The sequence below is a fragment of the Diadema setosum genome, chromosome 8, assembly GCF_964275005.1.
Source record: "Diadema setosum chromosome 8, eeDiaSeto1, whole genome shotgun sequence".
In the NCBI taxonomy this organism is placed as follows: domain Eukaryota; kingdom Metazoa; phylum Echinodermata; class Echinoidea; order Diadematoida; family Diadematidae; genus Diadema; species Diadema setosum.
In genome coordinates this window covers 26,116,581-26,260,759 of record NC_092692.1, presented here as the reverse complement: position 1 = coordinate 26,260,759, position 144,179 = coordinate 26,116,581, and the positions used below count along the sequence as shown (strand labels likewise).

At 38.6% G+C, this 144,179-nt stretch overlaps 3 protein-coding genes across 4 annotated transcripts in view; 1 reads left to right on the top strand and 2 right to left on the bottom strand.

Annotated features, from left to right (window-relative positions):
* LOC140232066 (synaptotagmin-17-like) overlaps positions 1 to 41,420 on the bottom strand; it is a 64,345-nt gene extending 22,925 nt beyond the window's left edge. The window contains exon 1 of the mRNA XM_072312218.1: positions 41,394 to 41,420. Within this exon, the coding sequence (XP_072168319.1) occupies positions 41,394 to 41,411 (18 nt within the window). The 5' untranslated portion in view covers positions 41,412 to 41,420. The remainder of the gene's footprint in view (positions 1 to 41,393) is intronic.
* A 19,965-nt stretch (positions 41,421 to 61,385) lies between these two features.
* Positions 61,386 to 74,793, top strand: LOC140231452 (WW domain-binding protein 2-like). Its single transcript, XM_072311581.1, has 8 exons — positions 61,386 to 61,503; positions 63,322 to 63,427; positions 63,985 to 64,117; positions 64,869 to 64,961; positions 65,972 to 66,166; positions 66,806 to 66,856; positions 68,078 to 68,145; positions 71,258 to 74,793. The coding sequence occupies exons 1-8, from the start codon at positions 61,448 to 61,450 to the stop codon at positions 71,300 to 71,302; spliced, it is 747 nt and encodes a 248-aa protein (XP_072167682.1). The 5' UTR covers positions 61,386 to 61,447; the 3' UTR covers positions 71,303 to 74,793.
* A 3,858-nt stretch (positions 74,794 to 78,651) lies between these two features.
* On the bottom strand, positions 78,652 to 123,900 carry LOC140232281 (GTP-binding protein Rhes-like). Of its 2 annotated transcripts, none has more exons than XM_072312412.1 (2): positions 123,869 to 123,900; positions 78,652 to 79,223 (listed from the first exon to the last, which is right to left on the bottom strand). In XM_072312412.1, the coding sequence occupies exons 1-2, from the start codon at positions 123,891 to 123,893 to the stop codon at positions 78,652 to 78,654; spliced, it is 597 nt and encodes a 198-aa protein (XP_072168513.1). In that variant the 5' UTR covers positions 123,894 to 123,900. The 2 variants fall into 2 exon arrangements, 1 of the variants encoding a protein (XP_072168513.1); XR_011901477.1 differs by lacking the exon at positions 123,869 to 123,900 and adding an exon at positions 82,395 to 82,410 and having other exon boundaries at positions 79,090 to 79,223.
* Between the last annotated feature and the right edge of the window lie 20,279 nt (positions 123,901 to 144,179).

Here is a 144,179-nt window from a genome sequence, read left to right as displayed (position 1 = left end):
GGCTCCTTAACATACACGGTCTTTGCAGTTTGATGACATCGTAAATTATGATATCAATCACGATGTCATAACTTTACGACTGAGTGGCAATCGCCACTAGACGTGTAATTTAACATCTAGAGAAACATCTTGTGTTGAACTATGTAACCTTTGATAAAGTGGCTGAGAGTGCCAAATAGGCCAACCATATTTTATGTAAGAAAACTGATTCCGAAGGATGACCACATCGGATGCCTATCTTTGCTGGTATCTCACTAGAGTACTTGCAATGTTTTACTTATTCATCCTTTGCAATATAATAGGAGGCACTCCCGCATCCGTAAAATCACCAAATTCACTAAACGTGTAGGACAGCGTACACTCTGAGAGCAGTCATCCTTGAAATTGGATGCGTGACCATCCCCACGGAGATCAAGACAACCAGAACAAAAATAACTACAACAAGAGGAGCAGGGCAACTCTAAAACACAAACCGTCATCCACTGAGCTGCGGGTGTCACGGGAACGTGACGAAAAATACACTCGGAGGTGTACTTTGCATACACTGTAAAAGAAATCTATGAAATTGGACAGCTTTGCACTATCCATGCTTTCTTTCTTGCGCAGCTATGAGTCACTGCATAAAGTTTCTACAAGACATGCTAGTCGCTTCTGTTTCAATCTGACCAACATTTGAAAGAATGTTCCTTATAATGTAGTGTTCCTTGCACACGTATAACTATCGCATGCGCGACCCTTGACTTCCAACCTAAATCAGTCAAGGTTTGTACATGGTTGGTCTTCTTAAACCACGATGTATCCAGCCGCAGCTTTCAGCGACAAACTCGGTTTACAAGCAAAAGAGCCAACCAAGCTCCTTGTGCACTTTTGAGCTGTCGTCTAGAGGCGTCCAACTTTCACGTCAGATTATCCCATTACAAATTAGCTGGATTAGAGAAACGCGGGGAGTCGGTCAAGGCTCAGATACTGGGCTGTTGACGACAACTTTCACTGGCATTTCATTAGCGCACGAAGCCCGCGGCAACCTTAGCACTAATAGCACACACCGTGACCCACGCGCGTACAACAGACACACACACATGCACATCACATGTATGTATGTATGTATGGATGTATATATATATATATATATATATATATATATATATATATATATATATATATATATATATAATTATATATATACATATATATATATATGTATATACACACATACACACACACACACACATATATACATAAGTGCGAGTGCAAACTAAATGTGAAGTGTAAGGTATCAAAATCAATATAAGCCATTTGCGCATTGCTTTTTTGCTTTGGAAAATGGATCACTTTGTGACAGTCAAAAATCCCCTTTCTTTTAGTAAGGATGCATTTATTTTACTTTCCGTCTGATTTATAACAGCAACGAAATCGAACCATTGTTGACATCAACTACTTTCAGTGCTTGTATAGCATTTTTCATGGGGGGGGGGGATACAACCACACAAGTAAAGGTCAAAAGCAGGTCTACCACTAGACATATGGAACATTCAACATGCTGTGTGGTTGTTGAAACGTAAAGCACAATCTATATGCATGAGATGAAATATGATCCAATTTCTCTTTAGTCAGTGATGTTGCCGACATCCCTCTTTATTGGTACCCCTAATTACGATTTATCGTTGATATGATTGTAAAACCGGACAATGGCCACTCCTATTTATTGTTTTCATCTTGTTTCCGTCAATAATGTTATGATTATTTCATCCGATCCTACATTCTTATCATTAGGCCTACATGAAGCCAAAATGTACAAATATTATGTGGCCGACCAGTGAATGTTTTTATTTGTATTTTTTGATTTGTCGTTTTCGATACAGCGTGATATCTTTTTTTCATCACATAGCATTCATCATGTGGACATAATTATACTCTAACTTTAGTTAAAACCATGAAAAAAAACCATGAAAAAAAATTGACATTAATTGTTTATTTTTTCCCGTCCTAAGTCAGCTCCACGATAAGATTTAAGTAATTCACACCACAGATAGGATTGCTTTTGGTTTTTCGTGAGTCTTTCGCCACTTTCAAAGCTGCGACATTGCAATGGATTATTATGACAAGGGTGGCTGTTCTTTTACATTATTTTGTATATTATTATTATAATTATTATTATTATTATTATTATTATTATTATTATTATTATTATTATTATTATTATCATCATCATCATCTTTATTATCATTATCATTGTTGTTGCTGTTGTTCTTTATTTGGCATTTCAACATAAAATACAAACAGAAAATCATATTACATGATATAAAGAATGTGGTAATCCTAGGCGCATACCGCTGGTTGCCAGGGGAGGAAAGAGGCAGACTTAATCACCGAGGCTCGAGGTCATCCTCCCCAACCAGTGCATGCACCCAGAATTAACATCAGCTATAACGATATAAAACAGCTCTAAACAATATCAAATGATACATTATTACAAAATAGAAATATGCACTTCAGATACAAATAAATACAAATGAAACTAGAACTATCACTGAAAGTGATTTTGTTGTTGTTTGTTTGTGTTTGTTTGTTTGTTTTGCTTTGTTTTTGGTCAGGAGAAGTGGGAGAAAAGAGGATTAAGATTTAGCATTCATGTCGATAGATTGATGGTACCGAGACAGATGTTAATGACTACAGGAATGAATGAAAAGTCAGACAAAGAGAAAGAGAGAGAGAGAGAGAGAGAGAGAGAGAGAGGGGGAGGGGGCGGGGAGGGGGGATGAAGAGGGAGAGACTAGGAGGAGAGAGAACTGAGAATACGTTACATGAAATGCACTGGATACCAGGCAAAAAATGTTTATCGTCAAAGACGAGCTACCTGTGCTGCCCTTTAATAACAAGGCATGATGGCGGGCTGGAGGGCTCAAGTTTTGTCTCTCGAATTTATGCCTGTATATCCCTTTCATCGGCGGTATGGTTGTTCTCCGCGTACTGCTATTTGAATAACAGGGACGGACTATATTTGTGACATTCGGATACAAACATACACACACACCCTCACCCACACACAGACAAACGCTCATACTATGAAGGCGCGACTTACACAACCTTTGTATGCATAGATAGAGAGAGAGAGAAAAAAAAAACATGTTTGTCTCTCACGGTCTATGAATAACCTATTCTACTCGCTGTAGGCGCACACCTCTTCATGGCTTGAGACCAATGCAGCAGAAAAAAGAAGACCGTTTAGAAACTAGATCAGTGATAACAAATAGAAAGCAAAACAAATGCAGATGCAGATGAGTATGACCCATAAAAAGCTGTACTGTGCAGTGAATGCTACGGAGAAACAAAAGTAGCTACTCTCTACTCAACGAAGATATGATAAAGGCATAGCGAAATTCTTATCGCAGAGTGACGTAGAGCTACATTTTCAAAGCATATAGAGACAACAATTTTCAGATGAACCGCACCCCGAACAAATATAGATTCTCTATTTCTCTACCTCCCCCTCTTTATAATGTTCCTTTACTGCCTCGTCTGAAAGGAGAGGCGCATAGAAACTCACAATCAACCGACCGGTCTTGAGTAACATACACTACACCATATTGGATTTATCGGTAGAAATGCACACTGGCATCGCTCCACGTGCAAAACAACGACATAGGAATGTTGAAGCCGTTATCTTTGCCTCTTTTTGTTTTCTGGCATCAAGTCGAGCTCAATCACCTGGATTTTCAAAGAGCAAGATTACCAAGGAGTATGAATAACTTTCATAAGAAGAAATCCGTGTATAGATCAAACCGTCATCATTTTGTGTCGAGAGTACACATGTGACATAGCACTCTCCTCAGGGGCGGATCCAGGAATATTCTGTAAAGAGGGGGCGCACGCGCCCTCCCCCATTTTTCTTTTTATTTCTTTTGTTTTTAAAAAAAAGGGGGGGGGGGCGCCCGGTGCGCTTCCCCCTGGATCCGCCACTGCTCCTTGCATATTTCATATATACATGAATGTGACATCGCTTCCCCACTATAGTGTCTTGCACGTTAGCACAAGTGCACTGGTATAAAAACACAAAACATCACTAAAACACCTTTAATGATAGAAAAGTGAAACAGATTATGACGCCAACTCACGCGAACACACTCAACAGGTTAATGCTCATTGTTGAGACGAAATTTACCCCAGGTATAATCATAGATTGAGTGAATGCAGCAATATTAGGAGAACACATCAGTGATAACGTTTGAGGAAATTCGGTCAATCCGTTCAAAAGTTATTAAGGATTTTTAAATATCGGTGCCTCCATCGCTGGTTAAGAGGACTTCAACAGTTCGTCATGTAACGCCAGGATATAAAGAACATAAGATAATACCAAAGAACTTTATTTTGAAATAAAAATACACATTCCCTCGACTTGTTACTGAATAATGTCAAGGGTAATATTATTCCCTCTGCTTTCTGAAAGTCAAGTGCTCTTTCATTACAGATAAATGAACATGTGAGGAATTATATTTACATTTTCCTTATATTGTTGTCCTACAGGAACATCATGAACTATTGTAGATTTTTTTTTTTTATCCAGCAACGACAATACATGCATGCTTTTGAACGGACTGTCCGATTTACTATCCTTTATATACAAATATTTATGCATACATTAAATCCACGTATTTATATAATGGGCAAATTCCCTTGATAATATTTATCTCTACATTCGCTTTAATCAAATCCAGTGCTTTTATAGTGTGATAGTGTGATAGTGTGCAACGATTTGTGGTATGATGAAGTTTTTGCAATGATAGAAAAAATATTTGTTGAATGTGATATATGAAATAAATGAAATTGAAGAAATAAAATTTCCATGCCATTATCAAAATCATAAACACTACTTACACTCTTTGTATATATATATATATATATATATATATATATATATATATATATATATATATACATATATATATATATATATATACATACATTCATGTGTGTGTGCATATGTATATATATATATATATATATATATATATATATATATATATATATATATATAATGGTATCATTATCCGCGTGTTGGAATAAGAGCATGAAGACGATGAAGACAAACAAGTTGACATAATGCATTAGAATCCAACTATATATATATATATATATATACACACACACATGTGTGTGTGCATGTATTTTTTTACCCCTCCAATGACTGCTTGCATACAAAGGTGATTTTACACAAAATGAAACATGCATGCTCGCATACCAGTGTGTGTGTGTGTGTGTGTATATATAATCATAATGATAAGCAAGCACGCGCTTTCTCATGTCCTTCAACCTGCCAAAATGCTTCTACAAATTGTACTACCAATTCCCTCGTTCCCGCCACGTTTAGATATACTTGTCGCACTTGTCACTATATTTAGAACGCTTCACTTTATTTAGAACATTTTATACCACTTTATTTTGCGTCTCTGGTTCATGTCATCCATCCCATTCGTTTACATAAATACATACAAGGCTGTGCTTGTAATGCGTTTAAAAATAAATTCTTCCACACAGTTTCAGCGAGATTCTAATATTGGACGTGAAATGTGCCTCGCTACAATTGACCCTAATGACATGCGTCCGCACAGAGATCAAATAATGGGCGGCTCTATCCCTCTGGCTGCTGGCGGGGTGATATATTTTCAAGTGCAAGACTGCAATTTTAACGGAGACATCGTTTTCCAGGTTTATTTATGGACATTCCTACATGCGAGCGGCCACGAACTTGCGGCCTCAGCCTAATTGCCGAGTAAATCACGCCTTCATCTATCATTATTGACTGGCGAGACCTGTTCGGAATACATCACAAGTGCTATATATGGGGAGATGTGTTAGTCAATTCGTATTCAGTTATGCCAGTCATAAATTGTTCCGTTTAGCATGGACATTATCCGGTCATTAAAAGTGTACTTTGTAACACTTACCTATTTTCCGAGTAAATATTTGCTCACTGATGCCTGCGTGGGAAGGCTAAAGTACTCTCCCCAATCCCGTAGTTCTGTTAGCCAAGGGAATATTTGTTGTGGGCTTTACGAAGGTCTAGAAATGTGCGAACTTCTGCAAATATCATATCATATTTGTATTCATCAAACATAATGCAATTTGATAAATCAGCAAACACGGGTGATGTGCGCACGCATCTAATCGTCTGTTGAGCGTGCAGACTCCTTCGTGATTCAGAATATGGCGGTGCTCACTACCTTATAGTCTTTAGGCAAGGCGCTTTTAGTTTATACTCCTCTCACTGAAGAGTTGTATGCTCCGAAGGAAATATACACAGTAAATCCTAGGAGCGGTGTGCAAACCGTTAGTGAGTAGGGAGCTAGCGCATTGAGAGAAGACTGACTTGGGCGCACTGATCACTATAGGAAATATATTTCCCATAGAGATCAGTGCCCGGGCGCCGCGATTCCCTCGTAGAAAATGTAGTATTAGGCTACGAGTCCCGTGTAACCCATGACGTAAATTATGCCGAAAGATGTAACGATACCTCTTCCACCCTCAGATGGCAGAGTTCATATACAACCACATGTTTCTCTTTCTCCCTTTTCTTGATTTTCTTCATTTCCCCCCTGCGATTGCCTTGTCTCCTATACGAGCAAGCACACCGGAAAAAAAAAAAATCGATTCATTTCTTTCAGTCCCAGCTATTATGTTCCTCTGTCCTTCTACTTCACTGTGTTAATTCAGCAGGCCTATCAAATTGAAAATGCTATATTGATAGCAAAAGTAACTGTTAGTAATTTCAGTTGTCTGTCTTTCTCCCATACGTTCTTTGCGGCAGGTACAAAGACTCTAACATTACACTTCTTGGGTCTCAATGTGATGATATTATGTTCTTCATACGCGCGACTATTACCTTATTCTTTGCAAAGACATACTCATATGAAATTAAACCAATTTCTGTGCAGGAGGCTACTCTTATCCCCTCTTCGTGTTGTAGTGGATGCAATCCCGTGACCGTCTTGATTTCTTTCACACTTTAGCTCCTTTTGGCCATAGTGTGCAAGATAAAGTTACAGGGTGGGACATTATTACAGCAATATGAGCCAAATCTGGCGCCAAAGAGATATGAGAATCTCAAACCTTATCGAGAAACCGAAATATGCATCAGTTTTCGTTTGACCTTAAACCTTGTTTCATGCAGGAAAAAAAAAAGCAGGAGATATAAGGGGTTTGATCTGGATTGCTTTGAAAAACATTTGGTCTGCAGGCAATAGCATCTAATGTTTAGATGTATGTACGTGTATAACTATGCAACAACAACAACAACAACAACAACAAAAAGAAATAGATGAAACCAGGAAACTGTTTTTAAAGTCCGTCTTTGCAATGACACTTCTTATAAAACATGTCTGTCACTTTTCCTGAAAATTGATGTTCGTCATTATGTTTGCTTGTGTATGATATAGTGTGTGTGTGTGTGTATGTGTGTATATGATATAGTATGTGTGTGTGTGTGTGTGTGTGTGTGTGTGCACGCGTGTGTGCATGCATAATTATATGGCAAGCGAAGGTATGGTCTTTTGCAATTTTATTGTCAAATCCAAACTCATTTGTTCCAAACACTATCTGGTAATATACATCAATTTTCATAACGATACTTTGAGTCACTATCAAAATATTGAAATAATGGTGAAATTTTACCATATTTTCCGGACCATTGACCCCGTGGTCCAAAAGCTTTCTATGATAATTAAGATTAATTACGGTTATACAACAAATCATTTTCAAGGTCTGGAGAGAATACTGAAAAATCAGCATTAGATAGTCTAATTTTGACATTTTAAACTGACCTTTGACCTCATAACAAGACCCAAAACATCCCAAGAGAATAATATTGTCAGGCAATACATTTAGATGTATTAAGTTTCATGAAGATACCTTGAGCAATTTCCAATATTTCCATTTTATGAAGAAAAAAGTGAAATTTTGGCATTTTCACTTGACTTTTGACCTTCTACTTTGGACCCCTTGGCCCAAAACTTTTCCTAAAGAGTCCTAATCTGGTAAAACATGTATACACCAAGCCTCATAAAAAATATATATATCTTCAGGTATTGCAGAGATATGGGGGAAATCCGGCAACACTGCGTGGCGGAGGCATAATAAAGATAACCTCTTCAAATACATGCCACACCTGACGGTTGTTTAACATCTAACGAAGATATGTAGACTGAAGCCACGCGATATTTGCCCGTCTGGCCTTCTTGTTAAGGTAAGTATAGCGGGCGAGCGTCGCGGGGGCCAGTCGGTATGACATTCTCATTAACATTACGAAAATTCCCTGCTCCAGCCGTCTCTCTTTGTATTGTTGAAGTATTCTATCTTCTTGAAAAAATGATGAGAACAGGCCCAATTCTAATCATTAACACATCCGCTATGTGTATGACGAGTAATTACCGGCTCATTTATCTGTCTGGAGCAGGAATTTTCCACAATTTGTACTGTTTGGCATGCCGAAATTGGAGCTCCGTTTGAGAATCGATTGCTTTGGCTCTCTGGACGCACGAACTAAGTACCTCCTTCTCGCGCTTGTTTATAACGCGCGTTCCGTAGTTGCGCACCTTATACTGACAGAGTAGGCAGAATTGATGGAATATGTTCTCGACTGTGTTTGGTATATCTACCTTCTCCGAGGTGCCCAATTATATGAACAATTATGTTCTCTGACCACCTGTAAGGTAACGCGGTACGCATCCCTGTTTTCGTTCCTTATTTTCAATTGTTTTCTTGACATGTTTAACTTATTTTTAACGATTGATTGAGGCCAATTCATGCCATTTATTCGACAAATAAAACACAAAAACATGTCATTTTGGAGTTTACAATGTAGAGAATAACCACACAGCTCCTGAGTGCAAACACAAAAACATCATAGTGGCGTTTAAATGTGGAGAATAACCACACAGTTTCTGAGTGTAAACAGATTTAGAAGAACTCACTGCAGAAAAAAAAAATACATGTAAAGGAGAGAGACAGAGAGAGATAGGGACGGGATTGTTTTGCACGATACTTGTATACGAGAGTTGAGAGTTTAACGAGACCAACGGTAGAGTTGCCAAGCAACTGAAAGGCCAAAATGAAATGAATAACTATACTTAGTGGAGCGGACTTTCCGGGCGGGGTTTTAACAGCTACCGGGAGCAAAGCGGGTAACAAAGGGCACACCGGGTCAGAGGGGAAGGTACCAGCAACAGATACAACGAAGCTTAACAGTAACATAACTTGACGTCATCAGCGTCAGAGAGCAACGGTAAAAAAAAGAGAAGATTCTATCTGCGAAAGTTATGGTATATCAAGATCAGTTTAGGCAGTGAAGAATGTTGTTTGTGGAATGAAATCGGTTGCAAGCAAGAAGTATAATGTAAGGACATCAAATATATCTTCTGCAGGGGTCTCGTTTCTAGCAACAGTCCTCACCACTCACAGGATTAATCATAATGTTGTTGCTATTGTTGTTGTTGTTGTTGTTGTTGTTGATACTGTTTATTTCTCTTGAGACCTACGATAAACTGAGAGCATGGTCATTTATAATAATATCATTAAGAGACTATTCATGTTGTCACGTAAGGTAAAACGGCGTGAGGTTATTGCTCCTATGACTCTGCGTTGAGCATTCCAGAGTCAACAGTACTTTCATAATAACATGATAAAGATCACGTCTATTTCACAGTACAGCCCCATGAGTTTAACAATATGGATTCACTCATGATGTGAGAATCACCTTCCAGGGTATGATATACTCCACCTCTGTTCATACGAGAAGACAGAAGAATTACGAAGATAGATAGATAGATAGACAGGTAGATAGATAGATAGATTATTTGATTGATTGATTGATTGATTAAATTGATTGAGAAAGAGGAAGGGGACCGAGCATGTAAACACAGAATAACACATGGCAGAGTCCCACATTTACGGACCAGCCTGATAAATGTTACAAATGAAGAGCTTGCTTCCAAAAGACGGTAAATCCATCATTTTCCAATGGATTTAGCGCCTTTTGGAAGCAAGCTCTTCAAATATACATGAATAGCATTTAATTTTATTCTCGGTGATCTTCCATCGAAAAGTGACGAAGGCCTGGACAACATGAATGATTGTTGATCGACCTTTGAAGCGAGTCAGTGTAACTGTTGCACTAAATCATTCACCATAAAAATCAATTGTCCTAAAAAGGAACTCTTCCATCATACAATTTCATGCAAACACGGCAAGCGGTCGCTTTGCAATGAGGTGCCACAGTCATGTAAATCAACAAGGGCAGCGAATCAATAGTGTAGATGTTCCTTGAGTGCAATATACTGGAGAGATGCTATCCGACTGTCTCTCCAACCTCATGCATCGTTCTTCTGGGGGGGGGGGGGGGTGGGTAAACTAAAGACAGGAGGACAAGAAAACAAGATACTGCAGCTGCTAGTGAAGTCATTGCTATACGTGCCCGGATGGATCCAACAACTGGCCATTTTGCAGGTATCCCGGCGTAAGTAAACGATTTCCGAGTGCCTGGTCTTTAATCGACAAAATCCTCTCAACCTGACGAGTTCTGCTTCATGCATGCCTCCCGCAGCTTACTGGAGGGACTATAGTCTTCGAAATACGGGTCAGAAGCTTTCGTTATTATTAAAAGTGATCATGATGTGAGCAGTGAATAACCGAGTGGACAATTTGTGACCGACGGAGCCTGTCACTCCCACCCCTAGCCCGAGGATTGTTACACTCAACCTGTCTTTCATTTCGCCCGAAAATCATTCGAGAGCGCACCTGAGAAAGGCGCCAGCGTTCAGGCCGTCCCTGGCAGCTCCTTTAAAAGTTTCAAAAAGTTTTTTGGGAAAAGGGAAGGTGAGGCACACGATGATAAATATTTACATCGAGACTCGCAATGCTTGCGGCGCTGGCCGTCGCCATGGAAACGATGACGTCAAAGCGAGAGCGATCGCGGCAAAACTTCCAGTGATGGAATGGAAGTGTGTTCCGTTTTCTGAGCCACGTTATCAATCTCGTTCGGCTGACGATACAAGGTGGTTCATACAAAAAGGTCTTCCACATTTTTTTTTTACTGCTCGTAACAAGATGTGGCATTTGCCTGACTGGCAATCAGCATGGAGTCATGGCTTTCTACAGAATTTAGGCCTACATGGCGTGAAATGTGGTAAAATAAAAAACCAAAATATCACGGGAGTGCATGCAGTGAAGATTAAGAGGTAAGGGTCAGCTCGATAGGGGTAAAGCGTTGTCATTTTTTAATAACATTAAATAAACGTTAATGAGTACTGTGTATTGAGGGTAACGGACACAGTAACTCATGTGTGTATGGTGACATTCTGTTTTCTGTTTTCTTTTTTTTTTTTTTGGGGGGGGGGGGTGTTTTGTGCACACCGGTATAGAATTATCGGCAGCAATAATGATCTGATCAAAACATCGTGCTGATATCACTACCCGTGGAAATAGTGCTGCAACAATGGAATCACGCGATTGGGAAGTTTGCTGACTGTACAACTGTATGATTACCCTTTATGCATACAGGAAAAAAAAAATACTGAATATGTTACAAAAAATGAAATAACGTTCATTGAGACAAATTTCAGAGGATTATGTCAGTATGTGGTGATAGGGTCCGCACAGGTTTTCTTGAACTGCTTTGCTGGGACAGCCTGCGCAATATGAGTCGGTCAGTAATAAGGTGGTAACTGACAGGAGGACAACGGGTCGGGCTCCGGCTTGTTAGACGGACGGGGACTCAATTTCATTTCTCTCATTCATTATGCATGATAAAAGGGGGGTTCTCCGTTCCGCCACGTCTCGGTAAAGGCCTCGTAACCTGACTGCAGGGTGTCGAACCCCCCGTGACATGACGTACGAACTCAATAATGAATACGTGGGACGATTTGATGGAGTGCGTAGCAGACGACACGGTGCGTCGCGCCGCGGCCTAGACATAGACCATGTCACGGATGGCTGTAATGAATTGGATTGTTACGCGTCACGTGATAAATCGCAGACCTTTGATATCGCGTGGGTTCAAACTGGCGAGGGCTTTGGATGACGGGATTTTCTTTTCTAGTCGTTCGCATGTGTTGTATGTCATGCATTTTCGTCAGTGTCCTAATATGAAACCCTACTATCAATTGCTAATTACTGAATGTATTAAACCGCTGTGATGGTGGGTCGTATATGCTTCTTTTTCTTTCTTTTTTTCGCGTAAACGAAATCATTTGTTAAGTAAGTTTGCGCTGCATGCTTCTTGATTAATCTAACTTCCCTCTAATATCACACTAGACGTTATTCTATGTGGTCAAACAAAGCAATTCGAACTGAGAGCCGTAAAACATGGACTGATAATGATGATTAAAGATTAAGAGGAAAGGAGAGCGTGCTTCAGGATAGATGCACTGTGTGTTTCTGCAATCAGTGTATAGCTGCATATTATCAGTGTTGACTTGTATTTCGCGAGTGGTGTGCAATAACTGTTATCAACATTTTTTTTCTCACCCTATCAGCTTTTTTAAATGTAGCTACCGATGTACCCGAGTTTGTCAAGCTATTATATACAGCGAACGCCCATAGATTCAACTTCCCAGTCTACAATTAGTGGTCCTCGTCAAGAGTCAATCTTATATCGCCCAACTAACGATTTTCTCAGCTTATCAAATTTCGCCATATTTAGCTTATTGGACTTTCACAACAACAGCAACAACAGGTGATGAAAAAGCTGATATACATTCTCCTATTTCAAACATGGTTATAGAATTGACAACAACCATGGCCATCACTATACAGAGAGAAATTTAAAGCATGATGATCGTGCTCAGAAAAAATAATTCGCTGACATGGTTTCAGCTACGAAAATGGGTAATCTTAAATTGCCATGCTAATGTTGTGATCTCCAAGTGATTTTTGTATTAGTGTGTGTTCATGACTGATATTTATTGTATCCGGTTTGACTGACTATAACGACATGTCGAATGCATCCAAGAATTCTCAGTTACCTAAGGCTTAAAAGTCTGAATTTAATAAATCCCATTTGTCATTTTTTTTTAAATATCTGTTACAGGGTGAAACTAGTCTCAACATCAGACCCTTAAGCTTCTCGGATATATTAAACTTTGAGGAAAGCACCATAAAAAGAGTTTGCTCGCAAAACGATTTCGCTCCCTTTGTGTTAAATTGAGATATTTACAACTAAATCCCTTCGTTATCTCCGCTTCAAGAATTCTTTTGGAGAACCTTCTGCTAAAGAATTCAAGGAAAGTGATAATGAAATAAGGGATTTTTTTTAATCATAACTTCAAGAATATTCCCTGTATTGTTACAAGTGAAGTATCACTGGAAATGTTTTATTTTGGACTCACCTTAAAATGTTTTAAAAAGGCGTTTTTGCAGTGAAACTCTTCATAGCGATGATATTGTCAATCTGAAACTATTCAGCAAACTCTCATGAATAAAAACCCCTAGCTCTATGAATGAAAGGGACAATCAAAGTGGCTGGGGGAGTTTTTTCTTCTCTTTGTCGCTCAAAATAGTGCCGAGAAGAGATATTGAGAATCTGTAGAAGAAAGAACAACAATGCGATTCCCCTTTTCGGTGGAAAGTCGTCAAGCGGAGATAACGAAGCGGCTGGATAGATCGAAAGTGAACCATTAGCATTTCATTGAATACAACAACTAGATCGTAGAACAGCGGGAAATAATATTCGTTCGTTGCATACGTTAAATCTATCGTTACTGGTTTGCTACTTAGTGGGTCAGTATGATCCTTACAGTAATGACCATAATTCAAAACTCACAGTATGTCGGCCACACATGCATTCGTAAAGACACAGCTTATTTGACATTATGTCTTTCAAGCAGGATGTTTTGACACAAGGTGTCCACTTGAACGTCTTATTCTAGCACAAAGCATCAAGTCTATTCCGTCAAAAAGCATTTATTGCAACTGAACATGAAACAGCATTTCCCTAGAGGGACTATGTAATGCAAATTCATGTTGACTTGTATTGATTCATAATACCCTGACTCACTTATGTTGCAAAAAGAATATCTAGATGATTATTTGGCATCATATTTCATGATGATTTTTTTTCACTCTTTTTCTTCAGATTACTTGCATACGTCCACAAAAGAGAAACCCCTCGAAACCACGATTCTGTCAAAGATATGATCTGTCAATCATTGATAAAGTACTGATATGAGTAACAAAATACATTGGAATGTCACTTCCCCCAGACTGAACATAACTTCCTTGTTCCTCTGCAATGTCTTTTGTGAAGCATAATTATTGTATACTACGGCAATAATTGACAGCTGATGATATCATTGACAGAATAATGGGTTTTAGTTTTAAAGAAAAGAAGTAGAATAATGTATGAAACGTATTTGAATATTCATTTGTCCACATAATTCACGTTGGGGGTAACAGGTAACATGAATCAATTTACAGCACAAGTCAACATGCATTTACATTGCATAGTCCCTTGAATTCGTAAAGAATAAACCGAGGTAACTTTTCTTTACGTTTTGCTTTTGAGTACAGTGTATTTATAGTGACACCAACCTAACGCTATACATTACTATTAATGACCTTCTTACTGAGCACACGTATTATGACTATCCAAAATCACAAGGTGTACCTGTATATCGTCAACATCTTGGTCGAAAGATCCATCTGCTTGCAAAGATTCTGCACATTAAAAACAACTGCAAATAAAAGAATATTAATTTGGTCACAATCGCATCTCATCTTACGTAGGAATATTTTTGCGCAAAGATTGCAGTTTTCATCTCAAAATAAAACTGGCGCTGCAATTCAGCTCCCAGGCATTCATCCCTGCATGTAATCAGCCCATTGTAGCACTGATTTGGGGATGTGTGTGTGTGTCTTTTGATTGATGAAGAAATGAATGGCATGACAACCTAAAAAACATCGCGAGGAAAAATGTTTGCCGTACCGACTCCGATAAAAGGTATTTCGCTGAGTGAATCGAACAATGGAATCTAAACTCGAAACGCTTCGCCATTAGCGTATGAAAGAAATTTAGGTCAGCTGACGTCATCTCATCTCAATAGCCAAAAGCAGTTGCAAAATTCTTTTCACTTTTCAATGCAACTTAATATTTTTTCCGACCTTATATATTCACAATATATCATTGAAACGCGTGGCTGCTTCATAATCTTCGCCTTTACCTATCTTTTCCTTAAACAAAGGAATTACCCTCCCATGCTATGTTAATTTTTAAATATTTATGTATACATAAAATAGATAGTGCTAAGTAATGTTTATCTGTACAATTATTTTGATCACAGATTTCTAATGAGTTACAAGATTTCAGGGACTGTTGGTTTTAGAAATAAATGACGTTCAAGTTTCAAGTTTCAAGTTCTGTCAATTTATTGGATTTTACTGATAGCATTATCGAGTTATCTGTGGTCGGCGAATAAATTATTACATGAATTTGTGTGGTACAAAATACTGGTAATAATCATTGTTTCTCGCTCATCCTTGCATTAGGAAACAATATTTCTGTTTCTCTCTCAGAGCGATGGTACTCAAACATATACATAGGCAAAATGTGACTCTCGTATTCCTCTAAATAACAAACGTGATCCACTCTTTCCGTATTGCGTTTCAGATGAATTAGCTTGGGGTATTTTTTTGGTTACAGCTCGTTATTCCGAAGGTTCGTTATTCCGAAGGCTGTTCAGTCCGAAGATTCGTTATTCCGAAGGTTCGTTTTTGCGAATTTCACTTTCGGATGAACAAATCTTCGGAATAACGAACCTTCGGAATAACGCCACAAATGTTCGGATTAACGAACCCTTTTTCATTTTCGGATTAACGAACCTCTAGGTATAGGGAATTTGTGTGTTTCGGATTATCGAACCTTCGGAATATCGAACCTTCGGAATAACGAACAGCACCCATTTCCCCCCCCCCCCCCCCCCCTGAAACTCCGGTTGAATTATGCACAGATATACCAAAGAGACTAGGTTCATTTAACGATGGGGAATATTAGCTTTCCGTCGAAGATGTCTTGATGTGATCAATCCATGGTAGTAATGTGTAACTTAATAAATAAATCCCATTTTATGGGCACCCACGCGTCTCCTGGTGACTGTCTGTAGTGGTTCCGATACCGACAATATTCAAACAAATTATCCCACGGTGGATAACTACAGCTTAGTTAGGGGCACCACAGCCAAGTACAAAGGATTTCCTGTGGTGTCTTATACATAATTATGGTTATTGATGGTCAGGTTGAACGAGAAAGTTGAATGAGACTGCTGTAAAACAAATCTTCGAGTAGCAAGAGATAAATGTGGAGAAGATAATACGCATCAGTTACTTGCTCTTGAGAGTTCATAAGATTTGCATAGGTCAACAGTTGAACACATTTGCCTCAAATTTCGTGTTTTTCCATGGAAGGAGTGAAAATAGGTATTACATCTTCGGCACACATTTATGTATTTATAATGACCAGGGCTTCAACCCACAACCAGCCCATTACGATTTGGCAGTATCATAGGAACCAGTAAAATCAATCATAATTGAAGAAATGAATTGATTGCTGATGTGCTATTGAAGAAACTTCAAATATGAAACAACGCCTGTATCTGTAGAAAAATAACTCTTGGCGGAAACGTTTAGTTGTCACTAGCAAAGACATGAAACTAGTCACAAAAGTAGGCCATCCCTACACTGAGATGAAACGTTGAGGAAAGTTACTTTATTGGTTAAACCCAATCAATCGTGCCAATGAGAGTAATTTCGTGACATCGTACTGGCTTCATTCGTGCCCACTCGATCCATTGATCCCTCTATCAACAGCTGCGATATCCTGTATAGTGCGAGCAAAGTTTTGTTGATATACATAAATGCACGTCTGCCACTTGCTATCTATCAATCATTTTCCGTGCAAATATAATCCCTCAAGATACTCTGAGAGATAGCTTCCGACACCATTTTCAATAACCATTCGCTGTTAATAGGCTATCATCTGGCAAGTAATATATCATTCCACTTTCTTGGAAGTCGTCGGTCAAATTAATGTTGACATCAATGTATTTTAGTATGTCATTTGGGAACTCCTCCACGCTTTGACGTCATCATCACAGATGACATGGTATATACTGAAACATATTATATAGACACACACACACACACATACACACACACACAAACATATATATATATATATATATATATATATATATATAAATATATATACATATATATGTGTGTGTATACATATACATAAATATATATTTAGAGGGGGGTTGCTGCTCTCAGATTCGACAAAGACGTAATAATCATTATTACTATCATTATCATTATTATTATCATCAGCACCATCATCATTATTATTATTGTTATAATCATCATTTACCCAGGAATTCAGAGGTGCGTTATCAGAGCAATGTAAGGCCGCTCGTGGAAAAAAAAAATAAGAGACGTCCTCATCCCAACCCAAAGCACGCATCGGTATTATAAACCCACTTGCAGTGGTAATGAATAATCTTTAGAATGAAGCGAAGCCCCGGGGTGGCGGTTGGCCGAAGTGACAGAAAGGAGAAGAGAGAAAGAGAGAGAGAGAGAGAGAGGGGGGGGGGGAGGGGGAGAAAAACAAATCTGAGTGTTTGATTGTACCACGTATTGAAGGCGCGCAGTGTCGTGTTAGTTAGCTTCAAAGAGAGTTGAGATGGACCGCCATTAAAGGAGGCAAAACAACACAGAGATACACATACAGATATAGACAGATACAATAATGTATGCACCTATATACCAGCAGACAATGCAAACAATGTGCTAGCCTGCCGAAGAAGAAGCTGAGCATATAGACAATTTCGATTCATCCTTAAAAAGGTTGCAAGAAGAGATACCTGACGTGAGGTTGAAACAAAAGGAGTTTGTGCAACCTTTGTTGTTCCCTAAAATGAGAGGTAATATATAAAGCAGTCCTTTTTTATTTCAGGTCGAATATTCGGGAAAGGACATCGGCGGTTAGGGCGTTAATGTACATTGAAGATTGTTAATGTTTTTGACAACGTGCTCTGTGCAATAATCAATAATAGACGCATAGAGTACATAATGTTATTATTTTGTCAACCGGAAGAGACTGTTTTTGTTTATAGAAAAACCATGTGAAAAATTTACATCTGCCTTCCCACGCGCAAAAAAGAATACCAAGTTGTATGGAAGATTGTTTATCAGGCGATCGTTCTGGCACGTGTGTTTGAGAATGTGGATAAATTGAGGCCACTGTGTTTTTGTCAGCATATCAGCACACATTATCACCGCCATTTTAGACGACATCCTTCGGCGATCGATCGAAGCGAGGCGAATCAATCTTTGCCCGCGTCCCCTCCACGAATCTCTGCAAATCTGCCTCTGCTTCTTCGATTAGCTGCACTCGGGGGCAAGACAGTCATTTGCAAACAAATAAAAAAGAAAGAAAGACAAAATGGCACGATGCATTCAAGTGAGCATCATCAACTCCGTGTACGCAGACGAACATGGCTCATGCGGTATTCTATTTCCCCTTTCTATTCTTCCTTGGTTTCCTCATTCAGAACTACGCGGGGGGGGGGGGGGGGTGGGGTGGGGAGAGGTAAGAGAGGGTGTGCCGCATTGCATGCATGTGAGATAGAAATAATGTATTCACAGATTTCACATTAAAGGACCTCGGGTGAATATCATGATGATTATTAAAGTGACAAAGACAGACCCGATGTGAAAGCCATCACGTGGCCAAAATGCTTTGCCAGTTCAAGAGTTAAGAACCCAAAACAAAGGCCCAGTCACGTCTGGTCTAAAATTTTTTGCACATACATACACGCGCGCGCGCACACACACACACACACACACACACACACACATTTTTTGTTTTATGATAATAAATATTCTTTATTTGAATTTCATTCGATATCAGGCCCATGTTCACAACTTAATCAATATGAACAAAAATAACACACATGAATTATTATAACCGTTTTATCGTGCGAAAAAGCGCAGTTTCCTAAGTACGCGTCTGTAAAGCTCCTACTTTTCATATGAATATGATATTTTCTTGTATTATGTTGTCGTTTGTTTCGTAAGTCTGCTGTCTATGCAAGTCACTTTACAGATCACCGCGACCAATGCATAGCCAATGACACGTACTAGAGGTAATGTTATTTTCAATAGCCATGTTTACAAGACTATCTCAAGCACCCTGCACACGTGTGTTTACACTTGAAGGTCAACGTCGAGAATAGGTAATATGGGGGAAAGGAGCACTCGTAATAAAAAAAAAAAGCAACAACAGCAAAAACCCAACAAGGTCTGTCGGATTTGCGTCCAGCTTTGAGTGGGACTTAATAGCCGCTCAAACCCTCACACACTCTTATGAGTCAACACAAGCCTGCAGAAGCAGGTGCAGTCGCTGCCAAAGTATGACATTTACAGACCGTAATCTGCACTCAGAACTATAAAGATTATCTTAGAGAGAGAGAGAGAGAGAGATAGTGTGTGTGTGTGTGGGGGGGGGGGGTAAAATTATAAACTTGAAGCTTCATATACGTATATGGCATTTAGCCAGTTTTGAGAAACTTCGACCTCCGTTCTGAAGCGTCGTCTTGGCAACCGGTCCATGTATTTTGGATATAGATTTGAGACAGTGTGCTTGTTTCTTGACTCAGCGGTCGTTTACATAGGTAAGCCTGTAGCGTTTCTGCTGGGGTGATTTTGATAAAAATCCCTAAGCGTTGATTCCATACCCTATAATACAGCATGAAGAAATGCATATTTTCGCGTTGATTGAGCCAGCCGCGGTAATTTGACAATCCTCTAACTTTTATTTCATTATTTACACGTGACTAAAGTTTTTAGGATTGAACAGCTTCTAATCGGAGTGCATCAATGCATATACATTTCCTCTGCACGTAACATCGCTTTATATAGCAAGCTCTCCCATTTTTCTTTCACAGTCGGAGAATATTTGTCATGAAAGTTGAATGACATTGGTATTTTTATGGACTTGATTAGGGCGTCTGATAACAAAGATCATTAAATTTCATTGTGCAAAATGGAAACATACGGTATTTGATGCCAAGCTCGAAACTGGTTTAAAGACCAAACAGAAAGCAATATGTACATTCATAAGTATAACTTTATACTTTTGTTGGAAATGAAATAAAAATGAAATGAATAAATTAAATATATCTAATCAGTCAAATCAATAAAACTTTCAGTTGTCTCACAAAGATCGATTCCAAGGATCCCTGTTGCTTTTTATATTTATTGAATTATCTAGTGTATTCATTTAAGTGGTTCATACAAGAATTTGCATATACACTGACTACAATTTGTTTAAAATCATTTCAAGTTTCAACATGGTTTAAGATTACTGTAATTAGCTGTCACTTGAAATTGACGAAACAAGTTTTACCCTCTTTGGGTTCACGCACAATCCTATACAAAATACTGCTATTCGAGACAGCCAACACTGGTATCTAAACTTGGTGTTAAATGTTTAGGAGTAACTATCAATTCATATTATGGTCCGATCATGTCACATGCATGGTACACTAAGCAGTATCAACAAATTATATCCCCTGGGATCCCCTGGAAAGTTAGATAATATCTTACTAAGAAAATTTACTACAAATTCATTGCAATCCTTGCAACGCATTCGTATACTGCCTCATATCACCAACAGTAATATTTCATGGGGAAATTGCGGTACTTGAAATAATACAATTAATTATATATCGTGATTACCAAAAAAAAGTGAAGTAGGACTCATCACTGATTCTCATTACTTAGCATGCACGAAATGCTCGTTTCATGATGTAAAAACTGTCAGATAAACATTGATATAAAAACATGGCACACCGCAATATTCATGTATATACATTAAGAATGTAACCAACTCTCTGTAATGTTAAAACATACGTTGATATCAAACTCTGACATCCATTCATATTAACCCATAACGCAACTGACTATCATTTAGCAAATCCTACAATAATTACAAAAAGAAAAAAATCTGAAAGACACCTTAGCCCCTGCCGCATGGAACTCATTATCTAGTGCTCCCTTTCATGCATTGAATTATCTTACCAAAAAAAAAGTTCTTTACTTCATAGATTGAAAATACAAAAATACAAATTCGTAGGTATTTTGTATACGATTATAATAATAGCTCCAAATTAAATAAAACTGTAACTATCATTTATTCATCTCAACTTTTCCTAACCGAGATATCTCCTTTTAGAGCCCCTTGTATTTGTGTCTTTCTTTCTCCCATTTTTTTGTGTGTATGGAGTTGTTCCTTCACTTAAAAACACACAGAAAATAATACGATATCGCCCCGAGGCCGTTGTCGCAGTCAAGCAAACGCTGTATAGATGACGGTTTTCTGTACTGTAATACACGATCTATGGTCTTATACACATTCTTAATCATAACTATCCAATTCAAGTACACTCATTTACATTTGACGAAAATGTTACCGTTGATTTGTCATCGATTATCTATTTGTACAAGTATGCTTATGGAGAAATATATTAATAACCCAAATTGAATCTGAAAATGATTTTTTTTTTTTTACTTTTAATGACATATACCTAGTCAGTAATTACAAGAAAAGATTGGAACATTGAAATTCAGTGACCATGAATACTAAGGGGGGGGGGGGGTCATTATCAGCGCTCCTGAATTTTTTCTCATTCAGGAATGCCATAGAAAACACTTCCGGCCTAGTCCTTAGAGATGTCTTTTGTCATTTGGCTTTGCAAATTGACTGCATTTTATATCAGGTATTGTCTGCTCGGGAAGGAGCAAATCCGCCCATTAGGCGTGCTTCGATTCCAATTATTCAATCCAAACTCCCTCAGTGTGCCAAGCTAAACATAGACGAGGAGACCCCTTCTGTCCACGGAGTATACGCTTTTGTGAGCATATGGCAGAAATGCTACATAATCAATAGCAGGTAGATCTACATGGTTGAAAAACGGATGGCATTGAGAAATGAGTGTGGAACCCGTGGGCTGTAATCTTACTCCCACGTGAGCTTCGGTTGCGGGGATTTCGTCGGCTAAGTAAGATTGGCAGTAACGATACTCATTTATGACACAGGCAGTAAGGGCGAATTACTGACGATGATAATGCCTTCATAGCTGGTGGTTATTGGGGTTAATTGATCTCCCTTAAAAGGATTATACGATACACAGAATGACTAGGGGCGGTAACACGATAAATGCTACTCCGTCTGCAGTTCAGATGATAAAAATTGATACTTTCTGACACCATTATGAAAAGGAAAATGGCGATCACATACACAGACACACACAATATATATATATATATATATATATATATATATATATTTATATACATACATATATATTTCAGTTCCCCACAACCGGCTGCCAATTGACAGCCGGTATGTAACCAGGCCAAATGTGAACTGTGCATCTCACACCGTACGTAATACTAGATTTTGTTCTTCCCTTCCTGTAACCTTGAATGCTGTCAAACACATTATTTTACACTTATTTCTGGCTAAGAACGCTACTTATGTGCTCTGTTCTTCGTTTGTTTGTTTTTTAGCCTATGTTCCGTTTATCTATACAAACACTCCTTAACTTAATTATCATTATGATTTTATTAATTGCCGTTATTGTTTATATGGTTGCCTGTCTTCATATAATTATGTGAGAAGATTTACATATGTGTTTGTGCGTACAAATTCGTATCTATATGTACATGTGTGTGCGCAGATGTTTAGTCATACGTATTTGTAAATGCTTATATGTATGCCTGTTTGTGATTGTATGTATGTATGTTATATTATGTAAGAGTGACGCATATATACACTCCCATTAGTATATTTATTTTCTGCCGTCTCTGCCTCTATCATTGTCGTTATTATTTTCACTATTGTCTTGATCATCATTATCTTTTGTATATGATATCCATGTCCTGTATTTTGTTCGATTTGTCCTCAGTCTTGATAAAGGGCAGAGCCCGAAAGCTCGAAGTAAAATCAATTGTGAGGATTAAAAGCTACGTCTACCGCCTCTTCATTACTATCGTTACACACACTACTAAGATGCGACGGCCCAGGTGTTTAGCAGCTGAAGATACACGTCTCACACTATATATATATATATATATATATATATATATTATATATATATATATATATATATATATATATATACATATACATATATATATTTATTCATCTATTTATTTATCTGGGTACAATATATAAACAAAAGGAAAAAGCATGGAAAGAAACCTACGTTTAACTACTTCTGATAAAACAAGTCAACTCAGTGATGTACTCAACTCGTTTCAATATCACTTGGCGAGCCCTTTCTTTTTGAAGGAGGGTATTTTTTAACGCGATACATGTAAGCAAATGCCTAGGCATTTTATTTACTTATTCATTTATTTTTACATTGGGCCAAAATCTCATTTTGGTCATCAAGTACCTTCACATCTAGCGTAGATAGCCATTATTATGTTGTCCATTCAATAAATGCAACCATGTGAATTATTTTTTTTTCTTTTTTATGTGTGTCAAGTAGCTCCCTCGGTTGTCATTACGTTCGTTGTTACGTCAAACTGCCATGCTTATAGTAGGTAATATAGCCAATAGCTCAATACGAAGTCTTTGAGCTTGCCTATAACGCCCGCTACGCATGAATGATTCCATTCTGTTATTACGTTCTTCGTTCTTCCTTTGTGAGGAATTTTAGCACTAGTGATCAAACCGTCTGACCAAATACAGCATACAAAGTTGGCTTCATTGGACAAATATTGAGACAATACTTCTTACCTGACAAAACCTTCATGTATGAGAAACAAGTAGAAACCCTTTTCAAGAGCATAGGGTTCTTAGGATCAGGTATACGTTTATGTCACGAGAGAAATTACATAGTTAAATCTATATCAATGTATGACATTGAGACAAAATCTGTGTTTTATGTCTATATGAGTTATTCATATTGTAAATCTAAAGATTGTTTTTTTTTTCAATGGTAGAGCTGGAGTTAATTGCCGCCGTGGAGGTAGAATATTATTGAACATGATGTTATATATATTTTTCGCATGACGAAAGTAATTGCATGCAGTCACGCAATGCGACATACACATGTGTATACATATATATATATATACATATATGTGGGGGGCGTATAGTAGTGTATATAGTGTACTCATACTCATAAATGAGCATTATACATAATATGCATACGATTAGAAATGAGCGTGTCAACACAATATGCTGGTAAATGCGGTTTACGTGTTGTTTGTTTTTCAAGTCTCTTTACACAAATCAAAGTCTAGTCAAATCATCCGTGTTGGCATTTCATGATGGAACTTGTCGGATAAAATATCTGACAAGTCAATTATATCCGACAAGTTCAGAGAAATCAGCCACAGACTAAAGAATTTCTCAAAACTTGTCGGATATAATTGACTTGTCAGATATTTTATCCGACAAGTTCCTTCATGAAATGCCCCCCGTATGTCTGTCCTTACGTGTGTGTTATATCTACGTTTTAAAATCTCATTTTTGTTTTCACTTCTTTCTCCGCTTTTTAGTTGTCCATCAAAACGTCTATGTATTTTTAAATGTTTTTCACTTTTCATCAATCCTTTTACTATAGTTCTCTTTCCCCATTTTCTTCACCTTTTCATTCAGTTTCATCAATTTTCAATTCTATTTTGTCCCTACTGCGTTCACATCAGATGTTTGATTTCTTCAGATTTTCATTCATATCCGTATTTTGTCAATCAAATTTGAATATTAAGCGTTCAATTTCGTCAGTTGTCACTGAAATTCGTCCCTGTTTAGAATTAGAGTTGACGAAAACCGGCGACAGAGCGAAGTTGAAACACAGTTTTCATATAATCAACAAAACACGAAATTGAAACGAATCCAAGAGCTGCACCATCCACCGCCGAAAACAAAAATGAAAACAAAACAGGAAAAAGAAAGCGATAATTCTAGACAATTTCGATGAAGTCAAGACATAAAGTTAGGTAAAAAAAAATAACACAATATCTATGCAAAGGATATAATAGTCGTGATATGCATAACGTTCGTCTGTTTCTTAGCGACACGCGACAACTTCCTTTAGTATCATCCTTTTCCGAAATTCTTGTCGAGAAGCGACGATAAAATAAGAAACACGTGCTATATTTAGGCTCTGGATGCTCCGTGGTAGCCCTGTCGGGCGTCGGCAAAGCGTGGAATTGTAAATTGTGATCAAAGGGATGATTATGCATGCACCAAGGCGGAATGCTACTCGCAAATTCGATTTCCATTTACGGTAAAACAAGAGCCTGGTGTCGCAAGACGCAAGAACCTTGGGGGGGGGGGGGGGAGGCAAGGAAGGGAGGGGGCCCCAGTGGGTTTGCGGGACCCTCTTTCTAACCGGCCTTCAGATCTTGAATAAGGAACCGTCCACGCCGAAGTGCCTACCTTCGAGGGTTTGCCTGTGTTTGTTCGCCGAAACCATTCAGCACTTCTCTACGGTGTTTGCTTTGTAATGGAGAGTCTGTGGTGATACGTGATAGGTAGTCAACTTCTTTCTTCCCGCACCACGCCGAGATGCGAGATTCAAAATCGCAAGGAAACAAGATCAAATCCTGGAATATTGCTATATCAATGCAAACAAAACCTTCACGAAACCGAACTAATTTTGAGGAGCTCGCATTTGCCCACTTTAATAAATTATACAGGACGACGACCATACATATACAAAAAGTAGCATTCCATGCTGGGCCATTCGACACCTCCACCATGACATAGCTGCAGTAACCCGGGACGACATGTGCTATGTACGGTGGGGGTGATAATGACGTGATAGGGTATGTACAATACCAATCAGTTTGTTGATCACGCACGCGTGAAATTGGCACACTGGCAATATAACTAGGATTGTCAACGTCTCTTACGGGGCGACGGCGTTGTATATTACACAGCGACACATGGACAAAATTGGCGCCGTTCCGCAAGCGTCAGCTCCATCACACTTCCGTTGTATGATTGATACTCTTGTTCTTTCCGGTTGTCGCTTGGAAAAAGAAAAGATGAAGAATTGCGGGTCAATGACCCTAGGTCAGTACTGTCTAATACCTAACTTGGATTTCCGAGTTCTGTCTACCTCTGCGGCAAAGACGTTCCCACAATAAATAGGAATAGGCCTATGTACCCTTGTGAAAAACAACAACAACAACACAGAAAATCAAAAGTATATTCATGAATTTCATCAAATAAAACTAAAAAGCATATAGAAAAACAGTTCGACAGAAATAAAACAAAAGAGAGCGTCAGCGAGCTCCAGTAATACTTTTCTACAGCATTCACCGTTTCCCCCAAACTTGTGTATCATTACGTCCACCATGATTATCTGACATCATTATCATCATACCACTCATTATTATTCACCTCTAATTCTGATCCTGTCTGAAAAAAAAAACCAAACAAACTCCGATATAGTCCACTCTTCCATGTCTCTCAATGGTGTCTTCCCATCTCCGTCTCGCTCTAATATTCGTCTAGCCTCTCCACCTTACAGCTTAAAGGGTTGGTATAGTATTAGTGGAGATGAAGATTGGGCTGTTAACTTTTTGCGAGATACCAAGAAACCACTTATGAAATAGTACAGAGCATATACCGTTCTAAGATGAATCCAAAGTTTATTTGATGAAAATCGGTCTGGGAATGGCTGAGACATCTAAATACAAAGTACAACAAAGCGATCGTAATAAGAGGTGGGTCCCACCTTTTATTTCATGATAAGTTTTCAATTTTGCAACTGATTGACAAATTGCCCTACATTGACGTAAATAAGCACTGAATTGATCATGGGCGTACATACTCGAGCAGGATTCGAACCTACGACCTCCTGATCACCGGACAGGCGTCATCTCCACTAGACCACCGAGCTTTCGCCCGACAGCAAGTGTTGGTTCTAATCCTTATAGCATGCAGCGGGTACTGCTTTGTTATTCAAATTCATGAATTTCTTCCGTCGAGATGTTTTCATTGCAACTGATTGACAAATTGCCCTACATCGACGTAAATAAGCACTGAATTGATCAGTGTTTTTTAGTAGTAGCCATGATAAAAAATCAAAATCATGGGCGTACATACTCGAGCAGGATTCGAACCTACAACCTCCTGATCACCGGACAGGCGTCATCTCCACTAGACCACGGCTACTACTAAAAAACACTGATCAATTCAGTGCTTATGTACGTCGATGTAGGGCAATTTGTCAATCAGTTGCAATGAAAACATCTCGACGGAAGAAATTCATGAATTTGAAGTTTTTAATATCTCACCAAAAAATGGTAGAAAAAGAGAAATTAGGTCTCAACCAAATCTATACGATCTCTTTAGGCGTTCATTTCTTTCTCTTTTCCAGATGTGTTCGTATAACTTCATCCAACTTTCTCTCACTTCTCTTCCTTTCATGTTATTCAGAAGGAAGCTTTTGATTGGCCGTACAGTCCTGTGAGTAGATCATTCTATGTACGTGGAGATGAGCACGGGTCGTAGGCAAGATGTGGGATATTGCAATAGGGGGCGGGATGCGTAAAAAATTTGAGAAATGGCCGTTCTTGAAGTATATAGACTCCAGTACCAACATAGGTTCCTGGAAGTCTTGATTTGCATGGATTGACCAACTTACAGTTATTTTTCCTTCACAACCATTCAAACATTTGCTTCAACATCATGTTTTCTATAAAGACGAATAGACTATTAGTTCCATTAGATGGAGACAGATGAACCCCAAACTCTTGGGAGCAGACTCCTCGAGAAACTGCTTCTTCTGAGACATTGGGAAGTTGTTGACATTTCACGCACACAGCATTGTACCTGATCCCCCCCCCCCCCCCCGGCTTGGGTCGATCAGCAATTCCCTTCCCCTCCACACACAGGCACGCACACACACACACACACACACACACACACACACACACACACACACACACACACACACACACACTAACATACACATTTTTTTCTTTTTCAATAGTATTTCTTATTTTCATTCCAACATTTACAAGCACACACACTGACACAGAAAATCGTTGCTCGGCAGTTGTGCCAAATATAAAATGACGGTCATTTCAGGTACAAAACAAAATAATTGCATTACGCATGTAAAAGCGAAATCAGGCGACCCAGGGGACAAATTTCGAGATGTGCATTGACGGTGCCATGAAAGATTACTACACGACATCTACATGGTCAGAATTATAATTTTCCTTACTTGATTATCTGTATCTTTCCTTATAGCACGTTCATGCAAAGCAAAATATGTTTTCTCTGTGTTTAGATTGATTTCACTGCACACTGGGGATGGGGGGGGGGGGCGACTGGTAGGAAGAGAGGGGGGGGGGGAATACATGCATGGCCTTGTATAGATAAAGTACTACGTTATCGACTGGCCTCAGCGAACCCGGCTAAATTTATCTGTTATCTCTGTATCAAGAGACGCCAACAAAGGACGCCAGACTACATTATGCATTCCAGGCAATCTTGCCATCAAAGCCAGCTTGACATTTAAAATAGAAAGAGAAAATGGAAAGAATATAATGTTTTGAATAAAGGACGTTACAGAAACACGAAAACATTTATGTTCTGAAAGTTAACAGAGAGCTGAGAGAAAGTAGTCCGGGAAGATTAAAACAAATATCAATGAGTCGGTCCAAAACACGACCATTTATTACCTTTTCTCTGTCGGAAAATTCATCCCAGCAGGAATTACTTGGGTACCCTATAACTGGCTGTCTCGGCCATGCGGCTGCAATATGACTTACATCCACTTATTATGTTGTATATATGTCACGGATGTTGTGTTCCTTTGAAAAGCAATTTATACCTACATCAAAAGTCAAGACAAACAAAACAAAAAATCTAACAAAATATGTTTTGATTTTGTACAGTGCAAAGTGTCTTCGGCGAATGAAGGGTTTAATTGAAAGGCAGCATTATAAATACGTGGTATTTGAATGAAGTTGCATTTGGCTAGAGTAAATGTAAGGGGAAAAAGAGTGAAATTAAGTTTCCTAGTGTACCTTTACCCTTTTCCCACTCTTTCCCACCACCCTGGGCCCATCACCCATTTTTCTCCACCCTGCCCTTCTCCTTCTTTTCACCTTTCTTCCACTTTTCAATCCCCGGCCTTCTCCACCACCTTATCATCAACCACTCCAACATCCTTCTTCATCTTTCTCCTCCTACTAACCACTTCATCAAAACTCTCCAGCCAGTTCTCATCCTTCTGCAGCCCTCCAAACCCTCCTTCATTTCGTTCAGCTCTTCCTCACTCTCTCATCCTTCTCCATGCACCCTTCCCCCACTCTCTCAACCTCATCATCCACCACACCTTCATCCTTATTCAGCCTTCTCGGGCTCTTTTTGATTCTCTTCCTCACTCCATCATCCATCTCCACTCTTGCCCTACTCCCTCCTCATTCTCCACTCCTCCTGGCCCCTCTCGTTCATCAGTTTCCACCCTTCTCCACTCCCTCGGCGTTTTCCACTCCTCCGCCACACCCTCGTCCTTCTCAGCCATATCCATCACTCCTTCATCCTTCTCCATCTGTCCCTCACTGTTTCCTCTTTCCTTTTGGCCTTCCAACACTCCCTCATCCTTCTCCACCCCCATCACTTCGTCTTCCTTAGAAACCCCTCCGGCGCACCCACGTCCTTCTGCAACCTATTCCCCAAGTCCTTCACCCTCCTCCGCCCCCTTCTCTCTTTCTCTCTTCTACAACTTCACAAACTTGCTCCTTTTTTGGCAAAACCACTTCGAGCTTAATCTCAGAGCTCGGGGTACTCGCTCTCTTCCAACCCACGACAGTAATCGGAAACCACAGCGCTAGTTCCCAAGAAACTGCAGCGCGTAATCAAGATGGTGCTGTACTAGTGCTCGGAACTTCGCTTCGTCACGAACGCGGGTGTGCCAAACTCGTCATCCAACCTACTCGGCCACACTTGGCTTCTTCCTCGGATCTCGTTTCGCTCGCTCATCTTAATAAAGAAAAACACTTAACCTCACCAGAACTTCAGTTTTCAAAGCCGAAGCAGACCTGTGGTATTTTTTTTTCTCATCAACCACGATGATGTGAGGGCAAATATTTCACATATCATTGACACATTGTTGTGATCAAACGATCTAAAATCTGGTCCGTTTTAGAAACACGCTAAATTTCTTCCGTGAGTGCAGTGTTAGGGAATGGTTGGCACTTTTAGTGAGACTACACTTATCCTTGATACCATTCAGCGAGAGTACTATTATTAAGTAGATAAATAAGACCATCTCGCATCTAATGGATAAATCACAAGACTCGTTATGATAAATTCAATCAAACGAAGGCTGGAGCTTGATCCTGTACCACCACCAAAAAAAAAAAAAAAAAAAGAATGCACTCAAGCGTCAATCCCTCAATCCCCTTTTAACCAAATGGCCTGAAGAGGATCAACGAGTTTTCAAGAGAATTCTGTTCGCGCAAGATCGAATTTGAGCGCATAAAATCTAAGATTTTATGGAGTCAATGCAGACTATTCTAATAATGCCTCGAAGCAACATGGATCTGATGTTTATAGGAAGACTCAACGTGCTTACCGTTAAATGACATGCGGGCACGGCACGAAACTCGGGCTATTTTTGCTGTGCATGTACGCTCGCAGGGGACGCACGAGTACCTGGCACAACAAGGCTGTGTTTGGACTATTGACGCCGTGCGACTGAACCCACACTGCTATGCATTAATAATCGCCATTGTGGGTTGTTGTTGTTTTTGTTGTTGTTTCGTCTCACTGCCTGAGGGTCCGAGCAAACTCATTCATGCATACTCGAGAGAACGTGCACGCCACTTCGGAGAGATGGCAATATTATAGACGGTTCACATTCAGACATATAATTCATTATGCAAGAAAGACGTACCCCCATAAAAAAGAGAAAATATAATTGCATACATGTGGATACGGTGGAACAATTTAAGTCATCTTCAATTCCTTAATGGAAGATGCATGCATTTCTATGTGATATCATGTTAAATGAAATGAAATTTTATTTTGGTGGTTGTAATATTCATTTATATTGTTTGGAAACGAAACGAAAAGAAAAGAAAAGAAAATGAATGAACGGAACTGAATTAAGAGCTCTTTAGAAGGAAATGGAAAATATACGATTGGTTGAATGCGTAAAGGTCATTTCTGATGATAACTAATAATGTGTGACAACGATATTTACGAAGATGGTGGACTTTATCAAGAGAACTATGGTTAGTTCATTGCCACACGGCCAACTCGAGATGTGGCAGGATTTTCCACTTCAGGTGACAAACTGCAAGATAAAGACAACCAGTTCTCCTGCACATTTAAACAACTTTGATTATTTTAACGTTCCAGTGTTCATGAAAATAGATTCATGAATATTATTGTGATTCAAACTTTACATTAAATAATGGTTGAAATCCTTGTACAGACTAAAGAAAAAAGTACATGCTGGGATTTGATCATCACATTTGTCGTTTGGGTGTTTTTACTTTTCTTTCCTTTCTTCAAAACAAAAGGGTAGTCATCTAAGTGAGCCCCTTTAACCAGCAAAAAAAAAAAAGACCACAAAAAAAAAAATGAAAGAGACAAGAAAAAAAAAAGAAAGAAGAAAGGCAGATGTGAAAATTCCACGGAATGCATGGCCAATGAATGTAGACGTGCGCCAGCGAACCAGTAACGCCATTAGCCGTGATGAAATAAGGGACGTAGGAGCAGAGTAGCGAGGCAAAGGGATGTCTCTACGAATTGAATTGTCTGTCAAACCGGCGCATCGCTTCCCGCCACCATACAGCCTCACCTGTGTTAGTCTGCACATGAGTTCGTGCACGATATCGAATGCCGGATATTTCACTATTTATAGATCACTTCTTCCACTTTGTCTGAAGCGATGGCATTTTATGTTTGACATTCTCCAGGATGTTCGCCTCTTCTCGCTCATTCACAATATTCATAAACGCAGGGGCAAATATACATCAAATAAGTTAGTTACATGTCGCGGTATACGTCACATATCGCACACTATTATGAATGCCGTATATAAGGTCAGATTCTCTCGGTGGCGGAATAGTACCGTGCTCATGCGATGGCGCTGTTGGATTCAAATGCGTGTCCATTTTACAGCGTGTGGAAAATAATCAGTGTCTCCTGGTGACAGAGAGTGCAGAAAAATGTTTAGATACTGAGGATTTTGCCATTTTATTTATAAGATTATTCATCGACACACACACCACATGAACCCACCGTTCGAAAGACTCGAGAAACGTTTGTATGATCAGGGAGGGAGGTTTGGATGGGGGTTTTAATGTACTACCACTTATACAAGTGGAGAGCAACTACACAAACTCAAAAGTGCAAGTTTAAATTCATAAAGATGCCTTCGTTTTTAAATGATTGTCATAGCAAAGCAACTTTTGGAAAATGTGTAATCAGGTCGAACAAAAAGCCTACATTACCTAAAATACACAAAGAATTTTTTGTTTTTCCATAATCTTTTATTGATTCCATATTCAATAAAATTTCATGATAAATCGAATCACATGTATACAGAATCCACGATTCAACAAAACACAATTATAATGAAATCAAACCAAGCTGTACTTTCAGCAGAAACAGTGCATTCGTAAAGAATATACAATGCACCGAAAAAAACCCAAAACAACAACATACACTGCTTACTTACTTTCATTAAAATCAAATGGAGCTGTCCTTTTAGCATGACAGTGCATTCATAAGAAAAAAAAAATATTTATATCAAATGGAGCTGTACTTTCAGCATGACAGTGCTTAATAAGGAAAAAAAATAACACATCAATATACACCCAAATAAAATCGATATACAACCAAATGGAATCGATATTCCCTTTAATCACCCCCTCCCCCTCCCCCTCCCCCCTCCCTCTCCCAACTACCCTTCCCCTCCCTTCCCCCTTGCCCGTGGACATCTGGCTCCGGGTCCTTCCATACTTATTTTCAAATTTTCCCATTTACTGAAATGAATGGTTAAAGTTCCCCTCATTGATGCTAATTTCTTTTCCTCAAATCTATCCTCTAAAATCTTATTTTTTATTTCATTATATGTAGGCGGCTTTCCATATTCTCTACTTTTAAAAATCAAATATTTAACCAAAATTAGAATATGATTTAACAACTGGAGTTAACAAAGAATAAATAGCAACATCAATTTGTTTCTTTGATTGCGAGGATAAGTGAACATGCTTTAACAAGAATATCATAGGGTATATAGAAGTATATACCTACAATGTCAACTCTATGTGTGGTTATGTGACCGAGTGCTGATAATAACTTTTCATCAATAACGTTCAAGTCCGCACTACTTGATTTTCCAGAACCTGATGTTTACCTTAAACTCGCCGATCGCGCTCCGTGCAATATGGCGCGTGGAAAAAAAGGCAAAACGTGCAAGCCGCATGCAGTCAGCCTGTGCTAAGACTCGCTGTGTGCTCATGACATGATAATGACTGCGAAGTCTGGATTGACGGGGACACTCTAGCGGTCACTCGAGCCCACTGCCCGAAGCTGAAAATGAAATACGAATTCCCGAAGTCGTCATCAAGTACGACACCCACCACTGCCTGTCAACATCCCTCTCAACGCAAGCGGGAATCAACGCCAGGCTTTAGTAGACAGCTCAGTCTTCTCCGAGTTAAGAAAAATTGAACAGACTTAATATTATAGAAAGCGTTCAATCTCATAGTCATGTTTCAACTTTAATAACGTTGCCTCACTGCTTTCCCAAGCAGTAGTTTGTGTCATCTACCTGTGCATAATAAATCATACGGTGAGTGAAATGATGTTATTCCATTAAGCCAATCACTAAAAATCTTGCTGCATATTTAGTTATGCTGTTATACGATACAAACAACTTATGAACAATGGATGTCTTTTAGAGGCTTTGCAATTATTTACATGGTCTTGTCTTGCGAACGTGACCTTTCTTTTCTCACCAAACTGTAATGATCTTAATATTAAAGTACAAATATTGACAGCATCACACTATTTTAGAATTTCCAGCAGTGTTTTAATACACACATGAATTATAACATTATGGTGTTATATATCCAGGGTAACCTCTTCAGTGTGAACACCATCACAGAGGACCCTGCCATTGTTGCGCTAAACTCGCAAGGTTGGGTTTTATACGTTTATGCGGAATAGGGGAGGGGGATATGTACGAGCCGAAAGTTTTAATCGCTTTCCACAATATAGATTATATGTTAGAATGCCTACAGTGAACAAAAACAATACTGGCAAATTGAAAAACTATGAATGATATAATATTCCTGTATTCTCTGAAAGCTCGTGACTTCTTCGTTTCCTTCCAAAAAAAAAAAATCATACTAAATATTTAATCATGTATATAAATGCTGCACTACGGGCAAGAATCTAATTTTATGGTACGTTAACGCGCTATACGAGTCATCATTCCGTTGCCTATACAGGCATGGGTCCAGCATAGGTCCAAGCCAACCTCACCCCTGGGAGGCCTGGCCAAATGAAGTCTCCAATAGCTCACGAGAAGCGGGAATCGCCAGTCACACTGACCAAGGCTGCTGACACCATTCCACGGCTGCTCAATGTCAAGTCTTCCCTGACATTTTGCCTGACAGAGAATCGAGGGGCCCCTCTCGTACAATTAGATGCACAGTTTAAGATAGATCTAAGATCACTTGTAGGCCCGTTTTCTTTCAGTCTACGTACAGGGCTCATTTCTAGTAAGCATAAATTCATGCAAATATATGAGGGAGTAACAATTCTCATATATTTGATGTTGTTGAATACAGACCATTAAACAAAAACTGAATGCGCAATAATTTCCAGAAGGCGACTTAAACTCAATGACAGTCTATTTTTGCATTTAGTATGAACATAAAACGTGTCTTTATAGTCTAGCTTTCAACTCGTCTAGCTTTTTTACCTCGTGAAAGTTTGTTTGTTTGTCTTCGAGTCGTCTCAAGACAAACTGGGGAGACCTGTTAGAATGTCAAATTGAATTAGAAATCATTAAAGTTAATAAAGATATAATGATATAAAAATAATTTCCCCATGAGTGGCCATTGAGTTTCCTAAAATACTTCGCAAATATGAGTCGCTGCGATTGCGGTTTTCCTCTGCACATATCCATCAATGCACAAATGGCTCGGTGGTTTAATGTGATAAGGCCGTGATAATTACATATCAACAAAGTTAACCAGAATCTAAATATATTTGTTCATATCTGAAAACACGTGTTTCTGTTGATAACAATTCAGGCAAGCTTTGATCTCGCATTGTGTAATGATTTAATGATGTTTACATATCAACGTTTCTATTCAGTATGGCAAAACTCGTCAAGATCTGTCTGCGATAGGTTTGTTTGTTTGTTTGTTTGTTTGTTTTTGAAACAAGTCGCTGATTGTCAACAATCAAACACTAGCAGGTTAGAAATAATGTGACATAAACAGTTTTGGATCAGGAGAATTTATCTTTCTTCTGCAGGATACCAAATAAAGTAACCCATATGTATTAAGCCTCATTAAGTCACACGCCAGTGATGACAACCTATACGCTTTAGGCCACCAGCACTTACATTGTCTTTTCAAGTCTACAGCACAGGTTATGTATTATGTTTGATGTCAATCAAGCGACGCTCATGAGAATTACGAGGCACTCGACTTATGGTATATATATATATATATATATATATATATATATATATATGTGTGTGTGTGTGTGTGTGTGTGTGTGTGTGTGTGTGTGTGTGTGTGTGTGAGATTTGGATTCTCCACTAAATAATTATAGTAGACAGTTTCAACGTGTAGACAATGACTCAATTATCCATATCCAACACTGAGAAATTCATCAATATTCTGAGTCTTCCAAGACTGAATACATGCGCTTTACATGCAAACATCAACATAGTAAAATGATTTGCATTCAAAACATTTGGTTCTAGGGTTTACGTGAGCTCAATAAACGAAGAAAAAACAAAACATACATAGAAGCTGCTAATAACAACATGCATGGAAAATCTAACTTTCTCAATGAAATATTATTGTTCCGTGCAAGACAAGGTGCCAGTGAAGTGCGGTTTTCATCCTTAGATTTGCATTTTCATTAATTTTTATAGCTTAAACATATTGAAAACCAGTTTTAGTAAAACATACAACAGTATGAAATAAAAATCTGATAAAAGAATTCTGAAAGTAGAGGTACATGAGTGAAACTGTTCAAACAGTTGAACCGCATTTGAAACAATATCTTGAACATTTCAGCGTTGTGTGTGACTGTTTCAGATGCATGATTCGTCTTCTTGAAGGAGCGACTGTGATAGGATCACGCTGGAGAAAGTCGTAAATTAATCTTTCAGTTAATCGGCTGGTATATTCGTCAACGAATTTCGGTTGTCGTGAGCATAACTATGGATCGACTTTCATGGAAGGACAATATACGGTGTCGCACAGCAAGTATGAGGAACGAAAAAAAAAAGAAAAAAAAAAAGAAGAGGCAGTCAATCTGCGTCTCAAATGATGTCCAGTGTCATACCACGTGAGAAATTGACTTCAAAGTCACATGACACATCTGACATGAATTGCAGTCTTTCAAGCTGACCAGAAGAACAATTTAACCTTACATATTTACCCAAACACCGATCGCAGACACACATAACTGTTGTCTATTCCAGGACACACGCTCATATCTAGCAAGATATGATTGGGGTAGAGACTCAGTTCATATTTGATCAAAATTGCTGGAAGAAATGACATTCAATATCGATCGATCTTCGTCGAAATGTTGGTATGAGATTTTATCCTGATGCAAATTTCCAGCTATACGTATTATTTTCTTCTCTATTTATTGATTGCGACAAGGGTAACTAAGTGAAACCAATACATTTTAGTCGAATGGTTGATCAAGCACTAATATTTTCAATCATCATATTGATCGACTTTCAGCGTAGCAATGCAGAGTACTTTTGAAGCTCATGAATCCGAAAACATTCCTCGCATTTCTTTTCAGTGAAAAGGGGGATTGCTGTTTTCGGATTTGATTCCAGTTATCCGCGTTCCTGATGGCCTAGAAACAAAATATATCGGAGGCAGACGCATGTCTGTTTTCTGTCTGACTCCTCTGTACCTTACTAGACGCAATGAAGGCAAGATGCTGATGTGGTGTTATAGAACTGAGCGCCAGTGATAGCGAAAGTGTTTACTGTAACCACAGAGAAACTCGGTGTAGCTTTTATCGACAAGAAAATAGAGCAGGCTTCCGCCGAATTGGCAGGCGATAAAAATGGGGAGACCGACTTTGGGTCTACTCGCTGAATCCCCATCGCCCCAGAAAACATGCTCCAATCAAGTATAGCAGCTGATGCTTGTATTTCTCATTGGTTAACGACTTAGAATGCATACCACACTTCGTATGGCAGACTAAATACGGGGTGTGGTCGACGTATGGACTAGTTCTGTCTATGCATAATACCAATACAAGTCAGATGCTATTATATCGAGATGATGATGGTGAGTGAACTTTCTATGCAGCTCAAGGATGCGTTAATTTCCCCTCGGTGTCTGATTTGAGCCGTTCTCCTCCAGGGTCGTCACCCCAAGGTCAGAGAAAGGGGTGGGGCTCTTCAGGGGAATAGTAGGAGGTAGAGGTAAAAGGGGACTGCACCATTATTGTTTCCTGGTTTGATCGTTCAAGGGCATCAAAGAGCCACGGAGCCAGCAAGTGCATGATAGCTATTGAGCAACGTTTCTTTTAGTCACTGTGATGTGTATAACATATTTATGTGTGTAACAGGGGCCGCAGAACCTGCCAAAAAGGGAAAAATCACAACGAAACCCATGGCGTTCCGACGGAGATTATTCCCGTCAAAGCGGGGGGGGGGGGGGGGGGAGGAACCATTGACTCTTTACCCAATCACGCACTACCCTACTCTCGACCCCGGGCCCGCAGTCCCCGCCCCCCCCCCCCACACACACACAAAACACACACACACACACACACAAACACAAAACAAACCCCAACAACAACAGCAAACAAACAAATATTTGTGCATAAACAGATTCCATGCAAGTACAACACCATGCCATTGCCATTTATCTTGATTATGCGTGCATTTGAAAACTTTTTTTCTTAATATAGCGGTGTATTCATATTTACAGAGGGTAGAAAGATTTGTTAGGGATGTCTTTTCCTCCCTAAAATGAACGTTTCTGACCAAATTGTTCTATTTTCAAACAGGGATGTAACAAAGTACAAAGCCATGATGACTATAATGAAGTCAGGTGGTCTGATAGGTATTGATCGGTTGGCTGGAAATGAGCTCGGGCATCGAGGTGATATTCTCGGCAGTAGATAAAAAATCGCTGTTGCTGGACAGTTGAATGATAGCTGCATATTTTTCCTATCATTTATTTGTTGTACACTCACTTGACATAGATCTGTCAATAGCTATTTATCCTTATTGTACTAATATGACAGTGAAAGATACTGCAAAAATCAGAACAAGACATCATACACTTATTTACGAGCTAAAAGTTCACTTTGAAAATACTGCAGGTAATGCGCCCGATCAAACAGTGTTTTGAATTACGAAAACATGAGAGGGAGGGTGATATATAATTTGTTTAGTATGTGTTGCATCTTTGACGCAAGTTGTATTTCAGTGGAGAGATTTAGAAATTCGTCGATTTGGTCCTACCGTCAATAATACGCAAGCACTGTTGGCGTGTTTTTCTTCGATTGGCTTACGTATGAGCTACCGATTGCGGTTCTACGTGTAAACTCACGCACAGGCGCACATTATTTTTGTGTAACGGTTCAACACATGCAGCATACAATCAAGTGTGCATATCTTCCATTTATGACTATCTGACTAGGTGTATGTGTGTGTGTGTGTGTGTGTTTGTGCGTGTGTGTGTGTGTGTGTGTGTGTGTGTGTGTGTGTGAGTCTGTGCGTTTGTGCAAGCGTGTACATTGTATTGTTATGATGATATATCGTAATAATATACAGCGTAAGGCCTGTGCAAAGTTGTGAAATTTTATAAGATGAAAAACATATCGTGGAGAAAGGTCATTCTGGACCCTTATTCCTGTAAACGTTTGATAACACTGAGCACGTTGTTATATCTTTGTTTGGATAGACCGATTCTCACTTTTTAAGCTACATACATAAGTGTATACAAGCATGTATTGTGCATGTACATCTGTCATAGAGATATAATATGATATGCGTCTTATTGTGTCTTTATGTGTGTATGTAAATGTGTGTATTCGTAACAATCTTTTGAGGGAGATAATATCTCATTGAACTTTTTCCACACTGCAGACATTCCTAAATAAACTGCATGTATGCCGACCTCTATTCAGACTATGAAGCGAACATAATAGGCATCAGCGCAAGAGCTCGCTACGGCCCCGATGACCACTCGAGCAGTTACAGTCATTTTCTGCTCTTGCTTATTTCCATCTAAAATAGCCAGATGTACAAGGAGATAAACATAATACGCAGAGATATTAGGGGAAAATCCCACCAGAATAGCTTATCAAGGAAACATCTACTATCAATTAACTTCCAAGGATGGCCACAAGGTGCGTCAAAAAACATGAATATTTCATATTATATCAGATCCTTCCTCCTTGCATGCAGAAAACGAATTCTTATTCATCAGAAAACGTGAAAGCTCCTTCATTTATGAGAAGTTTAACCCTTTTTCATGTATTGTTTTTAGGAATGTCTGAGTGAATAATTATAGTGTTATATCGATCCACTCTGCGTTATTGCTCGGTCGGGTTTTGCTTTTCTAGTTTTCTTTTTCTGCTGTTGTCGTCAGTGTGTGTACCTGTAGTGGAATTTGCTGTCGTTTTATTTTGTTTTACAAATAATTCTCGCGAGGTATACTTAATGCCTGATGAGCCTCGAAGAAGGGGTAATTCAACCCTCTTAATCCCAATTTCGTGATACCAAGGGGACCATTGCATTCAATGACATAAAAGACACGATCTAAAAAAGATATGTGTGGCATTCCGCCGCTTTGTTGTTTCCGTGTCCTTCACCGTGAGGCAAACCCCGGATACTATCTTGTAATTGCATTAACGCGAGGCGGTTTGCTATGAAAGTTGAATATGGTCGTGACTATTTACGGCTCACACCATATTTTATACGCAAGCACAGGGTGGAATGGTATACAGCCACGTATATACAGCCACCAGTCTGTCTCAGTTAAGTGTATTCCCATAAAATCCAGCAGCTTGTTACTCATCACGAAATCTTCGTGCAGTAGCACGTGTGGTGGAACAGAAACAACAACCACACAAAATAAAAACACCTGTATAGTCATTCTTCACCTTGAGAACTTATAAAGCTATTCATTGTTTGTCATCTATACCCTTCTTTCTTACATGTTCATAAAGCGAGAGAGAGACAGACTTTTCATGGTCACACCGATGGACAAAAGAAAATATTCTTCCATAGTTATGGGCAGCAGATGAGTTTGTGTCGTTGCGTTTCAATATACAACATGTGATGTGAAGGTATAGAAAAGAAACACTCGTACACATATTTCTCTAGATAACTGATGGCAAATATTTTGTATAGTTATATCAAGATCAACCTTGATTTCCTTGCATGTGATCAATTATCTACCTTATATTTTATATCCGTTAAGATGTGAAAACTCCTCATATTCAAAGTAATGGACATGGACATGTGTTCTTGGATGGGTATTCTAATGTTGCCACATATTGTTTGTATTGTTGTGTGACAAACAACCAGTGATATCACGTCTATTACATTAACAATCCCCCAACAACAGCAACAATGCACGATATCCATGAATTCATGAATTTAAGTATATATAATCAATACTTAAACCATCATCAGATTTGTGTATTACATTAAAGACGAACTGGCAGACCAAGATGACACCAATTATATTAATCATTGAGCTATGGTGTATGCAAAACGCAAACAGAAATAATCATTATGAATGTATGCATAATAAGATTAAAGATAATAGAATGAAGAATTCCATGAAACTGGTCTTCTCTCTACGACCTTTCTAGTTCGGTTTGGTGACTGATGGTTAAGTTTCATCACACTTACCTTCACTCTTCTTAAAGAAAAGCAAAGCTGAAAAACAAGTATTACACTGATGGTAATTACAATGACGGAGCTGTTGATATTTCTATTGTTGTTATTTTTACCATTATCTTCAAGCATAACAAAAGAAAGCAAGATGTAAGAGCCTTACAGTGACATATATAATTAAAAAATGGAAAACTGATCACGTACCTTGTAATAGGAATTCATCGTGCTCTCTTATCCTCTTAACACTCCCTGTTACTCTGGGTCACCACCCCACGAGCTGCTATCATCAGGAGCCAATACGAGACACCACCAGCCGAGCTGCCCCGCTGTCCCGCTCGCTTCCTTCCCTGGCGGTGTGACTTGGCGAGTCAGTACCACCTCTCGCCTGCATTTCAAATTATCATGCCCTTTGAGTAGTTCCAAAATCCACACTTTCATCCGGTTAGTTCTTTCTCATCTACCTTTGAGACCCTTTTTCCTCCACTGTCTGCCCTCAAAGTGATTCTACTTTCTGCCAAGGGCAGCGTACAAAGCGAAAGGCAGCACCGTTGCGGCAAGACTATGGTCGACAATGGAAGGAATGCTGTCTTAACGCACATTGACGGACGTGCGTCGTCTGCTGTCGCTGTGAGAAGTGAACGTCGTGCATTGAAATGGAAGTGCGCCCCTGGAGTTCACAAACAGTTAGCCGCTATCAACAACCTCAGTTACGCCGTATGGCCGCAATGGCGCACTGCTGTGGGACTAATTAACCCATAGGTGGCTACGAAAGGATGATGATCCCGGCTTAAGCCAGAAGCTCCCGCCCGCGCTCACAAATCTGTCAGCATTTAGCAATCTATCTTGCTTATGATGTCATTGTGCCTGGCGATACCTTCAATGGCGCGTCTTTCTACTCGCTTTCATTGGCAGATTCTCGTCGTCTGCTAGACGACGGAAAGTTTTCTTAGCTTTATTTTCACTGTATCTTCTTTGAGACGGCCCGCTCGCTGTTATTACTTTCCACCGAGCATCATTTCGCGGTGTTTTCACCTCGTTTAAACAGAGTTCATCATAGCAATCACTAATGTATAACAGACTTTGACATGGCAACTGCAGTCAGTGACAGTTAATAGTTGACCTTCAAAATTAAGAGTACATTGCGAGCCTACTCTGTAGTCAGCTAGTGGTGTTCATGACGGCATCATTCTTCCTCTCACTCGAAACTGCCTCTTTCACTGTCTTCAATTACTGCCAGGGCTCTAACACACACGTGCAGTGACGCGGCATGAGATGCGACATTGTGTACTGATATGGATCTTTGGATCTGCGACGCTAAAGACGGCGCTACTAGGCAACAAATAGTCTTCTGCACATGCGCGAGGCATCTATGATGATAATAATAATTATAATAACACTAGTGATGATACTAATACTATTACCAATAATAATAATGATGATGATAATGATAAATATTTCTTATTGAGGGATTTTACCAGGGACCTGATCAAAGCGCTGATGAACACCTCTGACGAGATATTTCCATTGTTCAACCCGGGAGGCTGCGTCGTTTTAGCGTTCGCGCCGCAGATCTAAAGCTCGCTAATGCTGTCGATTGTGTCGGCGTAAGTCCGAGAATATACGACCACGCGGTTTTCGGGTAGTATTTAGCCTAAAGTCATACAGTATTATCCGTACGAGATTTCCTCTTTTTCAAAAATATTATAAACTACCAATTAATGCCACCTCTGCTGATTCTCTTCTATGATATCTTTACATATCTTTTGCAATAGAGCTTCATCCACATGATGCGACTGAATAATGGAACAAAACAGATTGAGTTAGACAGACAGACAAAAAAAAAAAACCAGATGCAAAGGGAAGAAGAAAGATAGACAGATAGTAATTGTAGTAATAATGATTACAATAATTAACATAGCGAATAGTAATCGAAAAGGTTTTTAAGTGCTTTATCACTTCCGTCTTATACATAAAAAAAGAGTCAAGTTTTCAACGATACAATTCAATACAAACAAAAGAGAGAGAGAAAATGTGTTTCTCTTTTTTCTTTTTGGTGTGTGTGTGTGTGTGTTTGGAGAGAGAGAGTGTGTGTGTGTTTGTGTGTGCGCACGCGCGCGCGTGTGTGTGTGTGTTATTAAAGACAGAGATGACTTAAAATATTGCAATATAAAAAGTTAACGCAGTCTACCAAAAGCACGCTCAAAGATTTGCCTATCAATGCTTTTCAAAAATTGATGTTCATCTAAAATCTGTCGTTACTAGTTATCAAAATGGAACAGCTTCATAATGATCCTCCTCATTCTAATTTTAGACAAATTCAAAAACAATACTTAGATGCTATTTTTCTCCTGACTAATACAAAGTGAATCATGTTGTACCACAAGCCTCTAAAAAGATAAGCAACATATCATTTCCTATTACCTCTCGGCAGATGAGATATTGTGCAGGTGAATATCAATAAAAATAATGTAGTCTTCATTCTTCAACTCTAAGTTACACATTAATCGCTCGATGGCAGTAAAACATGAAGGTAATCGGGCACGTTGTTGCTAGGCTACGTCTTCGCACAAGAAAACCAAAGCACAGCATAAGATTCGCGCGCGTTTCGACGTAAGAGACCCAGCCAGCCAATCGCAAGACGATCTCTACAGCCAGTCTCCTCCCAACCCATTGAATCGGTCATCAGTCGAGCACAGTCTGGTTGCATATCTTTGCGGTTAAACGTTAACTTTTTGTTTTTGTTTGCTTCTGTAAGAGATATATTAAGTGCATTATGTTCGAATATGTGCAGTAATGAATGATTGACGAGCTTCCAGAGCAGAGATAAAGCCAAAACACAGTTCTCATATGCCTGAAAACTGTCGATTATTGCTCTCAAAATATTGTACATGTATGCATAAGAAATGTGTGAAATAATGCTGTAATAACACAATTTCAGTTGGGTAGCGACGAAATGACGAAATATTAGCCGAAAAGGTTCGCCAGGACTCCACAGTCTCATAGATTTCCCCACGTTGGTTGTTTCGAAAATTGTCATGATCGATTATTGGAAATCGACATGAGAAGCAGCGAAATCCCTCGATCTTCCGCGCTAGAGTGAATCGCATGTATAGCTTGTTGGAAAATACGATTGTGAGGACATGATCGATCATCACGTTACGTTCTACCTTCCCACAATGCTGAACCTTGGGTTAACGGGGAGGCCTCTTCTGGAATAAAAGTCGTGTACTACGATCGACATTATTCTACACTTTTGATCTCTGAACACTCAAGAACAGCTCATCATCCTGGCAAATCGCGTCAGTCAGTAAAGTTTCTTGGTAGACCCTTTCGATGTATTGGAAGCAAATTATTCCAAACAACGAAAGATGAATTTTGAGTCCTTATGTTTTGGCTTTAAGCTGGGTCAGCACAAAGTAACTGGAAACTGAAAAAGAGGCAGAACATATTTTTTGTTGTTGTTGTTTTGTTTTGTTTTTTGCGGATTTTGCCATTAAAGGGGGTATGTAAGTGTCCGGGGTTGTCAGACCCACTCACGGAAAAAAAAAAAAAAAAACTCTTCTAAAAAGCAGAGTGAAAGGAAACAGACTGGTTAGGAAACTTCGCAGACTAAAGACGCTGCGTAGTTGATGAAACCAAATACATCTTGGTTCACTCTGCCCAGGAACATCCCCACGCTGCTAACTTTATGTGATAATCGCTTTATCCCCTGGAAGGGGAATTTTATCACCATTGGCCTCAAATGCTACAGACAAATCTACATAAGATGTGAACTTTTCGCTATTCTCTTCTTCGTGCAAGTATCTTAATTATCGGTTGCCTCTCGGAATATCGACCGTGAAACTTTGGATCGTAATAACAATTTCATTGAAAGCTACCACATGTATAGTATTGTCAGTGTATACAGTGTGTACTGTTAGATTCTGCTTTGGACAGCAACACTTTCGATAGTGTAAAAATTGTGTTTGCCCCTTAATTTTATGTAATTTCTGAAGTACGCGAGACATAACAAGTGGAAAAAAGACACGTTTAGTGAATAATAAAAACATAAGATTTACTTCCTATTCTCTCAGTAGAAGTTATAGTGATTCTTTCATGGCAAGATCCAAAAATGGTAATTCTGTATGCCTGAAATGCGTTCGTTCGTTCGTATTTACTTTGCTTCTCAAATCAAATCAAAATGAATTACATCCGTGTGATAAATAAAAAAAAAATCACAACAAAATGACAAAGGAGCAATACAAAAGTGCAGTTTATACTACATGCATAACAAAAATCTTTGTAAAACATTTATAGATACATATAATACAGACAAGGCGGTACATTTGATTGAATAAGGAAGCAGGAGACCGTCAGCATAGGCATAGCTTGACTGGGCTGATGGCCTCATTGGGAAACATAGTTCAGGTTTGCCTCCCACAAAAAGTAAAGTTTTATTTTTTATTCTATTCTCGAGGTTTCTGCAAAACTTGAGAATAATCACGTGATTATAGTGTTTGACCAACACTTACCTTGTAATACAAATTATGAAGCTCTCCATGAAGACTAAACTACGCAAGCACGGAAAGAAAGAAACTCCGCGTACATTAGCCCGGTAATAATTAATTGAGAACATTTTTACATGTTATGTACGTATTAATAACACGTATACATTGTATTGTTATATATACCATGTTATATTTGCCCACAAATGTATATCATAAAAGATTTTTAACCGTTTTGCTTGTTCGTTTGTTGTTGTGTTTCTGCGGGTATTCAATCATTATCGTATGATATGGTAGATGTGTACCATATCACAATATTCTAAAACAGTAAGAACTGAAATTGCTGATGTGATCTCAAAATGTTTTGTTACGCCATTCCTATAACCGGAATGAGTATAAAGGAGAAGTGAGTACAGTTATGCGCCTTTTTTCGTCATTTAGAATATCGCAAAGTGTTACATACAGGTGAAATTCCACTTGCAATTCGTACATCTTGTAGCGATTCACAGCTTGGGCGGGAAAATTATATTGTGTCCTGCTCCTTTTTATGCCTGAAAACTCGTCGAGTTCAAACTGAGTAGCGCAGAACATGCGTCATTGTCTTTCATTATGAATATACCTCCCTTGGCGAGCAGCTCGCATCCGCCGATAGATGGGCTAGATTGAACACACGCCCGTACCTTTAACAGTATGACGCCAATGGAAGTCACAATATACGTATACTTGTCCCTGAGGGCGTGCGTCCGTAATAAAGAGTGGAGCGGTCGGCGTGGTTCTGCAGATCAGAGCGAACACAATATTATACAGGTGTAAACATTCGGGTGCGCAGGGAGTTGGCGCTAATATATCTCCTTGGATGACACTGACGTAGAACTCGGAAGTTACGAGCATACAGACGTATTGAGCTTCCATTAAACAACCAATTTCTCGACATACTTTGAATGTAACTTTGTACATTATGCATTTCATATTCATCAATGTTACGGGCACATTCGTCACAAGTTCTTAACTTGTAGAGATGTGTCCCCAGCATGTTCAAATTTACCGCATAGTTATCTGTACTTATGTTTATCAATGTTTGCTGGAAATTTAATGTCGTAGAATTGAAATGAACTGAACATTGTACAAGGTACAACACTGCAATAGTAAAGGTGACTTTACACAGAGGAGTGGACAGTGGACAGTGATTTTTTCTTTATAATCTGACCAAATAGTGCAAATAAAAAAAGATAACCTTCACGAAGTATGACGAGTGTGAACATGACATTGCATGCCCCGTGAGGCTCGCGAACATGAGGCAGCCTTGACTCCCGTTTCACACGGTAGCACGCAAAGAGTATCAGTGACCGTGATGAATTTCACGTGATGTATTCTATCACACCCACCGCGCCCTGCTCCCCTTCTTACCTCCTTCCAACCGTGGATGGACCAGTCCTTCTAAACCTCCTCAGAGCTATAGTTTAATCAGGTTTGCAGAATCACAAGGGGGCAGTTGGATTGCTCCAGTGTTCTTTTCGTCATGTATTATAATATTTTCATTTCCAGTGCGCGAGATCGAATTTGAATATCACGGGGCACTACATGATCAATCTAACATTCGTCATGGATCCTTAATTCTCAAGAATTCGGCGAAAGTCTCATGGTGAATTTGCGTTTTCGTCAACATTTCAATACCTTATTCCTTAAGTATGTAAAATATCAGGACACCCGGAAGAGAGATAAGAAACCTTACCTTGGGGAATTGCTTTCTTTGAAATATGTATTTCTACCCGTCGTACCGTTGTTTCCTCTTAATGGGAACTTCTATACATTATATATTTTTTTATAAATAGCTTGCTCTTTCTTTCTGTTGGCAGTCCGTTACTCGGTACAGATAAATCCCATTAAAGATGAATGTCGAACTATGAAGGTTCGCACACGCGTTAAACGAGCGGGAAAAATTTTTGCGTTGATGGAGGAATACGGTCATGTAATAATGTCAAGTTCCCAAAGGGTTCAGCGAAAAGGGGGCGATCAGGTGCAGAGCTACACAAGACATCTGTCAAATCGTTCATTTCGCTATAGAATCACCTGCTGGCCCTAGGATAGTTTTGGTGGCTTAATTGTAATTCTTTCAGATTTTCCAAAGACGACCAGCCATGCTTGTTTTCAGTGCTTTCCAGCAATCATGATAATGGGCGCATATCTCTACGTAAAAGAAATCAAATGGTATAGTCTTTTAGATACAAGCAAATTCGTAAAAAAAAAAAAGAAAAAAAGATGCGTTTAGTATGGAATTCAATAGAACAGAACAACCTATATCGATGGTTGGCGTTTCAACTTATCAGGTCCATTTCATATAATTGAATACTTGCCTATGGGAGGTGCGCTCGAAGCTGCTGCTCTGTGAATATTATCAACATTTCCTCCATGTAATCTCACACTTATCTTGATTATAGACAGAGATCAAAATGAATTACTTTGCCGTATTGTTCTCCAGTCTTGCTTCCATTGCTGTCCACGGAAACGAGCCTGTTGAAGCAAAAACAAACAAGCAGCTGGGAATTATACATCTTTAGGGACTAATGATTGTTTGAAGAGTTTGGTCGCAAAAAGGGTCAAGCGTCATTTTTAAACATTTCAAAGTAAGTCCATCATTAGATGGAGCAAAATTAAACCCTTTCACGTATACGTCACTTGTTGCATAACAAGGGAAATTTTGAAGTTATAATTAAAAACATCCTTTATTTTCTCATCATTTTCCTTTTCTCGAAGGTTTAATCGCAGGCATCTCAACTTAACAAGAATGGAGTAAACTCATTTTGCGATCGAACTCTTCTATTCACAGGACTGGCGCAACCAGGAAGGGGGGGGGGGGGGCATTGCTTTCCAGAAAATATCGGGTTTGTTTTAGTTTATCTTTGCTTGTCAGCAGCCGATGTTGTTAGAGGAGTGGCATAAAAAATTTGGAAGCTTGTCAGCCGATTTTGGGAGGGAAGTGGCATGCAAACGTGTGAAGACTTTTTCTCCGATTAACTCCGTAAGTGGCACCAGAAAAATGTTGTTTAATTTCCCATCTGAGAAAATGGCTGGATAGCCCATATTCCGCTGCACTAGCTGGTCTTTCATGGGGCCCAGACGAATGTGAGGCGGGACCACTTCACCGGACATGAACCGATCAAGAAGATACTAGGCAAGCATCCGACGAGGAGAGATCGTCCGATGAAAGAACTAAGCTCAGCGCTTAGTCGGCCATCGGACGCCATTTGTCTTTCGGGTCACAAGTCGAGTCAGTGTTGGATATGTGTCAAGTTAGTCCGATGTGCGTCAGATTTATGGTGTGCTACTATCGAGGGTGTCCAGCTGACATCCTGTGACAGTCTGTTGAGTGTCCGATGATTAACAGTCATCGGACAGGTTACCTTGAGCTCAGGTTTTTGGGCTCTCCTCATGGCATTGGTATAACCCTTAGGTGAGCCTTGGTGTGAGTCTCTGGAGCTTGTCAGATCAGATTTTCATCGGAACTAAACGAAAAGCTGATTTTTTTTTTTTTTTTTTGCATCATAGCATCACCTTAGCGTGTGATTTATTTGAAGATGGAGACATTGTATATCATGATTTGTTCGAAGACGTGTCAGAGGATGTGTGAGAAACTATAAGTACAACCTTGAAAATCCTATTTTTCATACATTCTGATGAGAATGAGGTTTCGCGAGCAATTTTAAATAAAGTGATTTTTCTGAACAAATCATTCCATATCTACAAATAATTGCACAGTCTCCTTAAGGAGATGGGGCCTGGTTTTTTTTTTTCCAATAAATACCGCTCTTGCTTGAAGCCTACGAAGTCGTAGAGTAGCCATATTGAATTCACTGCGAATTTTCTCCCTACCGTAGATCCCACTCTCGATGACGAACTGCCACGGCGGGCCACGGCGTGTGATGGCGCTAGGAGTCGGGGATCAGGTGTCGCGCATGATGTGGACCTTGGGCTAACGACGTGCACGAGGAACAGTTGAAAAGTGTAACCCTACCTGTCTCACCTACACCCGCTCCTACTTTTTCTCACCAAATGTGCAAAACGCACAGACCCTGATGTCTCTGGCACACTCCCACAGAGATACACAATGGCACACAAAGACACACACACACATACACACACAATCAAAAGATTAACGAAAGGTGATAAGGATAACATCAACAACGATAAAAATCATGATAATGATAAATAATGATAATGATTAAAATGTTAACAATAATGATGAAAGCAATTACAGTAGATGTAAAAACTATAATGATAGTAATAATAATAATATTAATGATAATGATAACAATAGAATGATAATGATAATTATTATCATAATAATAAGAAGATAAGAAAGCAGAGCAGAAGAAGACGGAGAAAAGGGATAATCATCACCATCATCATCATCATCATCATCATCATCATCATCATCATCATCATCATCATCATCATCATCATCATCATCATTATCATCATCATCATGATCCTTAGCAAAACCTATCGTGTCAGTTTTTCCATTAAGGAGTAAGAAGAGAATTTGCATATTTAGGCGCACACACTCGTAAACATTCTTAATCTAATACTAGTAGCAGAAATGTTACAGGATGTAGGAACAGCAATGTCACTCTGTGCCTCTACAACTTAAAATTTATTGAAGGCACACACCCAATGTTTGGGTCATTTACTGGAAAATATTTGAATAACAGCATTTTTTAAGGTTATAATTTTGTGTGTTTTTTTTTTAATAAAGGGATCTTTTTCAGAGAATTATGGTGTACACTGATGCTTTTGAATTCAGTTAAAATGTAGAAACTAACGTTGCAATATTTTTGCAATGAATTCGCTGTTCTTGTAACACACGTGACTGATGTTCGTTTTAAATGTTCTCAGTGTATTGCCCAACAAGTCATGACATCTGGAAAGGAAAGTGATATCCGTCATAAAAATAAAAAAAAAAAATCATTGTGGAGTGAAACGGGGGATAGAGCTCTTATGAATGTGATTAGTATCCTTTGATGGAAAGTGAAATGACCACCTGATGTTAAATTATTTACACCATAGGACTGATCACTGAAAATGCACCAGATCAGTAGTCTCTTGCAAAAGTTAATTTAGTCGCCAAATTTTTCAGTAGGAGAGTGATGATGATAATAATGATAATGATGGTGATGATGATGATGATGAAGCTGATGATGGTGATAATGATGGTGATGATGATGACGTGATTGGTATACAGAGATAAGTTTAAAAAGATTGAATCTCACTGAAACCTTCCACATGCACCGACTTCACGGAGAGGGTCTATGAGAGGAGACGGTGCCTGGAATCTCGTAGCTTTACGAGTTTACTTTGTGTGGGCAATAACAGAGACGACAGTGGTTACCATGGCAACATCCCTCGACTGAGCCATGTAATCGCTGGCAGCTGGCCGTGGATTGTGGATCGGGATGTCCAATATATCAAGATCATGTTAAAATCATACACCAAACAAACACACACACACACACACACACACACACACACACACACATACACACACACACACACCACAAGCATGCAAAGAGTAACCACTCATGACCTAGTTCGTGCATTAGTTCAATTCAGTTCAGTTCAGTTCGATTTCGTTAATTTCTGCGTTTTTTCCAAGGAAATCATATATGAAAATGACAACATGTGTATCTGGCAACAGAATAGAACCCCCCCCCCCCCCCACAGTATTGCATTCATAGTATGATAATTACAACAATCGAAATTTTAAACTTAATTACAATGTAATAAAAGGAATCGACGATACACTTGTTTCCAGGTAACGAGGGAAAAAAACCGGCAGGGAGCCTGCCATCTTTAAGCAAGTGCTTGAGGGTGATGGCAGCCTCAAGGAGTCTCAAGGAGGAAATAAGAAACGTGATAATACATTTACAGAATGGGCAATTTCCCATTGAAAGGTTTTGTCCTAGCTTTGTGACGCCACAAAGACAGTACAAAGATGATTACCCACATCTTACCAGGAGCAGCATTAGCGACATGAAAAGAAAAATGTTAACCTTTTCAAGTCTCGTGAAGCGTTTTAAAATCACGCGTTTCAGTACTATGGGGATGAATAAAGGTATTTGACCAGGCAGAGAGTTACAAAATAACCTAATATGCCATAGGCACATGAATACATAAATTTGTACTCCCTGCATTGCCTGAGTTTGAATGTGTTTGCGTTACTGTATTGAAGTTCTTTATGAATTGCAATTAGCACATTGTCCAAAATCATACAAATAAACAAAAGTCATAATTATGAAGAGAACAATCTTTTTTTTTTCATTTCAACGAAATTTGCTGTTCAGATTGGAAAATTAAAACAACTCAATACACACCAGAAAACAGGAAATTATTTTACATCAACCGTCTATATGTAATATCGAAATGAATGCTAAAGAAAAGAACAAACCCAGGAATTTCTCTTTTGAAACCGAAAATACGTGCAGTCTCTTCTTTCGTACGGCAACATTTTACAGTGGACGAATCACCATGTGTATTGGGATTCGAGTGTAGGGCGGTATGCCCAGAGTAAACGACCTTCCGTACAGCCTTCTGTAATGAAATGTGATTGGTGAGATCACAATTATGACATTTGTTGATAATTTATGATTGCACTAATGGCATCTCAAAAAGGGGCTCCCCACGTCTCGTCACTAGGCGGCTGTAATGTCATCGATAAATCTGATTGGTAGGACGCCCCATGATGGAGTGGGATGGTGGTATAACGACCCAAGGCTAATACCATTAGCAATTACATTTTCATCACGCAAAGTGTCGCAACGAGAGGCCGTGATCTCTACTAAAAGTGTGCTCAAAATTCACCTGATGTCAATGGAGATTTGTTCCCCTCTCTAATCATGGTCAGACCCCCCCCCCCCCGATCGCATCATATACATCATTATTATATCATGCGTCATATCATTATTTAACATATTTAAGGCGGTTTCCCATCATACACCTTTCCGTGGAGTCTGTCCGATGTATGGTAAATAGGAAAGCATCAAGCTTCCTGTCCTTTGTAAATGACATAAGGACTACTTTGTACACCAAATTCGTGCTTAAATGTTGGCGTTCTCTTAACATTATTTGCAATTTTGCATTTTGTTCGGCTTGTTATTTTTCTAAGGTTCATCTGTTGAGCACCGAGAGGACAAAGATCAAAATCCGGGACATAAGAACAATTCGAGACGCAGGGGCGAACTGCTCTCTTATAGTGGCCATAACAAATGATTTTTACTGGCACAAAAGTTGTTACAATGTTTTTAAGTTGATGTCTGCATTCACTCTCCTGTAATCAAAGCTACCTCTTTCATTTTTTTTTCCAATCAATTCATTTTGTTTTCTTTTTATTGTGTTCATCTAGGTATGAAGGGAGATAGCACTTTTAAAAATACTCAGTGTAACAATGGAGATGGTGACGATAGTAATGATAATGGTAATAATGATGATGATGATGATAACAATTATGAGAGTAATACCCCTTCTAAAGATAATGACAGAAATAATGGAGTGATCATGACAATCTCTTTAATAACAATAATCATCACAATTAGGACATTGTGCACGACATGATATACACGGTTGGTCATAAAGATGAATTAGAATATTGTGGACTTGATTCCTTGTTTGTTTGTTTTTTTTTTTTTAGTATTTGACAGTCTATACAGGTAAATAAAACTGTAGTTGAGTGATTACATAACGTTTCTCCATTACAAAGGTGACACCATAACGTTGAAAACATATGTTTTACGTAATAATTTCTTTTGTTCGAGACTATAAAAGCCATTGCATGTGATAATCTGTCTCTTTCCCTGATGCAACGCTACGATTAACGAGGCTGTTTTGTTGTTGTTGTTGTTGTTGTTGTTTTAGGCATTTCAGTCGTTTGCAATAAAAATCGGTACATATGTTCCCTAGGCTGTGCCTAGTCCAACGGAACCAGTAAACAGGAGAGAGCTGTGGCACTGCTGCAGGACGTCTACACGCAGAGTGATATCTGAACCACGAGACGAGATGACTGCAAACCGTTGAATCTCTGCAGGAGAAACCGGAAAATGCCGTCGAATCATCTTCGCTCGTTGCTTTTGTAGGAGACATAATGGGATCGACGTTTCCCGGTCAACCGTTAAAAGAAATTGCTCCAACATAGTTACCGAGCACGACGGCTGACTAATTCTGTGGCTGTTCGCCACAGAGTTGCTCATCTATGCTTTGGAGTACAGAATGCTTCATCCTTGACACTGGCGACATGTTGCCTTGAAGGACAAGAGCCACTACACCCTTGACCAGACAGATGAGAGACTACGAATTTTCAGTTACCCGGGGAGAACCTTTGTGGTGACTGCATCAACGAGACGACCCTAGGGCCCGAATTCACAAAGGTATTACAAATAAAACCATGGTTTTAAACCATGGACAAAGACCATGGGGCGCCAAGTGTCGCACGGAATATTTCGTTACGAAATCGGTCATTTCGTCGACAAAATGACCATTTCATTTAAACGAAATTATCATTTCGTGGACGAAATGTTCATTTAGTTACAAAATGTTGTCATTTCGTTACAAAATAATCATTTTGTCGACAAAATGACTGATTTCGTAACGAAATATTCCATGCGACACTTGGCGCTCCATGGTTTTTGTCCATGGTTTAAACCATGGTTTCAATTGTACCACCTTCGTGAATTCGGGCCAAGGTGTTGGCGATGTTGCCACTAAGGAAACATCAACATCCTCGTGTACAGGGACAACTTGAAGTACAGCTGTCTTCCACATACAAGATGAGAGTACGAACACAATTTCCTACTGCAGGACGATAAAGCCCAACCACACAAGGCCGCTGCAGTAAGGGAATTCCTTGAGAGATAGCTCACTGAGCAGTTGCTATGGCCATCTTGCTCGCAAGCTTTGAACCCCATAGACTGCACATGGGAGGCCCTTGGCCGAGCCATCAGCGACAGAGATGCTATTCATTAAACTGCGCTGAAGCGGGCCGACGCTCTGATGGAAGAATGGGATACTATGACTATTGACGTTGTCAACACGCTAGTTTACAGCATGCCACGAAGTCTGCAGCCCCTGATACGTGCCAGGGTGGAGATACCCATCACAATAAGCGACTGAGTTATAAAAATGAGTCTACTCTGATGCAAATTGATCGATGAAATCGCCCAAAAAACAAACAAACCACGTAATCTGAAAATTGACAGACATTAAAACTTAATGTATCACGATCTTTGATTTAGTGTCCGTTGCTGTCTGTGTCGTTTTATGCTCCAGACACCAACCAATTACTGCTTATTACTGATAAAAACCACTGTCACACGTGCGTAAATGACATAGTAATAACGAAAAGTTGTTATATACACAAAAAAACGCTATTGATTGAAAATACGTAATGATACTTTGTTGAAAAAATTCACCTTTATGACCAACAGTGTAGTAGTCATCAAAATGATGACGATGATGATGATAACAATGATGAAAGTCATCGTCATTTTTATCAGCATCATTATATTGGTCACAATTATTGTTAGAAATCCTGTTCATTTATATTACCATTTACAATGTCATGTTACCTGTAGATAACAATCTGTTTTGGGTTTGTTGGTTTGTTTTTTACATTTTACCTTTAACATGCTAGCTAGGAATATCATTACGAAAGTATTAAATATACCGGATCACATTTTGCTTAACGTTTACTTCCCTTTCTGCTGATTTCATTTTATACGAAAGACGTGGTTTACTGGGTTTTTTTTTTCTTCCTCTTGATATATATATATATATATATATATATATATATATATATTTAACCATAATCTTCCATTTTGTGATTTTTTCTTGTATCAGTTTTATCGATACCATTCCAGTGAACCGTGAATCCTCCTCAATGATATTTAAGAATAAAGTCGAAAATACTGTTGCCTCAAACGAGTAAGAACAACACTAATTAACCAAAACGCGCACTTTACCTGTCCATAGAGAATTTTAGTCTAATCACCAGCAAGTTAAAAAAAAGGTTGTAGCAAACAAAACCGGCTCTACACACGAATGAATAAAATCACTCAAAGAAAATAGCTCTCGATGCAGCTATATACGCACGGAGTAAATTCGTTATGCTCTTTCTTGATAACTTATTTTGGAAGCAAAGATTGATCAGATATTCGATTTACACTTAAATTGGCTGTAATGATCTGTCTATGAACTACTACGTTTGGCACTGCGGAATTTATAAGGCAGTCTGTGTAGAATTGAAGGAACATGTCCCACAGCAAGAATGCTGTCAAAATATACGGTCCCTGTCTACAGAGGGCGGTGTTGTGCAGTTTAGAGTAGAGTCCCTTCATAGAGGGACTCTTCACAATTTAGTTGACAAGAGGGTCATATCAAAACATAGATAGCCGTGGCTGAGAGCAGAACCAGAGCCGGGTGTATAGGTCCCACACTTCTCTAGTCGACAGAAGACAGACTGTAGTAGATTGTACAAGTTGTTCTCTAACCTGTCGCTTCTCTACATTAATTCAACTGTATTACTGATGACTTAATACTAATGACATTATCATCAAAACGAAATAAATAAGTTCTGATTCATCCAGGTAAAATTCAATTTGGTACAACATTAAATCCTTGCATCTGGACTGACACTGTTTTAATTCTGAGAACGGTTTGATATCTGATCTTGGACACTTCATCAGCTCGTCTGATTTGGTGGCGGGAAAACGTCGGCCATAAGACCAGGCGTCCACTAGGGAGCGGACAAGACCCGGACAAGACCCGGAATGCAAATTTGGTATTCCGCACTCCTTCGGCAACCTGTCCGCAAGTTCCTGAACGTGTCCGCTCACTGTCCTAAACATGTCCGGGCGTTTCCGCACCTTCGGGAGAGAGAAAAATTTCCGCGTCCAAATTTTGATCGAGACCAAAATGTGGACGCAGAAATGAACTTCCTGACACGTTCGGCGACTTGTCCTGACGATGTCCTGAGGATGTCCCGCTTGTCCGGAACCCTTCCGCTCCTTCCGCACACGCTCCGGAAAGAATCCTGCGGTGTGGGGAAGCTTCGCGAATGAAAGCGGAAGACACCAGGAATGTTTTAGGACAGCGCGGAGCCGATGCGGATCTATATATGCAAGTGTCCGGAACTGATGCGGAAATTTTGCGATCCAGATACGAAAGTGTCGACACTTTCCGCGAGCGTCATGCCAATTAAACGCAAAAAGAACAAGAAGAGAGGCGAGGCCCCCATGCAAATATCCCCATCACAGGCACACCTTTCGTCTATTGATGAAGAACAGGTAAATCTAAGGAGTTCCCGGTCCCAGAAGGCAAAGAAGAAGGTAGTATAGAGACTGTGCCAATAGCAACCAGAAAGAAGTGAAATCAGCCCTCCTAACCTCCTAGTTAGTTTATGTTGATTTGATCTTTTCAGAAATTATTTTTCATCTGAGTGACTTTCATGGTTCCCATTACTTACTATGGTACATTTTCCTTTATGTTGTTTTCTTATTTTATTTGCAAACAAACCAGGCTGTCCCATGTGAAAGCTAGTCCAGCTGAAAAATCACAAAAGTAGGTGGAAATACACTCCAAAAAAGAAGCATATAATTTTTGGCTAAATGTTAATGTATTATATAAACATGAACAAGTTGTTATTCATACGTAAATGCCCTCTTATGATACAATATACTAGAACAAAAGACGAATTCATCACAATAAAAAGCATGAATTCAATGAAAAAAAAAAATATACCTGTGGTCTCATTACAATGTAATATCTTTGAAGCTCAAAATAACAATGAAAGCTAAAGATAATGGAGGAAAATGAAGAATTTTCTGTCAAATCAAAATTCAAGTGAAATGAGAGAAAAAGCAATAAATTATGAACTCGGAAAAATTGTTTAATTTCTTTCTTTTCTTTTTTTTGCTGAGTGTATATATTCAAGTACACTCTAAGCATCACAAATCATTTCAGAAATATTCTTTACCTGAATGATTATTGTAGTTGTTATTACCTAATGATTTTATGTTCTCTTTTTGTTTTAGTTGCAAATAAACTCGATTGTCCAATTTGACAGCCCAGCTGAACCCCCCCCCCCAAAAAAAAAAGAAGTAAATTAAAGTTAGTTAAAAATATTTCCCCATTTTTACACTTCATTGACAATAGGCTAGTAAGCTCTCAGCATAAAAAAAAAAAAAAAAAAAAAAAAAACTTCTCGGACTTGAAACATTGCAAAATGTTCAAAAGTGATCAAAATAAGAGAGAGTTAGAGATGCACAAGAGTAAAAATGAGAGAAAGAAAAACAAATTCTATGATTAGGGTCAGTTTGGCATGCTCTGCAGAAGTATCAGACAAAACATGTATCTACTTCACGATGGATAAAGCACAGGTCTAAAAAAGGGAATAAAGAATATATATATATATATATATATATATATATATATATATATATATATACATTTATATATATATATATATTATATATATATCTGGTTCAAAAAGTTTGCGAATATCAATCATGTGACTGTAGGCAGAGAAAAGATTGTTCTCCCAGATGAGATAAATTAAAAAAAAAAATGAGTCGTCATCCGACATGCAGACAATCCTATTTTTCGACTTTTGGTGGTCACATTTGTAAGATAATATTGACCAATCATATCAATAATATCAGCAGCTACTGCAGAAGCACAACAAGGAGCATCAATGACGGCTAGCAGTCAAATGAGGAAAAGTCAAAGTCAGCGCCAAATTTATATCTTTCCATTTTCCTGGTATTGTCCGCAGTTTGTCCGCATGCCTAACTTATGTTGTCCGGAAGGTATCCTGATTGTCCGCGTTCATTCCTGGTGTAATCCCAGATGTTTCCGCGCTGCCTGGCTACGATTAGCATATTCCGAGGTATTTCGCGCTCCTCCGGAGTGATTCCTAGGAATGTCCGCAGTCAGTCCGCGGACAGTCCGCGGACAGTCCGCGGACAGTCCTAGGAATGTCCCAGGACAAGCCGATTCACAAAGTTATTCCGCGTCTGACGCGGACAGGATGCCGAAATGACAAAATTTGCTTCCGCAACCCTTCCGGAGCCTGTCCGCGCCCAAGTGGACGTCCGCCCTAAACCGGGAGGCTTCCAAAGAAGAACAAAACCACTTTCATAGGATTATGCAATGAGCCAGGTGCATTGCTATGTCAGTGTATAAATTTTCTTTTGTTGGGCATGTTTGAAGCCCCCAGTTAAAAGCACTATAAAAACTACTACCCAAACCGAATTGCTTGTCACTGGACGAATGGAGGTTGAGGCGAGTAGTTGCAATGAGTGCCGTGAAGTGTAGGAACCGTGTGCAGACAAAGTACTACTCTGTGTAGATCTAAAAAAAAAACAAAAAAAAAACAAACAAACAAACAACCAATATCTAGTGCAAGTGATAACCATACCAGTATGTAAAAACTGAAGCTACCGTGGAGCCTATAATGAGGCTGCATCATTCTATATAACAAAGGGCTGAGTAGCGCTTGAAGAGAGTTGTTCCTTTTGCATTGACTACGGTGTAAAAGTCCGCCGTGCAAGCTATTCTTTCATCATATGGTATTTAAAACTCTGGAATAATTTTAGCGCTCCTTATTAACCGGTTTGATTTTGTATTAGACCTACATCAATATCATTTACGCTCCTATGAAAGCTATCTCTGTCAAAGCCAAGAACAAAATTGTAAGAACGCATGAGGTTCCCCTGTCGTGGGACATCCATGTTTAATACTCTTCCCTGAAATATGATATCCTCACCATCATGCAATTCATCTAAGAAAGTTATAAATGATCACGTTTTGCGTCGGATGTTTCATTTATGTGATATGTTGTGATATCCCTGTGTTAATGATCCTGGTATATTGGGAGGGGTGTGGGTGGGGAGGGAATCCCATTGGCAGTCGGGATGGGAGGGATAACTCTTTAACGGGTTTCGTCTCTTTGCAACTAACTTCTGTTCTCTTCCTCTCTTCGGAAATCTCTTATCAATATTTAAGCATGATGCCCAACTTAAATAATTATCATGATAAAAATATACAAAGAAGAAGTTATATGCAAACATTATTGCATGTGCACCCTCCCCCATAATTACAAAGTGTGCAAGCGGATCACACATCTGTGTACATCACTGATTTAAGAAAGTTTTTTTCGGATTTATAAAGATGATATCATTATCATCGAGTTAGCATAAATGTCAAAATTGATGTGATTTGTTGACTGAAAAAAAAGGATCTCTGAAAATGCTGAAAAATCTACAAAGAGCAGAATTAGAACACAGACGAAATCAGGAAGTGAGAATGGCTGTATATCCTGGCACTGTTACACGAAATCGATTGCTGGAAATACAAGACTGTAAAATGATATTCTTGAAAACGAAATTGAAACTAAATTGTTTTAGTGTCGTTGTTATGTCCTATGATAAACTCCACCGTGTGAGAAACTAAATGAAGATTATGTGTCGCGACGTGTAATTAATCTGTCACTAATTTGCATGATATGATTTCGAAAATGTTTTATCTTTTCATGCACACACACACACACACACACACACACACACAACAATCGAAAGTTCGTTCAAAACGAATTTGGACAAGGAAAAGGTGAATGAGGAGAATACATCGAAATTGATGCTTGTTCAAGAATTTGAATGATTTTGTAAAAGATAAAATTGAGCGGGAAAAGCTATGTACCCCCGTCTGGGATCAGGTTAACACACTCAACACTCTATGTATAAATGAGCTATATATTGTTACGCGTTTTACTGAAACGGTGCATGCATAGGGTTTAAAGGGATGATAGAGTACTGTGGAGATGAGAACTGGGCTTTTAACTTTTTGCGAGATACCAAGAAAACACTTATGATGTTAGTACAAAACATGCCATTGTAAGAGGAATTCAAAGTTTACTTGATGAAAATCGGGTTTGGAATGACTGAAACATCTAAAAACAAGTAAAACAAAGCGATCGTAATAAAGTGTGGGTCCCACACTTTATTAGAATCGCTCTTTTTTGATATCTCAGCCATTTCAAAACCAATTTTTATCAGTAAAACGTTGAATTCCTCATAGAATTACATGTTCTTTCATATTTCATAAGATGTTTCTCATTATCCCCAAAAATGTTAGAAACCTGAAATTAGGTCTAAAAAAAACAAAAAAAAACAAAACAACAACAACAACAACAACATTAAACAACTATACGATCCCTTTAATATACGGGTAGCCATTGGCGGAGGAGAACTCTACGTTCGAGCTACTTTTTTTTTTTTTTTTTAAGCATTATGTGAACCCAGGTGTCATTATTTAGGGCCAAAAGCATAAAATTAAAAGTGCCGCCATGAATATCCTGAACAGTATTGTATTATTCAGAGCAGGCACTCACTCAAGTACATGTACATAAGCTGATGACTTCCACGGCACATAATACACACTCTAGTACACACGCAACCTTGTCAAAAATACTAGTACAGTACATGTTACGTAAAACGAAACGTTGTGTGTGGGAACCCCAGAATCTTCAACTTATTGAAGAAGAAGAAACGTAGAGATCAGTGTTGTAGCTTGTTGTGAACCATGCCATGTACTTTGCACCACCACTGTAGCTGTCGAGCCACTTTGCGATGACGTCATAAAAACAACGTTAATAAGTTACGTATTGCACTCTTTGCAGCTGGGGTACAGAGAAGCGGATTCCTACTCTGTATTTTCGTAACGCTACCCACCAACATGGCGCTGAATCAAGCCAATACTAAAGATGGCTCCTTAGTATTGCAAGGAGACAGGTGAGTTTGGTTTACCCTTGATGTTCTGACTATCGAAGATACCGTTTTTAAAGCCGTGTCCGATCATCATCGGTTGTGTTTGTGAAACGCATACGTGATATTGTACAGTCCCACACGTTGATATTTGCGTATTGTGAAATAATTCCTGACATTCAGACCCTCTCTGTAGCTGTTTACGTCACAGCAGTTGCATTACGGACCTTACCCACACACTGACCACAGCAAAGAAATTGGTCAGAATTATGCTATTGGTATAGGACACATGAGCTACATGACAAATGTGAATATGAAAATTAGTAAACAAGGTAAGCATCACCACACCAGCAAGCATGTGCCATCCGCCAACAAGCCTACTTCTCGATCTCCGCTCCGGGCCTTGGGCCTTGTGAGACCACACCTGGGCCCCGTCTTATAAAGCCTTCAAATCAATCACAAGTCCCCAAATCAATCGCAACTTGCATTGAAGCTCTCAAAAAACTTGTGATTGATTTCTATCACAAGCCTTTATAAGACAGGCCCCTGGAATACCGGTACTGCAGCTCAGTCTGGAACCCACATACAAACAAACACATTACTCAAATAGAAGCCATCCAAAAGGCAAGCAGCAAGATTCACCCTCCAGAGGTATCACCGTCCAGACAGTGTCGCTGCCATGATTGAACAGCTTAAATGCGAAAGTCTGGAGAGGAGGTATAATGCTGCTACAGTGCTAGCCTCTTCCTCATGTACAAATTTCAGCACAACATGGCAGCCATCAATGCACAGCACTACACAACACCCATGATTGTTAGCAACACAGGACAGTACCATCCAAACAAGTTGCTGGCGATTCTTACCCAGACCCAACTCTATCGGAACTCATTTTTTCCGCGCACAGTAACTGCTTGGAATGGGTTTCCTAAAAACGCCCTTGAAGCCACTTCATTGGAGGCCTTCAAGGGAGCTCTTCCACTCGGCATCTAGACTGAGGAGCTGGATTTTTACTTGCACCATATATTTTTGATGCACCAACAAGCATGCACTGCAAATGAGCACCTAAGTTCAATTCCTTAGCACTACATCCTGACTTATGGATCCTGCTGAGTATCTTCGTGGAAGTAGAAGTAGAAGTACTACAGTGTAGTCTGCCAGAGCACCCGATCGATCTTGTAAATATTGTTTATAAATTTAAACACCAGAAACAGGAGTTGAGTTGTAAAACCATTAGACCCCACTTACTAAAGGTGTATCATTTATTAAGATACTGAACAGGTCAGTATGATGCCAGTAAATGGATAGTAAACACCTGCATTTGGAAATTTTGTTATGCTTAATTGTTGTCTGCACACTACATATACATGTGATGGTGGATTACAACTGTAGGAGTAGACATGTCTACAAAATCAGTCAGCAGTGCAACCCAACAATACCCCCCCCCCCCAAAGGGAAATAAATAAAGATCCAATATCCCAAATGTGAAGTAGGTGTCCAAGAGTATTACGAAGGGTAAAACAAAGTACATACATTGTATGTAATAGTAAGAGAAAGTAATAGGAAGAAGGGAAGGCATTGAACAAGATGATTTTTCATTTTGCAAAAATGTACAGCATTGCGATTACGCCATACAATTGTATGTGCATATTACATTGCAATGTCGTGTATATACTATTTTCAAGCCAATGTGGCTTGTCATTATGGATGAATGTAGGGCATAAACATGGAGTTGTTTAATCAAAAAAACAGACCCAACAATATTCATATACATGTTCTGTATACAAAATAATGCAATGTTCTGATGATGAAACTTTGAACAATCTCTCTTGCTAATTCTCCTTCCAGGGTGATACTGATGCAGGATGGTGTGGAAGCCACATTTGAAATGACTCCCATGGTTGATCACTTCAAGGGAACCAAGAAAGGCACAGTTTACCTGACATCACTGGTGGTGAGTCCTAGCAGAGTCAATCTGGAAGGTTTTGTTGACAACCTTTTTTGTAGCTAGAAACCAAAATGTAAATTCTACAATTTGTAGATCCCTATGTTTTTTTTTTTCTTTGCATTATATGATGTTATGCCAACAGCCATTTATGGTGAAAAACACTGATGTGGATTACATTCTTCATTTTGTAAATGTGTCTTCTGCTTGGTTGTTTGTTACATGAAATGTACATGTATTGCATTTTTGAGAAAACTGAAACAACTGAACATGCTGATTGAAGTAATGTTTTGTTTTCATAATGTGTATCACTTTACTTACTCTGTGGACACTGGGAAAAATCAAGCTTTCGCTTTGAGGAGTTCATAGAGAATGTGCTTGAAATGTGAGAAATGTAAAATCAATTCTTTTGAATTGAATCATGAAATATTATAATAACTTGTAACTATGCTCTTTTGCAATATGTAGAAGTGCCAAGAGTGTAAATTGTGCAATTCTGTTTACAAGTATATGACAGGTTTTTTTTTTTGTTTTTTTTCGTATTTGTTTTTTCCTTTCTTTTCTAGATGGCATTTGTGCCCAAGTCAGGGCTGATGAAGTCACTGACCGTCCCATTTGCCAATCTAAAGAATCTGGAGGTCAAACAGCCAATGTTCGGAGCCAACTACTTGACTGGGAACATTCTTGCACAGCCAAATGGTAGGTATTCAAGTTTAGCTTTAGTAAGGAAATTATGTTTCAAGCACACTTGCAAAACACTGTAAAGTAAGATATTTAGATTGCAGCATGAAATTTTTGCAAGTTGGAGCTGACAGCCATTTTCTTAACATGAACTTTTTTGCGAATTCTCACTGGTATTCAATGCATATGCATTGTAATTTTTTAGAATCTTGGCTCTCATGAAATTAGCGAAATTATTATGCACATGAACATATCTGGTTTTACAGTGATTCTTCATAAAGTTGATCTTGTAATGTTAGATGATGTGGACTGGTGAAATTGGAACACAAATCTAAATGATTTTATACTGATACTGTATATATAATTGATGCATGCATTGATAATACCTGAACCTCCACGGATGAATGCTTTAGACATACCACATTCCATTACCAAACTTAAGGTGCACTCCAGATGACATTACATCTAGATTAGAAGTTCTAAGAATGAATGATATAAATGCTATTTGTTACTTGGAATATTTAGATTAGTTGCATGCTGACCTATGACTTGCTCAGTATGTAACATGTCAACAAGATTCCTTGATATAAATCTGCTAGTATTGTACAGAGAACTGCAAATAAGATCATTCTCAGCTGAAAAAGGAAACCAAACACACAAATTGAAGGTTTTGTGTCTGATATCATACTACTTACTGTTTGAATTTCAAAGTGTACGGATGTTTTGAAATGGGAAATTGGGTGTATTATTATTTTTTTTTTTTAAACAGGTGGCTTTGAAGGCAAGGTAAAGTTCAAGATGGTTTTCAATAGCGGTGGTGCTATCGACATGGCTCAGGGTCTTATGAAAGCAGTCAAACGAGGTTAGTGTCACATTGTGTCAATTGAACTTTGTTTTATTATTATCTTATGTTACAAATGTGTGAACCATAGAAATATGTTTGGACATACACTGTGATGATAAATATGGAATCCTGAGTCAAAAGAATGCTACATTGAACCTTAAGACTGGCTTGAAAAGGTGAAAGCTGCGTAGAATACCTGAGTGTCGTGATGCATGGAATGACTAAAGGATCTGTGATACAAAGGAGAACTGATCCACTATGAACACAGAGGCACCCTGGTCACAGAGATTGATATTTTGATGCTTCAAGCCTTGGGTAAAGCAAGGCATTCCTGCTTTAATAGTGATGATTATGTTGATGAATATAGTAATAATGATGACAATTGTGATGATGGTGATTATGATAATAACAATGCATGTTTTTCATACAATTATCAAATTGATTGCGAGCATTTTCTCTTGTCAGAATAGTTGACTCAATGAACACATCTCAAGCATTGTTATAAGTCACATCAAGAATGCAGCGCCATTTTGTCTAGAGGATGAGGTGTATGAGACCGAGGATCACTTCCTATCCACACAGATCATACCCCTTTTTCCAGTTTGAAAAGCGTTATTGTGTGAATGTGTGTATGTTATTGAACAAAAACTTTACATTGTCTGTTCAGAATTAGAGATGACTTAAGAAAAAGTAGTGCAAGAAAACGAAGAAAACACCTTGGTCGGGCTGTTATAACTGAGGATATGTTGATCTTGGAGAGTGATTTGCTGTCCAGTTAGAGATCTGCCAAGGAATATTGGTTCCCTCAACATAGCACACACAAAGTGATCTGCAAATTAAATGTTAAGACTGTGTGTTGTGCTGATAATTTTGTTAATTTGATACATGAGTTTGGTTCTATTCATTTCCAGTTTAGCCAGTTAGTATGACACTTCCTTTAGTGCTAGGGTGGTTCCTCGTCAGCTTTGTACTAATAGCAGGATGTTTACACATCAAATGAAAACTATTTGTGGTATTCATTGCTCCAGCCCATCACGCCCCTCAGCCTGCTCCAGCAGTGAACCCCATGCCTGGTGCATACCCCGCTCCATATCCAGGGGCCTATCCAGGGGCCTACCCTGCTGCCTACCCTGCTGCCGCGCCACCACAGCCGGGGTACCAGAATGGTGCCTGCTATCCCCCTCAGCCAGGACTGTATCAACCACCAACTGCTTATCCACCAGGTAATACCATCTGTGTGTTGCTGACTTCAAATACAGATTGCAGTCAGAAAATATCTGATCCCTCATATACTGTGTAATTGCCCTGTATCGTGTAAATCACATTTGTGGTGTTTTCATAGTTTTTGTATACTTTCTTATAATTTAAATTTTCTTTACAATGTTTTGACAAACAGGCATTTCCAATAGAGTTCCATTGCATGTGAGATACAAAACTGTGATTGTATTGAATAGAACGAAGTGCAGATACACATAAGTTATGCTAAATTGTTGATATTCACAGTATTCTGTATAAAATAATGATGTTTTTGATTTCTTGCTGAATTAAATGCTTGTATTTCATGTCACAAAGATCTGTGAATAGATAATTGATATACTTCTTCAGCAAGCACATTCATGTGGATTTTATATTACCTGCTGGTAGCTATTTTGCATGAAAGAAGAAGAAGAAGAAGAAGAAGAAGAAAAAATGCATACATGTTGATTTGATACATCCTGCCAATATCTGTTTTGAGTGAATACAAAGCTCAGTCAACCCATATAGCTCTTAACAACCATGGTGCATTGGCAGTGTTTAGAGATAATGGTTTTAAATTTCTTTATTTTTTCGTTCTTGTTGTTTTATGCCACTTCTCTCAACAGGCCAGCCCATGCAGCCCCCACCACCCTACGTAGGAGCAGCGCCCCCTACTGGTGAGTACTTGTCAGGTGCTACACTCATTGATACCTGTATGTCTTCTGCCTCATCATTGTTCACTTGATTCGAGTGATCTCGTTTTTGCCCAACATAACCGTGTGACAAATATTACAGAAAAGATATTTGGAACACTGTATGGATATACTACCACAAGTCATACACCAAAGATTCATTTTTGGACAACAAAGAAAAATGTGAGAAAATAGTTCACAGACCAATTTTTTTTTTTTTTTTTTTTGTAAAGCTAAGTTTTGATGTTATTTTCACTGGTTCTTTGTCCTCAATAAAACCCCAAATAACTAATATTGTGAGTTACGGAATAATTTTTTCTTTAATTTGCTGTATAGATTTTATCATTTGATGGCTTCAAAGACGAGATATTGCGATTGTCCTGCAACACTTTCCTAGCGGTTTTGCGTACACATGTTTTTTACTTTATGCAAATTAGGCAGCAAGGGCGAAAGCTTTTGGCAAGTTAATTGCACCATATCGCCGAGCCTGCAATGTGTGTGTTGGCATACAATCACGCCCAAGGATATTGGATATGTACTTGATCATAACAGATCATGTGATCATATATCACATGATTAACCCTCACTCTGCTTTCTTCACCAATTGGCACAGGAGTCTGGAAAATAATTGTCCATAAAATGACAGATTACCCAGTCCCCCTATTTAAATCCCTCCTGTGTCATTATGAACTTCCTGTCAGACTGAGGCACATTGCTACACTTAAGTGGACTTGGTAATTTTTAACTGGGTCATTTTTCAATGAATTGCTGAATGCTGATAACAAATCTTGGCAAGATAAAGCAATGTGCTCGGCAAATAAAGAGTCAAGGTCGATCCTAATCTTTTCTCCAGCTGTGTGCTGAATGTTTGCCATCAGATCTAAGCAATACATTAAATCCAAGCAGAGGTGAGCAATGCGATACATCACAAGCAATGGACAGATTTTAATCCTACTTACACCTGATACATCAAATGAAGGTAGAAGTCTTGAGTTGTTCTTGTCATTTTGTAGGGTATGGAAGCCAACTTTTTTTTTTTTAATCTTTGCAGAGGGATAGGTCCTTTGGTATGCCTACATTGTAGTTTCCTGTCAGGATGGTTTGTGTGTCCTTTTACAAAATTTGTCCTTTTAATATGACGTATGAATTTGACTTAAAATTGTCCGTTCTCATTCCTGTTTTTTCTCTATATTTGATCCACTCCAGCTCCACCACAGACTGCGTACTGGGATCCCAGCAACCAGAATGTCTACATTCCTGAGCAGAGTCAACCGGTAAATGTTCTCCACTGTCTCTGGCAGATGCTTGTAGTCACGGCCTGTTTCCCTTAGCTCAAACTACAGTCCAACCTCGATTATCTGTTCACATCTTATCCAGACTCCTCTATCATCTTAATATTATGCTCATGCAGTGAAAGTGAAAAAAAGAAAGAAAGAAAGAATGATTTCAATCTCAATAAAAACTCCTACAAAACTCACATGATTTAAGGATAATATTCCCAACAGAAATATATTATGAAAGTTATGTTACACTGTTTCAATTTCCTTAAAAAACAGACTTTAATTTAAGGTAGGCTACCCTAGATTACACCACTATTGAGGTGTGCACTACCTACCTAGCTACCACTGGGTTGCCAGCGACATGTACATGGACATAAAAATGGTTTACCTCATATCCCGCCAATTCACTTATAGGGACCTGACGGGTGCTGCTCCCGACATGGCCGGATAACAGAGGGTGGACTTTATCACCATTGAACCAGAGCAATTTATTTCTTGAGCTACTTTTAACAAGATTGAAAGTCCCCATTCTTATCGAACAAATTTGAGAGACCGTTTCATACTCCATTGCACTTTAAAAGTCTGCAGGAAGAGGAAACTTTGATCCGTGTATGTTATAATGCCACAACCATATCTACCTGAAGGTCCATGCTTGTGTTAGAATATAGACATTGTGTAAGAGGATAGCGGCATCCCAGTTTAAACTAGAGAAGCACTCTGAGAGCGCAGACCTCCGCCAAACATGCAAATCATTTTCACCACTGATCTTGTTCTTCCATAGAGATATCAGTGATTTCCACCCATACGTAGGCCCTACTTGTAGCATTGTGTCCTGAAAGTTGCCTGATTTCCCAATATAGAAGCCTTTGTTACGTCATAAACCTTCAGCTGCACGGCGCGCCTCGCCCCAGCAGAAACTAGAGCACGCACTTTAGTGCGCGAAGGCAAACCTCAAATACGCGCAGCCTGATCTCCCAAGTTCATTGACCCTACCTGCCAAAATATAAAAAATCCTTCATAAATTCCCCAAAAATTCTTCGATCACTACCAAAAGTTAATCGTTTGGTACTTGTGTCATTCTCAACCTTTCCTGCAAGTTTCATCCCAATCCGTTAACTACTTTTTGAGTTATTTTGCACACAGACAAACTAACTAACGAACACACACACAAACCAACGGTAACGAAAATATAACCTCCTCCCTTGGCGGAGGTAATAACTGTGTGCCAAATATGACATTGCTCTCCTCGCAAGGGAATATCTGTGGAGTTTTCCTGTGTGCCAATGTGTTCATTGTGACTGGTTCTTTGGCCACAGTAATGTCATCCCACTGAAGGGATAGGGGCAAAGAATGTTCAAATAAGTTCAGTGGGAAGGAAAACAATGCTCATAAAGGGAAGAGGAAAAGATAGCTGCAATGCAGTCCATGCAGACACACCTCTGTGTGTTTGCTCACGTGAAAGCGCTCATAAAGAGCAAACTGTCTTCCAGAAAATCCTACCCTTCACATATCACGTGCCAGCTCTTTAACCCGTTGAAGACTAGTCCCGAGAATGCTCGGGCAGGTTTCTATTGGAAATGCATGTTGTAGCAAAGTCAGTCCATCCTTAATGAGTTAAGGCATTAGGGACCCATCTTGGAAATGCTTTAGCTGGTGGTGTTAACACAGTATTTTTAATTCATTCAGTGATTTCTTTTCCTGTGATGTATTCTCAAATATTTCGCATGGATGCGTAGAGAAGCATTAATTTTCAATGTCAATCAGCACATGTTTAAATTAATTGAGTCCGATGAGAAAAACAAAAATAGAAGAACATTACATTATGAACAGCATATGGGAATAGCACGAGTTTCAATGTGTTCGTCCAATGTCTCCAGACATGCATGGGAATGGCGACATTAATGTGTCAATCCCTGCAGCAGTTTCTAACACCCTGTACCTTGACCTTTATGATCTCATGAATATTCAAAAGATTGAAATCCACAAGAGACTAAGCCCCCTGTTCAGTATGAAGTATTCCTGCAGCTGTCAAGTTTCATTCACCAGCACTTTAGTGTATACCTGAACTCAGCCTCTCTGTTCATTAGAGTTTCAGCAGCACTTTTGGGAAAACCAGTGTGCACTTACATTGAATATGTTTCACTGCTTTTGTTTGCTTTTGTTCTTTTTACATATTTGAGACTGCTGTGCTAGCTGTTATACACTATATAGTAAAAAAAAAAAAAAGGGGGGGGGGGGGAGCAAAGCCGCTTTTGAATCAAATTAATTTATCAAAATATGTTCTGACGATGGAGCTTGTACACCCCTGCATGCTCATGCACTATAGCTGTTGGTTGGGTTGGGTTGGGTTGGGTTTAAGGATGTACTGTCATAGAATGTGTACAGATTGAAATAAGAGCTTTGCTTTTTGATGAGCACATCTCTTCAAGGGTTTTCCCTGTGACTCTAGTGGTCAGTATAGATGTCTCTTAATGTTTTATCAATGAATAGGAATTTCTGTATCAAAGTATCCATATCTTACAATTATGACCATTGTGTATGACAGTAATATACTGTATAAGACCATAAAAATGCAAGGTTTTTATTTTTGCAAATTTTACAAGTTGGTTGCTATTCACAATGATTAACATCACACAAAAATATTAACTCTGATCCTGACATGAATGTAACATGCACGTGTGCCTTTCTGTGTTCATAACTGCACTAAACAATTGCAAATATAATCACTTGCAAAATTGCTGCAAAGTCCTGATACAGAAGAAAATTAGACTTGTTAAATTTATGGTGTATGCAATAATGTACCTAAAAGCATTTATGTGACTAACTGATGTCAGAACCAATTTTAAAGAGAATTAAGTAACTTCAAAACATAATAAAACAAAATGGAGCAAGTCAGTTTGGCAACTTATGGCAAATTATGTGATCACTCAACCAGAGAAAATCATTTTGCTAATATGGTTATAAATGTGAGCAAACTTGTATGCACAGAACATAGAATGTTGTCTACAGTGAACCTACAGTGTAATTGCAAGTTCCCCCTTGTTCATCTTGTACGTAATATGTGGTATTTCATATTTTTATCTTGTTACTTTGAATCTCTGCACAGACGGCCCCTCCTCCTCCATACACAGAGAAGCCGAAGACGGAGTAGATCCAGTCGAGACATTCCCTGATTACTCAGCGATACTTGAGACTCGCCTGCAGTGGCCAGCAGCAACCGATGCATCCGAGCAAAGGACCCAGGGAACAGTCACTTGCCAGGACACTAGGGGGTCACTTGGGCCACTGAAGTGAGAGAAATAGCTTTGAAATGCTGCTGTATCGTGTTGAGCTTGTTATTCATCCATGCTATATGCATCTCATAAAAAATTCACACATGTATTTCAAGGGTAGTCAAGGTAGCCACGTATTAGCTTTGTGGGTATGCTGTTGTGTTCTATTATGATAGTCTATCATACATGTATATCATCAAGATATAATGAACTCGGTGAATTTTAAAAAAAAAAATTCCACTATCGATGGTTTTTGGTGCAGGAAAAGGCACCAGAGTATAGCAAAATCACATTGATGACATCAAAATGAAAGCATCATTAAACATTCAGCTCTCGGCATGCAGACGTGGCTGTGTTGTTATGAATGTTGAATGTACAGTTATTTTTCCCGAGTCATATTTGCCGAAATTGGTTCTCTGGGTAGCTATGACATTATCCAAGTTGATGTTGTTGAAAGCTAAACAAAGAATATGACATGAACTGCTAGAAAAAAATTATGATGCAAGTGTGTAGTAGGAGTAACAATCTGTTATTCTAGCTTTGAATGACAGATGACCAACTAGTAAGAAAAGAGAGAAAAAGAGATAAGCAAAGAAAAAATCTAACTTAGACCATTGTCTAAAGGGCAAAATTCTATAGCTCAGGTACACATAACTTGACATGAAATTTGGCATTTAGTTTGTTGCCAGTAATCAATACATGTAGTATGGAAGTTGTCCTGAATTGAAGGTCATCTTTGGTGCCAAAAAGTACAAACATTTCAGCAGATTTAGAAGAAGTTTTAGCGTAATCTGATGAAATGTCATCGATCTATTCCTATCTATTGATTTTATGTAAAGAATATTACATATTTATTGCAATAGAATGACACCAACTTTTAGAACAATTTTGACAGAAGCCCACCTGTCGATGAATATCACAGACTTTGACCTTCTCAGCAGGTCAAATGTAATGAATATAAAAATTCAAGGGTGACCTTTTCTTAACAACTGTTTCTTTTTTTTCTGTTCCTCTGAGAGTGAGGTTTAGAGGCAGGTTTGACTTTTGTAAACTTGTGAAGACTCAAAATACAAAATGTCAAGTCTAGATATTCTGTGGCACATTATCTTGAATGCCTCAATATACCCTTTTACTTTTCACCTGGCATCCAGTTTCAATTTGTAACAACAACCCCAAGTTATCTGCTCATGTCCTTGATAAGACTCTCAAGGTATTCAGATCTCTATGGTCTCATGGTGGTTCATTTTGACTTGTTCATGCCCATGGTGTGTAACTGATCGCTAGTATCCCTGTTGAGGATTTGACCCTTATGCTGCATTACTAGAGTAGTCTCATGCATTGCATGCCTCTTGTACTTAAGAAGCGTTTCAGAAGAAAATAGAATGCAATGACAATTTGGTCAAAATGAGGTTTTAGAGGGATGTTCATGTATTCTTTGCAAAATTTAGCAACACCAACAACAACAAAAAGATAAGCAGATAATTCTATATCTCTGCCAGTGTTGTGTATATGTGTGCACATATAAGCAGAAGTTTGCTGCCTTTTGAAAAAAGACAGTACAAAGCAAAATAACAAAACGATATTAGCTGTGGTGCATGTACATGTATTATGCTTCTCATGATTTGATTTGTAAAAAAAAAGAACAAAACGAAACAGATATTATATAAGTGTGCATGTATATTGCTGGTGAATTGAGGGGTGGTAACACATTTTTAGAGTTACCACTTTTCAAATTTATGCTTGTACACACTTGTAACGTTCAAAGCTGTATGTAAAGTTGTCACTCCGTAGTGTAAGATATTTATCCTGTAGGGAATTGATGACACTGCATACGTACATATTTTTTTAATTCATGTTTCATATAGGCACTGACATTTATTTTATCTTTAAAGTGTACTGCTTATATGGCATATGACAATATCTGCTGTGTGCATCAGTTATTTCATTAACAGATACTGTCTCATTACAACATTATATATTTGTTCACTGTGTATGCTTGTTCGTCATAGATACATTGACAGATTGACTTGTTCATTTGCTCAAGCTCTAGGGTCAAAGTTGAAGTCAAAGACTACAATGTCAGCATTCATGCAATCATTTACCTGAATTGTCCTGGGTTTGGTTTCATTTTGCAATGTACAGGAATGTGGTATTAGAGGATATCTGACTGATCATGCTGTTGGCAAATTATTGTGATGATCACTGTAGGGAACAAGCCTGAAATTACTTCTGGTTAAGCCCCCATTCCACTGACCATCAGAGGCTCATCTGATCCCCAAAATGCAAAAATTTTGGCACTCTGATGAGTTGAAATGAAATCTGATCCGACATGCTCCAGACACTGGCAACAAAGCTCACCAAAGGTGATACTAATGCCAGAAGAACCCTAGAACTTGACCATCATAGGACATCATCTGGACACGCCCAGTAGTTGCACAACACAAGTCTAACACACATTGGATTTACTCGACACTTGCCAGACTTCTTCTTCTTATCGTATGACATGTGTGCAGTTAGAGTTGTAAGTCCAGGCTGCCAAGCCAGGCTAGTGCATCGTTTTTTGTGTCTTTAATTCCCTCGCGGACTGACCTGACACTTTTCCGACTCTGACTGGACTTGTGACTGGTAATGGCGTCTGATGACAAACTAAGCTCTGAGCTTAGTTCCTTCATTGGACGATCTTACCTCATCAGATTATTCCTGACATGTCTGACACTGACCTGATAGTCGACCAACACAAGTCAAATTCATCAGACTCTGATTCGATACAATTCAGTGGGTAGCCTGAAGCAAAAAACTTTGCTTCCGAGAGTGACCGATGAGAAAAAAAAGATCTGTTTGGAATGGGGTATTAGATACAATCAGGCATAACATTTTGATATTGTAATGACAAATTTGTGTGATGCCTACAGTTGTGAGAATATTATTTATGCACATTTATAGCTGTAGGACGGTATTGGAACACAAGCCTTTGAGACATTATGTTTGGGTGTGGGGTGTTGTTGTTGTTGTTTTTTTTGTGCTAAAATGACACTTCATCCCAGGCACCAACTTGTGATGATATATATATATATAAAAAAAAAGAAATTCAAGAGAAATTTTCTGTAAGTTATTACATTGTACTGACTGTAGTGAGTGTTTTCCTGTGATATGCAGTCTATGATAAGTATATGTACATAAAGAAATTTTATACGAATAACTTTCGTAAGGTATGATTTATACTGGTTAATACAGTATATAAATTTTTTGGAAAGCATTTATTAATATACATGTACCAGTATCGTATTGTGCGCAGTGCATGTTCTTCTTCTGTGTACATTCATTACAGTTTATGTGAAAAATCAATACTCATAAATAAAGTGCAATTCTAGATCCATCACAACTAGACTGCTTGTAATTGTCTCTTTTTTCCCATGTTTAATGTATGGCTTGTATTTCTGTTATTTCTGATGTATCCTTCCCAAGGTGTGGATTAGTTATTATTGTTAAAAAATCAGTGTTTGGATGTGAAATTTGTTTGTTTGTGTGTTTGTTTGTTTTGTGTGTGTGTGTGTGTTGTGTTTGTGTTTTGTTTTGTTTTTTGAGATGGTGTTCAACATTTTTAATGGAAACATACTGATTTTACTTTGAATGTGACCAAGATGTTTCGTCTGTATAAATAAATAGATAAATAAATAAATAAACAAATAAATATATATATATATATATATATATATATATATATATATATATATATATATATATATATATATATATATGTGTGTGTGTGTGTGTGTGTGTGTGTGTGTGCATGAATTAACCTTTTCGATAAAAAAAAACTGCATCTACCAACAGAATCTGAATTCTCATACAAATATACATCTTGGTTCAAGCTTCAAGTCACTTCAAATTTACCTTCCTTTTGGATGAAGGTCCCTTGTATTTGAATCCCTTCTGTTTCTGTTATCTTTATGACTTCGCTATCATATTCACAACTTGCCTTCTAAACAGAGTAAAAATTTATGTGTGAATGGATTTACAAAGTCCAAATGTCCAAGCTCTCGAGTGATTTAGTCTTTCACAATACAGCCATGAAATTAAAATTTTCACAAAAACAATGGTATACAGTATAGTAGTGAAGGTGCGTTTTGAAATATGATTGATCCGATAATGGTGGTAATGACAATGGCAATGATGGTAATAGGTGATCTGCACATATATGATGAAGATCCCTTATGAGGATGAAAGAAGTACTCAGCATTACTGATAAAAATAAATGGTGGCTACCACGATTAACATCTTTCGGCAACCCCACTACCTATGGATAGAGACGTTACAGGTGCCTGCACTAGTGATCGAACGTGTCCGATGGGACGGGAACCACGAACACGCTTGTTCTTGAGGCAGGTAAACCACTGGCTCGCTCGAACTGCTGTGCAATCCAAACTTCTAGCGTCGAACGAAGGAATGGAATGTTGAACACGCTCTGCGCTGACCAGAGGGCGTGTGGTCGTTTGATGAAGAAAACACCGGAGGGGGGGGGGGGGGGGATGAAGAAGAAAATACGATGTATTTCCCCTCCCCGTTATTTGTGCTGTGACGTCACACGCGTGTGAGATGAGGATTAGACAAAATAATAGCATGGTTACTCGGGAGTCTCAGATCGCACGGATGCAGTTTAATTGAAGAGCCTGTGGAAATTCGATACCTCCAGCATTGCCTGGTGAAAATTAGTGTAGAGCTCAGTCACAGATCTTTATATGCACTTGTTGATTCTAGTTTGGCAGACTTCAGTCTGGAGCGCGAACCTACTGAGATAAAGTTCTATAACTCATCTGTAACAGAACTGGTTTTGTTATTGTTGGGCCACGTCATCGGGCACCCTATCGTATTCTACTTTGTTCTATTAATTGTTTGCTTGTTTTTTTTTGCTTGTCTATCTGTGTGGGGTTTTGTTTTTTATTTGTGTTGTGATTTTTGTTTCTTGTTTGGGTTAATGATGACAACGGCGACGATGGTGATGATGATAATGACGAAGACGATGATGGCGTCTGCAAGATGAACTTGATGGGCGTGGCAGACAAATGTCGTCAGTGTTTCCAGTCGCACAAAGCTGGCAGTATTGCATCCGTTGGTTTCTCGTTCAGCTCATTCAGCCTATAGAATGAAAGATGTGTAGCTATCATATTACGGATCCGTCGTGATTCTGACAAATACTTGAATACTTGAATACCGTATGAACGATCGTCATGCATTTCATGCAAGATTATATCTTGAAACTGGCAATAATTCTTCGAAAAAAGATCAGTAACAAAACCAGAACAAAAAAAAAAGTAAAACAAGAACGCTAGAGTTGTGAGCAGAGGGTGGCGGATAATCATGATTAAGGCATGCATGTAAACATTACATGATTATCAAGATTGTGATAATAATGATAGTAATGATGATACTCAGATTGAGTTACAACGGCATTAAGGCAATATTTATCACAACTACACAATAGACTGACCATGGGGAAGAAGTAATAGTGATATGTTCAGATAATCATTTATTCTCGTTCAGTTATTATACTTAATCATTTAACAAAAACTGTCTTTCGGCAAGAAATAACCAATTTGAAAGTTTAAAGGGACACCTCAAAGGGAAACCTTATTCTGAATGAAAACGTAAACATAACCACACACATTAACAGAAGAGAGTTGGGTGAAAATAGACACAGAAGATTACAATACTCATTCGTAGCTGGTAAATCGTGTGACAGTGTGTTAAATTGGCAACACTCAGTCACGTGACTTTGATGTCTCCTGCATTCAGACCTTTATTTTCCTCATGCAAATGATGAATATACTTTATTGAGATTAGGATTATGCGCATATACACGCCTCTTACTGAGCATAACTGATGGAAAACAAGAAAATGAGAGCTAGAGACGTTTCGGTAAGAGAGTAGAGCTCACAGGCTCCGGACCATAAAGTCACAAAGCTATATGAAGAGGTATCTTTATACTTTTTGTGATGGCACAGTCATATTACCTGGGACATTGCCCTCCTTGAACCGTAACTACTTGAGAAAGTGTCGTTCCTTTGGTAAATGCGTCAGAGATCTGATTTTGATAGCTCGATACAATTCCATGAACACACAATACCCAGATCTTCCATTCCTCTTTCACGGCACCGCTTTGATTTTTCATTATTTTACCAGGAGTCCGATTTGATTCCCTGACTTTGTTGATATTGAAAGTGAGGCACAGGTGCTCGGCCATATAAGGACAAATCAAACTTTCGTTGAGCGTAATTTCGCCCAACTTTTGCGGCCTGTTACTACTAAACACTGTCACGCATTTCCAAATCTACTAGAATCTATATCACGTAAAGTACGTTCAACTTTGGTGTACTTTTGTAGAAATTACACTTTCATTGCTTTGCCCATTGTCCAGGTGACTATAAATGCTTCAAAAATAGTACCTGCCAAAATTGCACAGATAACCAGATACCTACAAAAACACACACTTGCAAAGAGAGTGAAAGAACAAACGCACATCACCCACATACACACACACGCACACACACACACACACCCTTGCCCACACACACGCACACGCACACATACACACACACACGCACAGTCACGCATGCTATACAGGCTCCTCCACAATTTTGGAACGCTTTCTAATTACAGCTGAATACAGACTGTACATTCATCATGGAATTATGGTTTGCATCGATGGCCGATATTATTTGCTTTTATCGACTGTGGAGAAAAAAAAAGAAGATGTGTACACTTTGTAGCCTGTAATTTGTGTGGGATGTTTGAGCTAGACTACTAGTAAATGATTATCAACGAAAAGTTCATATGATATCTAAACACTGACGGCAACCAAGTGGCACAATTAGCAATTTGCCAAATGAGTTTGAATGACTCATGATACAAGTGTATATGATATTGCATTTTTGCAGATCCTTTGTAAGATAATTAACCCCGACAACACAGTCAGCAAACACTTGATAATCAAACAACTATCATTTCGACAACATTGGCTTATGAAATATAAAGATTGATGAAAACATATAAAAATCGCTTTGCCAATTATATTACGCAAATGGAACGCCTGGAAGATTTTCTCTTTTTTTTTATACATGCAGGAGGCAATATGAAGTCAAATCATCGAACGAAAGCCATCTGGTCTGATCAGCATAATAGTGTTTTCTTCAAGCACTTCGGGTATCGACGGGTATCGAGGAGGATGTCATCATTGTAGCACACAGCCACGTTTCTTGCGAAAGCCTGTCCCTTCGCCCGTTTGCTCCTCCTCCTCGTCATCGTCCCCGCGCTTCACGCTGCGCAGTGCGTTATTGCGCACCTGCAGGAGGTCACTGCGCAGACTCGGACGCCGTGCGTTCGGCGATATCACTCCGCACGCGTCACTGATGCGCTTCCGTAGCATTATCCTTGGGTTAGTCTTAGGTGAAAGGTCTGGCGGCGCGTTAGGATCGCCACCTAGTTTCCGATGTAAAGATGGCGTCATCTCGCTCGGAAGTCGTGCGTGCTCGAAGAGGGCATGGAATAAACAGTCGATGTTGACGCTGTCCTTCGCGCTGACCTCCAGACACGAACATCGCTTGGCGGAAGACACTGCCCTACGCGCGTCGTCGAAGTCGATCTCACGGAAGTCATCGCGGTCGATCTTATTTCCGGCGAGGACCATTGGTGTCGATTTGACACCCTTGGCTCTTTTGGTGTCGATGATATGCTGACGAAGTCGTAGCACCTCTTGAAAAGTTTCTTTGTTGTCGATGGAATACACCAACATGAAGGCGTCTCCTATATATAAAAATGATACAACAGAGCAAATGCCATGTCAAAATTGGATTGATGAAATAGGGGGAGGCCGGGTCTAGGGCATTTTATATTTCCTCGTACTCTGATGATATGCTACACTATATTTATTACCAAAAAAAAAAAATAGGCTTAACTTTGCACCTTAACCAGTGTCACGCTGGGAGCACCACTTTACGGTTGCAACTTTGCACCTTTCAGACCAGAAAGATGCAAAGTTGCACCTTCAAAGGTATTCGCATTGCGACACATGGTCTTAAAGGTGCTCCCAGTGTGACACTGGTGAAGGTGCAAAGTTGAACTTTTTTTCTTAGATTTTATTACACAGTATAGCATAGATGAATATGACGTATAATCATATTAATAACATTGTTGATGAATTTAATGGGACAGATTAAGTTTACTCTTTACTTCAATGCAAGGTAACTTCTCAAACTAAATCAAAAGAAAAGTACTAAACAGCGATACAAAATAGAAAAAATCATGCAGCATCACACTCTTTCACGTAACTAAATGCTCCACAAGCCACTTATTTAATTGATTGACAAATGTAGCTTTAACACCTGAATATGCTTGATCAATAATGGTGTCTGCGCATAATCCTAATGTACAAAAAAAAAAACAACAACAACAATACATGACATTACAAATCAGACTTTCTGTAAGTAACCAAACATAATAAACTGAAAATTCATTGAGGCAATTTGTTACAGCGTAGCACATTGACCCGGTTCGCATTTCAATAAGTTTAACAGGTGTGCTCAATAAACACTCAAACATCATACTGTGCTACTCCCAACAAAAGATTCCCAAGACACACTTCTCTCGCCCACATACCCATCATTAACTGGAGATGAATGGTTTTGATGAAATAAAAGAATATAAGATAAAAACATATACAATTTTACTCAGAAAGATGAAAACGCTTCTATTCACCTATCTTTTCCCACAGGGTATTCAAGTATGATTAAGTTTTACACTAGTGGGGTATTATGAATCTAGATTATTCGTAAAAGTTTAGACTTGTCTGAGACAAAGAGCTCTATTGTCTAAAATATTGTGCACTTCAGATGTTAAAGTGCTGACAGCGGGCGTTTTGTTCAATCGCGTCTTTCCGCGTCAACGCATGCGCGAAACCAGGATATCATTAATTGAACAAGTAACAATAAAATAAATAACACTGAGAAATTAACAGAACAACTAAAGCAGTTATGGAAAATGGGCAAATAATGATTAACCTCAAGTGTTGTACCTTTGAAAGCTATGTTTGGTTTATGTTTATGTAACTATAGCAACCAAACATTGCAAAATAAGTTGCATAAAGATTGTGGCTTCGACTAGGATGCTAGTATGTGACTCCACAGACAATGTTGTTAAACGAATACAAACAACCGTTTCATTGCTAATGTGTCGGTAGACAGATGTTGCTGTAATGAATGAATTTGTTTTGGTCTCTGAAGCTTGTGAATTGATTTGTTTTGACGGAACAAAGCAGCTGTGCGAGACAGAATTAAAGGGAAAAATCGCCTATCACTGTTTGTGTACTTGCGTACAACCGTAAATTGTGGAAAAGTCATGCCAATCGCTGTATACTTCCATAAGCGAGAAAAAGTAATTGAGCAACAGGAATGTGATTAGAGTAGCTCTAATTATTTGTTTTTGTTGCATTTAGAGTGAATTTTGCTGTATTTATGTTCTTCATAACGTACATTGATTTATCTGTTTCCATGAGTCTTAAAGAGTCGCTCAAAGTGCTTGTAGAGGTCATGAAGAGTTGTGTTAAAAAGTACTTGTCCCTCTCTCATTTGAGCGTCCGGAGGGCCAAGACTTTAAGTGAAGGACGAAATAAAGAATAAAACATGAAGGACGAAATAAAGAATAAAACATGAACATTTATGTTCTTCATAACGTACATTGATTTATCTGTTTCCATGAGTCTTAAAGAGTCGCTCAAAGTGCTTGTAGAGGTCATGAAAAGTTGTGTTAAAAAGTACTTGTCCCTCTCTCATTTGAGCGTCCGGAGGGCCAAGACTTTAAGTGAAGGACGAAATAAAGAATAAAACATGTTCGGAGCTAGGAACGACACCTCAGGTGCCGCAGAGACAAGACATTTTGATTCATGATGCAGCAGAGGCGCTTGGGTGATAAATGCCACAGTTTAATCCTACATTGACTCGAACAATGCCCCCGAGTTTCAAAGATAGTTGGAAACATAATTATGGACACAGCCACTGATTTCTTTCAACCAGATACAAACATGTGCAAGAAGAAGTGACGAAAACAATTTGGTGGCAATGCGTTATTTCAATAAAAAAATGCGAGTTCTCAAACAAATGTTTTCTGGTATTTCCTTCATCGAATTCACGCGGAACTAATTATTTCGGAAGTAGCAGATTATCAGGAGATAGAAAAAAAAAAGGGGGGGGGGCTACCACCATTATTTCAATGTGAGGCACCTGTCTTGACGACTCGAATCGATGTTCAGCACCTGGATTTGTTGGTCTTTCATTTTACTCAAGAGATGAAATCGATTATTTGTCATTCTCTTATTCACTTATTTATTTATTATTGTCCTTTTTTTTTTTCTTGCAGTGTACTCACACAAGTCATTGACTCGTGCGTCGCATCTTTGGTATTTTTTTTCTTTGCAACACCACTATTCCTTGAAACATGAAAAAAAAATTTGAAATTACTCTCTTTGCATTCCACAAAAGGTATATTGGTTTACGAGTAATACATACATACATACATACATACATACATACATCTTACATCGTTTCTTGCAACCACGCCCTACAGTATAAATGTTCTAGGCATTCTTTCCTGGTTTTTTTTTTTGACTCTCAAACTCCACATGGAACGTGAACATTGTGATTAGAGTTTACTTTAGTGCCTGCTTTTCATACCATAAAAATGAGGACTACTTTATTCTGTAGACCCATCTCCAAACAGAATATCAAGTAATTACCAAAACGCCGTGTGTCAAGTTTTTTCCAGTATGAATGGGTCTTCGATTTCGTGACTCACATTATTTCAGTTTCTTTCATCTATAAGATGGAATGTACTATACAGTGAGGACATCTAGGGCAGAAAAAAAAAAAAGCTGCTTTATTTTCGAGCTCAAATTCCTCGGTCGTGTAAGCGAGATGCACTTACTATTGGTGTCGGCAAGACCAGGTGAAGATCTCATAATACGGACAAAACACCAGAACTCTTCTTAATCAGACAGCGCAGCGAGAAAAACCATTTTGCTCGGCAAAGTTCAATCAGCGAGGGGCAGTTGGAAAAACAGAATCATGTTTGCTGTTGCTCCACCTCGCTAAAGTTGGGAGTGCGCTGTTCCTCCGGCTTTGCTCCTGCTACATTCACCCTCCTCCTGTTGCCCTGGGATACGAGAACTATTGATCCCATCGTTCTGGACTATGCATGTGGATGGCACGCCACAAATGGGCGCAAATGAGGTTAATCGAATCAGGTTTTGTGTCATTCACTGACGAGGGAATCGAGATACCACAAAGTCACGTGGTCAAGAAATGAAGCTATTGTGATACTATAGCGTCAGTAATCCCGTGTGGGATAATGACCCATCGCTCGTATGTAGATGATACTATACTGTGACGTGGGTTACGGCTGAAAACAATCTCACTTGGCTCACTGATTGTAGAAATGAACTTGATTGCTTAATGCCCCCGGCACGTTGTGACACCCCCCCCCCCATTCAATTTGATATCATATCTACAGATGGAGCCATAAGATAAGCAGGATAAAGAACAAAAGGAGAATATTGCGTCGATGTCAAACAAAGGACACCCTGTGCGTGGGACAGTGTTGCTTTGAATCAGGCAATTCGAAGAGAAGAAACAAACCTCAAGAGGTCATCGTAGGCGAAAGTTGCTCGAAGCATTTTACACAACTAGGTGCTGCAAATAAACACTTTTTCTTTTGTCGTGTATATGTGTTTTGTTGAAAGTGAGGACATAGCTCGTACACTAAAACGAACAAACTCTCTCATGTTCATGATGTACATCGAGATCCTTCTTGTATTACATCATTCACTTTGAAATCGTTAAATTACTGTTCATTGTGAGTTAGAATGTTGAAGCCCGAATTATGTGATGCAAATGATTACTCTGATATCAATCTGTCACGAGAAGTGATGATACCGTAGGCAATGTTTGTGACAAGAGTGACCAACAACAGAACAAAGGTGGTTTTGATAAGAGATAGCATGATTATAAAATCATCACAATCATCGCCGTAGAGATGCTGGTGATATACTGGATGCGCATATTCATGAACAGGAAGAGAAATGACATACAATTTTGTATTCAAAATACACAGATAAGATCTATATAACGCTTATGGCACCTATGGAGGTACAATATGTCACAGTTGTCATATATTTCGGCCGACGTGTTCCAAACAAAATAAACAAGCTATGCTAGACATGGTGGAATTATAATTATGAGAACTTTTGGTTTGATTTTTTGACAGATATTGTCTACAGACTGTTACACCTGTGATAAACATGCTCCTTCCTCAATCACAAACATGAAATACCCCTTTGGATATTGTTATCAGTGATAATACGAGCTCGAGGAATGAACGACCTACAAAAAGCACCTACAGGCAGTGACAGGGGTATTCGCAATTTCGTATCAAACACAGGGCGTATCCTTTGCGGTCAGGAATGTGCCGTCTACAAATACATTATTCATATTACATGCACAGATTCATGATAATGAATCCTCCTTGAGTTTAATACACATGGTGATATTATAGATCACGTAATATATTTTTGATTCTTTTCTACGGATTGTTCTTGGAATACGTGCTATTGACTCGTATTCAAGTCATTGTTTACTGTCACATCACGTGTCGTTATCGATTTGTGTGTGTGTGTGTGTGTGTGTGTGTGTGTGTGTGTGTGTGTGTGTGTTTGAGTCTATGTCTGCGTCTGTGTCTGTGCAAGTTTGTGTGTGAATGTGTATTCCACAGCAACATCTTCCACCGAATTGGTAATTTTGTTATGTACATCGCAGATTACTCAAATGCCCTAAAGAAATAAAAAAAGCCTTTGCTTTTTATAGTTTGAAGTGAAAACACGGAGTAGATAATTCGAGTTTGTGTTGTAATCTTATTTAAGCTCATTATCGGCGAACTTTCCTTCAGACTGTTACAAAATTGCATACGGTCACATCAGCAGTAGATGTTAAAACATTTTTTTTTTCAATGCTATAGCAGGAGCACCACCTATCAATACGTTCTGTTATTATGAAAAGAACCTAGGGACATCTGAAATATATCGCTATTGCACCCATGAAGTAGTAAGCTTATCGACAACCGACACACAGATGATTTGTTGTGTGAATTTCTTCATTATCCTACATTCATATCAAGTATCCTTTTATCATCTGATCGTAATTTTCACTCTCGTGGAATGATGGTAATTTGCAGTGTCGTTGTATATTTCTAACGTTTCAATAGGATATAGTCCATCATCCGTACCATTTCTGACGTACACTGTATGATAAGGGAGCTCAGAATAACATGAACAAGAACAAACACGAAAATCTTCAAGTGCAACTGCGACAACAACAACAACAACAAACAATTCTGATAAAGCAACAAAAACGTTTATACTTCCTTACAAATTAGGGAAAAAGGAACAAAAGCATTCCCCATGAGACATTAGTCACATGACCAACATTATAATTGGTATTTACTTTTCAATACATGATTTGCACTCATGTTTGCAATTTGATAATAACACATATTTTATTCGAGGTTCTTCTACTAACGGATGTCATTACATTAATAACACTAAGAAAAATTACCCATTAATGGAATTTTGTTGTTTTGTTTCCGAGCAGGATTTTTGAAGAACTCACTTGCGAATCAGTTGGCGTTTGAGTCCTCTTTGTTTGTTTGTTTGTTTGTTTTTGTCTTTTTGTCTTTTTTAGAGAGAGACCACAGCCAACCCCTATGCAAACCCTTTAGGTGGGGCGAAACTCCCTTAAAACCATTTAGGTTGGGTGACACTCCCTTTAAACCCTTTGTATAGGATGTTACTCCCTGTAAACACTCTTCACGATGTTTTATCTCACACAGTCTTTGCATTATTTCAACGCGCTTCGCGTTGCCTTATAATATTACGCGTCAGTCCCTCGTAGCGATGTAGGACCTACGTAATCGTATTTCACTGCAAGTTATGGGAGCGAAAATCCATTTATTTGCCTTTCCATATTGCAATGTGATTAGAGATAGTGCAATATCGCTCATGAAGAATTCAGATTACCCACTAATCATTTTTAACGTACATTTCGCAGCGACAGCCTTGTCACGGGCAGCGTTGCTATTCATCAAACAGCTTTAAAAGGACACTCTGTCGTGCATTCCCTTTGTGGCATAAGTCCTCATAACACTTGGCATAAGTCTGCATGTGGTCGTTCACAGTTCTTAAGAGGCAACGGCAATGAAAATATGTTTCGTAATCTAGAAATCTGTCAGAGTTTAAAATTAAATTTTGTATTAGTAATTTAGGAACTCCCAGAAGAATCTTGACTGTGTAATAATCCGATGGGGGGGGGGGGAGAAATTTACTTAGCCGCCACCTGCTTTATACAACCACTAAAAAACAAGTCCCCTAGAGAATAGCCATGTCAAAGACCCTGTATACTGTGGCCACTTGTCCATAACGGCCATTTTTTTCTCTCACTAGGGTGGCTGCTATAGACATGCATGTATTATACAATTATACAGTATGTGTATTCACATGTACAGTCAAACCTGTCTTAGCGGCCACCTGCCCTATATTTATCCACACAACAACAACAACAACAAAAACCGAGAAAAAAAACCATGATAAACACAATGTCTGCCTGTCTACAACGGCAACTTTTTTTTTGTTTCCTTTGGATGTCTGTATACTCTATTGTATTATATACATGCATGTTTTTTCTGCATTAGGATGGGAAAAGGATAGAGAGAGAGAGGAAAAAAAAATAGGAAAAGAAAACTGGGGTATGCACTATTATTAGCATTCATCTCTGAAATGTCTCATGCCAGTCGAAGCATGACATTTCAGGTTACGCACTGCGCCATGCCGGTGCTCGTATGAACCACATGTGATTTGACAAGCAAACGGGACTGCGTTGAACCAGCCCGGCGTAGCCTGCAACTGTTCAAACTGAGCGTGCCGTTTTCAGCGCCGGATTTACGGTCACCCGAGACGACAGATATCGGTTTGTACTGGCCCTATCGACACCGGTGCCATTTACACAAAACACACGTGTGAAAACAAAACAAAACAAGACAAATAAAGAGAAGTGTGCACGCCGTCTACCAACGTCTGAGGCAGGCTATGAAGACGTTAGTCTTGTCTTGCTTACCCACTCTATATAGCTTCAATTCTACCACTACCCGATAATCATGTTTTAGTTCGAACAATACCTGGAGATTTTTCACTTAAGGTTACAGCTCAAACGAAATAATGCTGGATTCAACGGGCTATTTTTACTGTTCTTTTTTCATTCATCCTTTACCATTTACCATTATTTGAAGATGTCCCTTGGTCCGGGTTCAAAGGGCAATGACCCTCTCGCCCAGGGTCCGAGCTGCTAACCGGGTAGAATAGGAAGCTTGTTATATGACCGAAAACAGTGTTCTTTCATACCAGGAGTGTCTATTTGATATCAATTAGAACATGTATTAGTATTTGTCATTGCGATTTTATCTGTGGCAAAACGCTACAATGCACATGAGCGTTCCCTTTTTTCAGTATAATTCGAAACAGCCGTTGAAAAGTGTAATAATTTTGCTTTAGATTACGGACTGATTTGCGACCTAATTTGTATATCTAAACATGGAAAGGATGCCCCTTTCATGAACTGCTATTCTCTCTAATATTTTTTTTTTTTAATTCTTTTTCTCTTTTTTTTTTGGGGGGGGGGAATCAGGAGTGCCTGATGGTATTCTCATCGACACCACACTTATCAACTGAACAAACATAGTACATTGTTATAAACAGAAGATCAATATTCGTCACGCGTTAGCATTAAAATTAGGTACACATGTGAGTAAAGGTGCATCAGCTGAAATGATTTCATTCGCGATCAGAATAGCAAGTCCAAATTTAGGAAAAATCGATGAGTAAAGTATAGCACACAAGGATAGTCTATTTGATTCCAATTTATCCTGTCCCCACCATAATAGGAAAGTTACGAGTTTTCAGAGTCGCTCGTATGTGGCTTACCCTGGAAGTAAAAATATCACGCTATATATAGCATGGTATGAAGACAAAATTTTCTGCCTTCTTTTGCAAAAGGGTCTGATATGTAATGTGGAGGTATACTGTTCATTGGATTCCACTTAGCGGGAAGATTGGCATAATTTTCGTCAATTCATCAATGATCCGAAAGGGTTCGCAGACAGGAATTCGCGTATGGAGCTTGCCTAACAACTAGCATGTCCGTGCTGCCTTTACGATTGGCGAGGTGAGGTTCACACAAAAGGGAGAAATTGGCTTATTCACTCAAATATTCTCTAGACTTCTTGTGTTCCGGAAGAGCATACGATCAAGTAGCTGATCGTAGAATTTTTGTTTGTGTCAATCACAATTTGCGCCATATTTCAAATCGTGATCTTAAACGTGGAATCGTCGTGGTGATCTTATCAGATCTTATCAGATTTTGAGGCCACTCGTAGCAATCGCATCTAATCGTAGACAACCGTCCAACATTTGTCTACGATCACCGCAATTGCCACGACTGATCTCAAGATCTGATAAGATCACCGCGACTACACCATGATTGAGACCATGATTTCAATCATTGGCGCAAACTATGACAGACATAGAAAAAAAAAATCCACGATCAGCTACTACCGACCGATTGCACGACAGTGGGAACCCAGGAAAGGAAAACAAATACATAAGGCCGTTCTTCAATGAGCAAGACTGGACAGAAACACATTAATTTCTGTAATCACTTTACACAACCGTTCTCGACAAATGCATACACGCCTGCATGGTCTGATTAATATTATTTCAAAATAAGTCTCTTAGATTATCGTCAGTTAGAGGCACCCCTCCTTGATCAAAGATGCTTTGCTAAATCTTGTTATCTATCTGGTGAAGGCGGTTCTCTCGCATGCACGTCATGAGTTCAACACCCACTAACCATACAGCCCACCAGTCATACATACAACCCAAGTCATACAGTACAACCCACGAGTTATACAGCCCACGAATCATACAGCCCATGAGTTTGACACTCAGCAATCAAGGCCTCACGAGACCGCCACATTAAGTCCCGTGTTGTAATGTGGAACCTAGGGCCGAACACAATGTCATGAGCTGTATGACTCGTGTATTTCGGTCTTGTGGAATGACCCCGCTCTCTCATCCAACTCACAAATTGATACGTCTCTTATGTATGCTTCACGGAATTGCAAAAGCAATAATTAGCAGCAGAAGTATGAAACAGCGTGTGAAAAATAGCGAAACATGATCTTTGTGAAAATTTTGTCTTAATAATAACTTACTATACAAACTGTCTCTCCTCTCATGACATTCAAACTAAAAATGTAATCGACAAGGGCAATTACAACAAATGGGATGATATTGAACTGTACAAAAGCCAAATTAGTAGATGCATCAGTTTATTCTTTCTACCTTATATCTTCAGATCCTCACACACATAAAATGTGTCTATGTATCTCAAATTCATTTCCTCTCTTTTAACGACAGCTGTAAGTATAGATTTAGATTTATAGGGTCATCAAAGGACGTTGCATGTGGGCAAAATCTAACTGATGGAGTGATCCCCTCAGAATTGAAATGATTAACTACAGACTCGTGGTTGATTGACAGAAAATGTTATGAAGTAGTCTTCCGAGACGAATTATTGTTTGAAGACTATTAAATGACAATGAAGGCAAGATGGATACCTTTCATCTTGCACTTAGATATATAACAAAAAAGAAATCTTGTAATAAAACTAGGGCAATGTTTTCCTGTTGCTCAGTCTAAAATGTGTTGGTTGTTGCTGCCGAAACGCATAGTAACAGGGTCAATGCTATATATTTGCCTGACGACAAAGATGTGAAATCATCATTATTTAAAAAAAAAAGTTGTTAAGATTGTACTGAACTCTTATTAAAGGTACAATGTGTTAATAAAAAGGGATTTTCCCTGTAACACAAAATCAGTAGAACGAAGATGTTTACAGGCAGTCCTATTCATTCTTGTTAATTTATCTGGATGCTTGCAGGAAAGTTTAATCCCCACAACATCTACATCCTTGAGCAAGCTGTTGTCATAAAACATTCATCGATATATTCAACAAGGCGTTTGAATGTTCTTTTCTTCACAGGTGTTGGGATGAAGAAGCGTCGGCGGAAAATATCAACGACGAGTTTTCAGTCTTTATGACGTCATTTCATGAAATCATTGAATAAAACACTAGAATGATTATGAACCCTGATTATTATCATAACCCTTGATAGTTATGAGAAATTGGCAGGTATTAAAGAGGATACACATAAACATTAGTATATAAGTCTACTGCATACGTTATATTGGATTGAGCCATGAACATGATTTTCCATGACACCACATATTCATCAAGACATTATCATTATGGACATTTAGGGATATACTTACATTATCTATTATTGGAAACATAAAATATGGAAAAAATGATTTGGTCTAGTTTGGCTGTGGAATGGACTAAGTTCGGCCTAAAGTCTATCTGCTGACATGGCTGCATGCAGTTATAAAGCACTGAGCTACGACTTATTTCTCCCCCCCCCCCCCTCCCCTGAGTGAGAGAAACTCATAGAAACAATGGACACATTCACACATTTTTGATAGCACAATACGACCACCGCAAATGTCGAGCCCCATATATATATATATATATATATATATATATATATATATATATATATATATATAGTGCGAGAGATAATTCCCTTCCCAAACGTACGCGGTGCCTCATTGTGGGTAGCATATACTGAAAGAAATCTCAAGATCGAGAGCAACGTCCGCCTCAGTCCAATTTCTTTCCGTATATATATATATATATATATATATATATATATATATTGTGACACGAAGAGAAGAAGCATTACGATACGATATTCATGTTTTTTCCTGGTAGCTTCCATAAGTGCTTGATAGTGATTTGTCCCGGGTGGAGATGACTCTCGAAACAGCTATCAATGAATATTCGTAACTTGTTAGATTGTTTCTTGTTAATATTATAGTTACAAGACAAATACGAGTGTGTGGACAGCTGCACGATAAAGACGCTGATCATGCAAACTTTGCAAATCTGTACAGACACACAGGATATTCGTATCAAACACGTAAACTGTAAACACGAAAAACAAACAAACAAACAAACAAACAAACAAACAAACAAACAAAAAAACAATACCCTGAAACATTGGTATAGAGAAGAAAGAAATATTGTCAGAGACTGAGAATGAAAGGGATAAGATTAAGATCAAAGTTTGATTGCTTATTTTGTTTGTTTTATTTCCATCTGAGAAGATGGCTGGATAGCAATATTTAGCTGCACTAATAGCTGGTCTTCCATATGGGTCCAGTTGGATATTAGGCGGGACCACTTCATCGGGTTAAACACCCTGCTCTTTGCGATGCATAAATGAAGCGGTATCTTTTACGTGCATGAGTTGTGACTCTGTCACACACGGGACCTCCATTTTATGTCCTATCCGAGGGACAGAGTGTTCTACCTCTTGCTAGAGGGGACGGTATGATTACACACAACATTGCTCAGTGGGACCCGGGACTCTAACCGGGGTCCTTTGGGTCGTGAGGCAGACTGATCTATAACTCGCTCATGATGACCACAGAGAAAATGAAGATGCAACAAAATAAGAGAAAATAAATACGCAGCAGAGATGAGCAACAGAAAGAAAAGAGAGAAAGAGAGAATAAAGAAAATGTAATAGAAGAAAGGAAGAGAGAGTGAGAAAGGAAGGGAGAGGGGAGGGAGATTGGGGACTGACTATGTTATCGCATTTGCAAGCTAAACCTATCGGCAGGAACATTGCCCTCTTTAGCCGGAACTCCCCGCGGTTTGAACTAACAATCACCGCGAAGGGCCCTCGGAAACTAATTGCAGCCTCATGTCTCTCCCCCATCACGCAGTGGAGGAACCGTATCTGCCCACGTATCGCCACACCGGTCTCGGGAGAACTATTCTCGGGCGAATCTCGTTTCCCGAAATATTACATTACGCCCTTAATCCCTCACATCGGGACTAAGCGAGGAAGCAGGAGAAGAGAAACAGTGCCTCCATATATCCTCCTGATCAGACTTGCAGATGTGGGTCCATGAAAGTCATATGTTTCCTTTCTTGCTATTTTTGTTTTCAGGGGATATATACCTCGTTGAAAGAAATACGATCGAAAGAGGTGGAAGTATAATAGCTTATGGACAAATTTAAATCATTGCTCAAAATTCACTTATTCAATCAGTCGTAATATTTTTGTTCTTTGCGTCATACATATACCACAATGTTCGTAATTACATTCTGTACTTTAATTAAAGTTCTTTGTTCCGTATGCGCTTGGAAACGCATTAAGCGCACTATCATGCTACTTGTTATAACTGTCATTAATATAATCATGATAAAGTAGGCACACGTATTGTATTCACTATAACTTTGATTGGTAAGGAAGAGAGAAAAATGGAAGAATTATTATTTTATTTCATGTAGCTACAAACTAAAATATATCTTAAGCTCTTCGTGACAATGTAACGCATACTACATTAACTTGTTGTTGTTTTCAGATGTATATCACGTTGAAAGAAATATGGTCGAAAGAGCTGCAAGGGTGTATACTGTAATACACAAATATGATCAGTGACAATGAACCGCATGTTTTATCATGAAACAAACAAGAAATGGAACTAACCAGTGCACACACACACAAACACACACACACACACACACACACACACACACACACACACATATATATATATATATATATATATATATATATATATATATATATATATATATATTATTTATTTATTTATTTATATATACATCTTTCCGAGTACTGAGTATTATGGCACGAAGAGATGAGGCATACAATATTCATATTTTTACTGGTAGCTTCCATAACTTCTTGCTCGTGATTTAGAGCCTGTAGGCAAGCAGACACAATAATCATGGAGCTATAAATCTAATCACTGGAAAAGGCCTCCACAGGACGCGTGGGCCAGGATCAATGATGATGATTTTGCAGCAAATCAATCATCCCACTTCCGGCGGATTTCTGCCAGCATCTCCAGCCATCCCCAGCGGTACAGAGAGTGCACATCGCCCGCTCGCGGGCAAGCAGATAATTTGGCTCTGATTCCGAGACACGCACACACAGCTATCTTCTACTCCTCAAGCCACTGACAGTAATAGTACGTTATTCAGCCATCCGTCCGTTATCGCACAGCGATGCATCAGTGGAATCAGTGAGTTATACATCCACCAATAATATCTTGATAAGGCAGGGTTTTTTTTTTGTCAAGGACTCTCTATTTCGACAATTCGAGCTCATGCTCTAAAGTCTGTTTACGTTTCAGTTTCGGTTTGTTTTATTTCTTTACTTGTATAAAAGAAATTATAATGACGAATTAATCAACAACGTTCTCATGGAGATATTGAAAAAAAGTACTTATGGAGTACTGAAATTGAATAGATATATTTACGTATATACACGAAGACACATTTTATAGTATCTTAAGGTTCGGGTGGAGGAGACTGTTATCAATGTCAAAGAATTGTTCATGTTTCTTGATTTTGTTTCTGTTTTGTTTTCGTTTTTGTTTTTTGTTTGTTGGATATTCCTCCGTAAATACCTGATACTTAAAAATGACGATAGTGTTACTTGAGTCCAAGCGAAGTTTGCACTACCAACAAGTGGGACTATCCTTCCAACCATATTCCAAAATACTATCTCAGCGTAATTACTGATATAATTAAATTACCATACAATCAACGAATACTGCAGCTTCTTTGACAAAGTTTTGTATTGTTCCTCAGATTTTTCTTTTTTCTCACATGAACAAAAAAACTTATAAGCGTGTTAAGCTGGCATTTCACGATAAGAATTATTATTTACCAATGACATATATAGATGCGCGCATAATTCCCATATATTATTTAGTATAGTATTTTTTATACTTTCCTCTCAAAGCAAATCAAACGTTATTACGATATCAATGTTATCATACTGACCAACCAACAAACAAACAAAAATGAGAGAACCATTTTATTTTTCAGGGTATGCATGAAGATTTCACGCTATTTGAATTTTGTCGTTGAAAACATCGATGGAATATCAACAATAGTGCATTCGCTTGGCAATACCATGCGTACAAACGACGAAAATGTAGACAAAAAATATCGTCGTAAACAGGTTTCAGAAAGCCTGAAAACAAACCAGGAGATGGCAGATACGCAGTGAAGCATATGGATGGGACATCAGGGGAAACCCTCGTACACAACAAATTAACACTTACACACAGAACATTCCCTGGCAGCTACGCCTCACAGTAAGATAAAGATGGAGGATAATCGTTGACTGATAGGTAACCTCGGATAGGACATAAAATGGAGGTCCCGTGTGTGAGAGAGTAACAACTCATGAACGTAAAAGATCCCGCTTCATTCAGGCGGCAGGGTGTTTAACCCAGTGAAGTGGTCCCACCTCACATCCAACTGGATCCCATGGAAGACCAGCTTAATGTAGCTGAATAGGGGCTATCCAGCCATCTTCTCAGATGGTAAATGAACAAACAAACCTTCAAGGTCTGCGCGTATTCGATAGTCCTTTAATTCGTCATCAATCATGTCAATAGCAACTTATGTCTTCCAACAAAAATTGCAGAACTCCGCCCTGCGTAGCATCAATTAGTCTGTGTATAGAGCAGTACTTATCGTGCAAAGCAGTACAGCTGTGGAACTCCATAACTATCATCATTGAAGAAAACAAAAAGATATGAAAACCGATATTTAGTAAACAAAGTACATTGTGCAAGCAAATTTAAGCATTGTGACGAAAGCTCAAGAATGATGAAATATGTGTTCATCAAATAATCTTCAGCAGGCTTTCTTCTTCATACCCCCCAATCCTCCACTGGCCAAGCGGTGGAGGGGGGGGGGGGGGGGGATAAGAGTCGTCCGTCTTGTCAAGTGCTCTGATAAAGTAGAAGGGACGCCTTTTAACGACGCACTCTCGAGATCGTAGTACCTGGATGTACACCCCTCTTGAACTGCCCACTGATGGGGGTCTGTCATATAGATTCATTGACGTCTGTTCAAAGAGTTAATTCAGATAGCAAAGTGTGACGACATGACGATGGTATCAAGGATTGGCCACTTGTTTAGAACGAGTGGCTTCATAGATAAAACTGCACTTTTGCAAAACACTGACCTTCTCATGAAAGTAATGCACTCTGTGCACATTGCGTCTTTTTGGTAGGCCCGTGCTTGTAATGATGGTATCTTTAATGGTAATGTATGGTATTTTTTTGAATATTTTTCTATTTATTTTCATATTTCTAAAGTAAATATCATGGAAAAAACACAATCATACAATACAAAAATTACAAAAGTGTAACCATCACTTGAATGTAAACAACTGTCTCGACATAAAAATAAACATAATGGTCTGGTAACAGCATTATTGGACTACAATCTCACAAAGTTTATGGGAGAAATATGACGGGGCCTACATACAAGCAAGCTTGTTCAGTCGAAGGTCTCAGAATAAGATCGAATAACATCAGGCATACAGAAAGATGGACAAGGGATCTATTTAGACCATAATTACTGATTGAGGCAAAAATTACAAAAAGACATGCACTAAGTAATTCTAATATATAAGACTTAGAGAATACAAAACTCTGAGGAATTAAGTTAAACTCACTGTTATGACTATAGAAATTCAATTCAGAAACATTCTAGAACTTTCCGGATTGAGATTTACAATTTTACAATACTTTAGAATCTATGAAAAGCACTGAAGCATAGGCATCCTACAAACAGGCAAACAAGGAATAAAAATTGTGTTTTCACTATATAAACATATTTTAAATATCACTATAATGATATTATGGTCTTCTTTATCCAGGGTAGCCTCTTTAATGTTGACACTGTTCTACCATAGACCAGACGGCGCTTCCAGTATCATTACACCCTAGCGTTACTACGTACCTTGGGTATATGCTATGGGCGGGATTCGAACTCGGGTCCTCTGATTGAAAGTCAGGAGCCTTATCCACTATCACAGTACCCCATTTATGCAGGTTAACCATTCCGAAAGGTTTCATCCCGAAATAGACCTTTCTGATGGATAAAAATGTAATATGCTGAATGCAGTAAGTCACATTTTTTTATTGTTATTGTTTTGTTTTGTTTTGATTTGTTTTGTTTGTTTGTTTGTTTTTTGGTTTTTGGGAAGCATCCAAAAATTATTTGCAACTGCATTTGTATATTATAACGTTACCTTGTTTTACATGGGAAATGTAAGAGACATTTATGCTATATTGAGTACCACAATGCTCAATGTCAATTTGAAATCCTGTTTAGGCAATATCCGTATTATATGAAATGTTAAATACGTAATTACTATCATCAAACTTTCCATTATATGTATTTATTGGTAACTAACTAATCTTCGAGCTTACCGTGACAAGAGAGAATATCAAGGGCATGACCCAATATTAATTCCCCAAGGTTTGAAAATGCGAATACATGAATTAAGTGACGAGAGAAGATTTTGGTGAAAACCATCCACTTTTCTCCTCTATTTCTCGTATTTCTGTTCCCCTTGGGGATTCACCAACCGTGGACGCTTCGTGTTTCGCCATCAGCTGGTGACGAGGGGCGAGCAACGAAGCGATATTTGATACTGCCATATCTAGGCTCTCTGTGTATGTGTGTGTGTGTGTGTGTGTGTGTGTGTGTGTGTGTGTGTGTGTGTGTGTGTCTGTGTGTGTCTGTGTGTGTGCGTGTGCTGTTTGTGTATACGTGAGCTTCCATGTCAGCGTACTGTAGGGAAGAAAGTCGATACCACTCCGCGGGGTGGGCTGTACTAGCCCCGTTTAATGCGTAATTTGCCTGAAATGGGACACATATTGGGCGTGTCCTCTTGCCATAAACCCTTGAAAAGCTTCATCTGATAGCTCGTATAAAAATACAGTATTCCGGTCAAATCAAATATCTTTCCATAAACCCTATCCTGTCATCCCTTGATTTAAAAAACGAAAACTAATATTCAATTCAATCATAGTTTATTTCCAATCAACGAAAATCAAAACATAGTACAAAGTAACATGTCATGAAATAATATTGTTCAAACATTTGCAAAAGATTCATGTAGTATCCGAGAGAAATTTTATAACAACATATGTGTATATATACAATAATTAGGAGGAACAATGCATATATACTTCGTAGGCGTGCGGAAAATAGGAAGAGAATAATAGGAAATGTAATTGCAATCGGACATAAGTAGGCCTATTATACACATGAATGATAGACACAACTTTCCTCTCCATTCTTTTGACTTTTGTATTGTTTTGCTTTACTATGCTTATCTCGTTATATTTAGATGATTTTAATATGCACCAAGCCGTGGAACCCATTAACATTGTGTCCTTACAGAAGCCGCTGCATACGCTTTCAGGGGGAGGGGGGGGGGGAGGGGACTGCGGGAGCGGGGGAGGGGGATTAAAGGCCAATAGTCCCCCATCCCTGCTTAGATGGGAGAAATGTAAGCACGGAGCCTTTGGAAATTCATAGGTGATTTTTTTATCCTTTTTCTTATTTTGACGAAAAAAAAAAAAGAAGGGGGAGGGGGTAGTGCAGCCCTCAGCCTCTAGCTCCGCGGCCCCCTGCTTTTTCCTTCTCAATGTGATAAACTTTGATACATTTGCATAGGTTTTGTTTCTTTACCTTTCTCATTTGAATTCAGTTTGCTTTTGAGCACATAGTAATCGTAATAGCAAACTGGAGATTTATGTCTCACTTTGCTCAAATTTAAACGAAATTTGATTTCCCATAACATATGTCTGTTGTCGTATAAATTTAATGAAAACAAAACGTACGATGAATTACAAAAAAAAAATGGATATATTATGGAACTAATTGCTCAAAATAATTGCGCGTTAATGGAAAAGAGGGACCCAAGTAGAAGATTGTAAGATTGTAGAAATGTAGACCACTCAACACACTCAGTGTTGAAAAAAAAAAGTAATAACCCCCCAAAAATGAAACAGAAAAATGAAGGGTTTTCCAGCTCGTTATTGTGCTTACACAAAATAAAAATCCTCCCAAAGATGATCAAACGCATCAATCAACTTCTGAAGGACTCCGGACTCTTGCCGCATAAAGCGACCGATAAGTTACGTACTGCCTGCTGCCACTTTACGCTACATCCAACGAACGAACACACATTTAGAGCTACGTTATTTTCTCTAACACACACTCACACACACCCACTCACACACACACACACACACACACACACACACACACACACACACACACACACACACGTTACTCTCCGCTTACACCCAACGGCAATGCAGACCAATCGACATCCACCGTAGATTACCAATGTTGCTTTTGGGAGCTGGAATAGTCTACTGCCAACAAATGCTGCTGATAAAAAAAGATAGTAATAATGTGTCCCAACTAAAGGAGTATTTCATGACATCTAGTCGTATAAAATTGCTGAGTGTCACGTCTAAATAATATATATATATCTTTTCTGTTGTTCCTGGAAACCATTTAGGTATGTGCATTTTGTCATGACGATACTTAAACTAGGGTCTCAAAAAACAGACTATGCGTTTAGCAATTACTTACATTACATTACATTCCGTAGGATCCAATCATTTCACCTTGAAACCTGAGTTGCCGTGCGTGTGTATCTAAAATATCAGACCAGTCCTTCCACTTACAGTTGCACATAAGACTTCGGAGAATTGTTTGTATTTGTAGTCTTTTAGTGGCATAACTGCTAACAGTTCAATTGAAATAAGATAATACAGACAGCGAGACAGTAAGTAAGGCATGGGCGCGTTCGATCTCAAAAAATAACAAGCCGTGCCTCCGTGCAATGCCGGGACGTTCCGCGCGAAACCACGAGGTTAACGTACATAAAATGCAACGCCATGCCACTTTAAGATCGACCCCAATGAAATGAGTAACTTTCAACCAAGCTGGACGGTAGAGGCTTTTGTTTTTTGTCTTTGATATAGGACAAGTTCACCCAAATAAAAAGTGTGAATTGAGTGAACGCAGCAATGTTAGTAGAAAGTATTTAAGTCTGAGGAAAAGCGGACATTCCGTTCAAAAATTATGAACTTCTTAAGTTTTAGTGCCACCATCGCTGGATGAGAAGACTACAACAGTTTGTTACATTACTGCAAGACAACGACATAGCGAAAATATAGAGAAACTTTCACAAATTCGATTTTTCAACAAAGAATACACATTCCCTTGACTTGTTACTAACACATGTTAAGGATGATAACATTGTTTTCCCTGCTTTTTGAAAGAGGAAAGCAAAGTGCTCTTTCATTTTGCTAGAAATATGAAAATTATATTATGTTTAATGTTCTTTATATTTTCTTTATGTTGTCCATAATGACGTCATGAAGTGCGGAAAGTCTCCTTATATAGCGACAACGGCACTGAAACTGAAACAGATTTTCCTCACACTTTCACTGACACATAACTGATGTGTTTTACTAATATTGCCGCACTCACTCAATCCACGTATACTTGTCTCTTATAAGGATCACACCTTGTCACAGAACAAGCAGTAATATCGTTCGCAAGCAAAAGAGCAAACTAGATCGGGCAATGTGTCCTTGACGGCCTAACTCTCTCTCTTTTTTTTCCAGACTAGATCATAAAAATCTTGTTTGTGGTCGAGAATTTCAGCAACTTTCACTCCTGAAAATTAGTATTGTTCAGTAATTTAAGCACAAGCAAAATTTGATGTGAAGCATCCATACTTTTTCTTGTTAATTTCATGACATTAAAAATAAATAGTGAGAATGTCCGCATGTTGCAAGAAATGTCGCGTAAAAAATGTGAGCAATATCCCGTAACTTTCTCATTGTCCGATATTAATGAAACTTCTTTCATTTTGTTACTTGGGGTGTGCGTGTGTGTGTGTGGGTATGTGTGTGTGTAATTTCACTCTATTATTATTGAAATCAGCATATGAAAAACTGCAGTGGAACTTCACTGTCGTCACGCATGCCTTTCGAGATTGCCCTAGACATAAGGCACGTTGCCATGACAACTGAGTGTTAATGTTCTCGCGCCAATTTTGAACAACCTTGGCTTGATTAACTCGAATTGGGCGCACGTAGCAATGAATTCACCATTGTCACACATCAATAATTGATCGTAAAGGGCAGGTCAAATTTAAAGAATCATATACTGGAGGAATTTTTATATCCGAACTTCAGAATTGTGTGAACTGCCCGAAAGTTTGCAGTATGTTACATTCTCCTGAAAAATTAGATTCCTATAAAGTTAGAATTAAAATTTCCACCTATTACCAATCTATCACTGTCTGAACTGGTAAAACAAATTATATGAAATCTCTGCTTCCATGATCATATAAATGGGCAAGAATGGGCGAGAAATTTAAATAACTACGTGTATGTGGATGTATACGCTATAGGACCCGCTAATAATTGTGTGTGTGATTATCATGGGGATGTGTGACTTTTCTCTTTTACCTCTGAGTGCATCGGGTATCATGGTATAAAACTTGAAGTTACTCATGACCCCTCCCCGTATTTAGTCTATCTTTAACGTGTTACTAATGAATCAAGGATTTAGAACCAACAGATGCTCCCTCTAATTGATCAAATGAACTGACCTGAAATCAATTATTTTCCTTTTTTTCTGTTATGAAAGACGGGACGTATATTTCTTTTGAGGTACATGTTTATACACGAGAGGCCGTGCCGAGTTAAGGTTGCCTCTACTTTATCCTATTCTCAATTTAAGCAATTCTTTAAGCAATTCAGTGGCTTTAAAACCAGTTGAAATGAAATGTGCCTATAAGCAATATTAGCACTCATTCACGACTAAGACAAGTCGATGGTTATCAAAGGTTATTCATGACGCAGGCTCCATATCTGACTGGCACTGGCTATTAGGGTAGGACGGCCTCTCATCTGTGACGAATGCTGAGAAAATTGCTGTTTCTGTCTGCTAAGAAAGCTTGTGAATATCTGTGTATAGCAAAAAGTAACTAATAACAATTTACAAGGGCGTGAGGTCACATCATATGAGAAAAACCATACGGTGAATCTTTTTTTTTTTTCAGATTCATGTGATCTGAAATTAAGAGTTCAGACGGGTTTTGTGTATGACTTCGCAAAGATTTTTCTCCTCTCGCCATGAAGGTACAGAAATGAAAGAGTGTATTGATATACCGTCTCTTCAATCTCGTTCCATGATATAGCATTATAATATATAAACTGTGTGCAATATTGTTCATGGCGTCAAAAAATATACACTTCTCTCTGATAAAGTGTGAATTTTGAGGCAAACGTAGAAATACCGAGTGTAATTCTATGGTTTCTCATCAAATATTGAGCTCGTTCTTGATGGCTGCTATTCGAATTTTTCACCTTTTTTTTTTTTCTTTTTGACAGTTTTGATCACGACGTTAGTGTATCGATCGGAACTAGTTAGCGGAAGTAAAGTTCGACGTATTTATTAGTACTGCAGCGCGGAGTAATCACTCGGCATGCATGAAATCGACTGACAAATCGTTGTTGGTAAGCATGTTTAGCTTCCCCCTTAATGAACTCTATTGACCGATGGCTGGAACGAGAATCAGTCTGCTCTATGCTCTTCGTTTGTGCCGATATTATGACACGTTTACATTGACAGATTGCAATCGTAATAATGTCCATCGTAGTATATGACCAACATTTGGCAGCTATTTTTTTTTTCGCAGAGTTTTCTATAATGATTAAAAGTTACTGACCACTTTGCCTCTTGCGACTAAAGTAGTCTCAATTCATACTTGGCCCTTTGGTGATTATAGGCCTATTTACTTTGCTTCTTTAGAAAAAAAAAAAGCAAAACGATTGGCAGGTGAAGACGGTACACCAAAGGCATAGAAGAGGATGACTTTACAAACTAGATCATTTGGGCACATTACTTTCTATAGAAGTTTGGTGAAGATATAACATGTAACTGATCGCGACTCCACAAACTGGTTGAAAACTAATCGCGAATCAACGGCAGCTGTATGGTAGACATTCAGACGTGAACTATCTATGCGCTGCAAGATTGTTAGGGATAAAGAACCGAAAGAAGATTTTGACAGTCAGTTGATATAAAGAAACAGCAGCTTGAAGGAAAACAAAATATATCATGACAGTAAAACGTAGCTATTAAAGGATGAAATTCCTTTGAAAGACTCAATGAGAGACTGTGACAGTAAAGACAAGTAATGTAATAAGTTGAAACAGAGAGAGTAATACAAGGATTTAACTCAGAGAAGTGTATTGACGGTGCGAAAGCGGAATGCTTCCAGTATATGTCAAACAATTTAAATATCCATTTGTATCAAAAGTAAAACTTCTTTAAGTACTGATTTGACACAACAGCATCGATAACATCACCTAAGAGAAATGTAACCAATGGTACCGTCATACCCAGACCTACATGGCGAGTTGCTTGGCACACCAACCCAGAAACGGTGGAAATATCAACTTCAGTACTACGTGGATTACACATGACGATGAAAGTAAAGATGTAAAATGAAAAATTACGATCACAGTTTTGATGATCATCTTGAAAATGAAGAGGTAAAATGTAGGTCACAAAACATTATGTTGATCGCGATGAAAATAAAGATGTTTATTTAAGCATTAATAAAACAACGCAATCACAAAATCACAAAACTGCGTCAAAACTTGTAACTAAAACAAGAACAGTAAGGATGATATCCCTTATAGACATCGCCAACACTACTAATAAAAACAAAGAACATGAAAACAGGTTCTCTGCTTTATACCCGCCTTATATAAAGCATATGCTGCTCCGCCAGATGTACAGGCATTTCTCTATTTAGAAAATGTAATCGTTCGTGAAATTATTTTTTTCGCCATCAATTTTCCCCTCTCCGATTGGTTTGCAAAGATTGAAGGAGATTAACTGCACTGGAGAAATCAAGGCATTGTGCGGCTGATGAACGAATGAAAGGACAGCATTTTTCAAGACGTAATACGATAATTGTTATCATTACTACTTTCATGGCTGAATTCATCATCAGCGCGCGTGCCGTTGCCCTTGACTCGGATATTGCTTCGTGTCCTTCCCCGACTATCAAGGATGGCCTGACAGATAGAAAGTTAATTCCAGCCGTGCCGATGTCGAGAGGTTTGATTGGCTGAGGGAATGCTTCCTTGGGGGTCATACGTTTTCAGATTAGACACGTTAGAGCGAGAGAGAGAGAGAGAGAGAGAGAGGGGGGGGGGACAAAGAGAGAAGACCAGATTATGTGAATACACATCTATCATGTCCATGTGTTGGTTCATGGCTAATTAACAGAAAAGAATACTCATACGCATATTATGAATATATATGTATATATATATATATATATATATATATATATATATATATATATATATACATATATATATATATATATATATATATATATATATATATATATATATATATATATATATATCCCTGTCGGTTTATATATGCCAGCAATGAAGAGGTACAATTTTAGGTCATACTGTACCTCCTATGCACAGTCAGGCATGTTAAGATCTTTCTTTTCTTTCAATGATTCAAAGATTGACTGAAGAAAAACAAAACAAAACATGCACTCACACATACACTGTACACCCGTACACTACACCGTAGTAAAGAGTTTATTCTGCTCTAGGTTTATCGAAGGAAAACAAAAATAAGGCCAAAATAATCAATTTTGTAACGTTTACACCTTTAATTCATTAGACAGACGGCTTCTATCTTTAATGTTATCATGCAACTCATTTTTTTTTTAACCTATGCTTGTTTTACATGTAAAAAGAGGAAATGCCTTTACACAGGATGGTAATGATTTTGAGTGCATATTTTGCTCCACTTTCCCTGAGCGTACTTGGGAATCATTTCGACGTATCACATTGCAGGCAATGGGGACATGGATAATATTACATTCAAAATACACCGCGTACAGTAAGCAGTGATGGTTGCTGCCGAGAAATTGACAAGAGTTGTTAGTATCGCACCCTTTGGGAACCATAACTGCATCCTACGTCCGAGAAGGGACCCGCCAGGAACCAAACACATTTTTGTACTCTTTCTTTTTCGGAAAGAGACTTCTGCACCCAAACGTATTCAAGTGATTGAATTGCTTAATCGTGGCGTCCTTTCGGAACAAAACATATCCGGCATGGTATTTTACTATGAAGTACATCCACCGCTGACTAAGTAACATGTATGCAATGACGATTGATCATGGAGAGATAAGAATGACTTTACAGTGCTTAATGACCGAGATCAATCAATAGTCATCAGCGGGATTTCTGCTTCATAGGGCTTCAACTACAATCCCTCCTAATTGTTACGTAACACGCGAGACAATCAATCAACGAAGAGAAGCGCCAAGGGCTAATCAAGCCAACATGGTACAATGAAAACACGTTCTTCTCTCACTGAAGTTCCGGAACTTCAAACAGCAGGTGGAAGCAAATTAGCTTCGACTTCGAATTAGGACAATGCCGTTGCTATCGGGTGATAATCAACGGAGACAAAGTTTCGTTGCCATTATGATTATCTTGCATTCACATCTGCTTCAAGGTCAATGAACCAAGTGATAAACAGGAGAAAACAGCGTTGTAAATCTCCAATTGTTTCCACGCTTTAGGGCAAAGCAGAGCTGCTTCTGTGCTACGTCTTCTTTATACTCGATTTGATCTTCCGACTCTCGGAGTCTACATCATCGGCACCACGACACCCACTAATGATAACATCTTTGCAAGATGCTTCACTACAAACCTTGTACCATCCCAGAAGGATGCTTTGCGAAATTAACAATGGCAACACTGATGATGTTGAACGATTGACTCGCAGATTCTAACAACACTCATTGAAATACCACAATGATGCACTTTTAACGCTATAAAAAGACGACGCAAAAAGAAAACGCTTACACACACTTCAATATGTTATGTAAGTGAAGTGGTTAAAAGCCACTCGAACTGTCAGCGGATGACAAAGAAATAACTCACGTACATTTTTACTTATCAGAATAAGAATAATGATTAGAATGACGGACGGAATATTTCACTATAGACCCCTTCTTCGTATTAAAAAAAAAAAAATTGAAGTAGAACGCCAAGGAATTTTACGAACACGGTGTAATTAATTCATCTCACTCTGTGTCACCTTAATTTTATGCCCATGGAAATGACCAGTCTGTGCGTGCGTGTTTGTTTGTTTTATATTTGTGGAAGAAATCAGAATTCCTTTACAATTTAATCGAGTGCTAATTTTTCTATGTACCATAGATTAAACGTTTCATGCAACTTAAGCATAAAGCTGCACAGGACAACTTCTGCCTGCGAACCATTATTATCATGATTACTTTTTTGTGTGTGTGCAAATGATAGATACTTTACCTCTAGTACAGGATAACAAAGAGTTAAAGACAAGGGCAGTAGGGGGATAGGGGCTAAGAAAGAAAGAGAATGGGAGTGTTGACTAAATTATGGCATTAGCACGATAAAACACACAACTATACAAGAATGCTATAGGTGAATTTTAAAGCAGGGGGAAAGTAAATTGAGAGAGCGTGAAATAACGAGTTCGTGATGTTGGTTAGTGTGAGTTTTACATGAAAAGGTGTCATTTGCTTGTAGGGTACAAGGTGCTTGCTAGTTCTTTTTCCCCTACCTCCTACTCTTTGTCTAAAAACCCCTAAACTAAAATGGTTTTGATGAATGGGCACAGAAGTATTCCGAGCATGGGTTGTAGATTGATCGCTAGGATTCTTGGGCATTCGTTCGACGGAAAAATCACGGTGCGATGTTTGTCATGTCACTTTACGCTACGTCTCCCGCGCGGGGTGCCACACTTCTGTCTACAACCGACAGACTCCTACCGTCCTACGCGCCTCCTGCTCCTTCCGTCTGACAAGCCGTGTAATATACGATCATCAGTTTAAACAGGACGCACTTTGTTTGTTTTCATGTCACTCTTTTACGAGTCCATTCCGAAGTTCGCGGACGTCCACGATTTCCACAGCCAGTTATACTCTGTCTACAACCAACGGCCTTAATGGACCGTCTTAAAACGCTATGAACACTCTGCATGAAAACCGTACAACTTTGGTTTACTTTGAACTCAGGTTGATTACAGACCATATGCAGCGTCGCACAAATCAATATGAATGAAGGACTGGTCTGGTAAAGATTGCAATATCAACAGCATCAACATTATGCGAGAGTCACAAAGCCATATCTGTGTAGACCCGAGGTCGGTTGCTATATTGCTTTAACTATATACATGTATATCCTACTTTTAGAATAGACTAGTGAGCAATGCGTGAGTTATACACATGCTCTTCTGGGATCGTCCATTAATTTACCATGCGCTTCACCTAATAGGCCTATCTGCCGAACTGCAGTTTCGAGTAGAAACAACATTTTTCAGAAAATCATTTAGACAAGTACGTTTTGCTTGTAATGCCACCATATACAACAAAATGCAGTACATGTATCATAATCTCACTCATTGACCTTTTCCCATCTATCTTGTCGTACCAATTTTCCTGTGCATTTAAACTTTTCAGTTTTATATTCATAGACACAGGGAAAACGGAACACAGAAACGTACGCCAGTCGGCAAACGGAAGGAAAGATAATCACACACACACACACACACACACACACACATTTACTGACACGCATGGATACACACGCGCACACACAGACATAGACACAGACACACACACACACACACACACACACACACAAACGCACACACACACATACACATGACCACATCCAGTGCTGCTATCTAAAGTAGATATTAACTGACTTTCGTCAAGCCGTAAAAAGCTGTGTGTCACCTTGACCCGCTTTCGGCAATGCGTGTATTTTACGGCCTACACTCTCCTGGCTGCCTCGGGAGACTCCATTTTACCCGCGCAAAGCTATTGTCATATTTCTGCCAAAAACTACATGGCATTCCTAATGACTTCCGAGGGTCATTAATGAGCTTTGCCTTCCGACAGACAAGACTTTGTCGGCGCTATTGAGTGAGTGGGCTTCGCTTGAGTGGTAATTCACTGTAAATATTTATCTTTCTGTATAGTCGTGGTCAGCTGGTCAACGTTGGAAGATCTTGTACATAAAGTCAAGGATATGATATTTTCAACGTCCATAATTAATGCAATACAGTCTTCCAGGAGGCTACTATGTTAACGTCTTCCTGACACTCTTGATAATGCAGTCATGGTCTAAAAAGCAAATGGTAGCACATACCTGTAAAACATCATCGTGTTTTTCTTTTTATATGATTCTTTACTTTACCACTTAAAAAAAGGATAATGATTACTCCTATGTAAATCTGTTTAAACTTTGCCAAATTTTAAACCAGGAGCAGTGTCAAGCTGAGTTCCAAATATAAGATATTTCAGTTAGGAATGTGATGACAAATGTTGATTGGCAACACACACCATCAATTCGCAGCTGACATATACGATGTCCATTACCTTAATCATGCCAGCGTGTGAGGAGGGTTACATTTGCCCTTTAATCCTAAGTTTTCCGTGTCTCAGGCATGATGTAAGGGAACAACCGATCATATCACATACGACTTCATGGGATATGTGCCACCAGGGGGGCATTTCATGAAGGAACTTGTCGGATAAAATATGTGACAAGTCAATTATATCCGACAAGTTTTGAGAAATTCTTTAGTCTGATTGGCTGATTTCTCTGAACTTGTCGGATATAATTGACTTGTCGGACATTTTATCCAACAAGTTCCTTCATGAAATGCCCCCTGAAAGGGAGCTTTTGGAGCTGATGCAAAATGAGTAAAAGCAAGATTGAAATCAGAGAAGCACTAAACATTTGTGGCAATTTGAATATCACTGCGGAATTCGGTATCACGTCTAATCGGGGATCAAGATAGACGGTATAGTCGTCAGAGTAATGTAACCACGACAGCACTAACTAGCGTATAGAATCAGTTATTCAGGCATGTACGAAAGGACTTGGGATAATTTCTGGGGTTTTTTTTTAAGCTGATTGGAGGAATCAGTTTCTCTTTCCTTGCAGTGGCTGTAATGACCTGATTCTCCTAAAACGTTTGTAAAACCCAACTTCAGCATTGTTATTAGAAGAATACTCAGACAGAAGTGACAACTGCACATAGGGTGAGTAGTTATAGCAATTATTGCAATCTGAAAAAAAAAATCCAGTAACGCTTCAAAGCCGTTTTTGTTTTGAAAAAAAAACATTCTAGACAAAAGAAAAAAATCGTGTTAAATTACATGTAGACATTCGATTTACAAGAGTTTCTTGGTATTATGGCTGATATATTGCTTTGTGACATTTCATCCCACTAATGATTTCCCCCGAGACTTCGTTTTTCCTTTGTGTGTGATATAAGAGGACTTTTGTGTTAATGGACTGAAACACCTGGCATGATATCAAATTAATGATATAAGAGAACAAGAAAGGAATACAATGATTTAGACGAGAGATGAGGGAAATAAAAATGAAACACAAAAGTGATAGGATGCAATGGAGATTGGGGATGTGAACGGTTGTGAGTGTATATTGTATGGGAAATGTTAATTGAAAAATTTGTCAAGGATGGCAATGTATTGACAAAGATCTTACACTTTCAATTTCGAGGGTAAGTCTAAAGTCAGCGTCTTATTCACTATGTCATTATAATATCGGGGCTCTTATGAGTGTGTTATATCGACTCGGTAGTTGACACACTCGTAAAGCCAGTGATATGATTATAGATACTATATTGCCATGTTAGGAGGGATCATACCAATATGGAGTACCATATCAAACTGATATGTCACTCGCTATGATATTACTCGGAGGATAGTGAAATGATGCCTAATTGTATTCTTTTCCCGTCCCTTGCAGAAAAAAAGCCATAAGGACGTTTACTCTGCATTCAAAGCACACACACATACACACACACACACACACACACACACACACACACACAAACCACTCAAATAAGTAAAGGATAAACACAAACATGAGAGGGAGGGAGATAGAGAGAGTTATAAGAAGGTGAATTGCCTACACATGAGGTTATGCCACTGCTCCGAAGAGCATTTTATTTTTAGAAGGCTGTATGCGTGCGGCGGCTCATGCGAGGCGTGAAATATGGGATTATACCAGGAGGCAGATAATACACCATGTTCTTGCGTCATCTGTCAAAGTCATCGTGGCATCTCCCTTGGATAGCTGCTTGATACAATTACGGAATGATAATGGAATAACGTTGCCCCTCTTTCACACTATCTGATCACGTACATTTTTTTTTTTCTCTCTCTCGCTCTCTCATTGTGTGTCTGTACACTGCACTGGTTCAGTCACGATTCCCTAATGGATTGCACATGGTAAAACGGAGCCCAGATTTCAGGGTGTATTATGCATGTTATGTGTGGTTTTTTTTTTTTCTTCCCTTTTCAGAGCGGGCCTCACGCACAAAGGGCTTTTATTGTGGATCTATGAAAAACTCGTAACGCAATTACGCGCAGCAATGGGTATTATAGGTACTCGCGATATATTTTCATTTGTCAGTTTACATATACGTATACATCATCAGGAATAATTTTCAATGGGCAGGTAGCGGTGAATTCGGTTTAATACATGACAGAGCGTAGCGGACTCTCTCCATTTTATATCCAGTGGCTATATAATTCTCTTATCATGTACAAGACAGAAACAGGATGACATGACAGAGAAACGTATAATTTTATTGAATGTTTATGAATTTCTAAAATCTACATCGGAACATATTTCATAATTGTGTTGGATATATCTTTACTTTAGAACGCAAAAACAAGCAGTGCTATCAGTTTGTTATACCACACATCTAACAGAATAATCGTAAACCTTCTCACGATGACCCTTCCCGAGAGACAAATCAAATTTTACGCGGGAGGCGGGTAAGGTGAGGAATCTTTTTTGTCTTTTTCGTCATATGCAGCTAAGATTATACACCGCTCTTTTTTTAATCTTAGTGTACGAACACGTATAATCATATCTATGTATACTTCGATATTTCATTGCGTTACTGCTATGTAATTGTGCATTTTGTTTGTACATATTGAAAGATTTGATTTTTTTCTTTGGGCAATGTTTTTGTTTTCAATTAAGACAATATCACGAATTTTCTAATTTCCAAATTATTTTGTAGGTAGAAAAAGTAAAAGAGTCCATCTGGATAAAAAGAATAAAACCCACACTCAATAGGGATTCCGGATATAGCTTATCACCAATCTTTGGTCCAATGATCAAGAAACAAGCAGGCAGTGCAATCACTTGGTCTGAAGAAGTTCACAGGAGTAGGTGAAAGCTATATAGCCAGCAAATCACTAAAGGTTGGTAGAAGCTTGAATCCTATTGAATGGGAATTTCATAGGATTTCTTTTTCAAATGGCTACGTAAACACAAAGCAAACAAAATATATGCACTGAATTAATCAGCACTATTCTTCTTTAAGGAATCAACAATTAAAGCTAGTTTTATTCATTTCAATACTGTAATGAAAATAAAACACACAACAAAACGTACACTCAACAGCAAACACCACGTAACATACACCATATTCCACAATATAAATCATGCCCCGTAGCGGCAACATGACGTACACACCCATGATCTTATGCAGAGTGAATGACGAGAGATATTTTTCTTGGTCTCCATATTATGACGCCACTTGTATATGGCTGTCACATCGCTTGAGCCAAGTGCTGTTGAGTTGTAATTGCTAGCATTCACAGTCATAACAATGATTTACATTGCCAGAACAAGGTGGAGCGACCAGATGTATTGACACCTGACTCAACGTTTACGTTTGAAGAGTCTTGAAGCCGATAAGGATGATCACTCAGTCTCCGCACGCTCACGCTGATCGTTTAGGCAGGGGGTGATACACATACACAGAGAGACTGCTTTTGTCTCGGATTAAATTTTTGTCATCATTGCTGTGTTTTGCCGAAAAAAAGTGATATCTTTTATTTTCGTGTTTCCGAATTTTGATGACGATATTTGCAGAATGCACAAATTCAACGAATCTATTGAACATGTTGAAAAAAATGCACGATGAAGTTCAAAGTTAGAATAGTACTCATCTTCCTTGCAACGATAGGAATGATGAAGAACATAGCACACACACACACACACACACTATATATATATATATATATATATATATATATATATATATGCGTATTATAATCACCCTCTATATAATATGATAGTTAGATGTTCAAATCGAAATTTACATCTTCCCTATTTTGCCTTTGATAATATTATGTGTATTTTCATCTGGATGTTTATTTCTTTCTTAGATATTTCTTCCCTTGAAATGATAAGCACTGTTTAAAATCCTGTTATAAGTTTCGATTGTCATGCATTTGGTCATTATGTCAAGAGCTTCATGTATCACCATGAGAACACATAAGATCTGATCTGCTGACATGCTGAGTAAAAATGGTGGTTGCATCGATTCAATCCGTAGAATTATAACTGATGGATAAATTGTGGCAATTTGATACATGTTAATATTAATGTCGAACAAATTGATGGGCTTATGGGACATACTCGTTTACAGCATGACGAGGAAATTTAAGTTGCAGCGGTATCACCGACACCATGTTACCGGAGATGAGACAGACATTTAAGATTGCTTCGTTTTTTCTCATGATTAATGGAATACAATCGAATTACTTCTGCTCGGATTAAGAGCTCACCCAACTGCCATGTTTTCCTCATCGAAAGCAAGAAATCCATTTCAGGCTAATTGCTTCATAACAGCAAAATCCCATAATCTCACATCGGGACGCTAATGCATCTTCGAGAGAGAAAATTTAATATATGCATCTTTATAAAATTTGTGCAAATATACTTGCAAATTATGGAGGACAAGCCTACCATGCACTAATTCTGGATATAAATATATATATATATATATATATATATATATATATATATATATATATATATATATGTATATATATATATATATATATATATATATATATATATATGTATATATATATTTCTTTTTAATATGGAACTTATACATCTGAACATTGAACTTGTCAAGAAATAAAGTAAACGAAACTTTGCTCATTAAAATCTCCCTTCACTCATCTGATTTAATGGATTGAGAAAACTTTTATCCAGTGTATTAATTGGTCTTTAAACTGTCGGGTTTTATTTTGGCGGATCCAAAGTACTCCAATCTCTGTATTCCTTGTTAATGATCAACCTAACAATAATGATGTAATAACGAGAGTTGACAAGTAATCTCTGAAGGAAAATGTATCGCATTATCATTACCAACGGATAGACTTTGCTCACGGTAACGATAACAAGTTTTAAAATGCTAATACGTAATGCTAATAAGTAATGACAATAGGTAAAACGCTAATAAGTTTCATTATGTATTCAAATTATCATAATCATAGCAAAAGGTGTTCATGCCCACCCAAGATATTGTACGAGGCTTCTCGACATGCAACCTTTACAACTGCAAAAATAATCTTGGAATAAGGAAATTGGTAAGCTAATCATGATTTAATTTCTTTATATATGGAGGCACAGAAATCTAACTCTAATCTAAAACTGGATTATAGAGCGTAGACCCGCTGCATGTCACAACCTACTGTGATATTTCTCACATATCTAAAAGCGGCAAAAGGACTTTGTGGCTGACCAATTGACATTCATCGCCCATTCAAAGAACACGAGGGCTCTCAGGGTCACGTGATGCCTGCCAATGACAATACTGGCGCCAGAGCCAAACGTGACAATGATATGGTAATTTACTCTAATACACGGAGGCACGCGCCCAACCAACCGCCCCTAGGAGCTGTGTTGACGAATGGCGTGTTGATTAACGTGCACGGGGTTTTATTGATGTTTGGACAACCCTGTCGCAACGTGAAGCACTTGTCATAAACTATATCCTCCCTCGTGGCAATAAAGCGTACTCTGTGACGGGAGTCTTTTGACTCTGATGCATCTCAGCAGGAGTAAGAGATATTTAGGGGATGAATTTATTTGCGCAAAAGCCTGAAGTTGCAAAGCTGCTTAATATTTTGTGACCAATTTTGCAAGTTTTTTCCCTTATAAAATCATAATACGTATAAGCAATTTCATGGGCAATACGGATTCAGAATTAATCATGAGAATTATTCATAATACTCCTATCTTTGTGGACTTATTCATAAGCTTAATTCTGTTTATGCCTTCTGTTAGAAGAGAGTGAGAGAGAGAGAGAAGGGGGAGGGGTGATGGAGATGCACCCTATGCAGTGATTGAAATGCATGTTCGTTCGGTCACGCCAGACTTAACGAATCATGACTTTCACGCTTGGAATATCGTTGCCTTGGTAACCCAGGTGTTCATACCGACCTCCGTAAAGATTGCTGCACTTGTATCTTAGAACACATATCTTACCCACCCCTACCCGTTTGCTATTTACGTTTCCGTTTCCCCTACTGTAAAACAAACCAATCTACATACCTTCTTACGTGTAGTCTTCCTGAATACACCTCTCTACAAGTTATATTGTGATCTTCGTCTGAATAATCCCACGCATTTTTTAAGCTTTATACGGTCGAAGCCAGTCAGGAGACGTTAACTAAATTCGATCAATCTACTTGAAACACAAATCTTTTGTTGTTGCTGTTTTTCTGTGTTGTTATCGTCCATATCTCCGTAGTTTTCTTTTGTAATGATTGCATTGTTTTGACTTGTTCCGTTTTGTCAACTTAACTGTCATGTCTTTTCCTTAAATCTGTCTAAGGTATATGTATGTTACAGTACAATGGGTCAGCTACCCACAAGGGCTTTTCCTTTCTTGCTGCTTCCCCCACCAATGGCAAACTTTCATCAATATCCTTGCACGACAGAAATGATGTCACGAGACATTTATAGGTAGCGAGTCTGTATCACATGATTTTAATCTGTCCCGTTTGTGACGTTCTATGTAGGATCCGGCATCTATTATCTACCACAGTAAGAGAGACTGTTAACTTGATTAAGTCACTCATCAGCCCACTGTCTAACTCCGGAGCCTAATACTTGCCTTCACTGGCGTAATTTGAGACCTACACACCGTCCACGTCTTGTTCCAGTATCATGGCTTTGAGTGTGTGTGTGTGTGTGTGTGTGTGTGTGGGTGTGTGTGTGTGTGTGCGTGTGTGTGTGTTGTAGCTCCTTGGTTATACTAATACATTCAGTATAGGTGAAGCTATGAGGGTATAAGCTTGGAATGCATTCCAGTAGTATACGTCATCAAGAAAACAACGACTCCTAAAAACAATCACTGTTTAATTACGAAATAGATACTTCTTCATCTTTTACCCGTAATGGTCACTGGCGACCAGTAACAATGAATCAACGATATTGTTGTCACTGTCATAGTTAAAACAACCAACAGCAATCATAAAAACAACAATATTGTCCACGACCTTGTTGTTGCTGCTGCTGATACTGCATCATTATAAAAATGACTATTACTGTATCGACGTTATTATCATAATTAATATCAATAGTAGTATCATCATGATTGTTACTGACAGAAAATAGTAACATCACAGTTCGTGATTATATATCATATCTCCATTATCATCTTGATACTGTTACTTCTAATCGCAATTAATTTCCGTGGCTATACGGCTCTCCTATTCCAGTGGTAGTATTAATCCATACAAAATACCATTTGAAACAGCATGCAGGTTGGAAAATATAAATCATGACGTCATCACATACTTAAAGTGGTGTTATACACGTTGTATCATGTATTTTCTATGGAAAAAATAAGATATTGAATTGAATTGAATATTATAGAAGATGGTTATCCCAAAGACAATTCATTAGAAGATGTCTCCAGAAATGCATTAAAAAATACGATATTTCCAAGCTGGAAACCCGATTACTTTCTTGATAATAACTGACCAATGTCTAGTGAGTGATATGTGAAAAGAGAGATGAAATATGGCACAGCATTTTGATTTGATTCATCTCAACACACACAGGCATGGCATATATGGAACGCACAATGGGAAGAGAGAGAGAGAGAGAGAGAGAGAGAGAGATACAAATAGCTTGGTGTGGATGATAAATGTACAACGGAAATAGATATACTGAAAGGATCTCTCACGCAGCAGGTTTCATATTTCCTGCATCCCCTGACTTTGATTAATTTTCGAGTGTCACGCCAATCTATTAATTCACCAAGGCAACGATGCAGCAAGTGAGCTAGTTTTCCCTCAAATTACCTGCATTTGCAGTAACCAATTCGAAGGAAATGCAGCACAATATTGAATACTTCATGAAAAAGAGCTTATTCATTGTGAGTTAACAAATGACAATGATAAGTAGGCCCATACCGACTCCGTCCATAATCAGACAAATGACAGTGTTTGAATTTCCCACATTTCCCTTTTTTTTTTCTCTCTTTTTAGTTTTTCTGCTTCTATTTTACTTTTCGTCCTATATTCTTCTTCGCCTTCTTTTCTTCTTGTTCTTGTTTTCTTCTTTTAATTCTTCTTTCTTTCGTCGTATTTCACTGCCGAGCGATGAAAGGCGATGAACATTGAAAGCAAAATATTGTTCGTTCTCTTAATGTCATAAACGTTCGCTGCAGAATTGTTCTTGCATTTGAATGTAAACAACCAGCTATGATGGGCGTCGGTAAAGGGGAACATTAAGAAGAAGTTTATTCTGTACATAGTCTGGACGACTTTAATTCTGTGATGTTAGTGTCTTGTCTTTCAAAAAGGAGTGAGAGGAACTGCAGGGCAGATAGTCAGCGAAAACGAGTTGAGGAATCGGATTAATGTGTCAACATGCACTGCTCGGGTTTTTTAAAGGTGTGCCCCGTGGCTAAATGCATCGAAGATATCGTCGAGCGAGACACTCGCTGTCAGTAATCGTGTAAAAGAGCAAACCCGGGCAGATCTGACGGACGTTTGGCATTTTATTGCAACGTCTGTATTTTCATATCGGGTAGCGTACTCTTGCTCTTTCGTCTATATGATGATATGAAAGTCACCCGTGAAGGAATTTCCTTCGCTGTGCATCAATTATAAACATCGTTTCATGAGACCCTCTAAAAAGTAACAAAGAAACACACACGATGAAACCTCATGATGACATACGTTCAGTGTCTGCAAAACATCAAGTGTGTATTGAATATAAACATCTTAAAAGAGAATTCAAGCTTTTAACATTCAGCTGTAATAGTAATATTTTGTTTGGAAACCTGTGACGTCATTTCTAGAAATCACTGCATGGGTTGTATGTTAAAGTACGAGGAGTATAGACACTGTCAAAGGACTCTTACCGCGCATTTTCAATGATGTAGATATAGGAGGGTATGAGATGATATTTTGGTCCTTCTGATTACCATTCGAAAGGTGAATGAATAGAAATGGCTACATCGCAAATATCTGCGCATCTGTGAAGTCATTAGCGCGCATTGTTAAAAAGAAATCATCTCCGTTTGCCATTAGCCAACTGGCTCAAAATATGCTACATATACATCTGACTATCTGTCTTTCAATCTGTCTATCTACCATCTATCTACCCATGCACTTATCTATCTTTCTATCTATTTATCTAGCTTTAATATTCAATGATTTACAAATAGTATGCATTGGGTTTGCATCCGGACCCCATCCATGGACAAACAGTTTTATTCACAACGATTATTTTTACCTAGACGTATATAAGTAAAGATAAGAATAGCCTACGCTGGAAAATATGATATCATATTTCCTTATTATATTATCTGGCAGAGCGTAAAATCAACGCAATTCTTCTACTAGGGTGACATGATTGTGAGTATGGTCAAAACGTACAGAAATCTGACGGTGTGAAATATGCCTCATTACTGTTATATATTAAATATCATATACCTCATTACTCATTCGCTTTTGCCCGCATAATGCATTTGCTATGCTCTGTCTTTCTTCTATACTGTTCACTTTTAATAGGAAGTTGGTATAGGGTAGTTTTCTTGTATTCATATGGTCGTCGCATCTCATCTTCACATCTAGTTTAGAAACTATATTTTAGTAGACCATGTGGACAGTGGTCAGTGGACATTTTTCAGGCCAAGTCGAGAGGGAGAACTAAAAGCAGGAACAGAATGAATTTGATGAGCCAAACATTTCAACAAGTATCCCAAGGACAATACCCTTCCCTTTAAATGCCTACATATTTTTTACCTGAAATTTACTGAAACTGATATGAGAAGATCTTCTGACATCTTGCGCTAACCAAAAATTTGGGGTCACGACAAATGAATGTTGTGTGACAAAATAAAGTCTCAGCAAGAAACTTTGTATTTTGGAAACTTGCCACTCATTTGCAACAATGATAAAGGAATGTGTGTGGTTCATCAGATGTAAGTTTTATTAACAGATTTGTGATGCTACCGTTCTTGAATAAAAATATTCAGTCCCTTTTTGATGTTGAGTTTTGTGTTTCGGCTTCGATTGGTCAGAGAATCGTAGACGCAAAAACACACGTGGTATGTTACGTCATGATTGGACAGCAGAAATAATTAAAACATTAACATCATTACTCATTGGGTATCTACGGAACAGGTGCTACGGATGGGTACGTCCTGTGCCATTACATGTCTGTATAGGCCAGCAAGTCGATTACACGACGTGTGGATTTCAAGCTTAGGATACCCCGATACATTATATGGCTTGGAACCTTAAAGGAACGCGTAATCCACTAAAGCAGCCCCCGTGGTGAAGTGCTCCTAATTAGCAAAGATATTGGCTTTGCTTTGGGAAAGCCTGGTTGTTGCTGTTGTTGTTGTCTTCTTTAATGATGTTGTTGTCACAATTAATAGGGATGACCACGTACGATTGAACCGCCTTCCTCGTGTCCCGCTTTACATGAGTCAGTTGGCTTGATCGATAGAGTTCTGACGTCATGGTACATTAACAGCGCTGAGAATAATCAACCAGCTCGGCAACCCTGAGCGGCGCGAATTGCCGCTGAACGGAAGCGCTAAACAGCTTCGAATTATTGGTCGTTGACTTTTAGCGCTCAATACACACGCGCGTCATAGGCATCACAACGAAAATCATATCGCTGCAAATCAATCAATTATGTTTTCAATATGACTGCACATGAGACATTGCCATGTATCGAAAATTAACAACATGCGCCTCTCAATATTTACGCCATTATCGTCTGGGGGCACACGTACAGAAATTAATGCAAATGAAAAGGTGCTGATTAATTCAACGAGGTCTGCATTCCACTAGCATTCGTTGTTGAGCAATTAGAAATCATCCCAAATAAATAGTATTGCAGACACACACACACACACACACACACACACAGTACAATTAGCAGACCACAGAAATGTCTCAACTTTTCGAAAAAAAACACCCTTTTAGTTCTGCAGAGCCATTTTTTTTGAAATACTCTTCCTCTGAGGATCCACTCAGAAGAATCCTCATACACATTCAAGGAGCACCTCAAATCATACATGTTAGCATTCCTATATACAGTAGGGCTATTATATACATATATATCAAACATTTTGTGAATAAAAACCTTCTTGTTGGGACTACAAATGGCGTATTCGAGACTCCTTATTCTTCTTATAATGACATTCGGAGTCCAACATGTGGAAAATTCCAAGATGTACACACTCTTATTTCTGCGGCGTCAAAAATAACTCGGAAAGTGTGAAATGTGACTCGGAAATGGCACCAGCTGGGAGTCAACTCCTTCCGAGTGAAAGCTACTCGGACTTCCGAGTCAAATGATTTCACTCGGATTCCGAGTCACTTTCCGAGTCATTTCTGTGACGTCAAATTAACTCGGAAAGTGTCAAATTTGACTCGGAAATGGGGTCAGTTAGGTGCAAAATGGCACGGATTTCCGAATCAAAAGATCACAATTTCACTGTGATACGGTGTCGTTTCCCGCATTGTAAGTAACCCATTTTGGTGTAGTAATGACCCGGATTTGGTGTGCACTTTTCAAGAGGAATGCGGAATGGAGGAATACATAGGAGTTTTCATCGGTGAGTACCCACCTCATTTACAACACTCATATAAATGATTGCCTGAAACATGGTCTAAACAGTCAGTTTTATTTAGGGCAAAATGAACTTTCGACACGGACACATTGACTGGTAGTGGCGTATATGCCGTAGGCGGCCGTACGGTAGCTCGTACCTTTTGTAGGCCTACGTAGCCCTGGGCTATATGCTATACGTTAGAACCAATCTACAATAGATGTGAACCTACCTATAGCTACACCTCCACTGTACATGCACGGAACTATACCCGTATGGTACGATGAAACTAGGCGAATGGGGTGGATTGAAACTTATTTATTACATGTTATTAGAATAGGTAGGTTTACATCTATTGTAGATTGGTTCTAACGTATAGTATAGCCCAGGCTACGTACAAAAGGTACGAGCTACCGTACGGCCGCCTACGGCTATGCCATTACCAGTCAATGTGTCCGTGTCGAAAGTTCATTTTGCCCTAAATAAAATTGACTGTTTAGACCATGTTTCAGGCAATTATTTATATGAGTGTTGTGAATGAGGTGGGTACTTACCGATGAAAACTCATATGTATTCCTCCATTCCGCATTCCTCTAGAAAAGTGCACACAAAATTGTCCATCTTGAAGACAAAAAGTTGCAAGACATCTCGCGGCCGCGGCGGATCGTCGAGAAATGACGCTTTTTTTCAGCGGGGGTACTACGTCACAAAGGACACATGACAAATGGGCATGTTTTGTCCAATTGTAGCGCGCGTATGTCATGTACACCGCGCTGGGTATTTCGGATGTGACTCTGCGCAGGTGTAAAATGTCCGACAACCAAAATGATAACTCGGATTTGAGTCAGAAGTACACGGTTGGTGTTAAATTTACACGGATCGGAGTGAAAATTTTTTGACTCGGATTCAGAGTTGAAATCTTGACTCGGCAGAAATAAGAGTGCACATAATTATGTTTACTAGCTCCATCTTGTATAAATAATGTATATCCATACATACTTACGGGTTTTCGTTTTCGATGATCGTAATGCCTTTTAGCGATATTATACATAATGCCAGCAGGGAGCTCAAACTCATAGATATGGCTGGTATGGTGTCTAAACTTTGTATAAAGTAGCAACAACCCCAGTATTATTATCATTACCACCACGTGTTACCCTTGCGTGTATAATTCATATATGTATTGAATTGAATTTAATTGAATATATAATGTTATACACATTCAGACCTACGAATATTATGTGATTTATGCACTCTGATCCAATGATAATATACTATCGAGGTTATGCCTAAGTATGCTACTTCATGCGCTACATGCATAATCATATATACAGTATATACAATTAGATTTTCTTGAAACGCGCAATCACTTTATATGTTCTTGTCCTTGCTAATGCATCTGACGAGGCCCGAATTGCCGAAAGCTCATTAAAGGAGCTTACGCAATACATTGTACAACGAAGCCAACTGGTATAACTTGTATTCTGTTGCCACATCTTAGATCATTCATATTAATCATAAGTCATACGTATGCATACATAATATATATATATATATATATATATATATATATATATATATATATATATATATAATTTCAGAGGTGCTATTTCGGGACTTCAGTGCATTTGACCATCTCCAGCATCCTTACGAAACCTAATTCGATTTTGACTCAATAATGTCGGTAATTATTCACTCTGCTTCCCTCATCCATTCTAATAATCTCTCCAAATGAAATTTCTGCCTCTTTTTAAAACCAAGAGCGTGAAAGCAGGTGACTGACAAGAATTCAATTCAGCCTATCAACGTTTGTTTCCGATTATGTCACTTCGGAGAAAGGAATATTCACGACATTGTGCGGAAATAATATCATCGACATATAAGTGACAAATATAAAATGACAGCCAACTTTATAGACGGTTTGATGTGACAGCGAGAAAGAGCCATTTCTATGGAAAGCTTTATTGTTGCTTTTGGTGGGTTTTTTTTTTTTGTCTTTTATCCCTTTTGTCTCCACAGTTCTCCTCACAGTCTGCAGTTCTTGTAACAGAGCCTTTCTTGCTCTCTCTAAACTTCAAGATCCCCAGGCAATTTCCATTAGTCTTTAAATATTAGACTCTTAAAATACCTTTGGTGTCAACCTGATACCATTTTTTGCCTGTCATACTAAAACGAACAAGAAAGACACTGAAACTTGGCTGACGGGATTATCGGCAAAACGAACCCTGCAACTGACTGCTGCCTGGAAACAGAGTACCACCTATTCCGAACTTTTTGCGTTGTCATACTCCATTTAACATCTGGAACGAAAAATCAAGTTCTCTTTGTTAGAAAATTGGTTTTTAAGCTGTAGGAAACAGATGATTTATTAAGACGGTTATTTGGGAGCGGAAGCATAATTATGTATACATATGACATCGTGAATGGTCCTTTACACCTACGCTTTTGATCGATAGAAACAGGTTAGAGGTCTGAGAGCGTGTGGAGTCCAGACTAGTTCCACTTTGGAGTTCTATTGTCTCGTTCTAACGAACACGAACTTGACGTCTTTGATTGCGCGAATGACACGCTATACTCCCAGTGGATCAGCCCAGGCAACGACCGTCTCGATGCTATGTTTGTCTCATTTTCACATTTTCCCCAAATGTCACGTGATATGAAAGCTTCTTTGACTGCAATGAGAGACCTGGAATGAAACCCCTTCTCCCCAGTGAATTGAATATTACTGTTCTCCCCCTTTTTTCACGCCATCCTCCTAGTGGAATGCGTGTGTGTCTATAGATGGATTTTAATGATGCCTGGTGGTTTCGAGTTGAACGTTTCTTTCATTAAAGTGAACAAATATTTGTATTACAGTTCCGTGTAGGTGTCTATAAGGTTAGCGTTTTGTAAGCTTTATTGCCGCAGGTACAGCAAATACATTTATTGATAATTCCACATTCTCTCCGCAGAAGACAAAAAAAAAATGAATAACTGACTAAACAGATGAATTAAAATGACCCTGCATTAGTCATGTAACACACGTGTGGGAGATTAGGCAATTCGAAACACCAAAATTGCATGTGTCGGAAAACCGGGGGTGGCTTATTCACGGTACTTTTGATTTTTTTTTAAACAAATAGCACGTGTCTAGCTTTTCAGCAAAATTACTTTACTTTACTTTACCTTACTTTACAGGGTTTAATTTTTGCTTCATCATCTACGACCCTATCGGGCTATCGTGAATGCGTGTTACAAGAGAGAGTGTAGATGTCCAATTTCCTTTAAAAAACATCAAATGATCAGGAGCTGCCAATATTTACTCCATGTGGATGCTTGCGTGGATGATACATAATCATCACGAATGATTGCAATGTACCCAGTGACGAACAGGTGACAGTGTAAACTCTTGTGGCAGGCCTGAGGCTACTAAGTAATTCGAAACAATAGTTCAATACATATCATTACCCTCCCAATATCCAGTCAAATATAGATACACTATTCAATGATATACATCACTGACGATGATGATGATGATGACGAAATGATGATAATGATAATAACATTGATGATAATAGTAATGAAAAATGATGATGCTAATGATAAAAGTTACAATAATTATACTTTTACTATAATAAAGGCAATATCAATTATTCTTAGTGTTAGTGTTATTATTATCATAACTATTATAAATATTATTCTTAATAACGATTATGGTCTGGTTCATATCATTCATTTGTCATTGAACCTCAACCTCAACCTCATTTAGAAGGCAATCAGCGATATCCCTGCTCTTTCTGAGCAGAAGTATTGTCTGCTGCGTGGAGGGACACCATGGGTGAGCACACCTTGTCTGGGGATGAATGCACTGACTGGAAATCGAACTCACATGCACCTGTTTAAGGATCCATATTATTCTCCATGGTATCCCTTTGTGCTCCTAACAAAATTGACAATCCATAATACATGCACATGCGTGGTGACCCCTTCTTACCTCGATGATAGACACAGTGTCTTCAGGGGAGCGGAGGGAGGGATGGGGCACATGTAAAAAATTAAGTTGCCCCTCAGGCACACTTACCTGACTGTTTTAAATGATTGATGGGAAAAGGTCCAGAGGGTACCCCTTCCCCCTCCCTCCTTCCCTCTATGGTCGAAACTTCTGAAAAATTGTGTCTCGTGGGGTTTGTGAGGGTGTTTTTTCTTTTCTAACAGGGCTTAAAGGTATTTTTTAGTTCTATTTCGAGGGATCCTTAAGTACGTACTGGGGGCGGGGTGAGGGCGAATTTCGCGGCCTTCGTTAGTATTGTAACGAAATTTCCATTTCTGAGATTTCAGGAAACTTCGCTATCAGTTTTCCCTAGAGTGTAATTATAGATGTATTGCAAAGCGTCACTTCGCACCACACACAGCACGCAGTTCAGTCGGACAGGTTAGAGAACAGAGAGTAGAGTGGTCTGGGCATGATGGCAAGTTTATTAGTCGCTCTGTAGCGTCTAGTCCAAACTTGTGACGCGTCTCTAACCAGACTTAGTAGTCTCTCTTGATTTCTGCAGGGAAGTGACTCCCTGATTTCTGCAAGGAGTCGATATTTATACCATTCAGGGGTTTACATCTGAATTATGTCCCTACAAGGATGACGTTTCAGTCTGCAATTCTGAGCACCACCTGTCGCATACCAACCACAAGTCATTAACCCTGTGAGGACCGCCACACGAAAACGTCTTTGACATTGTGTATAAACAGGTTGTAAATGGCAGCGACAGGGTTAAAGGAAGGCACCTCTAAAGATACCGATGGGGAATACACAACAGATGAGCTGTCCTGCCTGACTAGCAAACATGGAGAAATAAAGCAACCAGCAAATACACCAATAAACAAAACCTTGTGGAATCACCATAACTCCCACTGTTTCAGTTTACGTGATGCATTATCGACTGACTAATGACAATGATGAGGCTTGAGGCCCCATCAATTTCGAGCCTAACTGCTCACGATGGAGGTCTAATGCATTCAATTATCTCTCTCATTTATTGGAAAAATATTTACTACATCCTCATCCCAGTTGCATATTTTGTATAATATGTTTATTGTACAATCTATTGCCAGTGTTCTGTACTTTTGTAATATTTTGTTACAATATGCATCATTACATTTGATATTATGAACTTGTATCTTTGGAATTAGTATTGAGTTTGCATTTGCTTAAATACAGAAATAAACCAAACCAAAACCAAAATCTTGACTGTTACTCACCTGTCAGTATCGATAGGCGATTCATGGCGGGAAACGGGTTATTGCCCGATGTGTCCAGTATATCCAATCGATATACTTCTCCGCGAATCTTGTAGATTTTCCGGTGGAAGTCCTCGATGGTCGGTGTGTATTGTTCCACGAACTCTCCCGACAGGAATCGCCTGACGATCGACGTCTTGCCCACTTTGGACGAGCCAAGGATGACGAGTCTGTAGCAGTTTTTGGCTGGAGTATTCAGCTCTGACTCCAGAATGCTCGTGCTCATCACTATCGTCTGCTCCATGATGTTATAGTATTCCGTGTTATTCCGTTATTTGGCAAGTCTCTACTGGTCAGGGTTGATCACAATAAGTTTCGACCTGTAAACCGAAAGAGAAAACGTTAATAACACAGGTGGAAGTTGAAAGGAACAAGGTTACCGTGTTGATGTTATGATAGAATTATGTGAAGTATTAACAACCGTTTAAACATTCATAACTGCGTACTGGAGTTGGAGGCAACTGCTTATTGGAGCTGGAGAAGCGTCGTTATCCTGTGGATGACGAACTGTCCTTTCAATAAGTAGCATACTCCGAACCCATGACCTGGCCCCCATTTCATAAAAGATGTTAGGATAGCAACTCTTGCTGGAATAGCTACTTCCCATAGCAACAACCAATCAGGAAGCTGGTTTTTTGTCGTAACCATGACAATTGCCATTCCAGCAAAATTTGCTATAATTATATCATTTTTTAATAAAATGGGGCCCAGATGGCGCTGCAAAAAAAAGTCCTATTGAACAAAACATTTTCCAACGTCCTTCGTTCCGAGACTAATGGGTGTTGGTGGGTTCCCAGTAGGCAACTGGGCGTTTATGTGTGTTTTTAGCACGTTTGCGAAGTAATGTGGCATATGGCATTATGTTTATGATATCCGTCTATCTTTCTATGTAATGCATGTATGTATGTATGCGTATGATATTTATTTCTTTCATCAGTGTTACCATTTATATAATCTATCACTTTTATCTTTATCATAACTGATAGTTAAAACTTCAGTGCGACAAAATCCGCTCGTCCTGTACATACACTATTACCTACCGGAACTCGGTTGTTCATGAGCAAAGTCTAGGGAATTACGGAATAGCCAACCCCATTATGTCAGCTTCACTATTTCGGTGATAAGATTACAGTAGATTAGTTAAGGCAAAGGAACAATTAAAATAGGTGAAAAGGGTAAATCATGCATTTTCATGACACGAATCGAACACTTAGGCCCTACTCAGATTGCAACATATACATTATTTTCTTGTGTGTGTTTACCGAGGGCAAAGGCAGGTTTAACGTTCAATCTTCAATCCATGGAATACCCTATCGTATGCCCCAATATAATTGAACCATCTCACGACCGTGTGCCTCTAGTAACATTGTCTCAATCAGCCGTATCACTGCATATATGAACAATTCGACGGGTGCAATTGTCTGCTGTGATCATTATTTGAAATGATCTATAAAACGCTAATTCGCTTGTAGTTTGAATATAAACGAGAAGAAATTAGATGAAAATGGTCACTCAACTTATTTCAGTTTGAATGTAGACTGTATAATAGTGCTCTATTAACATGAGATTGACAGAAAATAACGGAAGTAGTACGAAAAATTGCATATAATATGTTGCTGCGGCAACATATCAAATATGGAATTATGTATAATTGAAAAGGAGCTTCCTTACAATAACGGTAATGTGGACTGCCTAACGAGCTCTCTCTTAGTTTGTTTTAATATAGTTGTTCATTTTAAATTCACTTTAAATCCATGGTTTCGTCTTCGACACACACGACCTTTCTAGGAAATATTGTTAACATGGCTAACTACGGATACGACGATTTCTCGGCAACGTACAGTTCACAAAAGTAATCTTGAAGTTCATACAGCATGAATCCATCTTCCACTTTATGCCGAAAACTATAAAGTGATTCTTAGAGAGAAATCGAGACATTGTTCTAGTTTTGTGAATCATGCCATTTACGTCGTTATTGATGCATTAAGCGATAGCCAGAATTGATTACACAAGGATAGATGATACAAACCACCCTTTTTAAAGCAAAATACCACATGTCTTTAGCTTGAAATGGAGAAAAAAGGTAGCAGTAGCTAACGCAGTTTGTGAGCCCCTAAAATTCATTCTATACGCTTGAATGCCTGCGCGAGTTGATGATTTGTGATAGAATTGGATCAAATGACTGCCATGGGGTAATTGTAACCGACGCTGAGGTAAGGTAACACACCTTTAGCCCAATATACTATCTATTAGATGCGATTTAAACGAGACAGGACAAGTCTCAACCAGACGTCCACTTCGGTCTGATCCTTTTCATTTGAGAAAGAAACGCAAGGACACTTTTCTTCAAGCGAGCAGTCGGCATCTATGTCTTTCAGACATGACATGACGTCAATTTCGATTTTTGCCAGACGCCGCACTCGGATGAAATGTGAAAGGTTCTCTAAGGGAGACGTGAACGCACTCTGGAGTCTCAGCGCAAAGGAAATGTTGGATGGGTTCACGGTCTGCCTCTCCAGTGTGTCTATACACTCACCTTAATAGGTCCTCTCGCAACCCAACGTCAGGGTAAATATATAAAGCGCGGGGAAAGAAGCGGACCGCCGCAATTTGTTTAAACGCGACGAGGGAAGAGAAAACCGGAGGGGATGTGGCCTGCAAAGCCCGCTGAGAACTCGGATCATTGCATACTTCGTTACAGACGGCTCTTGGTGTATATACCATGCGATGCAATCTCTACAATTACCCTCTCATGTTCTCATAAACCGATGCGAATGTACCGAGTGTGGACCGCACTCAAGAATCAAGAGAGAAAAGGCAATTTCGATATGCTCCTATGAAGCATATCACATGGCGACTCTCATGCAATGATACCACCACTCAAGAGTCTGAAAACCATATATGTAACTTTAATGCACTTCTTAAAATTCAGAAAATGATGGGTTTAAGGTACTATCTTGCTGTTCCCCTATAAGACTATCATCTAGTAACTTAATGATCGCCCTATCTCTAGGGGTTTACTTTCGGAATTCTCTTTAGTCGTCATGCGGAATGGATCTCCGCATGATCAGCTCTGGCACATCGCGAACTATAATGCCGATAAATTACATCAATAATTTACTCCGAGGGGTTCGATGTACGCGTTTGAATGAATGTTACGAGTGATCTTAACACTAGAGGCAGCTGTTTGCACAATGGTGTACAGCTCCATAGGCGAATCGAGAATGCCAGCTTTTATTAGTACATTTTCAATATTTCTTGAAAGAGATAAGAAGGTAAGATTTTAGTGCTTTGGGTAGTCGCTTTCCTGTTCGGTATTAAAAGCACGATCTAAACACTGGGTGACATAATGGCACAGTTATATGGTATCAAAAAGCTCTCTGGAATGGGAGCAGAGAAAGACGAAAAGAAAGGAAGCACAAAAAGACTTCTAGTGGATTGGAGAGGTTGGAGAATTCCACTCTATGAATAATTGAATGTCTGTTATCAACTTCATATTTTATGGATATCTTGTAAATTGCCATAGCAGTCAATGTAAGTGTCTACACATTTCTACAATAAAAAAGAAAACGATATACACTCCATGAGTCTACAGATCAATATTGCTGTTGTTATTTGTCTTAGATACATATTTCACTATAAAAGACTTTATGTCTGTATTCAAAATTGTGAAAAGAACGCCATATTGTTTTTGTCAGTGTCTGTACTGGTAGTTAATGACTACGAAACGACGAAGACTTTGCGTTGCCAAATAGCCGCCATGTCAGACGATGACCAAACCTTTTGAAAATGCTGTGAAGCATCGTTTCAACTTTTAAAGGTTTGCCATAAATCTACTGCGTTGATCACTGCTTTCCGTTCAAGGTAAATTTCTCGTCAGAGGCGATTTCTCGTATAAATATAAGTTTGCAAAGAGGTGAGACATCTTCTCGAGAAGAAAACTAACTGAGAAAGAGTGATGTTCTGTGGAAGAAGAAAATGAAATAAATTGAAATTGAATTTATTCTCACAAGTTGCTGGAAACCACACATCATCAACTTTCAAGTCGCTATCAGAAAATTTCACTCTGATTCGTTTCCTTTTTATATTGTCTTCCCTTCAAAGGAACATCGTGACTAATAGTTATGTGAGAACGTAGAAGCTGCAGGCTTGTTTAAATTTCATCTTACTTTGTGTGCACTCAAAATAAATATGATTTGTCATACGACGATTTTAACACTGTAGATCATGATTGGGACTGAACCTTGCAGAGTTAGTTTTTATACCTTTGTCTTTACCTCTTTTTTGAGAAATGGCAGAGCCGACTGGAAGCAAATGCAGTGTTTGAGACTGCCAGAACAATGAGATGGCAACAAACGAGAGCACTTCGACGCTAGCCGCTTCATCGACGTAGGTCTGAGGTGTAGAGAAGTGTCGTATGTCACTGCGCCAGACCTGTAAACAAATTGGTGTCCACAGACTAAGTATTCTTAAATCCTGTCAAGCACTAGACCACTTTACCGTGCAGCCTCAAGGAAGGCTTGATCGATGGAGTATCAACCAGGCTTGAGTGTCGCATCAATTCGGCCATTTTGTCACAGCTAGTTGAAAAGACCTGGGAGGAGTGCGACACCGAGATAGCATCATGCTTTTAGGCCCTGCTCACTTCAACTCGTGTAATCAGTGTAGATGACGAGTTCAAATAGGCGAGTTTACTTCACGCTCTATTTCTTACATATCTTCACGTGGAGCATGTCATCTTACTACGATCTTCCTCCTCAGACTATCAGAAAATGATATGACAAACTTTAGAGACGAAGGAACATAGAGAAACGGAAGGCGATAAAAGCACAATCCACTTTGTGACAGCGATCCCCCGCGCTCTAGAAATCAGGATGATGGACGTATGGGATAACTGGAGAGCAAAAACCTCTCCATTTACTAAAATCGTTATTTGTATTTTTAGGCACAGCTGGTCACATGACATGGCGTCACGGTGATGGCCCCTAGGTACTCTGGTAATCTCATCTCACCACTTAAAGGTGATACCTACGCCACCGGCGATCGTCCTATATGCTATCGATATTCGGTGTTGCTGTTGTTGCTCTTGCTTTTGTTGCTGTCACTATTGGTACTGCTGCCGCTGTTGTCGATTTTGTTTCATGTGCTTCTTTGCAAAGGTAAGTCAGTGTCATATCAGGACCTCTCATCTCTGGCTGAAAATCTACCCCAAGCCCGGCACCGTGGCTGATGACTGGGAGAGGGCATCCGTCATTAGAGGTGCGATAGATGATTTGCCGCCATTTTCAGAGGACAGGCAGACGATCAACGCGTGCGCTCCCACTTCGGGACCTATTAATATAACTTTATTGACCGTGGGTTTACCTGCTCACTAACAATCGAGCCATCTGAGCTGACTATCGACCACAGTCAAATTGACACGGCTTCCCCTTAGAGGTATGGATCGAGGGTTTGTCCTCTCTCGCTCTGCCATGAATACATAATTTCATGTCAAGAACGAGCTATTGATCAAAGAGCCCACAGCTCTGTTACCCTTTACGGAAATCTGGTCACCAGCAACCCCTCCCCTGTTATCTAGTCTCCCTGTTCTGGATAGAGAATAAGGCGAAGTGGATTCGAGCAATATTGAAACCAAAGCAGGATGTAAACATCCGTTTCCCCACGAGCATTCTTACTTCTTTTTTTATTTACTTTTCATGAAACTCTATTGTCACTTACACTATTTTGACCCTAGATACCCATGCTAGAAGAAGCGTTGATTGACAGTTACAGAATATGAGTGTGTGTGTGTGTGTGTGTGTGTGTGTGTAGGTGGGTGTGTAGGTACGTGTTTGTTCACACATTATTTACAGAGATGACCATTTTAGATGAGGATACGGACAAATCTATATTCAATCATCAGTCTAGCTAACAGTACGTGTCTTGATGTACAATGTACCATATTTGCCATTCACAATGTAAATCTGGGAAATAGCTTGAGCTTGATTTTTTTTTTTAAAGATCAAACGGCATTGTTGCTGGTGTTTTTTCAACAAAAGTGAGGTTGCGGCGGAAAGTAGGTTTAGGCAAATAGTTCGCTTAATGTCGTAATCGTGATTCGACTTAGCACACACCTGTGACATGAGAAAACTTATTAGGATAGGTTCTACCTCACTTGAACAGGTGTGCTAGCTATGGTATTTATCTCAATATCCGATTTACAAGACGGACAGACCAGTAGTAGGTCGCAAGTACAGACTATGATCAGTTCTTCCATGTTAATACATTTCTGAACATGAGCATGTGTTTTGAATAAACAGTATGAGAGACTACATAAAAGATTGGAATAACTATAAATGTCAAGGTCTGTTAAATCATGATCTATCAATTATTTTTTGCAAAACACCAATGGCCACCACTACCCCAATCGGCTCTGGTAGGCTCCTCCCACAGTCAACCAACAAGGGATTGTGGAACGATCGTGCAACGATCTACCTCGGTTTGTCCGCATTTCCCCATCCCTTGATGTCTTCAAGAAGAATCTTAAGACTTTCCTTTTTTATACTAATCTGTGACTGAATTTTGTTGTGAAGTGCTGTGAAACCAGTCATTGACTGTGTAAGGGCGCTGTATAAATGATCCGATTGTATTGTATTGTATATTGTATAGGGAACAGGTGTGCTAGTCTATATAACAATTTACAATGACAGTTATTGTAATAATGATGATGATAACGATGCTAACTATTCTACCACTACTGCTATATCTACTATATTGAATCTAATGACAATAATGATAAAGTGATAACAATAACGACACTATTGACACAGATACTAAAAACAACAATTATAATCAAAGTGATGATGATAATGAATATGGCCTAGAAATGCAATAATAATGATTAAAAAACCCTAGAACTCATAACTTATGCAGACAGACACGAGAAATTCAACAGTTAACCGAAACAAGTTAGAAAAGATAATTTGAAACAAATTGGGTTGGCAGTAGATTCACCTCGTAATGACTTGAGTGACAAATGGTGTGTCATTGTGTGTCTACTCTGAAAAATGTCGTTGACTTTTCGTTTCCTGACTCCGTCATTCTAGTAACTTCTATTTGATCACTTCTTATGAAAACGCCAAAAAAAAAAAGGTGAATCAGTTATTACTCTCATCTCTAGCATCGTTATGAATGTTATCATTATCCATTCTATTAGCATTTCAGAAACGACACACAAAATGTTTGCAACCACAATCAATCACTAATTTTACATACTGCATTCTTAGGCTGTAATAATGGAAAACATATAACTTAACAGAACTTAAATTGAAGTATTAGCCCTCCCCTTCCCACCCAGACCGATGCGTATGAATTCATTATCATAGCAATATAATATATGATTTACAAATTGAAATCCTTGACAATTTTCATTAAACGAAGAGAGACTGCGCAATGATGATTGTAGTCCACGATGGCAATCAGTCATTCTAATGTGCACAGCGTTCTAAAAAAAAAAATATCTCATTTCTTTTCTCCGAGCCAGATTTACTTCACTTTTTTTTTCACTTTACTTTTCTTCACATATCATCTATGTCATTAGCTAGATAAATGTTTTCTACTTGTTAATGGTCAACAAATCAACAACATTCCAAACTTGGTGATATGAGGACGCTCTGTTTCAAACAGGCAAATATGAAAGGAGACAGGTGACCCCACATTTGTCATAATTCCATCTTTTTCCTATCGTCCATCAAACCTTCCACGGCAAAGTTAACAAACAGCAATGCTCTCAAAAACTTAGAATATAAACAGCTCGCATGGTTTCCATGGCTTCACCTCACATTGACTTGAACCTGAATTTACTTCAGATGTAGTCGTGTATTTCACGCATATTACGTTCTACTACAGAGCAATAAACACGTTTTGAAATATAAAAGAAATATGAAACGCATGTTAAAACATTGTGGCCTAGTATGGTTTCTAGCTCATAAAATGTCAAGTACATCCACATTGGTTGGCAACCAGGAATTTAGCGTTTAATAAAAATGTTTCTTACCCTCTCCTCACGTTAATGATGCTTATCTTCACCGCCTTGCCTTCTCACGCTCTGGCAATATTTTTATGACTCCTTCATCATTCCACGCACTCGAACAGGGTGGATAAACTCAGCACGCTACCCAGGCATTTCCACTTTAATTGCGATCTTAGCGCGATGAATTCCGAGAGGGCCGCTAATCGGGTAGTTCATGTGTCACCGGCTTATTTTGTCTGAGCGCCCACGAGCTTATCAGCGGCACGCTGCTCTCGACTTCGCTCGACCGTCTGCGACTGAGTACGGGTACACTGGGAAGCGATGCCTCGTCAAAATGTGGTGCGTGTTGGAGGATGAAAGAACTGGCGGAAGTGCTTAGCCAAGTCGTTTTACTCGCCTGGTCCCGCTGATAACTTGCTGCCGTTAGGCGCGAAAATCTGGGTCGCAAAGCCGTACTTCGTTCTCCCGGGGTGATCCGTTACCATTGCTTTACCCGAGTCGAGGCTTGTTGATCGCCATGCAATCAGCATTGATCTAAATGGACAGATCATCTCTTGGAATGAGGGTTATCAATCTTAATTCCTCGTATTGGGTTCGACAAAACAGGCTGAAAAGAAGCTTTGCTTCAATTATCGAAATAGCTCACTCAACAAATGGTAATGACCACTTTCAAGTTGCAGTCGCACAACGGACAACATTTAATTAATGAATATATTAAGAAATTGCAGCTGATTTAAACCCTTTGTTTGCTAGAACCGGGTTTGTCATATTATTACATCAAAACTATGGTGAAGCATCTTATCCTTGGAGCTGACGGGTTAATTCTGATAGAGTGTAAACTTAACGTCTCTTAAATTAACATCCCACGAAACCATCAATCATAATTACAACTTCGGTAACACTATGGTATATATTGCTGCGTTGTTTGTTGTTGATCACCTTTTTTCCACTATAGGCCTATTGTTTCTGGTCAGAGACCGGAAATGATTACAGAAGCCTTTTTGTGCAAATTCTCGTGTTTTCATCTGTACTTTTTCTTTACGCCGCATTTATGAATCGGAGAAGCATAAAAATGTTTAGACTAAGTCTTTTTACACTATACTAGCCTGCATTCACACATACATGTGCACACATTTTGTACACAAACGCAAAGACACACAAACACATGTTGTATTTCCTGACATTTTCTCCCAAATGATACTTGGACTTCTTGCATGCGGCCATTTCAGGCCATTTCAAATAGGTTGTCTCCCTTTCGCTTTGGCCACACGACAAATGCCATTTAGGAGATTGAAATATACTAGTCTTCTTTGGATATAATTCCGATTCTGGTACAAATCTTCCATGATACGTTGAAGATTGTAAGTTCTGCATATAAATTGTCCTCTGCAGGCTTATATGCCCAAATAAAACGTATATTTCTGTTGTTCATGTGCACGAAATTGTGTACTCATTTTTGAGCAATCGAACGAGGAACAGAGTTTATTATTCTAGTCAAGTATACTGAGGAAGAAAATGAAACAAAACGAGCAGTTCGTTGATCTCTGTGACAACTGTTGAAGACAAGAATGAACTCTGTTCCGTCTTCAGACGTGAAACCTTGCACCCCACTCACAAAGACACGCCTCCGTACATTTCATACAGATTCAATGAACCAGAGACTCTGATAATCGTATGCGCGAAGACTGTGAAGTAATCCGCCGCGAAATTCGAGGAGAATTTTATTGGTGGTGATTACCTCATTTACGCATCACGTATAGATCTTCGGGCCCAAAACGATAGTTCAAATCTCGAAGCGAAGATAACGATCCCGGTTATAGCATCCCATGGCAATATGAGCCCGATTTCTTGGACACCATTACTCAATATATCAACACAACTGAGACAGTCGAAGGTTAACCAATAAAGTTGCTGCGTGTGCATTTTAATCAATCGATCGTGTCGGTCTGATGAGTCAGTCTTTTCCCTCACCGACACGTGAATGCGGTAATAATGAATGCGCGAAACACAACAATGAATGACAGTATTCAAATCAAAGTTCTGTCCTGTCCTATAAGGGCAAGATCGAATATAAAAAAGTCCTTATACAAAGTTACTCACCTGATAACATTCTCTCAACATGCTCTCACAACGGGGGGGGGGGGGGGGGTCGTTCCCATGAGACCGACACCCGCACGAGTCATGCGGCCCACGAGTTCGACATTGAACAATGCCCGTGAGTCATACGGCCCCGTACGGCCCACGAGTTCGATAGAGTAAAGGTCCATGAGTCATGCTGCCCACTAGTCACTAAGCCCACGAGTTCGACGCTATAAGCAAATAAGGTCCATGGGTTCGACACTATTAGGCAAACAATGTCCAAGAGTACGACAAAAGCAAAAAGAAAGGCTCACGAGTTCGACACTAGGTAAAAATGACCAACGAGTTCGACATAACATCACGGGGCTTAATGCGTCGGTCTCGTGGGCTTCGTTTGTTAACAGTGTCGGACTCGTGGGTCTTATTGCGTAGTGTCAAACTCTAGTATAGTGTCAAACTCGTGGGCCTTGTTTGCCTACAGTGTCGGGCTCATGAGCCTTAATTGTTTAGTGTCCAACTCATTGGGTGTCTGACTCGTGGGATATATAACTCTTGGGCTGTATTACTCTTTGGCTGTATGATTCGTATGACGCGGTCCATAATCGCCGGCAAATGAAATGGTTTCTCCAACACACTGAAAACTCACATCACATTCCTGAGTATAGTCGAAGTGGCAAATTAAAGAAGAAGACACCTCGACATAAGACTTTCAACAATAGCTACCTTTGATTAGTTCTGACACTGCCTATGCTTGACGTCATCCATGCAACATGACACACATACATGATGATGCAAATAATTTTATGTAAAACGAAGATCACAAAGCAGTATAAATGATGGTCATTATCAAATAAAGACGTCAAATGAAAATCATAAAGACAGTATGATGATCTTTATGCAAACAAAGATGTTAATTAGAGATAAAAAAAAAAACCCAAAATGATGACATGACAAAATGAGGATTTTATACTGAAGTTTACATAACATGTATCGCAAAGGAAAAAGTCTGGCTGTTCAAATAAACAAATGCTGATCATGATGATGAAATTCAAGATTAAAAGTAAAAGTCACATTCAATGAGTAGCTAAACATAATATATCTTGCGTATTTATAAATGTACGTGCATTACGAAATTAAAAGTCTTGAATACTCAGTTGTGAAAATCGCTTGCTTAAAAGTAAAGTTGAACGTGCTTTAAAGTGCTTAGCTAGCCCATATCGCACTAATTTTTATGCACAAACGTGGAAATCCATGCCTAATCATGAAACTGAATGCTTACATCCGAACTGAACTTGTGACCATTTATTCGTGTGCCTAAAAACAAATTTGAAAGCATGAAATCGTTTGACCAAAGTCACTGCACCGCTTCAAACATGCGAATTTGAATGCACATAGAATGAAAATGAATGACAATTTTCCGAAATTGGCTGGGAAACCCTATATTATTTCGAGTGTCATCATTATTATTATTAGTAGTACTACATGTACAGTAGAAGTAGTAGTAGTAGTAGTAGTAGTAGTAGTAGTAGTAGTAGTAGTAGTAGTAGTAGTAGTAGCTGTAATAATGGTAGTAGTATGTAGCACTGCTTCAACAACTACAGCAACAACAACAGCAACAGCAACTACTGCCATTATAAGTTCTCCCACCCAGATGGATAAACATTTCATCCAAATTCTTTAACAAGCGCTTTTGTGATTCACCTCAATTGACTTTTCCTTTAGTTCAAATTTGCCATTAAGAAGTTTCAGGTTTGTAGATGTAAAAGATAATCATTTTTGACATCATCATTCAACTTAATGACAGATTAATTCTATTTCGCGGCACAATACCTTCAGTCAATTTCGCACCTGTCGCGATTTCAGGCCATGGTAACGTCATAGAAACAATTTTGCTCAATTTCGTTTGCAAGAATACACGTTCGTATCTCCAGCAATCAATTTCGTACCACATCGCCAAAATATGGCCATTTTCTTTTTATTTCTTTTCTATGTTAATTCTGTTTTGTCTTTACATTTTCAGAGATCATTTTTATAATCTACAAACATTTCAACAATCACATACTAACTTTATGATCATTTCAAGTCATAGATTTCAAATTTGTTGAACCAGTAATGTATGCTTCATAAATGCATGAGTCACTTATAAACTTCACAATCATGTAAGATGAGGTGGGAAAGCTCAGAATAAAAGATTGCATCTTGTCATGCTAGTCATCTGGGCTGGTATGTATGGCGCAGATCTTGAAACGGTGGTACAGGTTTGTTCCTGTCCTTAAACGTACGTTCGTCAGCTTTTATACGCCTGGAGGATAGGAAAAGATGATAAAGATCTGTAATGGAATGGAACATGTATAAGTTGGTGGTCATTTTCTGGTAGCGGTAAACTTTAATGACGAAAAAAAAAAAATCAACACAAAATTTCAACTATATTTTTGAAATGCACACACGCAAATTACATTTATCTTTTCCTGCTGAAGTGCTATCACTTTCAAAAAGCGCCATTCCTCTCATAGAAAGGTCGCCGCTTTTTAATCAATGCGTATGAAATTACCGCTGTTTCTTGACGGTTATGACGTAAAATTGTTTTGCAATGGCGGCAATGACAGATGAAAACCTGACGATTTAATTATGAAACCAAAGGCAATACGGACTCGATCATCGCGGAACTTAAAAGTTGATTGCCATACCAGTCGCTCTTATCTGCATCGTTCCTTCGAATCACGCAAGTCCTGAAAATACGATAATGAAGAGAATTAAATATTTTCATTACCATTTGTTATCTACATTTTGCGCTTATTTCATTTTCGTCTAATTTGATTTTCATTTTGATTATTTTATTGACTTCATTTCCATCAAGTCAATTCAATCAAAACAATGTATATATCAAAACAAATTATATATATATATATATATATATATATATATATATATATATATATATATATATATATATATATATTGTTCTATCAATAACATCCTAGTGTTAAATTCACATGCCTTTGAAATTGCACAGCGCCAACTAACGTACAGCGACGACAATACTACACGCTCTACATGGAATCACTGATCGTTGTTGATATTTCCTATAAGAGATCAGTGGACATAACGTGTCTGATCACAACATAATAGTTTATCACAGAGGACGTTTTACATTCTAGCTTATCTTTATTATTCTAAAGTCGATAAGAGACCGAGAAAATAATCCCTAATATTCGAGCGTATTGAAAATAACTGCATCATCACTTTTTATTTACGTTCAGTTTTACCGTTAAAGAGCACTTAAATTATTGACGGATTCGAATGTTGTTGTAATCATGTCTTTATTGATAAGTAAAAACAAAGGACAAGTTGACATATGTACCAGGTCCATGGTCCTATTCTGGACACATGGCAGGTAATGACACACTTACAAGTACTTACAATGAATAAATAACAATATAGCTATATTTACAACAGATTTGTGAGGTTGACAACAATCACACAAAATAATCACCGTACATTTCCCCACGCAGTCTACACACATGCCCTGTATTATCATTTCTGATCGCTGAAGTGTTTATTAACTGTACTAATTTTATATTTTCCTGGATACGTATTACACAGTTTTGAGCGTTTAAGTGTCAATAACCAATGACTCATTTCGTTATTTTGTCCAGGATGCTCCATCACATTTTCTAACTGATCAAATGAAATTCGAATAAATCATTATATTTGTCCGGGATATAAATGCATTTCCAAGTGTTCGCGTGCCAATCCAATTTTACTAATTTATGCGCTCTTTTTGATAAATGCCAAATGTCATTCCATTTTAAATGATTATATTAAATTTTATCCAATTAATGTAATAATTCTACATAATTATTACATATTACTAAGTGTCTTTCATACTTACATATTACATTTCTAAGTGATTAAGGTCCCCCCAATTCTGTTCTTTTCTTGCATAGAATATGATGAATGATGAAACTATTGCATATCTACCAATGTCTTGACAGAACGCAGTGGGACTTTGTTTGGATTTATATGTTTTGAGTAGGCCTTTCAATGAGGGAAATGTCACTGGCATACTTCTCGAACCTTTGGATCAACAGAAGGACTCAAAATTGCAAGGAACGCGACAAAGCCATCGCTTGTAAAAGAATACTTACTCTTTTCTTCTATGCCGTAAAGTAGCCAGAAGTATTGTGTTAGGTTTTACTGGGAAAAAATGAAAATAAATGAATTGAATTGAATTAAATAAAACACATCACGCCACTGATCACAGCATGGCGATCAAGAATCTTTATTAATGATTAGAGTGAAATATTAAAATGAAGCTTTTTATGGCTTAGACGTGTTAGGCTAATCTCTGCTGATATATTTCCGTTTCCACATTCTATAGCTTTATTTCACAACGAGTATCTAATCTATGCATTCAATTCTTAAGCAATCACTAGCCTTTTGTAATTCTAGCTAACAATGATAATCATAAGGTCTTCTTTATCCAGTGTAGCCTCTTCATTTTCAAACGTTTCCACTGCTCTATACCAGAGGGCCCTGCCATTATTATTACCCTGGCGCGTTGCCAGGTACCTATTTATACACCTGTTTCGAAAGGGACAATGTGGGTAAAAACTCCTCGTCCAAGGGCGTACGCACTGGGCGGGAATCGAATTCGGGTCCTCCGATTGGGAGTCGGGAGTCTTATCCCCCATACCACAGCGCTCCCACTGAATGAATGCGCTCTTCAGCAACCTTTCGACAGCACAGGTTCTGAAACAGACGAGAGAGAGAGAGAGAGAGAGAGATAGGGTATGGAGATACAGACAGATAGACAGATAGACAAACAGAAAGACAAACAAAGACAGACAGACGGAGAGACATACAAAAAAAAAACCCCGATTCTCTCTGTATATAAAACCTCGCATACGTATACAATACAACACAATGGATGTTTGTTGGCATACGTTGGCATTTGTTTTATAACATAATAGTGTAATAATGGTAATTCATAACCCCATATAGATATCGACTCGGTCGCTGTATCACCACCCGCCAAATGCCATTATGACGACAGGTCGATAATTTCATTAACCCTCCTTTTGAATCCATTTGCGCTCTTCGAAGGGAGATAGATTGTTAGATTTGACCTCAACAATAATGATAATTATATTGTGCGCAGGTGCATCGATGTATGGGTGTCTTCTAGTGTCTATAACCTGTGTTTACGCGAGTCTTCTGACAGAAATTGTAAGAGAGCAAAAGATGATTAAAAAGAAGATTGAAGAAGATAGATAAAATCATAAGATCTCTTGGAGAGAAGAAAAGCATAATAAGAATTCAATTCTTATAATGTTCTTCCTTCACTCCCAGAAATTTTTGTGATGCTTTTCCTTTATGATGCTCTTCTTTCTTTCCCAGAGGTTCTAATGATGCATTTTCCATCTTTCCGAGAGACATTGTGATTTTTATCTTCTTTCCTACTTGTTTCCCTCTTTATTAATTTTTGTTTTGTTTTTGCCCTCTTTGTTGATCATTATTTTTTTTTGTTCTATTTTGATTTTCACTTATGATTATTTCTTTATATAGGTCTAGCCTAGTTACAGAAGATATGAAATCAATAACCGTGCCAGTCTCAATTCTGTGTTAACGCTTTGATGAAAGTATTGTAGGTATATAGCAATCGTCTTTTGCTTTGCCAAACCTTATCGAAGGTTTCACACACTTTTGATTTGTGTATATGTATATATATATATATATATATATATATATATATATATATATATATATATATATAAAACATTAATTTATCTTTACACAGATGAAGATTAAGTGGGTTTAACATGCTTAAGGGATATATTACTCTTGTACAGTGGCGTATCTAGGGAAAACGGCGCCCGGGGCAAGCGCGAAAATTGCGTCCCTAATTTCTGAAATAGATTATAGTGTTCAACCCCAACCCGATCCCGGTAGGGACTTTAAGCAAAGAAGCAAAGTCCACATGATATGCTTTTCAAGCCCTTAAAAGGGGTCTTTTGAAAGTGATTTAAATGTAATGAATTTTGATAAATTTTGGCGAGCGAGCGTAGCGAGCGAGCCGAAAATTTTTGTATTTCAGCTGACAAAACATGGAATTCTTGTCATTTTTTGCTTATCAAATCTTACAATTCTAATCAAGATAGTGACGGCCTTATAGATAAAGATTTATCTATACCAAGAAACTGAGTACTTTAAAAAAATATTCTAAATCAGGGGGGCATTTCATGAAGCATTTTGTCCGACAACTTGTCCGACAAAATTTGCTCTCAGCCAATCAGAAGCAAGGATTTCAGTAGCTTTTAACAGTTTGTCAGACGAAATATCTGACAAATTGCTTCATGAAATGCCCCCCATGTACGCGCGAGTGAGCCGAAATTTGTATATTTCCGCGTCATCATGACGTTTTGTTTTGATAAATTTTTGTATTTCAGCTTACAAAACATGGAACTCTTGTCATTTTTTGCTTATCAAATCTTACAATTCTAATCAAGATATAGTGACGGCCTTATAGATAACGATTTTTACCAACAAACTGAAGACTTGAAAAAATACTCTAAATTAGTACGAGTGAGTGAGCCGAAATTTGTATATTTCCGCGTCATCATGACGTTTTGTTCTTATCTCCTTTTTGTTTTGATAAATTTTGGCGAGCGAGCGCAGCGAGCGAGCCGAAAATTTATGTATTTCAGCTTACAAAACATGGAACTCTTGTCATTTTTTGCTTATCAAATCTTACAATTCTAATCAAGATATAGTGACGGCCTTATAGATAACGATTTTTACCAACAAACTGAGGACTTGAAGAAATACTCTAAATTAGTACGAGCGATTGAGCCGAAATTTGTATATTTCCACGTCATCATTACATTTTGTTCTTATCTTGTTTGATTTTTTTGGTGCCCCCCCCCCCGTATTTTCGAAACCGTTGGCGCCTTCTTTTGATCCAATTGGCGATCGCTTCAGAACGAAAGAAATTGCAGCCGCAGCCCCGTGAAACATTTTGCCTGCTAAACATAAAATGACATGTGTGAACACAATAGACATTGTCATTTTATCCGCGCCATCATCACATTTTGTTCTCACCTTCTTCTTCTATATAAAATTTAGAGAGCGAGCGCAGCGAGCGAGCCGAAAATTGTTGTATTTCAGCTTACATAACATGGAATTCTTGTGTGAACACAATAAACATTGTCATTTTGTCCGAGTCATCATTGTGTTTTGTTTTTATCTTTTTTTTATTTGGTTTTCTGCCCCCGCCCCCCTCACCATTCTTCCTCCCCCCCCCCCTCTTTCCGGTGAGTTGTTTCTTCTTCTTCTTCTTCTTCTTCTTCTTCTTCTTCTTCTTTTTTCTTTTTCTTTTTTCTTTTTTCTTCCTTTTTTCTTTTTTCTTTTTTCTTCTTTTTTTTTGCGCCCCCAAGGAGTGGCGCCCGGGGCACGTGCCCCCCTTGCCCCCCCCCCCCCCTAGATACGCCACTGCTCTTGTACTTTAGCAGTCAACGCAACAATTTCCATGACTATGCTCAAGCCTGAAAATAACACTACATAAAATCAATATCAGTCGTTGTCATGACCCGTAAAAAAAGCCATTAACGAAACAATCATTTCAATGTATGTGATGCGATTTTTAATAGGAATCCCAACAGCCCAAAGCCTATTACAGGTGTGATATTAAGTGTCCAAGTGCGATAGCAAGCATACAATTCATCTTTATCGTATTGATGCCGCAGGCGACAAAGCATTTATCATGGAAAGGTCACTATCATCAAAGTTTTTTTCTTGTTATTAAAAGGAGAAACACTGCTCTGCCGTGTACGACAGATCCGACACCATCAGGAAATAGCGGATCCAAAATGGTGTTGGTTATTCGGTTTTCTTACTGGCTTCATTGGTACAGTTTTCTGAGGTCTCGATTGTTATATAGAAACGAAACACATCAGCATACAATGTCTAAATTGCTAAAAGACGACAGCTTCGAACTCCTCACAGAAAGACAAAAGGATTAAAGAAGAAGAAAGAAAATTACGTTGTTGTTTTCTCTTTAGTTATAATTATGATTTTCCCATATGTGTCTGCTTCGAATAACCCGGAGTCTACTTCATCACCACTGCTCACAAAGAGTGAATTTAACAGTTTAGCTTTTATAGAACTGCGTTAGTGATTTACAAATGACGTGTTTTAATAATAACAATTATCCACTTCGGGCTATAGGTCTACAGCTGTATAGGTTTAAATAATACCTTTGATAGGTTACCACAATTGAAGGTCGAACGATGGATGTATTTTCATTTCGGTAAATTTGATATGGAACCATGGCAAGTGGCTCAAATTCCAAGGATAGTCAAGTGGTCCTACACATATGCACTTTTCGTCACTGCGTAATTGAAAAAAGATGAATAAGATCTATATTATTACAGTTGCTGCAGTATTGCAGCTTTGACAGTCTGATATAACTAAAAATTTTGCGGCATGTATCTGCGAATTCTTCGTTTATAATAAACTTCCATTCGCTTGACGTGCTCATTTCACGCCGGCGTGTGAGCACATTTTTTTCTCTTTCCAGACGTCTGCCTGATGCCACTGGAATGCAAGTTCAGGAGCATGCTGTCTAGGACTCATCATAAATTCATCCGGCTAATGAGAAATCAGGCGTGCAAACAGTCGGAAGGGTGCGTCAGGCAAGGGGCCAGATTTGGCGACGGGGGCACACCTGCCGTGGATGAAGAGATTTGCACGCCGGCTGATGCCAAGATTAACCATGGTGACTGGTATAATGCGGGCTTCATTACAGCTAATGACCGGTTTAATAGACTTTAACGCTTGCAGGTGAACACTTAAGAGGGATACAAAAGCTTAGAAATGCTTAATGTTTGAATTTTTATCTCACTTTCTCAGGTCAATCCCTCTTTGCTTTTTCCATTTCAACTGTCTTTTTTTTTTTGCTTGCTATTCCTTAATTTTCCGCCTTGATGCATCTATTCTGGTTGAAAGGTGTCTCATTATTTTCCAGCCGCATTCATCATGATTTCTTTTTTCGCTGCATGTGGTTTCCCTTCATGACCTTAATTTCATAGAAGAACATAACAAATAAGTGATGGATTTTTTTTAAAAATCCATTACAAAGCAGGATCCACTACCGTTGTCTATAGACATAAAAATTATTATCATATTTTCATCATGCGTTTCTTCTCTTTCTTTCATTCTTTCTGCATGTAAAACATTATCACTCAACCCCTGACCCCACTCCTTGACTCTATGGCCGACAACAATCTTTAAAATCCAATTTACAAAACATTATTCCAGACTATCTTCAAAACATGAAAAACACAATAATAAATCGCAACATAATCATTCAACCATTGACACCATGGCCAAGATCACTCCCTATTAAATGCAACAATACATAGGCCCTACATAATCATTTATCCAATTTAAAGGTCCAGTTTACCTTTGGGAGCAGTGATTTCAAAAATTTTCAAGATATCATATTTGATGCATATGTGTAGGTCTGTTGTATCATAAAACATCCTACCATATGAAATATTTGCAATAAAACCTAAAATATAAGGAGATATCAGGGTTTTTCTCAATAAACCGTAACTGTATACGGTTTAGTCTGGAAAATTTTTTATTATAACTATTGTTCACATTTTGTGTATTTAACAACACTTAACATCGATTATACGGATTCAAATTTTGACAGTGGTTGTTTCTATCCCTAACTCACATTTTAGAACTATTTCATAGCACTAATGCTTTCATCTGCAAATGGTAAATTATGCCTTTAACGAAATATTCATACATTAAATAATTTCAAAGCATGAAAAAAAAACCCAACTCAGATTAACTTGCAGATTCCTGGATTTCCACCCGATCCCCGACCCTTGATCTTTGACCCCATCATGAACCTTATTAATAATCGTCATCATCATTAAAATAAATGCAGCACACGGTTACGGTTACTGTTTCTTTTTAAATGACAGGGAATATGTTCTCATTACTCTTGTTATATTCATGGAAAAGATATTCTTATCAATATCCATTATATTTATTTTCTCTCGAAATCAAGCTTGGCCTATTGGAATTATGATATGAGTCTGTTTGTTAAGCAAAATTATTTGCAAAATGATTAGACTGAATTCTTCACTCTAAGAAAGAGGACCATTA

Excerpts from the sequence above, each read along its gene's own strand:
- LOC140231452 (XM_072311581.1), top strand. The coding sequence starts at position 61,448 with ATGGCGCTGAATCAAGCCAATACTAAAGATGGCTCCTTAGTATTGCAA. Across the intron at positions 64,962-65,971 it reads TATGAAAGCAGTCAAACGAG|CCCATCACGCCCCTCAGCCT; the intron begins GTTAGTGTCACA and ends TCATTGCTCCAG. Across the intron at positions 68,146-71,257 it reads TTCCTGAGCAGAGTCAACCG|ACGGCCCCTCCTCCTCCATA; the intron begins GTAAATGTTCTC and ends ATCTCTGCACAG.
- LOC140232281 (XM_072312412.1), bottom strand. The coding sequence starts at position 123,893 with ATGAATCGCCTATCGATACTGACAG. Across the intron at positions 79,224-123,868 it reads TCGCCTATCGATACTGACAG|GAGACGCCTTCATGTTGGTG; the intron begins GTGAGTAACAGT and ends TTTTATATATAG.